The sequence below is a fragment of the Mus musculus genome, chromosome 3 (assembly GCF_000001635.26).
Source record: "Mus musculus strain C57BL/6J chromosome 3, GRCm38.p6 C57BL/6J".
NCBI lineage: Eukaryota > Metazoa > Chordata > Mammalia > Rodentia > Muridae > Mus > Mus musculus.
In genome coordinates, this window is record NC_000069.6 from 51,413,996 (window position 1) to 51,558,174 (window position 144,179).

General features: G+C 42.8%; 3 protein-coding genes and 2 long non-coding RNA genes across 6 annotated transcripts in view; 4 read left to right on the forward strand and 1 right to left on the reverse strand.

Moving 5' to 3' along the window:
- Positions 1-2,020: 2,020 nt before the first annotated feature.
- On the forward strand, positions 2,021-61,990 carry Naa15 (N(alpha)-acetyltransferase 15, NatA auxiliary subunit). Its single transcript, NM_053089.3, has 20 exons — positions 2,021-2,381; positions 22,220-22,304; positions 24,344-24,448; positions 27,911-28,068; positions 28,741-28,875; positions 29,803-29,956; positions 32,652-32,771; positions 34,346-34,441; positions 34,558-34,664; positions 37,315-37,387; positions 41,839-42,008; positions 43,303-43,455; positions 44,627-44,755; positions 45,952-46,165; positions 47,089-47,282; positions 49,269-49,377; positions 51,599-51,697; positions 56,091-56,234; positions 57,490-57,587; positions 58,605-61,990. The coding sequence occupies exons 1-20, from the start codon at positions 2,328-2,330 to the stop codon at positions 58,803-58,805; spliced, it is 2,598 nt and encodes an 865-aa protein (NP_444319.3). The 5' UTR covers positions 2,021-2,327; the 3' UTR covers positions 58,806-61,990.
- LOC108168868 lies at positions 2,388-9,341 on the forward strand. Its single transcript, XR_001783830.2, has 2 exons — positions 2,388-2,779; positions 5,049-9,341. It is a non-coding gene; the product is annotated as an uncharacterized LOC108168868 (long non-coding RNA).
- A 7,980-nt stretch (positions 61,991-69,970) lies between the features above and the next one.
- Positions 69,971-82,233, forward strand: Rab33b (RAB33B, member RAS oncogene family). The gene is made up of 2 exons (NM_016858.2): positions 69,971-70,585; positions 79,361-82,233. Exons 1-2 carry the CDS (start codon positions 70,337-70,339, stop codon positions 79,799-79,801), a joined length of 690 nt encoding a protein of 229 aa, NP_058554.1. The 5' UTR covers positions 69,971-70,336; the 3' UTR covers positions 79,802-82,233.
- A 14,759-nt stretch (positions 82,234-96,992) lies between these two features.
- Gm36008 lies at positions 96,993-100,699 on the forward strand. Of its 2 annotated transcripts, XR_003954701.1 has the most exons (4): positions 96,993-97,163; positions 99,434-99,487; positions 99,964-100,101; positions 100,660-100,699. It is a non-coding gene; the product is annotated as a predicted gene, 36008 (long non-coding RNA). The 2 variants fall into 2 exon arrangements; XR_867255.1 differs by lacking the exon at positions 100,660-100,699 and having other exon boundaries at positions 99,964-100,308.
- A 623-nt stretch (positions 100,700-101,322) lies between these two features.
- Setd7 (SET domain containing (lysine methyltransferase) 7) overlaps positions 101,323-144,179 on the reverse strand; it is a 45,506-nt gene continuing 2,649 nt past the window's right edge. The window contains exons 2-8 of the mRNA NM_080793.5: positions 136,240-136,369; positions 128,637-128,838; positions 122,471-122,660; positions 118,980-119,061; positions 116,076-116,193; positions 112,850-113,007; positions 101,323-107,492 (exon numbers count right to left, since the gene is read on the reverse strand). Coding sequence (NP_542983.3) covers positions 107,312-107,492; positions 112,850-113,007; positions 116,076-116,193; positions 118,980-119,061; positions 122,471-122,660; positions 128,637-128,838; positions 136,240-136,369 — 1,061 coding nt within the window. The 3' untranslated portion in view covers positions 101,323-107,311. The remainder of the gene's footprint in view (positions 107,493-112,849; positions 113,008-116,075; positions 116,194-118,979; positions 119,062-122,470; positions 122,661-128,636; positions 128,839-136,239; positions 136,370-144,179) is intronic.

The window sequence follows — 144,179 nt, forward strand, 5'->3', positions numbered from 1 at the left end:
GGCATTTGGAAAGCAAAGGAGGGTATGGGTTCAAGGTAAGCCTGGGCTACTTAGGGACACCAACCAACAAACCAATCAAATTACTAGTTGGTGGGAAGGGGATTAAAAGTAGTCAAGGGAGACAAGATGGTAAGGGTATGTATGTGTGTGACTATGATTGAAATATATCATGTACATGTATAAAAATAATGAATACCATTATTATGTATAATTAACATGCCAATAAAACCTTACAATTTAAAAAATTATTTGTACAATTTGAAAAAACAAAATTTGCATTTAGTGCTGTGGGTATAGCTAGCTTAATGGTAGAAGTGCTTATCTGGCCAGGCAGTGGCGGCGCATGCCTTTAATCCCAGCACTTGGGAGGCAGAGGCAGGTGGATTTCTGAGTTCGAGGCCAGCCTTGTCTATAGAGTGAGTTCCAGGACAGCCAGGGCTACACAGAGAAACCCTGTCTCAAAAAAACAACAACAAAAAAGTGCTTATCTGGCATGCATAAAGCACCAGGTTAGCTCTTCAACAGCACACACTTGTAGAAAAGCTATTTATTTACTTACATCTTTGTATGTGAAGGATTTTCTTCTAGGCTTATCTATTTTATATGCATGAGCCTTTTGTCTGTGCGAGCACCCTGTGTATACCTGGCCTCTTCAGAGGTGCTGGGACCCAGCCTAGGTTCTCTGCAAGAGTAACAGGTCATTTCCCCTATGAACTCCCTCTCCAGCCCAGAATTCACTTGTTATTTATGTGTGCCAACATGGAGGTTAGAGAACAACTCTTTGGAGCCTTTTCTCTTTTTCCATCTTCATGTGAGTTCAGGGGTCAAATTCAGGCTGTCAGGCTTGCAAAGTAAGTGCCTTAATCCACTGAACCATCTCACCAACTTAATTTTCCTAAATCTTTAGAGAGATTAGTGTTCAAGGATACCCCAGGATTTGCCTGCTCTAAGCTTGCTCCCTTTTTGGTTTTTAAGAGATCGAATTCCAGGATAGCCAGGGAAACACTGGGAAATCCTGTCTCAAAACAAAACAAACAAAAACAGACCTAAAGGAGCTAAACTGCTGCACATCTTTATGACTCAGGATGCACAGATTACTAGAAGGTCCACATGAGATAATCAAGGGTAAAATGGCTCTTGTGACTCAATGGCTTGCCATTTTGTAAAGTTTTATTGTTAACTGTAATGAAACGTCTGGATCCTCTTCTCTCTCAGGCCTGACCTTGCTCAGTGGAGTCTGGCCTCTAAGGATTGAGGATTTCTGTTAACAGGCAGTTCAACAGATACAACCCTAAGCATGAATTAGAAGCCAACTCCAGGAGTCTCGGCCCTCAACTCCACCACATTAAGGTGACTCACACAGCCAGTTCCTCAACCTCGCATTATATGACTTCAGCAATGAAATAAATATACCTCAACCTTCAGAGGCTCCTTTGGCAGTATAAGTATGTCACTTCGGATCTGGCCAACACCTTTCCTGGCTATCTCTAGCAATAGTCAACAAAAATCACTGATACCCTAGCCAGCCGGGGCCCATTTCATAGGTCAAGCTCTTAGAGGCTTTTCAAGATGATTAAGCCCTCTTTTTCGGATCGGTTCACAAATTACCCTTCGCTCCCTTCTGTACACAATACAGGCACTTGGGCCTAGAACCATTATACCTCTTCTTAAAACATCTCCATTTTGGCACTTGATACTCAAGCTATGATGACACCATCTGGGTGAGTCTACCCCACCGAGAGAAAGGCAGGCCGGTCTAGCGAGAAGGGGCAGAAAGTCTGTTTCCAGAGAGGAGGCGGCGGCGGCGGAAGCGTCATTGGCGGCCCTCCCAGGCACACGGCACTGGCAGGACCGGCAGAGCCAACTCTGAAATCCGCGGCTCCGCAGGCCGGCCCGGCCTCCGCGTTCCCGGCAGGCTCCGGTGCATCGAGGGTGGGGAAGAGCGGGTCACCGCGCCTGCGCGTTGGGAGGTGTGACCCGGGTGGGAAAGCCCTCCGAGTCCGCCATTTTGGCTGCCTCTGTCGGTCTTTTCAGTTACCACGTGAACCGCCGACGGAGACCCGGGAGGGGGGAGGTGGCGGCGGCGTTAAGTGAGAAAGGGGGAAAAGGAGGAGAGAGAGAGAGAGAGAGAAAAAAAAGAAAAGAAAAAAAAAAAGAGGCGAAGGGAGTGTCAGGACAGGGCGGGCGCGGCGACCCCGGAGGCCTAGTGGCGGCGGAGTGAAGGCTTCAAGGCTGAAGTGAGCTCGGGAACGGCAGTGGCGGCGGCGGGCGGACAAACGGACTGAGCGAGCCGGGCGGTGGCGGGAGCCGCGGGAGGAGCCGGAACCATGCCGGCCGTGAGCCTCCCGCCCAAGGAGAACGCGCTCTTCAAGCGGATCTTGGTGAGTGTGAGGCGGCGAGCGGGCACCGGGGATGGTTTCGCTGGGAGCCGGGCCTGTCAGCCCCGAGCCCGGGCGGGCGAGCGGGCACCCGGCCACCCCGCGGGGACCCCACCTCGGCTGTGCTGGCTGGCGGGGCGCACTCTCAGCTCTCGTCTCGCCCCGGGAGCGCCCCCACCTCCGTCCGCGCGCCGCGGCCCGCGGGCTTCGAGGCCTCGGTTCCGGACTAGGCCCCGACTCCCCGGCATCCGCACGGCTCGGCTGCCGTTTACCCTCCTAGAGCGAAGGGAGGAGCAGCCTGGCCTTGAGCGGGGCAGCGGGCCGCACGGGCCGGGAGTCGCGGCCCCGCTCCGGACAGGGATTCTGCCGGCTGGTCGGGGTGGCACCCTCGGAAGGAACAGGTGGTGTGGCCGAGGCAGGGACTCATTCATTGCTTGAAAGCACTTCTCCCTCTCCGGCCCCGTCCCTCCCTCTTCCTCCCCATCTGGGATTCACCGGTCCCCGCCCGGCCGGGGGTCACTGTTGGACTCGAAAGAATGGACTCTTGTAGAAGCGGAGGCTACTCTGTCACCTCCATCCAGGCACTTGCATACTTGATCCTGCAGCCCCTCGGCCTCTTTTTTTGGGAGTGGGAAACGCAGCATTTGTTTGTTAGTTGGAGAGCAAAACGGCCCCACCCCGACACCCTTCTCCGGGAGGTGGGACTCATTTCTAGGGGCGGTCCGGTAGGAAGTTTCAGTACAGACTCCCCCTCCACCCCTTACTCTGAAGTTTTAAAAATAGCGGTGCAAAAACTTAGCAGGAGATAATAGAAGTGTCTTCTAAGATGGATCTTGTTGACGCTATCTCAAACTCATCCCCTGTGCTTCAGATGTTTGCGGTTTGCATAAAAATACACGCAGTGATAACTTGCGGGGGTATGGGCTTGAATCTGTTTACATTGTAAACTATGCCCTGCTTTATCGGCTCTGTCATTAATACATTGTAGCAGTTTTTGTTGTTAGTGTGAGGGTAGCTTCTTTTATACAAACTTTTTTGTGCGTGAAAGAATTAAGTGTATTCGCCAAACTTGACTTGAATTTTGGAGTGTGTGTGTGTGTTAGCCTTTTAGATTGCAGTTATAATTCGTTTGACAACAAAATAAGGAGATTAGATATTTGGCTTTTTCTTTTCTTTTTTTTTTTTTCTTTTTTCTTTTTCTTTTTTCTTTTTGGCTATTTATGGGCCAGAGAGATGGCTCAGTGGATAAAAGCAGTCATTGACTGTTCTTCCACAGGTCCTGAGCTGAGTTCCCAGCAACCACATGGTGGTTCTCAACCATCTATAGTGGACTCTGATGCCCTCTTCTGGGGTGCAAGACATTCAGGAAATAGAGCACTTATATACATAAAATACATAAATAAATCCTAAATAACCATTTATATTGAGGTGATTGATTTTACAGAACTATCCATGTAATCAATTTGTGTAGAAAAACATATTAGACAGTCACTTCCCGTACTACTTAATGGCGTTTTGTTTTCAGACCTTTAGAAGTCTTAAGTGGATTTGTAGCATAGTTTTTTGTTTTTAGTGTTCTGAGACAGATCTCACTTTCTGTAGCCAGGCTGGACTGGAACTCTTGGCAGTTTTTCTGCCTCAGCATCCCAAGAGGTGGGATTACAGATGAGAACTACTATGCACTTCTTGTGACAGTTCTAGAATGATTTTATTTTTTTATGTGTGGAGAGGTCAGAGGGCAACTTCCAAGAGTTGGTTCTCTTCCACCATGTGGGAGTTCCTGAGATTAAACTCAGGTCAACAGATTTGGCAGCAAAAAGCTGGGCTTAATATTGTCTGCCTTTAATCCCAACACTTGGGAGGTGGAGGCAGGAGATATTTGTGAGTTCGAGGCCAGCTGGCTCTGATACGGAGATTCAGGAAAGTCAGATATACAGTGAGACCCTGTCTTGAAAAAAACAATATAGGAATAGATTTGGCAGCCAGTGGTTTTTTTTTTTTTTTTTTTTTTTTTTTTTCCCTTCCTCACTGAGCATCTTACCAGCCAAAGACCAGTTGCTGTTATTTTTCCTGTGCTGGAGATCTCACCAGGGCTTTAGCATGTGAGCAGGCCATCCATCTGAGTTATTCCCAAGTCTTTTAAGACTAAGTGATGTGAGGGTAGAACTATATAGCATAGTTTTCTTTCAGGGCTTACCCATCCAGTCCCTTTGCTCCCCTTTCCCTCCTATTCTCCCTTATAATGCTGGAGGTTGAACCCTGTGCTAAATACAAGCAGAGATGTGCTTCCAACTCTCCCATTATACTGACTGGGCTGTGTGTGTGTGTGTGTGTGTGTGTGTGTGTGTGTGTGAGAAAAATCAAGAGTCCCAAAAATACACTTAACCTGAAACAAAGGAAAGCCTCAGACTATGCTTCACCCTTAGGAATAGAGACATGGTGGCTCACAACCATCCATAACAAGATCTGACACCCTCTTCTGGAGTGTCTGAAGACAGCTACAGTGTACTTACATATAATAATAAATAAATAAATATTTTAAAAAAAAAGGAATAGAGACATTGCCTTGTACAGTTGTAATATCATTAACAGATTCTTTTTCCTAATACTCAAGTTTTCCAACTGTTAATGACACCCTTTTATTGTTTGGTTTTTCTCTTTTGAGACAAGGTTTTACTTTGTAGTTCAGACTGGCTCCCCAGTTCTTGGTATTCCACCTACCTCAGCCTTCCAGTACTTGGATAGCAGATGTGAGCCACTGTGCTGAGCAGAGTCAGCTGTGTGCCTGTGTATATGCTCATGCTGAAATTGACTCCAGGGCTTTGAACATTGCTAGGTAACTATTCTCTACCACTGGGTTGCATATATTCTCTCTCCTAAAAGAAAAAAAGAAAAGAAAAAAAATCACTTTTTTTTTTAATTTTGAGAGAGCCATAAAGTTACATACAGTTTGAGAAATAAAACATATTCTTTGTATACTTTTACAAATTAGTATCTTACAAGTCTTATAGTTGATTGTAACATTGTTAGTGTTTACCAATTTTACTAGTGTTTCCCAAGTTTTACTTGTAGTTGTGTGTTTAGTTCTCTGCAGTGCTATTACACAGGTAGGTTCTGTCCTTACAGTCAAGATATAAGACAGTCTATGGAAACACAGAGGAGCCCTATACTGCCCTTTAGAACCACATCCACCTATGTTCTTCCCTTTCTCTCTATTCTCACCTTCCAGCAACCATGACTAATGTGGCTCCTATTTATGTAATTTAAAAAGAATATCTACTAAAGAGAATCATAAAGTATAGAACTTACAGATTGACATTTCTTCCGTGCAGAAGAATTTCCTTGTGGCTCACCCAAGTTTTCACTTGTATCAGTAGTCTGTTCTATTTTATTGAAAAGTAATATTTGCATTATAGACTTAGTAGGGTTGGTACACCATTTATAGAATAACGATTCTTGGTCGTGATGGGATAAAAACCTTTAGTTTCATTGCTAAAATCACAGTACAAAAAGGATTTATTATTTTCAAGCATTTTATTAATGGAGCATGGGTGTGTTTGTGAATGTTGTAGATGCCTTCCTCCTTCCTGCCAAGGCTCATATGTGTAGGCTAGAGAACAGTTTCAGGAATTGGTTGTCTTTCTACCAATTCTGTGGGTCTCAGAGATTAAACTCAGGTCTTTAGAGGGGAAGCACCTTTATACACTGAGACAATTTGCTAGCCCACTAAAGGGTTTATTGTGATAAGACATAAACAAGAAGAGTGTGTAAATCACTAAATGGAAGAAAAGGAGATACAATGTTTTTATTGTTGACTGACATTAGGAATGAAGAAAATGTTACCAAGCAAAGTAATAGTTTTGTTTCAAAATTGCATCTGTTACAATTTTTATTGTGTTAGCTCTCTTGCTTTCTCTTTTACTTTTCTTTTTCTTTTTTTGAGAAGGGGTAGGGGTAGAGATCATGTCTCTCACATAGTTTTGATTGTCCTGCAACTCACTGTATAGACCAGAATGGACTCAAATTGTTTGCCACCATTTGATTTTTAAGCTTTTCCCCACCTTTTCTTTTCTGGTCTGGTAAAGGAAAAGTTGGGCATTCTCCAGTGCTAAAACTAAGTGTGGGTAGTTAAGTATCACTTTGCAAAATTTTGTAATTTCTACGGTGTATTTGCCTGACTTAGTTTAGTTTGTTTTGATACCTACATTAATGTTTGCTGCATATTTGCCACCTCCTTTCCTGCACAGGATTGAGTTTTCTGCATAAGCATTGTAATAAATTGATAAAAAATATCTGCAAAATTTTTGTCTCTAGTTCATTTAGGGGAAAGAAGTTAATTTTTTTTTTTAAAAGCTGGTAAGGTAAGCTGGGCAGTGGTGGTGCATGCCTTTAATCCCAGCACTTGGGAGGCAGAGGCAGGTAGATTTCTGAGTTCGAGGCCAGCCTGGTTTACAGAGTGAGTTCCAGGACAGCCAGGGCTACACAGATACACCCTGTCTCAAAAAAACAAAACAAAACAAAACAAAATGAAGGTAAATGTGATGTTACAAATAAATATATATTGTATTGTGTAAGATTTGCTTGATTGCTTGCTAGTCTTTCCTTTTAAATTTTCACATGGTTTTAATATATTTACAAGATTATGTAATTAGGAAATTGTGGTTTCTGCATACGTACCTTTGTTGCTATTTGTTCATCCAGATAGTTTGAGACTTGCTCAGAGCTTTACTCTCCTCTCCCCGACTCCTCTGCTCATCTCTGGCTACCCCCACCCCCTTCAGTGTTTTGAGACATGGTTTCTTTGTGTGACCCTGGCTGTCCTGGTACTCTTTCTGTAGTCCAGTCTGGCTTTGAATTCAGAGATCTGCTTGCTTCTGTCTCAGGAGTGCTGGGATCAAAGGTGTGTGCCACCACCTAGCTTTAGCTCACTTTTTTGGGATCTAGGGTTTAGGGTAGAAAAGGTGTTCTTGAAAGGTGTGGGCAAAACTCATACCTATACCGTTCAGCTCACTTGGAAAGTGGAATGTCCTTAATGCCTGCAATCAGATATCAGCATGCTGGTTGTTACACTGCTGCATTTTTTTCTTTAACTTTTTATCTACTAATGTGCGTTAGGAGAAAATAAAATCTAAGTTGGAATACTTAACTACTATTATTATTTGAATTTTAGTCTTGTCAGTTGGTTGAGCTTAGGACAAAATATTTCTTTTTTTTTTTAAAGATTTATTTTATGTATATAAGTACACTGTAGCTGTCTTCAGACACACCAGAAGAGGGCATCAGATTCCATTACAGATGGTTGTGAGCCACCATGTGGTTGCTGGGATTTGAACTCAGGACCTTCGGAAGAGCAGTCCGTGCTCTTAACCGCTGAGCCATCTCTCCAGCCCCAGGACAAAATATTTCTGTGTGAAGAATTCATATCCTGGAGTCATAGACAGCTGTGAGAGCCACCATGTAGGTACTGGGAATAGAACCTGACTTTCCTGGAAGAGAAACCAGTGCTCTTAACCACACTGAGCCATCTCTCTGGCCCCAAAAGGAAGACGTTTAGTTTAAATTTTTATTTATTTTGTGTATGTGTGTGCACATGCACGTGCACATGCATAATACTGCAGTGGGATATGTGGTGATCAGAGCCAGTTTGTGGCAGTTGGTTCTCTACTTTTACCACGTGGGTACTGGGGATCAAACTCAGTTCAACAGGCTGGGCACCAGGCATCTGTACCTACTGAGCTATCCTGCTGGTGCCATGCAGATATTGTTATTAAGTAAACAGACTGAAGTTAAAGTAAGGTTTGCAGCTAGAGCTAGGAATGAGGAACTAGACTTTACATCATTCAGGGAAGAAAGATGAAATAAACCCTTTTCTCCTCAGGTTGCTTCTGGTCATGGTGTTTTATCACAGCAATAGAAACCCTTTCTAAGACAGCTCTCAAGTTCCTGTTGCCTACAGTTCCTTCTCTACAGTTAGCACTGTAACCTGGAAGTGTGAGCTAAAATAAACCCTTTTCTCTCCCAAGTTGCATCTGTCATATTTTATTACAGCAATAGGAAATGAAATTAGACAGGACACTAGTGAGTTATATGGGCTTATTTATTTTTACATGAAGAATTAAGTCTCTACTGAATATTTGCTACTGCAGAATATTGAATACCTTTAGTGTTGTTTTTCAGAGTTGTCCTAATCTTCAAGTCAAAAGTCATCAAATGATTTTTTAAATCGTAAAACTCAAGCCAGCAACTCAATAGTTGTAACTAGTGAACCTTAGATGGAGTGCACCAGGCAGTGTTAGTTGGTATTATGCAGCTTGATGGTACATGCAGCACAATGGGTACACGCTGTGTGTTTGGAGCCAAGGCTGTTGCAGTGAGCTGTAGAACATGATGTAGATGAACTTTGCCAGAAGTACCTTGGCTTACATGTTTGATTATGAATTAGTTTTTGCTTCTTGCACATTCAGGACATTTTTTTACTTTATTTTTATTTTATGCGTGTTAATGTTTTGCTGGCATGCATGTACATGCATCAAGTCTGGGCTTGGGTGATTCCCTGGGACTGGGATTATTGATGGTTGTGAGCTACCATGTGGGTTCTGAGAATTGAACTCAGGCAGGTCTTCTGTAAGAGCCACAAGTAAGTGCTCTTAACTGCTGGGCCATCTATCTCCATCCCTAAGACATTTTCAATTGTTTTCCAACTCTCAAGGGTCAGTTATAGCTAAAGACACTTATGTCAGTGTCTTAAAGGGTTGGGACGGGTTTAAGATGGTGTGGTTTAGGCCAGTGGTTTAGTAGGTAAAGGTGCCAAATTTGATGATCAGCGTTTGATTCCCAGAACACACATGGTGAAAGGAGAGAATAGATAGATTCTAATAACTTGTCCTCTGACTTTAACATGTGTGCTATAGTAGTGTGCAAACACACACAAAATAAATATATTTAAAATGTAAAAAAAAAAAAGTGTGGATTAAACTATAAAAAAATAGAAATGAAATTTTACCTACTGTAAGGTCACCTTCTGTACATTAATTTTTAGGCTGAGAGTGTAGCTTAGTGATAAAGAGCTGGGCTAGCGAATCTTTTTTGATTTTCTTTCTTTCTTTCTTTCTTTCTTTCTTTCTTTTTTTTCTCCTTAAGACTATACCGCTTAGCCGGGCATGGTGGCGCACGCCTTTAATCCCAGCACTTGGGAGGCAGAGGCAGAGACAGGCGGATTTCTGAGTTTGAGGCCAGCCTGGTCTACAAAGTGAGTTCCAGGACAGCCAGAGCTATACAGAAAAACCCTGTCTCGAAAAACAAAAAACAAAAAAGACTATGCCGCCTGACTCAGGCCTGTTGGAACACTAGGGAAACAGGGAGGATGATTATAAATTCCAGCACAGCTGAGCTGTCTTATGTAGTGAGACCCTGTCCACAGAGCAAGAAGAAAAAGTACAACAGAGTTTTGGGGAGGACAGAAAGGAGATGGTTATTGAGTCAAGGGACAGTTGGAGGAATAACTTCTAGTGTTCTGTAGAACAGCAGTGCAGCTCTGGTTGGCAACAGTTAATTATCTAGCAGATATCTAGCAAAATATCTAGCAGAGGGGATTTTTGACTGTTTCTAGCACATAACTGTTTGAATTGATGGATGTACCAGCTACTGATTTGGATATTTTATGTTGCATGTGTGTTGAAGTATCTCTTTTCTGTAAATATGTGAAAACAGTATCTGGGCCTGGTAGTGCGGGCTTATAACCTTAGCGACATCTAGTATTACCTCTGTAATTCTAGCAATAGGAAAGCTGAGGCAGGAGGCTAGCAAATTCAAGGACTGCTTGCTTCAGAGTGAGTTCTGTCAAGGCTGGGCAACATAAGACCTGTCTCAAGGAGTAAAACAAAGATTGGTCAGGCTTTTTTTAGTCTAGCACTCAGGAGGCAGAAGCAGGCATATATCTCTGAGTTGGAGGCCAGCCACAAACATCACCACTAACAAAAACAAAAGGAACAGAATACTAAATGCAGTTTTGGTATAATGTAAACATCATATTTTACTATAAAAATCAATTAAAAATAATTATTTTATGTATATAAGTACATTGTAGCTATATTCAGACACACCAGAAGAAGGCATCTGATCACTTTACAGATTGTTGTGAGCCACCATGCTGGGAATTGAACTCAGGACTTCTCGAGAACAGTCAGTGTTTTCTAACCATCTCTAACAGTCAGTGAAATATCTCTCTAACCCTAATTTTTATAAATATAAAAAATTGATTAAGAAATAAAAATCTTAAGCCGGGCTTGGTGGTGCACGCCTTTAATCCCAGCACTCGGGAGGCAGAGGCAGGCGGATTTCTGAGTTCGGGTATACAAAGTGAGTTCCAGGACAGCCAGAGCTATACAGAGAAACCCTGTCTCGAAAACCCAAAAAAAAAAAAAAAAAAAAAAAAAAAAATATATATATATATATATATATATATATATATATGAATCCTTCGTTAATATTTGCTTTAAAATTTTTGCTCTAAAGTTTGTTTTTGAATGAGATGTGGTATGAAGGAACAAATTTGTTATATTTTCATTTAAATTGATAAAGCATACATGTATTTAAAAATGCTATATTTCTTGACTAAATTTTTAAAAAGTGATCTCTTTGGACTGGAGAGATGGCTCATCAGTTAAGAGTACTTGTTTCTCTTGCAGGGACCTGGATTCAGCTCCCAGCATCTACATATTGGCTCATGACTATCCTTAATTTGTTATCTTTTGATCTGGTGGGTACCAGACACTCAATGAGGTGTACATACATATATACATACATGCAGGCAAAACACTTATATACAGGAAATAAAATTATTTTGGGCAAGACAGGTTAACACATACAAACATTTGGTTATTTGAGGAGGATAGAAAATTAAAAAAAGATAACTACAGTTCAGGTTTTTTTTTTCTGTTTTCTTTTTCTTTATTTCTTTCTTCTTTTTTTTTTTTCTTTTTTGTGAGATAGGTTTCTCTGTGTAGCCCTGGTTGTTCTGGAACTCCACTTGCCTCTGCCTTCCTGGTGCTGGGTAAAGGTGTATACCACCTTAATAGATAATGCTGTATTACAAAAGAGACAAATGCTTTATAGGAACTGAACTTACCATTTCATTCTGTAGGTATTACAAAGCCATATAGTCTAGGGTCATTTGTGGGGCTCACATAGATTCATATTTGATACTAAAACTGCCATCCCAGTCATTGTGAAACACTGACTAGAGTTTTCCAGAGAGGGACAGTTGACACCTTGCAGGATTGGAGGACTGGAGTGCTGCTGACTAGATGATCTCAACTGGATTATTCTTTTTAGTGTGCTATCTTACTGCCTTTATTAATTCATAAAAGTGCATTTGGACATAAAAAGTCCATGAGGGAGCATGTGTTAGGAATGTTCTCTTCCGGGCTGGCAAGATGGCTCAGCGGGTAAAAACACTGACTGCTCTTCCAGAGGTCCTGAGTTCAAATCCCAGCAACTGCATGGTGGTGCACAACCATCTGTGATGAGATCTGAAGACAGCTACAGTGTACTTACATATAATAAATAAATAAAATCTTTAAAAAAAAAAAAAAGGAATGTTCTCTTCCAGGAAACTTCACCTAACATTTCTTTTGGGGCCTGTATGTAGGCGGAGTCTCTAAATGTTGGTCAAACCTTTGATCAGGAATATTTCTCAACCTATTTTCTTTCTTCCTTCATGGTTTTATTCTTCTCCAATATAATTTATGACCATTTGATAGATACACTTAGCCGTATATTTATCACATAGTTTCTGCAATTAAAATATGTGTTTTATGATGGGACTTTGTTTTGTTAATTGCTCTGTCCATATTGGGTAATGTGCTACAGTAGAAGCTAGATAAACATTTGTTTCATAAAACAAGTATTAAAATAGTAATTACAAAACAAGAGAGATAGCTCTTTGAGTTATGTGTTTATATGAATATTTTTGGAGAAAGTTGAGCTGGGCCCTTGATGGTGTAGACTGTATTTTTTTTTTTTAAAGAATCTTTTTTTTTTAATTTTTTAAATTTTATTTTTATTTATTTATTTATTTATTATATGTAAGTACACTGTAGCTGTCTTCAGACGCACCAGAAGAGGGCATCAGATCTCATTAAGGGTGGTTGTGAGCTACCATGTGGTTGCTGGGATTTGAACTCAGGACCTTCGGAAGAGCAGTCGGGTGCTCTTACCCACTGAGCCATCTCACCAGCCCCAGACTGTATTATTATACAGGGTAATTGTAGGATATTAGGCAGAGCCTATGCTATTTATTTGGTAAGACCCTGGAAATTGTATTTATGGATGAATCATGATATTAATTCATTTGCTTGGCCTCTTGTTATAGAAGCATGATAAAAGGAAATTTTTGACCGTTCATTTTGCTTGTTTTGGCATTGAAGAAGAAATTGCTAGAATTAAAAGTTGTCAGGTGCCTGCTCTGCTGAGTTAGTCTCTAAAGCAGGGGTTCTCAGTCTGTGGGTCCCAGTTCCTTTAACGTTGAATGATCCTTTCAAAGGTGTGAGTGACTAAGACCATTGGAAAATACACATGTTTACCTTACCATTCATAACAGTAGCAAAATTACAGTTAAGAAGTAGCAATGAAAATAATTTTAGGGTTGGAGTACTAAAGGGTTGCAGCATTAGGAAGGCTGAGAACTGCTTTAAAGGATACGATGTCTTATGTGTTTATAAAGCTCTTCAGTGATTTTTACACAGCTAGAGTGGGGCCACTGTGTGTAATATAACCATGAATATAAATATTCACATATGTTAGGGTGGGGTTTTTGTTTTTAGTTTTTTAAATATTTGGGCTTTTTGAGATCGGGTTTCTCTGTGTAGCCCTGACTGTCCTGGAACTTGATCAGTAGACCAGGCTGGCCTCGAACTCACAGAGATACCTCCTGCTTCTGCCTCCCAAGTGCTGGGGTTAAAGGCATCTACCCCTGGCTCAGACAGTCTTATGTTGATAAGAGAAAACTATTAGCAAAGTTTATTCTTAAAAGAATGTCATTTTATAGTTCTGCTGTTAATAAATGAGAGAGGATTTGAGAATGACAGTTCTCAATGTGCATATTAGGATGTGGAGGGAACTTCATTTGATGGTTGTGATCTTGGCTTTTAGGGATTTCCCTGGAATAGAAAGTGTACACTTAGCTATCTAAACTCTAAGCATACTTAGCTTGTAATATAAACTTGCATTAAAGTTGAGACTTTACAAAGAGGGAGAAAAAGTTTAAGCCAATAGTAGACAGAGTCATGGCATTCTGGGAAGCAGAGGGAGGATTTAGAGTTGCAGGTCATCACCCTGGGATAGTTCAAAGTCATTCTAAGTTACTTTGTAAGATCCTGTCTCAAAGCCAGGCGTGGTGGCTCACAACTTTAATCCCAGCACTCGGGAGGCAGAGGCAGGCGGATTTCTGAGTTCGAGGCCAGCCTGGTCTACAAAGTGAGTTTCAAGACAGCCAGAGCTACACAGAGAAACCCTGTCTTGAAAAACCATAAAAAACAAACAAACAAAACAAAACCAAAAAACTTAATGCTTAGGGATGTAACTCAGATGTGTTAAGAGTAAGAGAATTTACTTCACAGTTCCAGTTTTAGTCTCCTGCACCACTTCCTTATCCTTCGCCAAAACAGAAACGACACACCAAACCAGAAGCAAAAATCCTAGTTCAGATTGTTGTGTAGAGTTGCTTTCTCCTCTTTATGATATGAATTATATTGCTTGTTTCTTTTAAAACAATTCCTTAACTTTAAGGTCTCATGTAGACCAGCTTGACCTTAAACTCACAGAAAAATCTGCCTGCCTCTACCTCTTGAGTGCTGTGATTATAGGCGTGTATCATCATGCCCAGCTCCTTTCAACCCTATTTTATTTTTAAAATTTATGTATTCACTTTCCATCCCAATCCCAGCCATCCCCTCCTCCCAGATCCTCTCTCAGTTTCTCTTTCTCTCCTTCTCTGAGGAGGGAGAAGCCCCACTCTGGGTATAATACACCACTCTACACACACACACACACACACACACACACACACACACACACAGAGTCACTGCAGGATTAGGGGAATGGGAATCACAAGCAGCAGGTTCAGGGGTTCAGGGACAGTCCCTGCTCCAGGTGTTTTTTTGGGGGAGGGTGGCATGGGGCAGGAATCCACCTGAAGACCAAGCTGCAGAAATAAATGATGGAGCTGGTGTTTATTTTAAATTGTTTTATTTTATTTTTTGAGATAGGATATAGCCTTGGCTGTCCTGGAACTCACTTTGTAGACCAGGCTGCCTTGAACTCAGAGATAGACCTGCTACTGCCTCCCAAGTGCTGGGGATAAAGGTGTGCGCCACCATTGCCCAGCATTTGGTTTTGATTTAAAAAAAAACCAAACATACTATTTTATGTATATGAGTGAGTATTTTACCTGTATGTATGTATGGTGTGTGTACCATGTGCATGCCTAGAAGCGGGCACTGGGATTCTCTGGAACTGGAGCTTCAGTTTGTTATAAGCTATCATGTAGATGCTGGGAATTGAAGAACCCTGGTCTTTTGCAAGAGAATCCAGTGCTCTTAGCTTCTCTTAGTAACACCCCCACCCCCCCACCCCCGGGATGGGGGTGATGTTCAAGATAGTGTTTCTCTGTGTAGCCCTGGCTGTCCTGGAACTCACTGTAGATCAGGCTGGCCTCGAACTCAGAAATCCACCTGCTTCTGCCTCCCAAGTGCTGGGATTAAAGGCGTGAGCCACCACTGCCCAACTCTTTAAGTTTGGTTTTTGAGACAGTCTTCTGTAGCTCATGCATTTAGCCCAGGTTGGCATCAGATTTGCAACAATTCTATTTCATCTTTCTGAGTGCAGCAAGTACAGGTGTGTTCTACCATGCCTGAGAACACCCCAACTCCCTCAAATCCTATACTGTGATTATCTTTTGTTAGTCATTTGGAATATCTATTAGATTTTCCAAGGAAGCTGTAATGGTATTTTTGTTTTGTTTTGATTTTTGAAGTCTTGTTTAGATAAAGGGGGAAATGAAAGCTTGCTTTTATAATGGCAGAACCGGGAGTAGGAGAGTATACTGGAAGGATTAATTTTCTACTTTCAGACATGTTGCTGTACCAGGTAAAGAGATAGCAATCTTTTTTCTCTTCTCCATGATAATAGGGTCTGCATAAAATGATACTTTAAGAATCAATGTTTAAGGACTGCATCAAATTAGTTTTTGTAAACTGTAGAATTTGTTGAAAATCTGTTTTGAGCCAGAATGATAGGGTTTTGTTGTTGTTGTTGTTTATTTGTTTTTCTTTTTATGTGCTGATGGATCTAAACCTTTTTAAATTCCTTTAAAAATATTGTAATGGGGTTAGAGAAATGGCTAAGTGGTTAAGAATACTGTCTGTTCTTTCAGAGGACATGGGTTTAATTCCCAGTATCAACATAGCAGCTCATAACTGTCTGTAACTCCTCTTTCAGGGAATCTGACATACACAGACATAAATGCAGGGAAAATACATACATACACACACACACACACACACACACATATGTATATGTGTGTGTGTGTGTGTGTGTGTATATATATATATATATATATATATATATATATATATATAGAACAAATTATTAAAAAGTCGTAAGATAGGTAGTGCTTAAAATTATATTGTTAAAAGTATCTTTTTGATTGCTTTGTATATAAAGAATTTTAGCCGGGTGGTGGTGCACACCTTTAATCCCAGCACTCGGGAGACAGGGGCAGGCAGATTTCTGAGTTTGAGGCCAGCCTGATCTACAGAGTGAGTTCCAGGACAGCCAGGGCTACAGAGAAACACTATCTCCAAAAATAAAACAAAACAAAACAAATTCTATCTGTATCTCGGCATACAAGTTCCTAAAAGACACTGCATTGTGGAAAGGCTGTAATAAAAACTAAATGTCCGGGCTGGTGAGATGGCTCAGTGGGTAAGAGCACCCGACTGCTCTTCCGAAGGTCCGGAGTTCAAATCCCAGCAACCACATGGTGGCTCACAACCATCGGTAACGAGATCTGACTCCCTCTTCTGGAGTGTCTGAAGACAGCTACAGTGTACTTAACATATAATCAATAAATAAATCTTTAAGAAAAAAAAAAACCTAAATGTATAGCATATGGGGCAAATGGGCCTAGGCCTAGCACAGCATTACAAAGATAACAAGCAAGATGGTACATGTGTGTAATCTCAGCAATCCACTCTGGAAGCCAAGTTCTAGACTAGCCTGGGCTACATAGAAAGATCCTATCCCCCAAATCAAGTCCCCAACAAAACAGCAAAATGAGACTTTAATAAAAATGAAGGCATGTGTGGGTTAGAGACATAGTTTAGTGATTAAGATGCTTATTGCTGCCGGGCAGTGGAGGCAGAGGCAGGCATATTTCTGAGTTTAAGGCCAGCCTGGTCTACAAAGCGAGTTCCAGGACAGCCTGGACTACACAGAGAAACCCTGTCTCGAAAAACAAAACAAAACAAAACAAAGCAAAAATAAAAATAAAATAATAAAATTAAAAAAAAATGCTTATTGCTGTCAGGAGATCTGAATTCACATCCAGGCACTCACTTCAGGTAGCTAATAAACTCTGGCTTTTTCTGTAACTCTGAAGAACCATATAACAATCATACAAGACTATGCACACATGAAAATAAAATAAATCTTTAAAAAAGTTAGCACAGATTTATATATGTAAAATAATTAACAGATACATAAATACTATAATGTTAATGGTACATTTTCCTGGAAAAACACTTGAAGCTAGATTGTTTCAGAAGTAGCATTTGAAGCATTATAGTTTGCTAATTACTATGAATTGATAGAAGGCTTTTTTTAAAAATCAGAGATACAAGGAAGCATCAGAAGTGGGTAAGTGTGGCACAGTTTGACTCAGAGCACACAGGGAGAACTCAGGTAATTGGTAGATACTTGATGTCATTGCAGTAGTGTGCTGTGCATACCCACCAGACTTGTTTTAGCTGACCGTTTTCATGTTAGTTTTCTGGCAATTAAAATCCTACAGAAGCAAACATGAAATTTAAAGAGATTAAAATGTCCCCTAATATATTAATTCTATTGGAGCAAATGTATATATTGAAAACAAGCATTAATACAGAGTTTGCTGTTCCCTACCTAATAGCATCGTAGAGACCATGGCCTTTGTGTGGCTCTTCTGCCTAACTAGACCTTGGACCTCTCTTGTATAGAGCATCTGAGGCACCTTCACGGTCCCTGTTTTGCTATTTTAGTCACCACTGCTAATGTATGATGAGGCAGTTCTCTCCTACCCTCTCTCTCTGAGGTTTAGGAAGGCCTTTTCTTATAGAACAGAGCTTAAGTGAAAGGCTGCAGGGCTGCTGAACAGTGGGTTGCCACTGAAATCCGTCTCAGTTTTCTTCTTTATGTATGACTTTAAACAACTGTGTGTGCTACGTGTCAGAATAGAGATGTTTTAATTCAAGAAAATGTCTTAAGTGATTACTTTGCTATGATAACCATTTTATTGTTTCATTCTGTGTCCAACCTCCCTCCTCCTGTTGTGTGAATATACCCACCCACTTTATCATTAATATGTGTGTATATGTGTGGAGGGAATGCCACAGCATGAATATAGAGGTTAGCAGACAGCTTTTTTTTTTTTTAATTTATGCATGAGTGTTTTGCTTGCACGTATGTCTGTTAAGGGTCTCAGAGCCCTGAGAACTGGGTTACAGACATGTGGCTACTGGGAATTGAACCCTGGTCCTCTGGAAGAACAGTCAGTACTCTTAACAGCTGAGACATCTTTCCAACTCCATGTTTGATTTTAATTTTAATATTTGTTGAGTCTTTATTTGGATACAGTCTCAATGCAGCCTACAGGGGCCCCATACTCCAACTAATGGTAACTTGAACTTGTGATCTTTCTGCTTCTCGCATATGGCACCAAGTCCAGTTTCAATATTTTGTCCCATTTTGGCCTTTGTTTTCTCTGGTATATTAGTTATACTTAATATTGTTTCCACAGGTTGTTGGAACACTGTTTTTCATTTACTTTTTAACTGTTTAAGCTTTCATTTAGATAGTTTCTATTACTATGGCTTCAAGTCTTCTGTAGTGTTTTTATAATCATAAAAATTCCACAAGCTCCAGCTTCTCTGTGATGCCTGTAGTTTAAGTTTCCCTGGGTAACTTTATTCTTGGTAGTTTTCATTCTAGGATTTCCATTTTTCTGTTGAAGTATTTCTTTGTGTTTTGATTGTGTTTAGGTTTTCTTAATTGTTAGGTATTATTTAATAGAAACTACTTTGAAAGTCTTTGCTGCCTCTGTCTTCATATCTATTTTTATATTGCCATTAATTTGTTAATCCTATAGGCCCTGGGTCACTTTCCATCTAGTAGCATTGTCTTTTCTTCGTAACTTAGATACAGTAGACAGTTGAGTGAGTGGATCCTGCTGCCTTTATTAACAGAATTTTGTCTTGGTGGGCAATTGGGCTGCATTAGCATGTTCTTTTCATGATTACTTTTATTTTTAAACTTAGAAAAAAAATTTTTGTGTGTAGCTCTGGGCATCCTGGAACTAGCTCAATAGACCAGGCTGGCCTTAAACAACTTTTTTCAGTCTTTCGAGGCAGGGTTTCCCCGTGTAGCCTTGTTTTGGAGCTCACTCTGTAGAACAGACTGGATTTGAACTCAGAGATCTGCCTGCCTCTGCCTCCTGAGTTCTGGGATTAAAGGTGTGTACCACCAATGCTTGGCTATTTTTTAATTTTTAAAAGTACACTTTATTTATTTATTTAGTGAGTGTGTATGTCCATCCATGTGGGTTTACATAAAAGAACTTTTGGGAGTAAATTCTTTCCTTCCGTCATACTGGTCCAACTTAGGCTGTCAGATGTGACAGTGGGTATAAACTACCTGCCCAACCATCTCACTGACTGAAGATTTATTTTCAAATTTTAGTAAAGGTAGATCTGAATCTTCTCCCAGGGAATGGGCAGTCTGGGTCTATGCCAGAGCCACTAGCGTTAACGAATTTTTTTTTTTCTCTAGGTGTTTAGTGCCTGAGCACCTGTAGGCTTGTGCTGCTCTGTAGCTGTTCTGGGTTAAGTCAAGTCTGGTGTGGGCCTTCCCCAGTTTAATCTTTTTTTGTTTTTGTTTTTCTTTTTGTTTGTTTTTTCGAGACAGGGTTTCTCTGTGTAGCCCTGGCTGTCCTGGAACTTACTCTGTAGACCAGGCTGGCCTCAAACTCAGAAATCCACCTGCCTCTGCCTCCCGTGTGCTGGGACTAAAGGTGTGCACCACCACCGCCTGGCCCCCAGTTTAATCTTTAACCAAAAATTCCTATGCACATTTCTAAAACTTGTGTCTGTCAACTTCTCTGTGATCCTTTCCAGAAAGATTGTAGCCATTTTAGCCGTTTATGATGCTATAGCTGCCCAGATTGTGAGATTACTGAACTGTTTGTCCATGTCTAATCTGCAGTCTGGAAAGTGCCTTTAGGCAGAAGCAGGGATCATTTCTGAGACAACAATACTGGGCTGCTTTTTGTTCAACAGCTGCTAACAGATATATTCATATTTGCTATACACTTTTTTTTTAAACTCTTCTTCTTTTTTTTTTTAAAGATTTATTTATTTATTTATTTGTTATATGTAAGAACACTGTAGCTGTCTTCAGACACTCCAGAAGAGGGCATCAGATCTTGTTATGGATGGTTGTGAGCCACCATGTGGTTGCTGGGATTTGAACTCCGGACCTTTGGAAGAGCAGTCGGGTGCTCTTACCCACTGAGCCATCTCACCAGCCCGTTATACACTTTTATACGTGGCATGTGTCTGAGTTGATGGCGGTTATTCCTATACATTTTGAAGTAGATGTCCCTCAGAGTATATGAGTGCCAGAGATGAGATTTTATTATCTATTAGAATAATTCATTTATTATGTTTTATTACCTTATTTTGTTTCATTTTTCTATAGCATAGTATTAATATTTTAAATCTTAATCAGTGATGAGATCAATAATGGATTTTTAATTTTTTAAAAAAACATACATTTATTTATTTGTTTGTTTATTTATATGTGAGTATACTGTAGCTGTCTCCAGATGCACCAGTAGAGGGCGTCAGATCTCATTACGGGTGGTTGTGAGCCACCATGTGGTTGCTGGAAATTGAACTCACGACCTTCGGAAGAGCAGTCGGTGCTCTTACCCACTGAGCCATCTCTCCAGCCCAGATTTTAAATTTTTAACTGACATAGAAAACAGGACAAATAGAACACATGACATTAATCTCATACTAAGGAAATCCTTATTCCCAATTTTGAAATTGCAAAAATTCCTGAAACACAGTGGTTTCTGGGTAAGGAATTGCAAACTCATTTTTAAAATTTAATTCAGTGATTTGTTGTGGAAAACTAAGTATGTCAGGTTACCTTTTCATTTTGTAAAGTGTATGCTAAGGCGCTAAAGATTTTCAGCAGTTATGAGCACTTGCTGTTCTTCCAGAAGACCCAGGTTTGATTCTCAGCACCCACATGGTAGCTTTATAACCATTTTAAAATCCAGTTCTAGGGAAACCCTTCATCCTCTTCTGGCCTCATTGGGCACCAGGCATACAAGTGATTGTACAGAGACATACTTTTGTAGCGGCAGCCCCTGCTTCCCCACGTTGTCCCCAGAGACAGCTTAGAGGCAGGACAGTTTGAGCAGCTGATGCATGGAAGATGACGTAGTTACCAGGCTCAGCAAAGACAACATAGATTGTTGTAGTGCTACTTTATTCTCTTTTCCTTATTTTAAAAAAAAAGTATTCTTTCTTTGGTAATTCCATATATTAATACAGTGTAACTTATATCCAGTTCACAACTGCTCCATCCCCCTCTCAGGTTCCTGTGGTTATCATAGTCTTTTATATATATTTAACTGGCTGAGTCCATTCAGTGTTGATCCTGTGCACTGCAACATGGGCCCCCAAGTGGTGTTCATCTGCTGTTCCTCAACTAGATTGTTGGCCTTGGTAAATCTCTTTTATCTCCATGCTGCAGTGTTGCTGGCTCTATCTTGGACATTGAGTGCCAGACAGCTTTTATTTAATATTTAGCTTCAGTTTAATGGACTGGCTTTGTCCTGCTCAAAACACAGATTATCCTGGATCTGGGAATAAGTCTCCCTGCTGAATGCTGAGCTCAGTTAAGGTTGTTCGGTTATACTTCCTTTACCCTCCCCTTCCTCCTTCCCCCTTCTTCCCTTCCCTGTTTCCCCCTCCCCTCCCCTCTTTGACGTGCTTATTTTTATGGTTTTTGGTTTGTTTTGTGTGTTTGAGGCAAGGCCTCACTATGTATCCCTTGACTAGCATAGACTTCACTATATTCACTATATATAATTCATGCTAGTCATGCTGGCGCAAACTCACAGAGATCCACCTGCCTCTGCCTCCCAAGTGCTAGAGTTATTTGTTTTTTTCTTTTCGTTTATTTATTTATTTATTTATTTATTTATTTATTTATTTTAATTAGGGGTGTGTGTGTGTGTGTGTTTGAAGACAGCTACAGTGTACTATTTATAATAATAAATCATTGTGCCAGAGCGAGCAGGTACTGAGCAAGTGGGGTTGACTGGAGCAAGCAGAGGTCCTAAATTTGATTCCTAACAACCACATGAAGGCTCACAACCATCTATATATACAGTTACAGTGTACTCATATACATAAAATAAATAAATCTTTTTTTTAAAAAATGAAAATTTTTAGTAGTAAGTTTGAAAGTTTCTACATTTATTGATAAACTGATATACTTTCTTGTTTTGACAGAGATGTTATGAACATAAACAGTATAGAAATGGATTGAAGTTCTGTAAACAAATCCTTTCCAATCCCAAATTTGCAGAGCATGGAGGTAAGAACAAACACTGTACACATTTAAGTACATGGCTTTCCTGGAACTCCATCTGGCTTCTCTTGTTTTACTCTGTCATTAGTTTCCAGAGTGAACATTTAATGCCTATGGGGAGATAAAACTTAATAGTGACGTTTTAGTTAAATACCAAGAAAATGATAGCACATTCAATTTAAGTTTTGGTTTCTTTTTTTCTGTATTAGCTCTTCTAGAGAGGCAGAAGAACCCATTCAGGCCTGATATTAAAGTGTTAATAAGAAAATTTTACTTTAGGATGTTCACTAGCAAGTTTTCATCATTCCCTTTCTGCATGTGTTCTGTTTGCCCATGCTTGAGATTTTACATATGCTGCAGGTCTAAGATGGAAGCAGTGATAGTAAAGAATACCTAAGTTGACCTCCTTTTCCTTATTGAAAACCTATCTTTAGTTGATATCTGAATAGTAGGTTCTTTTATATTCCATTTTGTAAAGTGTGCATACTGGTAATGAACTTCTAATTTAATCATAGTAGTTTCATTAGCAGAGAATGTCATACCTTATTTATGCTATGAACTTAGAGTAAGTTTTTCTCTCTTTTCTGAAATGTACCCCTTCCCTGTATTTTAACATGACTGAAATTAAGTTGAATAGAAGCATCACAAATTTACTGGAGATATTTTTAAACAGATAACACCTGAGATAACACTTTGTTTGTAAGAACAGAAGTTCTTGCCAGTTTTTAACCCATGGTCCTCTGCTACCTTCTAAGTGCAAGGCTATGTGCACATCTCAGTCCATACACATCTTTATTCTTTTCTAGAGTTCTAAAAATAGATGTTAAAAATTAGACAAATACAAAGAAGTTAGGCAAATAAATCACAAGGAACCTATTTTAACTCTCATAGGAATATGCATTATAAAGTTAGAAGTATTTTTCTTTTCTGAAAAGTTACTACTTCTCACAACACTTTTAAACTGGTGATTAGAAATGGTGAGCTTCTGACATCTTTAACTGTGTCTTTAGAGTAATCCTAAAGACTCAATAAGACATTTCGGAAAATTCGAAATGTAGGGGATATATGGATAGCAGAGCGTAAAGTACTTGCTAAAGCCATCGTGAGAATCTGAGTTTGAATTCTTCTAAACTACAGGAAAAGCCAGACAAGGCAGTTTGTACATCTGTAATCCCAGCACACTTATGGAGCGATGGGAGGCAGAGACAAGAGAATCTCTAGAAACTAGTAGGCCAGTTGTCTTGACATAAATGGCTGTAAATAACAATGAGGCTTTGCTTTTTAAAGTGGAAATCAAGGAGAGAAATCCAAGGTTGTCTTCTGACCCCAACATAAGTGCTGGTGCATGTAAGTGCTCACCCACACTTACAAATACATACACGTAGGCTACGACGCATGCATGCACACACACACTCGTGCACACATACACACACACACACACACACACACACACAGAAAATCAGAAGTGTAGATAATTTATGTGTATCTTTATAGAATTGATTTAGCCTTCATATAATTTAGGTTCATAGAATCAAAGTTTTCAAAATAGTGTTTTGTATTTTAAAAGGATAGGTATGCAGTCATCTGTGAATTTGCCTAATTATGCCAATAGAGTGACTATTCCTAAGTAGTCTGAATAGTCAGATATTTGCACTTGATTGATTAATTGATTTATAGGCAGATTTTTACTATGTTGCCCTGGCTGACCTGGAACTTTTCTAAGTAGGTCAGACTGGCCTCAAACTCGCAAGAGGTCTGTCTGCTTCTGCCTTCCAGATGCTGGGATTAAAGGTAAATGCCACCATGCCTGGTTAGATTTTTATCTTCTATTTATTCACTAAGGAAAACAAATCTAAGAGTATTTCAGAAAACAGAATCTAGAGGTTTTTGCTTACTTGCCTTGTCAGTTTTAAAAAAATATTTTAATTCTGTACATAACCTGTAAATGTATTGTTAAACACGAAATGTTTGTAGTTTGTTTTTGAGTTTATAGTTAATTTCTTATTGATTACTTTCTTCTTTTTTCCTTTGTTGTTAAACTATAGAAACCCTGGCTATGAAAGGATTAACGTTGAACTGTTTGGGAAAAAAGGAAGAAGCTTATGAATTGGTTCGCAGAGGTTTGAGAAATGACTTAAAGAGTCATGTGTGTATCCTTTTGAAATGTATTTAAAGATTGAATGGGCTGTTTGGATATAAGAAAACAAATGGAGTCAAGAAATGTAAATCCCTGTTACCATGAGGAAATGATTTTTTTCTTAAACTGAAAATGGAACTTTTTTTCTAATATGACTAAATGCATTTTAACAATATATGTTAGATAAATTGTGTCTATGATGCAGGTCTTACTTTGGGAGGGCGGTGTTGCTATGGCCTGAATATTCATATCTCTTTAAATTCATACATTGAAGCCTTGTCACAGAGTGATGATGTTAGGAAGTAAGGTTTTTTGAGAAGTGACTGGGGAGTGGGGATAGAGCCTTCAGGAAGCTGTAGAAAAACCCTCAGGGAGCTTGTTAGCCCCTTTGTCACGGGTAGATACAGATAGGATGTGCCATCTATGAAGGAGACAGCATGACTCGCTAGATGATACATACAGTAGTATGAACAGCAAGCTTCTTTTATTTATAAGTTGCCTGGTTTAAGTAAGGTATTTTGTAATAGCAAATGGTCCGAGACAAGTGCATGGTAGTTTCATTCATCATGTTCATAACTTTAGAGAGGTATATTACAAGGACTATTAAGGAGGTAACAATTATATATTGAGTAAAAGCAGAGGCTGTGAAGTACAAGTTTAGTGTGTTCACTTGGATCTGAAGCTCTCCTCAGCCTGTCTGTTACCCAAATTTCCTTCTTTGTGATATGAGGATATTCACATTACACTAGTTGTAGTGACTTAATGTAGAAATACAAAAAAAATTGTATTTTGTTAAGGGATTGACAAGGGCTGGATTTGAGTAGAAGTTTATGCAGGAAAAGAGAAAGAAATGTACTTTGGTATTTTTCAGTCTCTAACCAGGATAATAACCTGTTTTGTAGGCTAGCAACATTTAAGAGCTGAGTTATTTAACACATTTTCAAGTGTTTAGTGTTTCTTAGGACAGTACAGAGGAAGTAAGTGGTTGAAAGAAAATACTAGATGCTTACATAGAACTTTTTGAGTGGGTATAAAACATGGCTTGTTCAAGGATGTACTACTAATCTTGAAAACACGAGAGTGAAAAAAAGAGTGATCAGAGTACTAGAAAGTTAAACCAGAGCTCAGCAGCACAGTTGGAAATAGCCTCCATTTTGGATGATACAGCATTCTGCTCTGGATTAACTTACCCACAGTAGACAGAACAAGTTTGTTGTTGTTGTTGCTGTTATTGTCGTCGTCGTTGTTTGTTTTTTGTTTTTATGCTTTATGTGTGTGAGTCTTTTGCCTGCATATAATTATATATATCTTGTGCCTGCCCTGAGACATTGGAGGCCAGAAGAGGACATCAGATCCTTTGGAACTGGAGTTAGCAGTGGTGTGACCTACCTCTGTAGGTGCTGAGAACCGAAACCAAACACTATAAATAAGATCAAGTGCTCTAAATCCCTGAACTGCCTTTCCAGTTGGCTGTTTAGGAAGAAGTATTAAAGACTCATTTTTTTTCTTTTTTGTGGATTTTTTTTTTTTTTTTAAAGATTTATTTACTTATTATATGTAAGTACATTGTAGCTGTCTTCAGACACTCCAGAAGAGGGAATCAGATCTCAGATGGTTGTGAGCCACCATGTGGTTGCTGGGATTTGAACTCTGGACCTTCGGAAGAGCAGTCGGGTGCTCTTACCCACTGAGCCATCTCACCAGCCCCTTTTTGTGGATTTTAGAAGAGTAATAGGATAGACTAAAAAAGCAAAGGGGTAGTAGGGCTGAGTACAGTGACAGTACAGTAGGAAGGCCTCCTTCCTTTATAGTCTTCTAAGATCTCTAAATGTTGGAAACAAAACCCCAATTATTGAAAATTTGTAACAATTATTTGGTTTGATTTAATATGTGACTGACTTGAGAACCTTGTGCCACGTAGAAGCGTTGTCTGTTTTACAAATAATTTACTTTTATTTCATGTACATTGGTGTTTTGTTTGCATGTGTGTCTGTGTCAGGTTTCAAATCACTTGGAGCCTGATTATAGACAGTTGTGAGCTGCCATGTAGTTGCTTGGAATTGAACTCTGTTCCTCTAGAAGAGTAACTCTAGAGAGTGCTCTTAACCACTGAGCCATCTCTCCAGCCACCAAGCACTTTGCTCTATCGTGTAAATAGTCTTATTTACATTTGTACTTGAGAAGCAAAATAAGGCTAGTTTGATTGAGGTTAAAGCATTAAAATAGCAGGTTAGCCTTGATTGTCTTTGGCTTCAAAAGCTCTCCTCTTTTCTGTTTGGTAAATTCTCATTTATCTTTGTATTCTTTCCCCAGTTTCTTAGGGAGACAGGGTTTCTTTCTCTCTCTCTTTTTTAAAGATTTATTTATTATATATAAGTACACTGTAGCTGTCTTCAGACACTCAAGAAGAGGGATTCAGATCTCCTTACGGATGGTTGTGAGCCTCCATGTGGTTTCTGGGATTTGAACTCGGGACCTTTGGAAGAGCTCTTACCCACTGAGTCATCTCACCAGCCCCCCTCTTTTTTTTTAAATGTTTATTATTATTCATAAGTACACTGTAGCTGACTTCAGACGTGCCAGAAGAGGGCATCAGATTTCATTATGGGTGGTTGTGATATCACCAATTATTGAAAATTTGTAACAGTTATTTGGTTTGATTTTATATGTGACTGACATGAGAACTTTGTGCCTTGTAGAAGCGTTGTCTCTTTTTTTACAAATAATTTATTTACTTTTATTTCATGTACATTGGTGTTTTGTTTGCATGTGTGTCTGTGTCAGGTTTCAAGTCACTTGGAGCCTGATTATAGACAGTTGTGAGCTGCCATGTTGTTGTTACTGTTGGGTTGCTGTTCATCACCAAAGGAAGTCAGGACTGGAACTCAAGCAGGTCAGGAAGCAGGAGCTGATGCAGAGCCATGGAGGGATGTTCCTTACTGGCTTGCTTCCCCTGGCTAGCTCAGCTTGTTTTCTTATACTACCAGTCCAGGGATGGCACTACCCACAATGGACCTTCCCCCTTGATCACTAATTGAGAAAATGCCTTACAGCTGAATCTCATGAAGGCATTTCTTCAACTTAAGATCCTTTCTATATGATAACTCCAGCTTGTGTTAAGTTGACACACAGAACCAGCCAGTATACCCAGTGTCCCCGTTTACATTCAGAAATTTACAAATGATGTAATCTTTCCAAGTTTTCTGGGAGATTGTTTGGTAAATGTGTGTATGTAAAACCTGTATCCCTGTATTGCATCCCTGGCTGACCTAAGGCTATCTGTCTCTGCTTTCTAAGTATTGTGATTAAAGGCTGTCTGTCTGTCTGTCTCTGCTTTCTAAGTATTGGGATTAAAGGCTGTCTGTCTGTCTGTCTCTGCTTTCTAAGTATTGGGATTAAAGGCATGTGGTACTACACCTGGCTGAGAATAGTATTTCTTGACATACAGGTTATATCCTTAACTAAATTTCTTTAGGTTGGCATGTTTATGGCCTTCTTCAAAGGTCAGACAAGAAGTATGATGAAGCCATTAAGTGCTACAGAAATGCACTGAAATGGGATAAAGACAATCTTCAGATCTTAAGAGATCTTTCCTTACTGCAGATTCAAATGCGAGATCTTGAGGGCTATAGGGTAAGTAAAAGAAGTTTTTTATTTTTATCGTAAGAGAAAAATCTTGTTACTCAGAATATTGAATATATTCTGAATAGAAAAATATTTTTCTCTATTTTTTTGACTGCCCCTTAGTGATTACATCTGTGATTGGAACAGATTTTTAAAACAGAACATTTTGTTGAGAGAGAGAGTTGGAGCAATGTGTAGAATTGTTAAAAAAATATTGTTAAGTTTTTGTTAAAAATCACTTTATTAAAAATTAATACTCTGGTAGAATAACTATAGTCTTTTGTCATTTTCATTAAAGTAAGTTTTTAAATTTTTGTTTGACTTTATATTCATTGATTTTATATATATATGTATATATATATACACTCACGCATATATATACACATGTATATATGCATGTATATAATATATATATATATATATATATATATAGTTCAGTAGTGTCCATTTAACCCTTAAAAGTATTTTTCTGCCTCTACAGCTATATAATATTTGATGTTGAAGTTTTTCTAAAATAGTCACCTGCATGTATTACAGCGTGAATAACTGTGAAGCAGAGTAATGTGATCTTCTGTTTTCTTAGGACCCTGAGGGCTGAACCCAGGGCCTCCTGTTCTAGTCAATAGAGGGGCATTTGCTTTGTGAACCTAAGATAAGTCTTGTTTTTCCCACACTGTGAAGGAAACAAGATACCAGTTGCTTCAGCTTCGGCCTGCACAGAGAGCATCATGGATTGGTTATGCTATTGCTTACCATTTATTAGAAGACTATGAAATGGCAGCAAAAATTTTAGAAGAGTTTAGGAAAACACAGCAGGTAATGACAAAACAGTTTATTGTGTCTGATTCTAAGAATGACTGAAAGAAAGAAGTTTACATACATACCTGAAAATCTCTGTGGTTAATATCGATGGGCTTGCTTTCTGTTTCTTACGAGATTGCACACATGCTCTTTTATGTCCTGTGCTCCTGAGAACTGCTCTAGTTGTTACTACTGATGGTGCTATCTATCACGGAGTATCAAGATTAGACTGACTCTAACTTGTAGATAGTATAAGATAGTGTTGTAGATTGTCTTAGTTCTTTTTCTTTCTAACAGTCTTTCCTGATTCCATTGTTTGGTTTTGAAGCATGCCTATCACCTAGTAATCATTCCTCTGGGAGTCTATATCGGAAGCAATTTTAAAGCGTTTGGATTTTCTTTCTTTATTATTTTGCTGTGCAGTAATGCTTTTGGACTGTTCCTGAGTGTGGATCTGTTTGCTTTTCCTAATTATTAGTTAAAGGTGTACTTTTGACAGAAATCCACAGACTGATTGATTCAGGTCAGCACATCATTTGGCACACAATTTGCATGATCCATTTACTACTTTATTGGGTGGTATTTGTAGCTGTGAACTGGTTGTTTTGCTTTTTATTTATAAACAACCAAAGACCAACCAGCTCATCTGTCAGCAGATTTTACCACTGGCCTTTAGTATTCATTGTCTGGCTCAGCTGTTACAATGACAGCTGTGAAGTCCAATTCTCTGGCTCCACAAGTTTCCCTAGATTTCTTATTTGCATTCTGCTGCTAGCAGTTTCCTTCCTTCCATTTACTTATTGCTGATACTGCTGTTACTTATTTAACATTTCCTAAACATATTTAGGAGTTTAAAAATTATTGCTATCAGTTGAGGGTGTGTAAATAGTTTTCTGATACAAAAATAAGATTCTCATTGGCATTCCTTGTGTCTTTGTGCAGACATCTCCTGATAAAGTGGATTATGAATATAGTGAACTCCTCTTATATCAGAATCAAGTTCTTCGGGAAGCAGGTCTTTATAGAGAAGCCCTGGAACATCTTTGTACCTATGAAAAGCAGATTTGTGATAAACTTGCTGTTGAAGAAACCAAAGGTATTTAAAAATATATAGCATTGTAACTTTTAATTATAGCCAGTGGCAGGCTGAAAATTCATAGTTCTGCTGCTGACAATCACCACGTAAAATTCAGCTTGCTGAAGGGAAAATGTATATTCTTCATGCATTTTGAATAATTTGTGATGTGGGGAAATATCCATTAACTGATGGAGATTGTTAATTGATGAGAAAAAGCCACAAAAATCTAATAAAATGATTTAGGTAAAGCATTTTTGCTTTTGATTTTTTTTTTTTTTCATTGTTACCTTAAAGGGGCCTGGGCTCAGTGGTCCTTATTCTCTGGCTGGGAGTCAATCAGACTACAAGGTTAGGCTAACAGTCAGCAGCCATCCCCTCTGTTAAGTACCTTTGTACTCAAAGTACAGGGGTGTAGTTCACTGTAGAGTGCTAGCCTACCATGTGTGAGGCCTGGAGTTCCACTTCCAAGTACTGCGACACCCCCCAAACCCATCACTACAGGATTCAATCGAAACACAGTTGTAATGTTATTTGATAAGATTTACTGTCTTAGAGATAACTCATTGGAAAAATTACAGTATAAGTACTGCATGTTAGATTTTATCAGCACTACATATTTATACATTTTTCCTTACTAAGATACAGAGAGAGAGCTGTATAATAGTGATGCGCTCCTATAATCTTGCACTGAATTGAGTAAGTCTGGGTCAGGAGTTTGAGATCGGTCTGTATTCTAGAACAAGATTCTGTCTTTAATGAAACCAAACAGACAAAAACCAAACCCAAAACAACAACAAACCAAACCAAAAGATCTCTTTATGGTTTATCTGTATTTCTTTGAGAAAATAAAAAAGACCATAAATTCTAGGTGGAAAGGAACAAGATTTGGATTCTTTTATGATTTAAGTAAATGTCTCTAAATGTTGCCATTTATTCCTAGGCTGAGGAAAAAAAGCTTAATAATTCTTACTCATTTATGATTGTTTAGTTAACACCAGGTCTTCTTATGTTATTATAGATTAGCCTTTTCAAGCCTGTTCTGTTGATGTTCTGGCCTGGCTTATTAGAACTGGGTATCTCTTCTGCATAGGGTTCTTTTACTGTTTTACCAAGGTTACCTCTGTTAGGAGAGCAAATAAAATGTCTTTAAGTACTGCCAAAGGTACCTTGGTTGAGAACCCAATGTCATGTTGGAATTCAGTTTTAATTTTTACCACATTCTGAAATTCTCTTGACAATATTGCTTAATTCTAGAGATTTAATTGCTTATCACATGTGAAATATTTAGAAGTCACAAGAACATAAGTCCTTAGTAAATAACCATTTTTAGTTATTTGATACAAGCACAGGTAGAGAGTAATTTTTGAAAATAAAACTAGCCAGATGGTGGTGGTCCAAGCCTTTCTTTAACCCTGGCACTTTGAAGGCAGAGGCAGGGGGATCTCAGAGACCAATCTGGTCTACAGAGTGAATTCCAGGACAGCCAGAACTATACAGAAAATCCTTTCTTAATAGAAAGCAGAAAAATAATAAAAATCTTAAACCTTTGGCAAATGGAAGCTAATTAGCAACATGGAAATCCTAGGTATTGTTTCACGCTGTTGTGACTTTGGGAATTATAAATTGGTAGTGAAATCACAGTTCTACTGGGTCATCTGGATTATTGTCTTCCATGGGAAAGTACAGGCAAATATGTTTGGAATAGTCCAGGCCTTGGAATTGATAGAGTAGCCAAAGAATCTTAAGTTTGAGAGTCATTTTAAGAGTTGAAATTGGTAATATCAATCAGGTATATGATTAACTATACAATCAGGGAGAGGCAAGCAGAATTGACAGAAAAGGAACTTTCCTTTTTGAAAAAGATTTTTAATTTTACGTGCATTTGGTTGCATGTACGTCTGATCCTCTGCAGCTAGAGTTCCAGACAGTGGAGAGCTGCCGTGTGTGTGTGTGTGTGTGTGTGTGTGTGTGTGTGTGTGTGTGTGTGTGATCTGAGCCAGCCCCTGGGATTGTAATTGAGATTGCATTAGGGAGACAAGAGGAAAGCAAGGTTACTCTTACAGTAGTTTGCTTATTTGGTTTTTGTGAGAGATAAAAAGCTAAAGACTAGATGCATGCACATGCATGTGGACATGTGTGCAAGCAAATGTACATACATGTATAAGCACATACTAATGTGTGGATTCCTCCAGTGTCGTCTCCTCAGTCATCATTTGCCTTTTTTCTTTTTTCTTTTCTTCTTCTTCTTCTTTAGACTGGGGCTTGCTGATTAGGCTAAGGTGAGCCCCAGGCATTTGCTTAAAAATAGATGGTTTTGAATGTGGCCAAGCTGTGGGCTGCTCTCATGCAATTATTTTATAGTTGATTTCAGGTGATAATAAGGTTAGGATATTTAGTGGGTCATTAAATTAGATGCTGATGTTCATATGACATCTGGAATAATTAAGGAGTAGGTGATGGTTTGTTAACAGTGTGTTCGATGAATGTGGAAACTTTGCCTGGAGTTGGGCAGATTCCTGAGACCCTGAAGTTGATGGCTTTTAAAATTAATGTTATCTTGAATAAAGGAGAAAATAAAGTAGCACAGTAGAGAAGTTGGAGACTCGAGAGAGCATCAGCCTCTGTCAAGCATTACTCAGAATGAGACTTTGAAGATAACTTTTGAGGGAAAATTCTCCTCCGATGTTTTAATTACTGTCTTTTTGTTAAATAGGGGAACTTCTGTTGCAGTTGTGTCGTTTGGAAGATGCTGCTGACGTTTATAGAGGATTACAAGAGAGGAATCCTGAAAATTGGGCCTATTACAAAGGCTTAGAAAAAGCACTGAAGCCAGGTAGTGTTGTTTAATACTTACTGTTTTCAGCCTTTTCTTAATGAGTATTGTATTAAGTCCTTGTGAAATACAGCTAGAAAAGTAATGGTTAAGGGTAGACAGAATCTAGATTCAGACGTGCCTTTACTTAGCACCTGGGAGTTGAGTTCCAGGCCAGCCAGGACTTGTGTCTCATGAAAACCAACTAACCAAAGAAACAGGAATTGGTTCTTAGTCTAGCATGCTTTGACCTCTGTACTTGTAAAGGAAGGAAGTGGGAGAGTCTTGAGTTTGAAGCCACCTGGGCTACATAGTTGGTTCAAGACAAGATTTTATATACTGACATCCAGAAATAATAACAACAACAATACCAACAGATCCAAAATCTAAATGTAAAAGTTTACTTCTTAATCATGTGCAGGATTAAATTGCAAATGATCAGTTTGCTGGCTCAGTGAATAAAGATACTCACTACCAAAAACATCAACAACGAAAACCATCAGAAAACTTAACCTCACAGACTGGCTTGACTCAGTTCCTATTAAGGCCGGCATAGCGTGTCATTCCTGGTATCACTGATACCAGGTGATTACTTTGTGACATAGATTCTTTCAAAGGAACACCATCATCCCATGTTAGATAATTGAGGACTCTAAGATAGAGGGAATTATGTCCATGAAACATAGTTATGAGAGAATATTAGGAATCTGAGAAATGAAAACTCTTGGGAAATGAAAAAAGTAAAAATCTTTAAGTGGTACATTATTTTTTAAAAATATTGATACTTGTTACATACTTGTGTATATATATGTCTCGTGTGTGTGTGTGTGTGTGTGTGTGTGTGTGTGTGTGTGTTGCCTTTGGAGCCCATGAACCTCCCCCAAACCTCTAGTTACAGGCAGCTGTGAGTTACTTGAAGTGGGCAACACTCTGTCTCTTTATTTCTGAAATAAAGAACCTAACATCAATTAAGACAGAGACCATATTAGACAAAGGGAAACGGAAGATTAAACCAAGGAATGCCTTTGGGCTGAGTGTAAAAGAAAACACATAAATTATGAAGACATTGAAATAAGGACAGATCCAGAGGTTCCAAATAAACCAAAGAGTTAAAGTGGAGAAGATCAGAACAGAAGCAATGTGCAGTAACTCAGATTTTTACCATGAAGTCTCCAGGTTTTTGATATTCTACCTAATTTAGAGTAGACTAAAGAAAATAATTTACTTAATATGGCTAATGAGTATTTAAAATAAGGAAAATAGATGGAAATACTTTTAAATGATTGCTGATATATTTAATTGGTAAGGTTCTACATAATTTTCTTGTACAAATTACCCTTTCACTTGTTTGTTTGAGACAGTCTCCCTGTGTAGCTGTAGCTCTGCTTGGCTTGAAATTTGTTTTGTAGACCATGCTGGCCTCTAACTCATAGAGTTCACCCCGTTTCTGACATATCAAAGGTGTGTGCCATTGCATCCAGCCAGGTGTACTTTTAATTTAGAAAACTTGTAATTGGCAGAAATCCATGCAATTTATAATTACATATAAACAGTTTTTTTCCCTCTTTCTCTCCTCCCTTCCCCGCCCCCCAAAGCTAATATGTTAGAACGGCTAAAAATATATGAGGAAGCCTGGACTAAATACCCCAGGGGACTCGTGCCAAGAAGGCTGCCCTTAAACTTTTTATCTGGTAAGTAGAATAATTGTAAAAGAAAGTGCTGTTGTGCTTTAAAGATGAGTATGTATTTATATTGAAGGCTAATGTGTGCATTTTGTTAGCGTTTCAACAGAATCTTTCTCTTATAGGAGAGAAGTTTAAGGAGTGTTTGGATAGGTTCCTAAGGATGAATTTCAGCAAGGGCTGTCCACCTGTCTTCAATACCTTGAGGTCTTTATACAGAGATAAAGAGAAGGTAAAGCCAACCCTAATACCCTCTCTCAGAGCCGCCTGGCTGCTGGGCTCACGACTGCTCACTACTGTTTGTGAGCCTGCTGTGAGTCCTAGCTCACTGAATGCCTGTGTACCCTTTTCCATTTGTAGTCTGTTTGCTCTTCGGTGCTTTACTGACTTCAGTATTTGCTTTCTATCCTTAACTTCATCTTATACCAACATTTTTTCTAATCTCTTTTCCTTATTTTTTTTTAAAGATTTAGTTATTTATTATATGTAAGTACACTGTAGCTGTCTTCAGACACCCCAGAAGAGGGCGTCAGATCTCATTACAGATGGTTGTGAACCACCATGTGGTTGCTGGGATTTGAACTTAGGACCTTTGGAAGAGCAATCAATGCTCTTAACCACAGAGCCATCTCTCCAGCCCCTAATCGCCTTTCATTATTAGAAGTCAGAATTGATTTTCTCCCTCTTGAAAGTAAATTTTAATCTTTTCATTATTCTCTATTTTTATTCAGTTAAAAAAAATATTGTCAGAAAAGTTTTTGGTAGCTCAGCAAGTATTTTTTTGGGGGGTTGTGGGCGTTGGGACGTTGAGACAGGGTTTCTCTGTATAGCCCTGGCAGTCCTGGAACTCACTCTGTAGACCAGGCTGGCCTCAAACTCAGAAATCTGCCTGCCTCTGCCTCCTAAGTGCTGGGATTAAAGGCCTTTTTTTTTTCTGCTTCATATATGTGTTTTGCTTCAACTGCTTCTTAATATTTTAATCTTTATGTTTATTACTTCCTTGCAAAAACAATGTTATCAAGATATATTGGATTAAAAACATGAGAGACATTGAAAAGAACTAGGTGGAAGAACTTAAGCATGCATAACACATAATGCACATTTAATTGTCGGGCTTTTGTTAAAAGACCAAGGTGTGGTCTTTATTGACACCCCCCCCCTTTTTTTGTTACATATAACATATTCTAGTTTTGGAACATTGAGAATTTGATGTTTGTGAAACAGTCATATATTTTCATAACCTAGTCTTTTCATAGCATCCAACTTAGAGAAATAGTTTTTTTTACTCTTACTAAGTTTACATACTGTTGGGTTAAATTCTGCATTATGATAGTTATTTCATTTCCTAGGGGCAGGAATGTTGTTTGGTTTTCCAAGACAGGGTTTCTTTGTGTAGCCCTGGCTGCCCTGGAACTCATTTTATAGACCAGGCTGGCCTCAAACTCAGAAATCCGCCTGCCTCTGCCTTCTGAGTGTTAAGGTTAAAGGAATACACTACTACTGCTGTTGTTCTTTCATTTGTTAATAAACGTGAATATTTCAAGTAGTTTGGAGATTGTCCCATTGTATCTTAAGATAAGTGTGTAGCCTGACTTGGGAGTACAAGTATAACCAGAGTAGCCTGGCTGTGATCATTCTGTGCTCATGGTTCACTGACAAGGTATACTGCATTGATCTGTAGGTCATTTAAGAGAGTATCTATAGCAATAAGTATCATTGCATATGAATTAATCAAAGTAGTAAGTTCTGTTTTTTAAATTTTGTTTTTAGATTTTATGCAGGTATTGAACTATGGTGTCCAAGCTGGCTAGAATTTCTGGGATCATTTGATCCTCCTGCCTTGGAAACTTGAATATAGGACTAAAGACATCCACCATTGTGCTTTACCTATATTAGGAAATTAGTGTATTAAAAGTACTCAGTATCTCTGAGGAAGCCAGAAGTATAGTTAAAATTTAGGAGAAAGTATGACCTGGACAGACAGGTATTTTCCTGTGCCTTATACATCCACTTTGCTGGAATTCAGGGCTAGTGATGTTTCTCCTAGATTATGAGAATTCATTAACAGGCACTTAAAAAGTACCCTTTTCACATACCATTTAATCTTACAGAGTCATTCATTCACTCAACTATCTGTCATATGTCTCTGTCTGTCTGTCTGTCTGTCTGTCTACCTATCATCTAGTTTTACCCACTCAACCAATCATTTATCCATCCATCCGTGGCTGGGTTTCATGTCTCAAGTTTCAGGCTTGCTACATAGCTGGGGCTGACCTTGATCAAACAATTCTTGATCCTTCTGCCTTCACCACCTATGTGCTGGCATGTGCCACCATGCTAGGCCATGGCATTTCATTCTTGATCATAAAGAACAAATTACTTTCTGGTATTTAACTATAGATTATGTGTTTTGAGATAAACATGAATTTAGATGTAAGTTGGCCATAGCATTGCCTCTGTCCAGTATTCACCAACTGCTAGTTTAGGTGATACTTTATATTCTATCATGGAAAGGAACTTAGCAATAAGGTTTTAGAAGAGTGAGTATTAATGTGTTCCATCATGAATATTTTTAGATTATTATTTTTTTTCTTTCTCAGACAGAGTTTCTCTGTGTGGAACTTGGTCTGCATACCAGGCCACCCTTGGACTCACAAAGATCCACCTATCTTTACCTCCTTAGTACTGGGATTAAGGGTGTGTGCTTCCCCACCCCCTGCCCTCCACTGAGAATTTTTAGGTTTTTGTCCAGAGGGTAAAATACTCACAAAGGGAGGGGAATAATATTTTGGAATATTTATTTAGTCCTTTATATAAGGAATATGTTTTGCACAAGAGCATAAATTCCATTCTATTAAAGTGTGCTTGTGTTTGTACTCTAGGTGGCAATCGTAGAAGAACTAGTAGTTGGTTATGAAACTTCTCTAAAAAGTTGTCGCCTATTTAACCCCAATGGTAAGTAGATACATTTCATGTCTTTAAATTTTTTTTTCGAATTTTTTGGTTGTTTTTAAAATTTTTTTTATTTTTAATGGACTATGAAATTACCATTCAGAAGGTCGGTCTTCACTATTTTAGTAGCAAGTATAGTGCATTTAATTTCCTTTCCTATTATCCATAATGTTACGATAATGTTTTCCTGAGAATCACATCAATTTATTAGAAAATTATGTAAAATTTAAAGGATCTATAAAACTTGATTTAATAATACAATGATCCGCCATTTATTCATTACTTAGCTACAATAATTTTAAATTCATGTCAAACATTTTATCATCATAGCCTTACGTACTCCCCTGTATTCTTTTGTTTGCTTCTAGACAGGGTTTCTCTGTGTAGGCCAGGCTGACATCTGCCTTTCAAGTGCTGGGATTAAAAGTGTGTACCACCATGCCTGGCTTTCCCTCTGTTCTTAAATCGCAAACTTAACATTATTTCATGAGTATTTCAACATGTCTAAAGAGAAGTACTTCACTTCAAATATAGCTATACTGATAGTTCAACCTGGTGGCATGGGCTTGTAGTCCCAGTTACTCAGAGTATTTGAGGTAGGAGAACTGTAATAAGTTCAAGGCCTCTGGGCAATTTAGTGAGATCCTGTCTCAAAATTTAAAAAAAGAAAAAGAAAAAGAGGGATGCTGATACAGCTCAGTGGTAGAGTATCTTCAAAGTGTGTCCTTCTAGGCGTGCGTGCGCGCTCGAGCACACACACACACACACACACACACACACACACACACACACAGAGCAAGGTACTATTATTATGCATATAAATTAGTACTTTAATGGATTCAAAATTAGCTCAGTCCGTAATGTAAAGTATTTGCTGCTAAGTGTGAGAACCTTCAAGCTTGATTTCAGTGTTCACAAGACCTCGGCCCAGTGGCATCTGTTTGTGTTCCCTGACTCTATCTTAACAAAAGAGGGTAGATTGAAACTGAGAAATGACATACATGTGCACCAGGTCACACAGAAACAGGCACACATGCACACAACATAGCTGTCTTTAATTCTAAATAACCATTTTTTTGTTCACATTTTCAATTGTATTTGTGTTTGTCTTTCCTTCCCTTCATCCTTCCTTTCTCCTTCCCTTCCTTTTCTTTCTTCCAGGTTCATTATTCTGTACTCCAAGACGTTCTTGAACCCATGGTAGTTTAAGTGTCTTAGGATTTTTTTTTTTTAAACTAAGTACATTGTGGCTTTCTTCAGACACGTCAGAAGAGGGCATCAGATCTCATTACAGATGGTTGTGAGCCACCGTGTAGTTGCTGGGATTTGAACTCAGGATCTTCAAAAGAGCAGTCAGTGCTCTTAACCACTGAGACATTTTAGGATTTCTATTGTTGTGATAAATATCATGATCATGTTGGAGAGGAAAGGGTTTGCTTCAGTTTACAGCTCTCGGTATTTATTTCTTCACTGAGGGAAGTAGGGTAGCAAACAACCCGAGGGCAGGAACTAAAGCCAGGGTCATGGAGGAGTGCTGTTGCCAGCCTGTTTCCAGAAGGGTCAGCCTAATTGCTTATGGACCCTAGGACTACCTTCTGGGATTGGTACGACTGACCCTGCTCTCCCACATCAGTCACTAATTCTGAAGAGTAACTATAGGTCTCCCCACAGTCTAGTCAGGTGGTGTTTATTTTCTCTCCTGAGCCTTTCCTCCTCCAAATCACTCTAGGTGTGTCAGGTGGATGTCAAACTAGCCAGCCCAGCAGCACTTCTTCCATAGTCTCCCAAGTGCTGGGATTATATTCAGCCCAGCCCCCTTCCTTCTGTTTGAAGATTCAAGTAGCTCTTTCAGAGTTTGGATGGTGTCTTTTATGTCTCTTTTAGTTCATGTACCCCTGAGTTATTTATTGGAGAATGAATTTTTCTTTGTCTATGTTTTGCTGAGTATATTGCTTTATATATTATGTTTCTTTCCTTTCAAGTTTTTGTATGTTGATAGCTAGATGTAGACATGGATTGTCCTTTCTGCTTACCATTAGCCACAGTGGCTAATTATTTTTTTCCCCAGGACACACAACTTGTCCATGTAATAGCCTTGACTTTTCTGGATTCACTTTGTAGACCAAACTGCCCTTGGAGCTCACAGTGCTGGGCGGCTAATTATATTTTTAAGAAAGAAAAAGTCAGGGGCTGGCGAGCTGGCTCAGCGTTTAAGAGCACTGACTGCTCTTCCGAAGGTCCTGAGTTCAAATCCCAGCAACCACATGTTGGCTCACAACCATCCGTAATGAGATCTGACACCCTCTTCTAGTGCTGTCTGAAGACAGCTACTGTGTACTTATTTATAATAATAAATAAATCTTTGGGTAGGAGGGAGCAGGGAATGAGTGAGCAGAGGTCCTAAAATTCAATTCCCAACAACCACATGAAGGCTTACAACCATCTGTACAGCTAGCTACAGTGTACTCATATACATAAAATAAATAAATAACTCTTTTAAAAAAAGTTAAAAAAAAAGAAATAGAAATAGAAAGTCCAGTTCAGTGGCTCTCAACCTTCCTAATGTTTAATACAGTTCCTCATGTTGTAGTGACCCCCCAACCATAGTTATTTTCATTACTGATATGAATTGTAATGTAAATATCTAATATGCAGGATATCTGATATAAGACTCTGTGAATGGATCATTTGACTCACTACTGGTTGAGAATTGCTGGTCTAGTTCTTTAGTTACAAGTACAGTTCAAATCCTGTTCAGGGTATAGGTAGTAATGCTGTCCTACTGAACAGAGCAGGTAGAGAAATGTGTGTTGAGTACACTGTAGACGCTAAAGACACCCCAGAAGAGGGCATCAGATCTCATTATGGATGGTTGAGAGTCACCCTGTGGTTGCTGGGAGTGAACTCAGGACTTCTGGAAGAAGTCAGTGCTCTTAACCACTCAGCCATCTCTCCAGCCCAGCTTCAGAACTTTCTAATGGGCCCTGTCTAGCTAATGGTTTGATGAAGGTTAGTTGGTAATTTTGGGGTGGGTGGTTGGTTGATTTCTTTCTTTTTCTTTCTTTTTATAAGTGTAATCTGAGTAAGCCAAATCTATCAGTAGGCAAATACTATTATTTTAAAAGGTAAATTTTATTTCACATACTACTTGGTTTCTAAAAGTTTCAGCTTGCATGGTAAAACACAATTTATTTTTCTCTTCTATGTTACACTTTGGTTCTTTTCCCATTTTTCAGAAGATTAGACTGGTTCATTGCATCCTTCAAACTTGGCAAGTAATTTTATTTAAAAAAAAATAGGAATTCAGGTCCTCGTTACTTCTGAGTTTACAGTAGAGGGATTGAACTTTCTTGAGAAAGTTGTTTTGTGACTTCTGCATGTGGACTGTGGCAGGCATACACCCATACACATACACTATATATAAATAGATAGATAGATAAATAAATAAATATGTTTTAGAAGAAAATTTATTTAAGTATGCTTGATATTTTATTTATTTAATTTTACGTGGCTCCATCTTTCAAGTGCTGTGGTGGTGGGTGATAACTTATTTGCTGACAAGATCTTGAGTACTTACCTTGTGCACTACCACTGAAGATCTGGAATCATTTTTCCCATAGAGTTCTGGCTTCACTAGTGGAACTGTGGGACTTGGGGTGTACATTGCTAGTAAGCTGGCCATTGTTTCTAGGTCTTAGATTAATTTTAACAGTACTTTACAAATGGCTTCATTGGTTTATCTTATGAGACTCCTTTAATTATCACCATTCCCTACAAATGGAAAAGAGGCTCAGTGACTTGACCATGAAGGTGCCACACTTTGTTGCAGATCTATCAGATGGGGAGTTAGTGTGTTCCACTACTATTATTTGTCCACTGAGCCACCTTTTATTAGGGAGAAAAAAGCAAATAGAGTTTGAAAGCCAATAGATCCCTGGTTTTAGAAACTTATATTTCAGGACTTTTTTTTTTTGATATGTGAACCATATATTTAAATTTCACATATTAAAATTATATCTTGAATGTTGAACTAAAATATGGAAGAAATAACTTTTTTTGTTTGCCTTACTTGCTTTGGATATAGTTTAAATTCAGCATAATATTAATGATCAACATTTAGCATAATATTAAGATCTAAAAATGTCACAAAAAATCAAAATGTCCAAACCACACACACACACACACACACACACACACACACACACACACACACACCCTAGAAATTTAATTAAGCAGGCACAGTTTTCTTTTTACAATCTTACTATACGACAAGGTGTTATGCTTAAGTGTGCTTAAGAAAACATGTTTTGGTAGGTCTTAAATGTGCTTAGCTGTAGATTATAGCTAATTACGTACAAAAACTACTTTATAATTGCTTCCCTTATAAGGGGAAAGGAATATTCTCTTAATGTTTGTAATATCTAATCTTGATTTCTTCATTCTTCCCTTTCAAGATGATGGAAAGGAGGAACCTCCAACCACATTACTTTGGGTCCAGTACTATTTGGCACAGCATTATGATAAAATTGGTCAGCCATCCATTGCTCTGGAATACATAAATACTGCAATTGAAAGTACACCAACATTGATAGAACTCTTTCTTGTAAAAGCTAAAATCTATAAGGTAAAAACCATTACCCCCCTTTCCTTATAAGGCTATAAGCTTATAAGCTTCTAGGTAGAGAAAGTAAAATATAAGAAATATCAGTTTGATTTTTTTTTTCTCTTGGACTTGTCATAGCCACATTTATTTGCTCATTTATCAATAACTATACAAAATACACATATACAAAAGACTGTGTGTGTGTGTGTGTGTGTGTGTGTGAGAGAGAGAGAGAGAGCGCATGTGCACCTATGTGTGACTCTGTTGACAGCTCTTGACTGTGGTGTGTTTTCTGCTGACAGTTGAGTGTGATCATGTGTAAGCACCTGATGTTAGTAAAGTCAAACTATTTTATTTGGAGCATACAGGTTACCATCTCCTGACTTAATTATTGAGCTAGGCATGAAAATCTCATGTCATATGTTCTAACATCTTTAAGTTGTCTGTTTTCTAATTTTTAGTATGCTTAGTAATCAAGCCTTTTATAAAAGGAGTTATTTATAAACCAATAATATATATTTAGAAAGAAAATAGAATTAAGTAGCATTCCCCTTTTGTTGACTGTACTGGGTATTAATCCAAATCTTCATACATACTAGACAGACACTGATGCTGAGTTGCACCCGCCTTCAAGTGTTGTTTGTTATTATTGCCTTTATTATTACTGTTTGAGGCATGGTCTTTATAGTGGGCTGGCCTCAAAAACGAGACTTCTTTTGCCTCAGCCTCCTAGGTTCTGGGATTACCAGTTTGTACCACCACTTTTTGACCCAGAACTTTAAAATCATTTTCTAAAATTATATAATTTATTTTGAATTAGGTGTCTTATGTGTTTATTCTACTGTGTGTGGGTATAAGTCAAAGGACAGTTTATGAGAATTACTTTTTCCTTTGTTCCATATGGATCTGTAGGTTTGAACAGATCATCAGGCGTGGTGGCAGTTTCTTTTTACCTGCTGAGCCTTCTTGCTTGCTACCCTAACCTAAATGTTTTAAAGCCATGTTTTCCTCAGTTTTGTGGCTTTGAGATAAATGAATTAGAATAGTGGGGGAATGTTCACTATTGCCTTTCTGACCTCTGGTTCGGCTTTTCTGCAAGGTGGTTTCCAGGAGAGTTCCGTCCAACCTCCCCTAGTACTGGAAGTAGAAGTTCAAGCTACTACATGTGGCCTTTTAAAGGATTGTTGCTGGTCTTGAGTCAGAAGAACACTTTTTCTTTCATTTGTTTAATATTTATTATTTTATAGATCATAAATTACCAAATATAGTAAAATTATCATACTTACTAGTTAATTTTGTTTTTGTACCTTGCAAGCATGCTGGGAATATTAAAGAAGCTGCCAGGTGGATGGATGAAGCCCAGGCCCTGGACACAGCAGACAGATTTATTAATTCCAAGTGTGCAAAATACATGTTAAAAGCCAACCTGATTAAAGAGGCTGAAGAAATGTGTTCCAAGTTTACGAGGGTTTGTATGGCTTATGGTTTTTGAGCATCAACACCATAATTGACTTTGTATACTTACCCTTTTTGAAGTTAATTCTTTTATGCTTATAGATATTTTGCCTGCATGTATGCCTGTCAACCATGTGCAGGCCTGGTACCCAAGGAGCCAAAAGAGGCCATTGCATTTCCTTGAACTGGAATTAGGGACAGTTATGAGCAGCCAAGTCAGTGCTGGGAATTAAACCTGGGCCATTTTTCCAGCTCCTAAAGTTTATTATCAGTATTGCAATTGTAAGATATTAAATTACTGTATTAGATAAAGAATATTCAACATTAGATAAAATATTTTCTTTCCATATAGATAGACAATAGTCTGTCTGTCTGTCTTCCTTTTTTTTTTTTTTTTCTCTCTCTCTCTCTTTTTGGTTTTTTTGAGACGGGGTTTCTCTGTGTAGCTCTGGCTGTCCTGGAACTCACTCTGTAGACCAGGCTGGCCTCGAACTCAGAAATCCGCCTGCCTCTGCCTCTTAAGTGCTGGGATTAAAGGCTTGTGCCACCACTGCCTGGCTATATTTAATTTATTTTATATGCATTGGTGCAAGGGTGTCACATCCCCTGAAATTAGAGTTATAGACAGTTGTGAGCTACCATGTGGATGCTGGGGGTTGAACCCAGGTCCTCTAAAGAGCATCATGTCCTCAGAGCTATCACGTAGGCTCCTGGACAGTGGTTTTTAAAACTGGTTTGTAGCTGTGCGTGATGGTTCATACCTTATCCTCATCACTTGGGAAGCAGAGGCAGGCAGGTTTACATAGTGAGTTTGTAGCTGCAGAAGTGCCAGGGCTACATAGAGAAACCCGTCTTGAAACCCAAAAAAGTAAAACCAGCTTGTAACCATGTATGTTTGAAGGTTTTAGGGGTAAAGAAGACTAGTATTTGTTACTTATCTCTCATGTGCTGTTATTATGTTAACCCCTGCCACCCATTTATTATAGGCCTTTTGTGTAGTCATTTGCAAAATTATTATGTCTAGTGCTTAGAGTACTTAATTTTGAATCTGTTAATTAAAAAAAAAAACCCAAAAAATATTTCAGGAGACTTCTGATCAGTTGACCACTCTTCCCTTTTTAAATCTTATGGTAAAGTGATAAATTTGGTGTGAATTTTCTGTACCACTATGTGATTTTCATTAGGAAGGAACTTCAGCGGTAGAGAACCTGAATGAAATGCAGTGTATGTGGTTCCAGACAGAGTGTGCTCAGGCATACAAAGCAATGAACAAATTTGGTGAAGCACTTAAGAAATGTCATGAAATTGAGAGAGTAAGTACCTTATATATGTGAGCTGCTCATCTTGTTTGGTTAGATCTTGAAACCTTTGGGCTAAGTCTACACCCATTTTTAATTCATATGTGATTTAACATCAATAATATATTTATATTTTATGAAACTGAAAATATTTTTAGTGTACTTTGAATTTTTGAATTGCTGCTGCTCATTCCTAATACATAAAATCCCATTAATTTTAAATTCCTGGGGTTTATTTAATTCATGCTCTCTCCCCTGATAAAGACTTAAGCTTTGAAGCTTTTCCTCAGTATTTCTATATGCCCTGAAATTTACTGTTTTCTTATAAAATCATTGTTTTTCAATCGGGTATGGTAGTATATACTTGTAATCACAGTACTTGGGAGGTAGAGGCAGAAAGCTCTGGATTCAAGACCTCTTACCAACACGTGTTTGGAACTCAGGCTGGGCCATATAAGACTCTGTATAAACACTGCCACTGGTGTCCCCAAAACAGAAATCATGGTTTTATTAGTCTCCTTTACTGTAGATTCATCTCTATGACTAGTGGTGAGATTTCTGTGTCTGTGTGTGTGTGTGTGTGTGTGTGTGTGTGTGTGTGTGTTTATACACAAACATAGCTTTATTATTATGTTGACATTTATAACAAATATAGAATATCCCTGTTTGGTTGAACTATGACGTTGCTGATGCCTTTTTCTTTTTTTCTTTTCTTTTTTGCGTTGCTGATTTCTTGACTTATTGACTACTTGATTTTTCATTGACATACCAACAGCATGTTGTATAGAGTTCAGATTTATAACCTCAAAAAACCCCACAAAATACTATGAGCTATATAATCCCTGCCATACATTTTCTAAATAAGATTTCCATGTGTAGTATATGTGCTAACTATATAGAATTGTCATATATACTAATTAGTGGATGGTTTGTCAGAATGATTTTAGTTAAATATGATTAAGAAAGAAATAAGTATAGCCATGAATATAGTTGAAATATTATCCTCTTTCCATTAAATTATTTATTTTCTCTTGTTCTTTGCTAACCAGTAGCTAACTGTATTTTTTTAGTTTTATATGCCAAATATAAAAATGACTAATTTTTGTTTTAATTTTTCATGCTAATGAAGCAGATATGTTTCAAGGCTTTGCTTTTATTATTTTCTTAGACAGTGCTATACTCCAGTGATAATAAAAAGATAATTTTGTTAGCATTTTATAGAAATCACCGATGACCAGTTTGACTTTCATACATACTGTATGAGGAAGATCACCCTTAGATCATATGTGGACTTATTAAAACTAGAAGATGTACTTCGACAGCATCCATTTTACTTCAAAGCAGCGAGGATTGCTATTGAGATCTATTTGAAGCTTCATGACAACCCTCTGACAGATGAGAACAAAGAACACGAGGCTGATACAGGTATCCCATTCAAAGATGTGTCAGTGCCTGCCCTCCTGTGTTTATAGGAACTTGTTGTCATGAATATAAAGTTCCCTCAATCCCCAGAGATTTTATTTAGTATTTGTGTGGGAGATTGTTAGCCAAGGCTAGAAAAATGATAGGTATTTTGTGAATTTCTCTAAGCAACAAAAGGAAAACTACTTTTATGCTTTCAAAATAAGTTTCAAACATAGACATAATTTGGTATTTGAGTCTAATCTGAAAGTTTTGTTTGGGTATGTGGGAGGTGACTAAGGATCCAATTCAGTACCTTCTTTTTTAATCAGGTACTCTGTTACTGAGCAACTTCCCCAGACAGGAATTTATTAATTTGTGGTTAGATGTGTGTACCAGACGACGCTTGAATTACCTAAGTTTCTCATTTAATATTAGATTCATTCAGGTAACCATAGTATAACTGCTAGTGATGTGTTTAGGTAGGACAGAAACTCTGCCTTAGTGTGTTGACTCTTTAGCTTGTTACTTTTAAAAAGAAACATTTATTGGGGGGGGGGGGAGGTGCGTGTGTATTCAGTCATTTAGGGCTGTTTGCTTTCAGTTTCATTCCATTATCATCATGTTGGCAGGCATGGTAATGAAGAAATGGTTGAGAGCTATTTTCTGATCCTTAGGCCCCAGGCAGAGAAAGAGGCTAGCTAGGATTTTGAGACTTTAGAGTCTTCCCCCCAGTGATACACTTCCTACAACAAGGCCATACCTCCTCATCCTCCTCATATAATTCCACTTGAATGATTAAGTCTTCAAATATATGTGCCTGTGGGAGCCATTCCTATTCAAGCTACCACACACATACCCATAAAGTGAATTTCTGGAAGTTTTTAAGGTGGTTACAATGACTTACTTAGTTACCATGTTTATAATTCTGTTAACACTGCCTACAGCAAACATGTCTGACAAAGAGCTAAAGAAACTGCGTAATAAACAAAGAAGAGCTCAAAAGAAAGCCCAGATAGAAGAAGAGAAAAAAAATGCAGAAAAAGAAAAGCAGCAACGGAATCAGAAAAAGAAAAAGGATGATGATGACGAAGAAATTGGAGGCCCCAAAGAAGAGCTTATCCCTGAGAAACTGGCCAAGGTATTTCATAGTCGTGCTTAGCACAAGTGAGTGTGTGCCACAGCAGGCTTTGCCATTGAAAACAATGTTAAGTCCCGTTTATGTATTTATTTGTGTGTTTTGTGTAGATGTGTATGTATGTGTGTGGCTGTGGGTGTGGAGTTAGAAGATAACTTGTGAAATTCCGGCTCACCTAAGGCTACCCATCTGAGACCCTGTCTGGAAAAAAACTTAAGTCTTTATTTTCTCAAATCCAGACTCTGACTTGTGGATTTTAACCATTGAGCCCAAACCTAAATACTCATTATCACATGAGTTATTTTGATTAGTAACCATTCTTTCTTTGTTCACAGGAAATCTATTCCAATGTAATAATTGTGTTAAACTGATAGAATAAGCACATTTCTTTAGACTTTTAGTATCACCAATCACTTGAAATCTAAAATCATTTTCTTCACAGGATTATGTAAGAAAATTAAGATGTGAAAGAAAATACAGTTTGATTTGACTCTAACATGTGTATATTTACACATTTTTACAATATGTAACTACTGGGACAGAAAAGTGTTTTCTGAGCTCCATACAAATTAGAGCTGTGCACCTGGCCTCCTTTAGAAGGGTTTCCTGAGTCTGGATTGTAGTGTTTTTGTACCAGACTTTACAACATGGTGTAATGATTATGAGTATCTTGGGTTATAGAGTTTTAGAAACGTGTGTTTCGGGGTACTTGGTTTCTTTGAAAGGAATGCAGTAGAAGGTACCCCTCTCATAGATTGTTGCTTACTCCACAGAATTATTACTGCTAAGGAACATAAAACTCTCTTCCTAGTGTAAGTACCTTAAAGATGCCCTCTCCAGCAGCATCCATACCTGTCCAGTAGTGTGTCAAGCCATCATAATTGTTGCAACATTCTAGTCTATTTTAAAATTAAAAGGAGCTGCCAAATCTGGGAAAATAGCCTAAAGTGTAGATATAGATGGGAAATTCAGTGATAATCAACTCACGATAGCATATGTATAAAACAAAACAAAACCATTAAATCATCAGTAGTTCTGCCCATGGAGAAATGGAAGATGGCATGGGTTTACTTGGTAAGTTTAATACTCACTTGGTTAAGGATAAATCTGAAGTTTTGATGAAAAGATGTGGACTCACTCTAGCCCAGGCTATTCTCAGGTTTAGAGTCCTCCTTTCCAAGACTCAAGTGCTAGGATTACAGGTATGAATCACCATACCTAGCATACAATTTTCAAATTTAAAAATTCCCTTGAATCTGTCTCCCAGCATAGTAACAAAAAGTTTAAATTACTTGTTTCTCCAATTTATCATGGGGTAGTAATTGGTATTTGTGAATTCCTTCATGGACTTCTCATGTTTCTCTTTATACTTTCCAGGGCCATCAAGCTGTAGTGTTCTTTGTACATACATGATTATGTCTATGAGTATTTTCTTATGTGTTTGTCTGTGCACAACAAGAGTGCTTGGTATTGGCAGAGGTAAGAAGAGGGTGTTAGGTCCCCTAGAAGTGGAGTTACATATGGCTGTAAGCTACCATTTGAATGCTGGGAACCAAACCTGAGTCCTCTGCAAGAACAGAAATTGCTATTAATTACTAGGCCATGTCTCCAGTGCCTAGCCAATCATTTTTAAATTACCCTTCCATAAGACTAGTACCTATTTAGTGACTGACAGCAGTCTGAACTCCAGTCCTAGGGCATCCCGCACTCTTCTGGCTTCTAGGACACTGCACAAATGTGATGTACAGACACACAGACATACCAGCATACATAAAAATAAGATTAAAAAAAAATTGAAGAGAGTTCTAGAGTTGAAGATTGTCTTTGTGTGGATTATGGAGGTTGAAATTTGATAGTGTATTTCTGAGTAACTGGTAAGTGCCTTTTAAAAATTTTTTTACCTTTGGCACAAGAAAACAGCATTTTAAATTAAGTTCATATTCTTCAAGAATCTTACATCCCTTTGTATAATGTCTTTTATTTTGTTAGGTTGAAACTCCATTGGAAGAAGCTATTAAGTTTTTAACACCATTGAAGAACTTGGTGAAGAACAAGATAGAAACTCATCTTTTTGCCTTTGAGATCTACTTTAGGAAAGGTGGGATATTAGCATATTGTAGCACTAATAAAGCTGGTGAGATTTCCTAGTGTTAGTGTCACCCATGCAGATGCCAGTGCAGATTCCTCACAGTGATGCATGCTGTGCAGAGTGTTCTGGGGAAATACAGTAATGTATTTGGCCTCTTGAAGAACAGAGTCCCATGAGTAGATGCACACTGGCCCGGAGATATAGTGATCACCTCATATGTGACTCAGTGAAAGAACTTAGGATTTTGTGGATAAACTTAATATAAATATAAAGCTTAGAATAGTGGGTGGCACAGTTAAGCATCAAATAATATTTAGGTGTTAGGAGTTGATGCCATAAATAGGAACTAGCTGGATCTCAATGGATAGTTCATTATTCTGAAGGAAATGGTGTCTACTAAGACACTACAAAGTGTCAACAGTGTTGGTGTCTGTCTGTATTGTTTGGAGGGGCCAGGTGGAAGATGAGTTAATGACCTCATCTTTCATATTTAGAGTGTTCAGCATATATGTATATAAGTAGATAACAAAGCTTCATAGCACTGAATTGGTGTAACTCAGGTAGTTGGTTGGAAAAGTTTATTGAGGTAGAATGAATTGAAGTGAAAAGAAGCTGATTATTACTAAGATTAGATGAAGAGTGTTATGCCAAAAAGTAGTTATTATGTAGCCAGGTATGTGGTTCATACTTGTAGTCTCAGCTAATGTGAAGGTGAGGCTGGAAGGTGCAGCCCATGAGTTTAAGGCCAGCATGAGCAATACAGATAGATTGTAATGTAACTTTCATTTTGAAATAGGATGCAAAACTTAGTATTAATTGAATGTTTGTTTTCTGATACAAGTCCCTCTGTTACCCCAGCCAGCCTGAAACTCAGGTTAGACTTGAACTTGGCAGCTGTCCTTCTGCCTTTGCTTCCTGAGTCTGGGATTGCGGTTATATGTCAGCATGCCCAATAGTTAATTTATTTGTGAAGGTATATAATACAGAAGCGGTAGGAAGAAATAGGTTGAAATATAACAGAATGTTTTTTGATCTTTTTAAGTAGTTAAAATACCTTACTATATATTCCATTTTTCATAATTATAACTTTGAAAATAAGTATTAGATAAATAATTTTCACATGAATAACAGTTAACTCTACTTCTTTTTTTTTTTTTGGTTGGGGGAGACAGAGTTTCACTGTGAGCTTAGAGAGGTCCTGCCTGCCTTTATCTCCTGAGTGCTGGAATTAACAGGGTCGGCCACTCTGCCTTTTTGACCCAGCTCTTTCTAAAAGTAACTTTAGAGGGTAACTTCAGGCACCCCTCTCACTGGACCATTGGGTTCTAACCCCAGAACCCATTTGGAAGAAGGGTAAACTGACTTTTACAGTGTTCTCTGACTCCACAAGTGGACACAAAGTCAGTCAGTCAGTTCTTAGAGGCCAAATTAGCAACTGTTCCTGTAATCTCAGCAGGAAGCTTATGCTAGGCCCAACAAGTGAAGATCCCTGTCTAATAAACTGTAAATTACAAAATGAAAAGGTTTCTAGGTAGAATCCCCAAAGACACAGAAGTTACCCTGTGTAAAGGGGGCCTCAGCACCTTGCAGTGCTGTCTAGTAGGTACTGATAAGAAGCATGGCAGGAATTCTAGTATTTTCTGAATTTGGGGAGCATGGGAACAGGAATTGATTTAGAAGAAGTTAGGGTTTTATACTTGGATATTTGAAGCATGATAACCAAATTAGGAAAGTCTCAACAAAGAGGTGACTGTCAAGAAGACTCAGTATAAGTTTCTGTTTAACAGGTGGAGGCACCGCTGAGACTTGGGAAAGGTAAGCAGCTGGGAATAGGGATAGTGTAGAGTAATTAGACATAGCCTGGGTGGACGCATCCAGAGGCCAGACAGGGAACTGTCAGTCATAGAATGCAGGAAAGGAGATACAACAGTTCTTCTAAGTGATGGAAGCTAGAAAGGAAATGGCTTTCAATTTAGTTTCTCTGTTTATATGATACTAGTTCATATCAGAGAATGTTGTTCAAGTTCTCTTAGCAGAACCTCTTGAAGATGGTATATGAATGTAGCTAACATGTATGTAGTCAATTGGAAGAAAAGTGTTTGCTTCAAAAGTGTTAGAGCTCATGTGATTGAGTCTAAATTCACTTTTTGTGTTTGTATGGTCCTTGGCCTTTCCAGGAAGGACAACTTATTTTATCAAATTATCAAAATATTATTTTTTCTTTTCATAGAAAAGTTTCTTTTGATGCTACAATCAGTAAAGCGGGCATTTGCTATTGATTCTAGTCATCCCTGGCTTCATGAGTGCATGATTCGACTCTTTCATTCTGGTAGGTTTTTATTCCCGCACATACTTTTCTAGCAGTTTGTAATGGGTATAGGGCTGGAGGGTGTCTCACAGGGATCAGAGATTTTGCTGTTCTTCCAAAACACTTGCATTTGATTTACAAGACCCACACTAGACAATCACCTCTAACTCCAGCTCTGGGTTGGGGTATCCAACACCATATTTTGGTTCCAGTGGCACCCAAATATACATGGTATACACACACATAAGTAAATAATACTTTTTTTTTAAATCTGAATATATACTCAAGTCATTTTAAAGGTATTGCATATTTAGTTAGCTGAGGGAAAAATAGAGGTGTTTTTTGTTGTTGTTGTGGTTTTTTTGGTTTTGGTTTTGGTTTTTTGGGGTTGCGGGGGGTTCGAGACAGGGTTTCTCTGTGTAGCCCTGGCTGTCCTGGAACTCACTTTGCAGACCAGGCTGGCCTCGGACTCAGAAATCCGCCTGCCTCCGCCTCACAAGCGCTGGGATTAAAGGCGTGCGCCACCACACCCGGCAATAGGGTTCTTTTGTAATAAAAGTTTTTATTTTAAGGCCTTAAGTGCTGGTATAGAATTGTTTGGTTACAAGGATTTGGGAGTCGCCTTTGCTCTCTCTGTAGTGGGATTGGACCTACAGCCTGTGCATGACAGGCAAAATACCTTTTTGAGCTGCAACCAAACTGTAAATAGTAAATAAATATTTTTTTACTGTAAAGCAGTAAATAGTTTTGTTACTTTAACATAGTCATCTGACAACTAGCTATACATTAGTGTCAGTGTATAGCAGAAACACAAGATAAGCCTTTCTTCCATTCAGGAGAGAAGAGCAAGGATTATGCTTTTACTTGCTAGGTAATCTCCCTAGACCTATTCTGCCCTCTTTTTTAATGTGTTTTATTTTTTTGAGACAGGTTCTTTTCACATAGTCATGGCTAGCCTAGAATTAAATGACGAGACCAGACTGACTTTAAACTCACCTGCCTCTGCCTCATGAGTACTGGTATTAAAAACATTCACCATTATGCCCAGCTCCTATCATTTTTGTTTGGTTTTTTGATTTGTTTTGTTTTCTGAGTCAGGGTTCCTCCATATTATGCTGGCTGTCCTGGAACTTGCTCTATAGACCATGCTGGCTTAGAACTCAGAGATCTGCCTGCCTTTGCCTCCCTGGTACTGGAATTAAAGGCATGTGCCAGCACCATGTTATTCTGTTCTTTTTGACACTAATTATTTAATATTTTATATACTACAACCTTACAGTGGGTTTTTACTAATCTTACATAAAATATGAGCGTTCTCTACCCATTTTAAGGTTGCCAACTATCCTGGGAAGATATTATTTAGTTCTGTCTGCTGAGAAGCTAATAGCTTGAACTAAATACAATTTCAGTTGAGGGTGTTAGAAAAACCAAATAAAAATTTGATTTATTTTTTTACCTGACCTCTTATTGGTAATTAACTTTCCTTGATTCTTGAGACTTACTAACCCATCATGGAAAGTAACTAAGGTTATATATATATATATATATTCTGTCCACTAGTCATTAGCAATAAGTCATTATGAAATTTTTGTTATCACTGTTTTAAAGATTTATTTATTTATTTATTTATTTATTTTAATTTTTTTCCGAGACAAGGTTTCTCTGTGTAGCTCTGGCTGTCCTGGAACTCACTTTGTAGACCAGGCCGGCCTCGAACTCAGAAATCCACCTGCCTCTGCCTCCCAAGTGCTGGGATTAAAGGTGTGCGCTACCACCGCCCGGCTTAAAGATTTATTAAATTGTTTGTTTGTTTGTTTGAGACAGGGGTCTCTCTATGTAGTCCTGTTTGTCCTGGAACTCCCCAATTAGACCAACGTAGCCTGGAACACATAGAGATCCTCCTGCCTAGTATTAAAGGCATACACCACTGTGTGACCCAACATTTATTTATTATATGAATGGTTTGTGTGCATGTGTGTATTATGTATGTGTGTATTTATGTATTTGCATTTTGTGCATGCCAGATATAAGTTAGAAGAGAATGCCAGGAACTGAACCAGGTTTTCTCCAAGGCAGCAAGAGCTCTCCACCACTGAGTCATCTTTCTAGCCTCTAAATAACATTTCAGCTTTACCTGAACGTTCATTAGTTGGGGTTTTGTTGTTGCTGGTGGTGCTTTTGGGTTGGGGTTCTTTTGCTTTTCCCTGCTTTCATGCTTAAGAGGACAGATAATTGATACCTTCTTGGGAAACTCAGCTACAGTGATTGATTGTAAGATTGGATTTTTTGTGGTTTTCTCATTTCCCTTTTCTTTTCCATCCCCTTCTTCTTTTCAGGGTCTCATTAGGTAGTGGCTGACCTAGAGTATCCTATACTGGCCTTGAACTCACAAAGATCTGTCTGCCTCTGCCTCTGCCTCTGCCTCTGGAGCACCATTATGCCTGACTTGCTAATTTTAAAAAGTGAATGAGCAGCAAAGAGGTGTGTGTGTGAAATTACTAAGTGAGAGGGTGTGTGTGTGTAAGTAATTACTAAGTGAGAGGGTGTGTGTGTGAGTAATTACTTAAGTGAGAGGGTGTGTGTATGTGTAATTACTATGTGAGAATAGTTTTTGCAAATGACTGTCAGTCAGGTTGGGAGTTTATGTATTTGGTTTTATGTGCCAGCATCATAGTGAACATGTGGAAGCCACATGTTCTCTGAGCATCATTAAGTTGTTAGCTTTGTAACAAGTTCCTTTACCCTCCAAGTCATCTTGCAGGCCTGGAGATAGGGATTTTCATACACACACTCAGTCTGCTTGGATCTGTCTCTCTTGTCTGTCTGTCTGTCTGTCTCTCTCACTGCATTTTAATTTTACAGTGTCTTTTCCCCTCCATTTTTTCCCCCTGAAGCAAATAAATTAAAAACAATAATGAAAACCATTAACTTCCAAAAGTAATGAAATCTATACAGTTGCTTTCTGTTTATATATAAAGATTCCCCAAAGTATTCAGCCATACCACAGGATAGGGCCCACGGAAATTACTTTTTATCTCACAGGAGATAGTGTTCATTGCAGTTGGCTAGAGTCTATTTTAGGAATAATAAAAGGAGTAATCTTACTCCTTTTCTGCCTTTCCTTCCTGAAAAGTTGATAAATGGTCAGAAGAATTGAGAAGTACAACTATAATAAGGGTAAATTAAAGGTTTTAGCAACTTAATTGGGCTATTCAGCTTCATAAAATACACGCTGTTTAACCAACCAGTAGCAGCACATTGGTGAATTATTTGCTTTATAGCTATGTGCTGGCTATGTCCAATTCAGGATAATGTGTTAGTGAAAGGGAATGCTGAGACCCATTCTTAGCAGCTCATTATATAACCTGAAAATCAAATAGAAATAAATACATAGAAAATGTTGGCACATGTTGCATATTTTCAGGTTATGGGATGTGTGCTTGTCACATAAACTTTAAAACTGATCAGCAGAGGGTTTTGTTTTTAACTTTTTAATTGGTTCTTTGTGTATTTTACATCATGCGTCCCAATCATCTCCCTCTCCTCTCATAACCACCTTCCACCCTTGCTACCACCCGTCCACACACCTTCCCCCCACACACACACTCCAATCCCAACAATCTTTGCTTGCTAACGATCATCTTGATGAGTTGTTGCATTGCAATAAGTCTGGTTTGAGGCCTCTGGCTTCTGCTACACTATCAGTACTGGGAACTCACTGGGATTCCTCTTGAATATCCTGTTCTTGCCCTGTGTTTTGGATCTATATGACCAGTCCCTTCATGTAATCCTGCAGTTCATCAATGGGGTAGATGTAGAAGTGGGCCATTTCAAAGCCCTTATCTGTGCATGAGAAGTAGCTAAGCTGGTCAGCCCAGCAGCTAACTCTCCTACACAAACACTAGTGAGCGAGCTCTCCTGTCCTGTCCCAACTGGCTCATTCAGTGCCACTATCAGCAAGGGGCATAGCCAGCTTTCCTGCTCTCATGCTCTCATTTGGGGCTGGCTCATCTACGCTTAAACCTTCAGAGCCAGCTCTACTGGGTGCAGGGGCCCATCAGCAGAGTTTTTTAGCCGAGGAAAATGTGCTTACTGTTTTTAAAACTATAGTAAAATAGTCAGTATAATTTATTGGATACCAGTTGCACAATTAGAGTAGCACACTGTAGCTTTTTCTTAAAGCATCTTCTAGGTTACCTCTTATGCTGTTTAATGTTTATTATAAAGTGATTAGTTCTGTCTACGTAGTTCCTAAAGATAAAGGTCAGGATAAAGGAAGGGAAGTTGACCACATTTCATTTTTGTTTTAACTAGTGAAGGTGTCTTACTCAGGCTTATAAAAAAATATAAACTATTGTAAGCTTTATCAGAGTATCTAACTGCTAAGAGAGTTTGTTTGTAATTTATTCAACAGTGTGTGAAAGTAAAGACTTACCCGAAACAGTTAGAACAGTATTAAAACAAGAAATGAATCGTCTTTTTGGAGCAACAAATCCAAAGAATTTTAATGAAACCTTTCTGAAAAGGAATTCTGATTCATTGCCACATAGATTATCAGGTAATCACTTTTATTTGATCCTTTTAGTAGCCTTCTTGAGCAACTTTAATGCTTTAATGGATCACTGCCAAGGTAAGATATACATTTTGCTCAAAATGGCAATGTGCACTGTACTTTTAATACTAGGAGAACAGGCAATGTTTACATGCTTCCTTCATATCTCAGACTTTTGTGAGACAGAAGTGTTACAGTAAAAACTTAGCACTGACATTATAAATAAATGAGTGCAGTTGATTGGTTTGGTTTTGAACAGGTCCTCATTATATAACCTAGAACTCACTAGGTAGACAAGACTAGCCTCTAATTCAGAAAGGTCTGCCTGCTTCTACCTCCAAATGCTGGCATTAATGGCACCTGCCACCCTACCCAAGAAGTATAAGTGAATTTAAGTGGGTTTTATTTCCAGTACGTAGCCTACCCCAGAGTGAATTTAAGTGTACATTACAGTACTGTGCAGGTTGGGCTTGTGTTCGCATGCCTCCCTACTTGTGATCATAAAGCTCATTAGTGTGATTTTGATTTCTCTTGCTTATGTGTTTATCTTGGTAAGCTAAACACCTGAAAACTATCCAACATTTCAGAAAGCCCGAGACAAGAAGAATCATTCACCTTGAACAAAAATCTGGGATTTATTAGTATTCTTTAAAAATATCTGGTTAAAGACAGGTGGTGGTGGAACGTGCCTGTAATCCCAGCATTCTGGAGGCAGAGGTAGTAGATCTCTATGTCGTTATGAGCAGTCTGGTTGATTTTACAAGTTCTAGGCCAGAACAACACAGCAAACTGTGTCTCAGACACAACCAAGTGAACCTGGCAAAAGCCTAGATGCTTTGTGTGCTGCTGTGGGAAACTGAACAGAAACTTTCATCTTAGACCTTTAAAGCTGGCTGTCCTTTCATGGCTTTTTTTTCCATAGGAAATTACGAACCATTTCCCCTTCACTACCAAATTATATTTATTTTAGTAGAAAAAATGATTCATAATCTCATTAAACCAAGAAATGTATTAGAATATTTGTATTGCTTCATGTTCTTTATTATGCATGGTCTACTGAACACATCCTAACCATTAGGTGGCATACATAGATACCGTAATCCTTTCTCCTCCTTTAGTTCAGCCCTCTCAGGTTGTTGTAGTAAGTGTCTCCAATGGATAACAAGTAGTATTTTGTGCACATATCTTCTACTTTATATTTAAACGAGTAGAGGGAAGAATTCTGTTGAAGTTCCTAAACCTCCTCTTTCTTTCCACTTAGCTGCCAAAATGGTATATTATTTAGATTCTTCTAGTCAAAAACGAGCAATAGAGCTGGCGACAACACTTGATGGATCCCTCACCAACAGAAACCTTCAGGTAACAGGCTCTATTGATTTATTTTATTTATTATTATATCTAAGTACACTGTAGCTGTCTTCAGATGCAGCAGAAGAGGACATCAGATTTCATTACAGATGGTTACTGAGCCACCATGTGGTTGCCGGGATTTGAACTCAGGACCTTCGTTCGGAAGAGCAGTCGGTGCTCTTAACCACTGAGCCATCTCTCTAGCCCTATTGATTTATTTTAAATAGTCTCTCTAGAAGAAAAACTAACTACCTCCAACTAAGGACAATGAAATAATTTTTGTTATTTATACATAATACTTCTTAAATCATTATCTGTGAGCAATTTCCCCTTAAATGTTTTGAGGGGCTATGCGTGTGTGTTCTTGTGCATAAGTATACCAGTTTAGGTGGAAGTCTACTAGTTTGGTCTTTCTAGCCTCAAGATCCCTCAATTTTAATTCAGAGTTAAATAACAGGGTTTAATTTTGTTGTTGTTGTTGGAATGGCCTTACTATGTAGCCTTGGCTGGACTAGACTCACTATGTAGACCAGGCTGGCCTTGAACTCAGGAAGATCTGCCTGACTGTGGCTTACAAGTGCTGGGATTAAACATGGGCTACCATTTCAGGGTTAGTGTTTGGTTTTGCTGGTACATTGCTTTTGCAAAAGAAGGAAAGGAAGTAAAGTGGCCTATATGCTTGCCTATATGCTTACATTGGCATTGGCAATGTAATTTAACATTTATACGCAGGGCCAAGCTAGGTTAAGGTAAAGTCATTTCATAAAGTTGTGTGCTTGCTCAAAGTACTTTTTAAAAAAGAGTACTTTTTAAAATACATTATGTGTATCATCAAATATTCATATTCTTGTCTCTTTCTTTTTGGCATTTACCCTCCATGTATGAAGAAATGGTTGAACTGTGCCTTGAAGACCATCATAATGAAATTTATGAGCTTCTTTATGAGTTTCTTTCTTGTTTTGGAAATGGTTGATGTTGAACCTGTTTTCTGCCTTGTGTTGTGACATGAGCCTTTCTGTTCTTTAGACTTGCATGGAGGTGTTGGAAGCCTTGTGTGATGGTAGCCTAGGAGACTGTAAAGAAGCTGCCGAAGCCTACAGAGCAAGTTGTCATAAGCTTTTCCCTTATGCTTTGGCTTTCATGCCTCCTGGATACGAAGAGGATATGAAGATCACAGTGAACGGAGATAGTTCTGCAGAAACGGAAGAACTGGCCAATGAAATCTGAACATCATTAAACAAGCAAATGGAATGACTTTGGACCATATCTAGTGTATAATATTTTTGTCACGCACCTGCTGCATTGCTCTTACTTACACAGAATGAGAGGAGTAAATGTTCTTGCCTTCAAATAGTCTTACGTTTTTTATCCTGCTGAAAACTATATATAAAATATCTAACATTACAGGATATAGGTTCAGTTTCTTAAAAAATTAAAAGCTGCTAAAATTGAGGGGTTTAAAAGAAAAAAAAAATCCGTATCCTATTCCTACCTTCCCTTCCCATGTTTTTAACTAATTTATATAAAATCTGGAGGCTATAACAGCTAACATAGCAGGTGTGTGGCAGAAATATTACTTTAAATTTGTCTTGTGAGATTTTGCTATATCTCAGACAGCATAAATAAATGCTGTTTTAGCACTGGATTCTTTCACTGAGCACAAAGAGTTGTTGGGGCTTTAGCATCTGCCTGATTCTGTTACGGGGTTGGTGATTGACCATAGGAAGTATGCAATGTGAATCACTGTGTACAGAGCCGTCTACAACACATGCTTGACGTTGTAGAGACTGGGACACATAGCTACCAAGCGGATTAAGTGAAACCTAGAAGGTGTTCAGTACGTGTGTTGTGTTTCCAAAATTCACTGTACATGATCAGTTTGGTGTTCTTGTACCACAGTTTTTAACCGAAGGAACCAGTTGGAACAATCTCAATTTAACTAAAACTTGAAGAACTAAAATAACAATGCAAACCTTTAGCATTGTTTTGGCCAAACTTGTTAAAACTGTAATGCAAGAACCAAATGCACTGTGATGTGGCACCAACTAATTAGCAAGCATGAATTTTTCACCTGAGAGTGAAAAAAGAAAACTCTACCATGGCTTGAAGTTACAGAGCAGAACTCCTGACTACCATTCTATGACTGATGAAGAGACTAATAGCTAAAACCTCAGCAGGCCTTGTTCACGATATGCAGAAAAGTGCTGCAGTTTAGATACCTCTGGAACTTTTCCACAGTGTCACAGGTTTGTAATACTTGAAGCCCTTCATTTCTAAGAATATATTTCTCGCTCAGTTGTTTCAGGCAAGCCCAAGACTTTGTAATTTTTAAAGGGCCCAAGATTTTTTTTTCAATAACAGACCAGCTTCTTTTTCCTGCAGTTACAAATGTAATTTCTTTTTTTTTTTGTTGTCAAACATAAGGTACCAAATATGCAATAAATTGTTTTGAAAAACAGTTGTGTGAATATTTCCACTAACCTGAGTTGGGCTTCTGTGAAATGCACAGGTGGAAACAGAGGTTGCAAGCCAGAGGCAATGAAACACACTGTAGGGCTAGTATAGAGGGGAGCTTTTAGAGCCGGCTAAGTGGTGGTGTCAGGAAAGTTCCAGAACTAAGCAGAATGCTGCTCCTTTGTTCAGATTTCACTGAGGCTAGGATGGTGGCAGATCCTGTGAATGTAATTCAAATCAGAAAGGAAAAGTAAACATGACCATTTGGATTGGGAAACCGAGCCTTAAACAAGTCAAACCTGTACACTGAGAACGAGCCTCAGGCTTAATATTTCTTTATGTTTGCAAGGTCTGAGCAATTAAGTTCAATGAATTAAGTGTATATAAAATAGAACTTTTGTAGTATTTTAGTTATACATAGTACATACACTAAAGGGAATTTTCAGAAGATCAGATCCTTTTATTTCATAGTACATGATCTGCATTCCACATCCCAGTCTAGCAGGTTAGTGATGCAAAGATACTTCCAGTCTGAACTTCAGTGCTTACACAGGCCCTGTCTCAGGAACATCTTAACAGATGGCAAAAAAAAGTGAGCAGACTTTACGAATTTTTCTCCTATGAGTGGCAACTAAGGTTCCTGTTGTTTGGAAAAAACACTAGTGGTATGTCCGCTACTAATTCAGTGTTGGAGGAGGCACCAGCCATATAGTAGGGGTGTGTGTGTGTGTGTGTGTGTGTGCGCGCGCGCGCGCGCGTGTGTATTTGTTTAAATTCTACTGTATATCACCATGAAATCTGTCTGTTTGTCTTGACAATGTTTAAATGATGTAGATTGTCTTAGAATGAATACTCAGAAGTACTCAGAACTCCGATTCCGATGCCACCCGAGAGGAGTCAGACTCCTGTCATGTATATTGTATTCCAACCAATTTACTGGAACTATTGAATAAATCTTTATTTTCTTTCAGGTTTATTTGACAGTGGATACATTGTCTGGTGTCACAGGACCTTGACTGGGTTCACCTAAAACATTGTACTTTACTCTGAGTATATATTTATTTCAACTGGATCATTTCACATTTACCCCGTTGATATTCAGTTAATTATCAGTGATACTGTGGGGGAAAACAGGGTTAGATAAACAAGTTGGAAAAATGCAGTGTGATGTTGTAATCTAAACAAGTGCCTTATGTTTATTGCTAAGAACTGGTGTTATCAACCCTTTTACTAAGAAGGGTCCCTCGGCCTGTATTCATGTAGGAAAGTGAAGAGCCTTCTGTTTTCTTCATAGTCACTTACTGTCATGTCTCATTGAAAGTTACAATCTGACGAGCTTAGTTTACTTAGCTTTAATTAGATAGGTGAGTCATACATTTTCACCATTTTTTCCTGTATTTATTATGCACAATAAAATGATCTCTAATAGCATGACTAAAAGTAGTGCCGATGTTGCTGGAAAGCTTTCTGGGTCGTACGAGGCCCTGTTTTTTCACCGTGATTGTACCGCATGCTCTACTACTCTCAGCTGTGAAGTGAAAGCTGTGAATGTATGAAGAGCTCAGAAAACCATGGAGTGTTGTGACAAACTCACATCCTTTCTAATCAATTGGTAAGACTTTCTGTTGCCGGGCATAGCATCTGTTTGGGGAAAGCTAAAAGGGAAATACTGAAAATGCTAGGCATTTGTTATTTTAGATAATTACTGTCCTTGGATTCTGCAGGTCGACCTTCCTGATGGGAGGAGTCTTCCTATCTGCATCGTGCTCCTGGTTCTTACATTTAAGGATTCTTACTACCGTTTTGCTGTTGTCTAAGCTTTGCTGAACCCATTGTTAAGTCTAAGACACAAACCCATGAAATGGCTGTGTTGCGCCATAGGAAGCAGAAATGGTTTCAGTTTCTGCTGGTTGAAAATTGAACAACTTGTAGCAATAAAAAGCTTTTGGAAAAGGTTATCAAGTTTCACTTTTCCCTTCTGCAGCTATAAGCTGGTTGTGGAAAGTCTGTGGTGTGTAGGAGGCTCTGAAGAAGGCTTTACTTAACAAAGGGTGTCTTGTATATATACTCTCTACTAAATGTAGTAAAATGAGCCTACTTCCGTGAAGATATACCCATAATATTTTTTAAAACACACACAAAAAAACTAAGGGTGCTGAGTGTGAGAGTGCATGCATATAATCCCAGCACTTGGGAGATGGACTTGAGGGCTGCCCTGCAAAGGCAAAGCAGGGACGAAGCCTGTGGGAGTCAGGAGTCGGCTATTTGTGTATGCAGTGGGTCCTCCAGCAACATCATCTTGGGATAAGAGCTAGAAGAAAGAATAGCTTAGGAAAAAGTTTGGTATGGTATAAATTAGAATTTACTGATGTTATAACCTCTGTTTTATTTACCAAAACCAGATGACAGCCTTTGTTTAAAGGCTTATAGAAAACTTAAGGCTGTTACTACCAGTGCAACAAACTATTCTGAGGTCTGTGTAGCCCCTGCTGGCCTCCAACACAGAGGTCAGCCTTCCTTTCCCTCCTGAGTGCTGCGATTAAACACATGTACCATGCCTATCTATGAAGACTTTAAAAAACTTATGTGTGCACACACGTGCTATGTGTGGGGAGTGCATTGTGTGTAAGTCAGGACAACTTAACTAGATCATATCTCACCTCCCACCTTTACCCAGCCTTTACAAGTGCTTCAAGAGTCAAGCTGCAAGGCACCTTCACCTGGGAGACACTTCACTTGCCCATAAGTGAGGCCTTGGTCTGTACTTTAAGAACCTGTATTTCATGCAGTTGGCTTATTTCTACATGTTGGTAGTCTCATTGTAAAGATGGTCTGGCCTTCCTAAGGACAAACTTTCTTCTCACTTAGGAATGACATGATTTTGAAAGTGTGTTCTGGATCTCATGAGTTGATTTCAACTAATGATGCGTGTCTTCTGTTCACCTGTACATCACTGACACAGGGACTCTGCTGTCTCTGGTTTTCCACTGTTTGGTCCTGAGTGAATTTAACACTTGTTTACTTTGTAATTGCAGATTTTTCAGGACACACGGCTACATTGTTCTTTCAAACGGGCTCTTCTTAGGAGCTCTACCCTCAAGTAACCAATCCTATGCTGCTCTGTTACCTTTCCAAATGATCAAGTCACCTCTTCAGGCAGATGGTGACGAGACTATTCACCTGGGCTCTGGAGTACCAGATACTGATAATTCTTACCTTCCTTAACTTAGTTTTTAAAAACTGAGATCAATAGACATATTTAGGAACATGTATTCAGCACTTGTTCAGAAATTCATTAAAAAGGACCTAAGAATAAGCCAACTGCTTCACTTGTTTTTGTTTTTATAGTTTAAAACAGTCTGTTTTGTAGTTTTAAACAGTCCATTGAACATTTTCTGTTTGCTAGAATTTTTGTGAGTGAAATGTCTTAACAAAGTTACATGACTAATGTGTTGGCTTAAATTCTTGTAAGTCTTCCCCACCCTGAACCCCCAGACAGTTTCTGTGCATGGCCCTGGCTGTCCTGGAACTCACAGGCTGGTCTCAAACTCACAGAGAGATTCATTCGCCTCTGCCCCTCAGTGCTGGAATTAAAGGTGTGCACCACCATGCCCGGCTGTAAGTCCATTTTTAATTTTTAAAAATTCTTTTCATTGTGTGTAAACTTGGAGGTCCAAGACACTTTGCAGTAGTCCGTTCTCTTCTCCCATGTATGAGTCCCAGGATTTGAACTCAAAACATCAGGCTTGTGGCAAGTGCCTTCACCCACGTAGTAAACCTATGCAATCTTAGACAAGGATAAGAGCGATGCGTAATAGATATTCAAACTCGTGTTGAGGTTTGTGCGACTATAATTGCCCCCACAGAATGTAGGAGGTACCAATAACTGTGAACTTAGGTCATCCATAAACTCAAATTTCCTAAACCTTAGCTATGGTTATAGAAGAGTCATCTTCTTGGTCCTATCTGTTGGCCTTGTATAATCATGTCAGCATACTACAGATAATCATATTTATTGACTTTATCAGTATGTTTTCCACATTAATCTTTGCTCTTATATAGCTCATCAGAAATGGTTGTGTCTTTGTAGGATACAGGTGGTGGAAGTACCATCTCTCATTTTTTCCATTGTTGTGATACTGGTTGGCATTGAATGAGCTCATCTTGAAGCAGGCACTTCCTAGGTACTGCCATGCCTAGTGGGACTGACTTACTACAAAGGATGCCACTCGTTTTCTAATTCTTCAAAGAATATTAAGGACATTGGTGACAGGCATACTACATCCCTAGACCTTTCTTTATTTAATAGCCTAACATCTATAGTCTTAGTATGCAGGATTGTTTAGCTTCTCAGCATCATAGTGAGAGTCATTCACAGCCATCCGCTCTAGTCCACAGTTGTGCTTGAAACTGTAAACTCAGCCCTGATCCTGTATTCAAATCCCAGGAAAACTCTATAAACATGATTTTGAAAGTGTGTTCTGGATCTCATGAGTTGATTTCAACTAATGATGCGTGTCTTCTGTTCACCTGTACATCACTTTAACTGTTAAGCTTTCTGATTGGTTTACCATCCACAATAAGTCATGTTTACTGTACTGAGACACCAGTAGAGAACAAAGAAAAAGCCAACCTGTTAGTTTTATGTCATTGAAACAACTTTGAATTTCCCCTAGACAACAGCGCTTTTAAATGGACAGGGACAAATACTTGGGCTTTTAAATACCAATCCAGTACTTGTAAAAACAGCTGAATTTGACTGTTTTCACTACGAGATTGCATTTACTTGTAAATAAATGAATCCCTATTATGAGAATTGTGCCAGGAACTTTGGCAGTAGAGCCAACGTTGGTAAAAGGATTGACAGGTTCCAAAGTCGTCAAGTAAATTTACCTGCTGAGGGTGTTGACCAAACATTCTGGGTAAGACTCCAAAATCTAGCTGGTATTTATAGTTATTAAAAGGTAGATAATTTTGTCACTCAGCCTCAGTTGTATCTGGGATGTTTTCTGCTGGTTAGTGTTTATTAAAAAAGAAGCAGGATTGAAACTATTTCTTGCCTCTCTAGAGTTTATATTATTCCTCACCATGGTACACCTGGAGGTCTCCATTTTCGATCTGCCTTCACAGAAGGTCCAGAATTAGTAAGATTATTTTCTTTGATCCTGTGACTCAATTGCCAAGTAACAGCACAAACTCTAAAGGTTTCATACCACAGCAGTATAATGGAGTTGTTGCAGCAGCCTGCAGGTAAGTTAGAATCAGGTTACAGACTGACTCATGTCTCAGACACTGTACTAAAAATTTCTAGGTCAAACATTTAGATATAACTTTTAACTTTTTTTTCCCACTGTAGCCCAATGTAGAGTAAACAAGGTTATTCTTGTCAGTATTGCTATTTTCATTATTCCTCGTCATTATCGCCTGCTATGGCTCACTAGGCCAATATTTAAGGAAGCAGTTTATAATTCTTTCCTTGATACCCTACAAATTTTAACTTTTACAAATTATATTTGTATAAAATACAAGAGTGTTGCTGGGCGGTTATATTGAATGCTTTTAATTCCAACAATCTTTGAGTTCAAGGCCAGCCTGATCTACAGAATGAACAACCAGGGCTACACAAACAAAACAAAACCAAATCCCACCCCCACCCCCAATCCAGTAACACAAGAATGTCTAAATAGGAATGGATAAATTGAACTATGTAAAGTTCTGTAGCTAAAATGAGTAAATTAGCAAAACTTAATTAAGAATTGCCTTCCATGGAGCTGGGGAAATTGGCTATCTTGGTAAAGTCTTGCCAAGCAAGCCTGAGCACCTGAGTTCATGCCCCTGCACCTACATAGAACTCAGGCTCACTTAGAATTTCAGCCTTTGGGAGTTAGAGATTAGAGGATCCCTGGGATGCTGGCCATAGAGGTGAGAGGATTCCTGGGGTGCTGGCCATAGAGGTGAGAGGATTCCTGGGGTGCTGGCCGGATGGCCTGATACAGAGACCTTGTCTTCAGCACTCAGGCTGGTGAAGTAGCTCCAGGTGAGGGCCTCAGACATCGAGTGCTGACCTGGGACTCATATGGTGGAACTCCACTGATATCCATGTGTATGTTGTGATGTGGCTCCTCACACACATGCACACAGATATGTAATTCAAAAAATAAGATAGGGGCTGGAGAGATGGCTCAGTGGTTAAGAACACTGACTGTTCTTCTAGAGGACCTGGGTTTAGTTCCAGCACTTGGGAGACAGAAGCAGGCCTGCTCTACATAGCAAGTTCCAGAACAGACAAGGATCTCTGAGAAACGTTCTCTCCACACCCCAAAGGATTGAGATTGATAGAGGATACCTGACATTGATCTCTGTCATCAATCTGGGTGCACACACGGTACACACTCATCAGCACGTATATACGTACTGTAATTGTACATAGATTTAAACCAAAAGGAAAAGTGGAATGTAACTGATACATAATAGCCCAGAAGGAATGATTTGTACCCAGTTGAAGAAATACATGAAGAAGGGGGGTTGTAAAGAGGAAAGATAGTTGCAGCAGGAAAGAAGTATGAAGAGAGGTTTGCTGGAGAAATGGTGTAGAATTCAGAGAGGATGCTCCTGAAAGTCTGGTGTCCCAACTCCATCTCCCAAGGGTTGGGATTAGAGTGCACCACCACACCCAGTTTTATGAAGCTCTACAAGTTGAACCCAGAGCTTTGCGTATGCTAAGTAGGCACTCTCCCAACTGAGCTATGTCCCAGTTGAAGCAGAAAAAGTGTCTTAAGATTTTTGAGATATATATATATATATATATATATATATATATATATATATATGTGTGTGTGTACACATATGTATGTATATGTGTAGTGTGTGTGTGTGTGTGTGTGTGTGTGTGTGTATGGTTTTTCGAGACAGGGTTTCTCTGTGTAGCCCTGGCTGTCCTGGAACTCACTTTGTAGACCAGGCTGGCCTCAAACTCAGAAATCCGCCTGCCTCTACCTCCCTAGTGCTCGGTTTAAAGGCGTGTGCCACCATGCCCAGCTCTGACTTTTATATTTATCAACTATAAAATGATAGTTGTAATTAAGTGACTTTTCAAAATAACTACTTCTGGTGCTAGAGATCAAATGTGCCTCACAGATGCTAAGATGTACTCTACCATCAGCTCCAGTATTACTCTTTATGTTACTAAAAATGGCTCATGGAAAAGAGTGCATTCTCCCTGTGTAGCCACCAGAGGGCACCAGTGAACAGTTTAACAGCCATACCCAGCATCCTATTTTGGAGAAATCACTTTTTCACTATATATATCTACTGTAGAAAAAAAAAAAACCAAAAACAAGTTTAGTCATTCATAAATGTTATCCTAAGAGAATTGTTGAGATTTTAAGGGTACTGGGGATCAATGCAGGGCCTTGTTAGGTAAATGGCTTACCACTGAGTTTTCTTTTTTTTTTTTAACATATACATATTTATTTTTTATTTGGCATTATAAGGACATAATAGGTATACTGCTTGTTTGAGAGAGAATCTTTATGTAGTCCTGGCTGTCCTGGACCTCAGTATATAAACCAGGCTGGCCTTGAACTCACAGCAGTCACCCTGCCTCTGCTCCTGCTACATTCAGCAGGTTGACTTTGAACTTGAGATCCTCCTGCCTTATCCTTCTGCGGACCCGGGATCATGGCTATGTGCCACCTTTCCTGGCTGACAAACTATCAGCTTAGGCAGGAACTAAGAGTTGGGAGAAAGAATTCTGGGAGAGAAGGAGGTGGGAAGATTTGCCAGAAAGATACGACGGGATGAACTCATGGTACCTGAGCACAGGTAACCAGCCACATGGCAGAATGTAGGCTAGAATAAACGGGATATTTTAATTTATATCTAATCAGAGAAGAACCTAGCTATATGGCCAAGATATTTGCAGATATATTTTGAGTCTGAGTCTTATTTCTGGAAGGAGTAACCAGGGCCCAACCACAATGTCCCACAGTGCAACACCAAAATGTTTATAAACAGTACAGTTCCTTGTATCACTTCTTCATGCCTCGGGTCTCCCATGGAGGCAGAAAAAGCCCAAGGGCCAGGTGTTTCCTGAGAGCACACAGAGTTGCTTTACAGAAGTGCTATGCACTGACGAGATTTAGAGAGTCTATTCAAGCATCCATGTCCACTCATTTCCACTCAAGTGAAAGAATGTTCATTGTGTTAAATATAAGCATTTTTCCTTAGTGGGAGAGAAAGAAGGCCTCTGTCTTAGTTATTCTTCTATTGCTATAGCGAAACACCATGACCAAGACAACTTAGAAAATAAAGCATTTAATTGGGGGCTTGCTTACATTTTCAGAGGGTTAGTCCATGATCATCATGGCAGCAGCCAGGCTGAACTTGAATCATGATTATCCTCCTGCCTCAGCATGTACTATTATATCATGCAGTTCTACATTTTCAATGGAACTTCAATAGGACCCAAGTCTCAAAATGAAATGTTTAAAATGCCCAGGATGTAAGCCCAATTACTAAGCATTCAAAGAATGCGGGAAATCTCAGTCCTCCTAGGAAAAATGCTGCCAACACTGCACACAGATGGTGAAATTATCTCATGAACTATTAACCATTTAATGGAGGTTAATTCTCATTTGTCTCATGTCTGTAAATTCAGGCAAAGTGATCAACAGCTTTCTTCCTGGGCTCTTTTCTAGGGATATTTGTATAGCAATCGTTTTTTGCGTGATAAAAAATATTTTTTTCTTCTTGTTCTAGGGGGAGTCTTGTTTGGTCTCCAGGATGAGAAAAGGCACCATCACTCTTCTGGATGAAGCTGGACAGATTCAGAGACCATTTATGAAATACCCGTTTCCTGCAGAGCATTTCCTGTAATGCTACCACTTACATCGGACAGACATCACCTTGGCCTCATGGCATCACTTGGGGAATGGGGTATACTCTGCCTCTCTGAGAAGGTGCCTTTTCTTTCTCACCTAGGAGTTTCATTGACAGTTCATCAACTGGCACTGGAACTTGTTGACTTACAAAGTTAACATGTCAGATCCTTCAGAGTTGACTCCAAAACGTCTCCATGTAACCACTAACATACTGTTCCAGCCTTCTCAGTACTGGGATTATAGGCATGTGGTATTACATTCAGCTTAAGTGGTACTTATTTTTAATTTTAAACCAATGGTAACATTCAGCCAGGCATAGTCTCACACCTGTAACCCTAGTATTCAGGAGACTAAGACAGGATTCCCACAAAAATCAGAGCCAGCCTGGATACACAGTGAGGTTCTAGGCCAGCTTTAGCTACAATATGAAAATCCTGGGGGGGGGGGGCTGGATAGGAAAGAAGGGAATAAGGAGATGGTTCTAAATTTGGATCCCCAGAACCCAAGGCAATGCTGAGCAGGCATGGAAGACCTCCTGTAATTCCTACCTTGGAAGATGGAGACAGAATCCCCAGAGCAAGTTAGCTACCAAGACTAGCTCTATGGAATGAGCTCTGGGTTTGACTGAGAGATCCTGCCTCAAGGAGACCTGGCTGTCCTGGAACTCTATGGAGTTGAAGAGAATCACAGAGATTTAAGACTTGTGTTGCTCAAACCAGCCGAAAACAATTTGTCTCTTTTACAAAACAAACTGAGCGGGTCGTGGTAGTGTACACTTTTCATTGCAGCACCGGGAAGGCAGAGGTAGAGGAGAGTCTCTACGGCCAAGATCAGGTTCAGGAGCTGAGTAGCCTCTCACCCTCCTGCCCACGCCGTTCCGCCCCGCTCCACGGAGGCCCGGAGGAAGCGGTGAGCACAGGGGATGCTCAGAGCCCAACTCCAAGCCCCAACCCCGGCTGCGACCAGGCGGCCACGACGCCACTGCGCCGCCGCCTCTCGCGAGACCACAGCCGGGCCGCGCCTCCTTCCTCTCCGCTGTCTCTCTCTCTCTCCCCGCCCCCGGGGGCTGCGCAGCTTCCTCCAGAGCTCGGGAACCTCGGACGTGGCGAGGCGGTCAGAAGGCTGGAGCGCGGCACATAGAGGTCCCTCGGGCGGACCTTCTGAGCCGCAGTCCAGCCAGGGAGCGCCGACGCATCTTTCCAGGTACACCGCACCGACTGGCGGAGGCCTACTGCGCGTGCGCCGGGGCCTTAGCGGGGCGCCACACCTGGGTGGGCAGGGGCTGCTCGCGCACGCGCGCCGCGGTGCCCGCGGGCTGTGGGGAGTTGGGCGTCGTTTGTCACTGCTAGGGAGCGCTGTCGCTGGCGTGGCGTCATTCCCGCGGCTTCTGTGCTCCGGCTCAGCTCGGGGCGGGGCGGGAGGATGACTTCGGAGATGGAGTCGTCGCTGGAGGTCAGCTTCTCGTCCAGCTGTGCGGTGTCAGGGGCGTCTGGGTGTTTGCCTCCCGCCCGCTCCCGCATCTTCAAGATCATAGTGATCGGCGACTCGAACGTGGGCAAGACGTGCCTGACTTACCGCTTCTGCGCCGGCCGCTTCCCCGACCGCACCGAGGCCACGATCGGGGTGGACTTCCGAGAGCGAGCCGTGGATATTGATGGAGAGCGCATCAAGGTGAGCCGGTGGGGCGGGGACGCTGTCTCAGCGGAGTGCCGCTCCTTCTTGGCAGGTGTCGGGACCTCACCCTGGGTCTGGGCAGGAGTGTGCGGTGCGCCCCATGGCGTGGGAAAGTGTGTTTGTATCTATCAAACTTCTGAGGCATTGTTCCTCCACCTCTAATGTACATCAGGTTTACCTGGGACTTCTTGTTTTTCAAAAAAGCACGTTCTGATTTGATAAGCTCCCCTATAACGCACATGCAATGAGTCTGTGGACCGACCACACTTTGAGTGACAGAGGTGTAGGGGGCGGTCACCCCCCCACTCCCACCCCCATTGCTTGAGTGAGAGTTTTGGGCTGGGAATCTGGGTGGTGGTGGTGGTGGGGTATAACCGGAAGAAACTCAGAAATTTTTCAAGCATAGAAAATTCCGTTATAAGTCGGGCCTGGGGGAACACTTCTTAAATCTCAGCACTCTCACAGAGACCAGGATCTCTGTGTTTGAGATCAGCGTGGTCTAATTAGTTCCAGGATAGACAGGGCTCTCCTGGATAGACAGAATACACAGAGAAACCCTGTCTCAACCAAACAAACCTCAAACACCCCAATTTAACAACAACAACAACAACAACAACAACAAAACCTCCGTTATATCTAGGAATTCTTTTGAGCATTGCACAGATGCTAAGTATTGTGGGAGTAAAACCTGTTGCCTTTGAGGCGTTTTCTGTATGATAACCAATTTATCTAGGGGGAAAAAAATCTGTTTTCTCATTGAGGCATTTATATGTGATGGTTCTTAGGTGGTTTGCCAACATCATATCTCTTGTTGCAAAAACAGACCCTCTCCCAGGTAGCTACTGAGACTTTGTAATCATAGTAGGAAGTCTAAGGCAGCCAGGTTGGGATTCTGAAGGGTTGGGTTCCTCAACTGCAGAATAATGATCCTTGACAAGTCAGGGGCCTCCTGATGCTGTAAACCTCGGCACTGTTGCGAAACTACTAAGGGTTACTTAATACTACTCCTTAAAACATATGAGATGGAGGTGTGTGTGTGGGGGGGGAGCACCCGTGTCTTTAACTCTAGTATTCTGGGAGATAGAGGCAAGTGGATTTCTGTGCGTTCAAGGCAGTCTGGTGTATATAGTTAGTCCCAGGACAACCAGGGAGACTACAAACTGCCCCCCTCCCCACATATGAAACCTGGGACCACCCACCCCCTTAAGCAACTGTTTTACATTGCAGTCTCCTACATCAGTCTACTCAGAAGAGGTTTGATTTGCCCCTCCTCCCCTTCTTCCCTTGAGGCGTCGTGTTTCCGTTTCTATACTCACCCTTTCCTCAAAGAGTTTTACTTTTACCCCAGGAACAATAAAGGGCAAATCATCTTATTTAAGAGATCAACCCTTCTCTGGGCCCCTTTGCTTTTAAATTTGCCTTTATTTTATGTGTGTGCATGCACAGGTGTGCATGAGTATGTGTGTATGTGAGTGAGGTAAGTCTAGGCTCTAGGGATTGATGTCAGGAGTCTTCCTCGGGTGCTCTCTAGCTTTACTGTTTTGAGGTAGTCTCCTCAACGAATCTGGAGCACACTGGTTCCATGAGACTGACTAGGACTAGGATCAGGGCTGGGATCACAGTTGTACAGGTGCCAAGGGTACAAATTTAGCTTGGCAAGCACTTTCTTTCCTTTCTTTCTTTTTCTTTTCTTTTTTTTTTTTTTTTTCCAGACAGGGTTTCTCTGTGTAGCCCTGGCTGTCCTGGAACTCACTTTGTAGACCAGGCTGGCCTCGAACTCAGAAATTCGCCTGCCTCTGCCTCCCGAGTGCTGGGATCAAAGGCGTGCGCCACCACTCCGGGCTTGGTTTACACTTCCACATCACTGTTCACCACTGAAGGAAGTCAGGACAGGAACTCACACAGGGCAGGAACCTGGAGGCAGGAGCAGATGCAGAGACCATGGATGGGTGCTACTTACAGGCTTGCTTCCCCTGGTTTGGCCAGCTTGCCTCCCTGTACTTCCCAGGATACCAGCACCACCCACAATAGGTTGGGCCCTCGTCCATTGGTCACTAAGTGTGAAAATGCCTTACAGCTGGGTGTCTTGGAGGCATTTTTCTCAACTTCTCTTGATGACTCTAGCTTGTGCCAAGTTGGCACAAACCCAGCCAGTATAGTGTAGAAGCCTGTGGAGGCGGGAAAGCTTCTGGTGTGTGTGTCTTTTGGGGGTCAGCAGTTGTGGGGAAAGTTGCCCAGTTAGCCCAGGTGCAAGTGTGAGCCAGTGATGCTATGGCATGGATTTGTCTCTCAAGTTCACTTGTTGGGAATATAATTCCCAAGCTCCTAAATAATGAGACTTGGAGGTGGGACATTTGGGAGGTGATTGGGTCCTTCAGACTTATGATTGGGTTAATCCCTTCATAGATTAATTACACTAATCTGTGGACTGGTTAAGGGATTAGTTCATAGATTAGTGAATTAATCTCATTTATGGATTAATGGGTTAGTGGGAGGGTTTTCCTACCTATAAAGCTGTGAACCAAATGAACCTCCATTCTCTAAGGGTATGGGTGCTGTGTCGGGCCTCCATTCTCTAAGGGTATGGGCACTGTGTCGGGCCTCCATTCTCTAAGGGTATGGGTGCTGTGTCGGGCCTCCATTCTCTAAGGGTATGGGTGCTGTGTCGGGCCTCCATTCTCTAAGGGTATGGGTGCTGTGTCGGGCTTTTTGTTTTGCTTTGCTTTTGCTTTTCTGAATATTTTAATTAATGAATAAATGTAGAGACCATCCTCCTGTGCTCTGCAGCCCTGGCTGTCCTGGAACCCTCTTTGCACCACAGTTGGGTTCTAACTCACTGAAGTTGACCTGCTTCTGCCTTCAATCCCAGCACTTGGGAGACAGGGGTAGGCGGATCTCTGAGTCTGAGGCCAGCCTGGTCTTCTAGTGCAGTGGTTCTCTGCCTGTGGGTTGCAACCCCATTTGGGGTTGAGAGACCCTTTCCCTGGGGTCAACTAAGGCCATCAGAAAACACAGTTATGCTGGGTGTAGTGGCATAAGCCTTTAATCCAAGCACTCGGGAGGCAGAGGCAGGCGGATTTCTGAGTTCGAGACCAGCCTGGTCTACAAAGTGAGTTCCAGGACAGCCAGGGCTACACAGAGAAACCCTGTCTCGAAAAACCAAAAAAAAAAAAAAAAAAAGAAAACACAGTTATTTACAGTACAATGCATGACAATAACAAAATTACGGTTAAGAAGTAGCAATGAGAATATTTTATGGTTGGGGGTCACTACAGCATGAGGAAATGTATTTAAGGGTCACAGCATTAGGAAGGTTGAGAACCACTGACAAAGAGAATTCCAGGACATCCAGGGCTATACAGAAATCCTCTCTTGAACAACCAAAAAATTACATTAAATAAAAAAATGGTGGTGGTGGCGGCGGCGGCGGCGAATGGGTATTAGGAATAGTCCCTTACACATAGGATCTGATTTTTAAGTCAGTCGCTGGCTTAGAATAAAGGATGTACTTTCTTTTTTGAAAACAAACAAACAAAAAATCTCACATAATGGTTATGGTTCCAGAGCTGGGTGTGGTGGTATCCATCTTCAGTCCCAACACTCACGAAGCAGAGGCAGGCAGATCTGAGATTGAGGTCAGCCTGGTCTACACAGCAAGTTCTAGGCCATCTAGCAAACAGTGAGACCCTGTCTCAAACACAGACACACATAAACATACACACAGTTTATGTACATTTTTGTGTGAGTGTGCACATGTTCATGCACATGTTCATGCACATGTATGTAGAGGCCAGAGGTTGATGTTACATGTCTCCCTCAATTGCTCTCTACTGCTGTGTTTTTTGAGACAGGGCCTCTCTGAAAGTGGAACTTATATCCCCAGCCCTACCTTGCACTCATGAACCTCCTGTCTTTACCTCCTGGGCGCTGGGATTGCAGGCAGGCACACCTGGTTTGTGCAGTGCTAGGGATGGAGTCCAGGACATGTCTATGCTGATGGAACTGTGTACATATAAATCTAAGCTCTCTCCCCACCCCTGTGTATATAAAAAGTCTGTAAAACCTTTCCTAAGCAGAGTCTGATGGTGCGTGCCTTTATTCTCAGCATTCAGGAAGCGTAGATAGGCATGTATGTGAGTTATAGGCCTACCAGAGCTACATAATGTGAGGCTGAGGCAGGAGTATAGCCTTGAGTTGAAGGCTAGCCCGACTACTTAGTGCATTGAGAGCCTCTTTGTCTCAAAACAAAACAAAAGAGCCAGGCATGGTAGCACACCTAATCCTAGCACTCTTGGAATTGTTTGAAAAGAACTCAGGCTATGCCACTGGGCAGTTGAGCTGTGTGTCCACGGCCGCCATCAGTCTGGTAGCCTTAAAAAGAGTCTTCTTCAATTCCACGACAGCTAAGTGAGAGCCTGTCTAAACATACACGGAGAGAAAGAAACCAGATCTCCCACAAAGCCTGTACTTGCTAATTGATTTCTGAGTGCTAGATACATATAAATGCAAGAGAAAATCTTGTTCACAGAATGTTGGCAGCTGAATAAAACTTAATTCCTTAAATAAAAATGCATTTGACTTTGAGATTGGTTCTCCCGGTCTTATCCATATGCCCCTTCCCGATGTCTTGCTGCATACCTCTCAGCAGTCATTTGGCCATGGCAGATACCTGAGTATAGCCTGATATCCTGAGATTTAACCCAGATCTCCTCATTGATCCGACGTCACTACTTAAACATATCAGGGCTGGTGTCTATAGACAAAAGAGTGAGAGTTCACTATGTTAAAAACAAGATAGTAATTTTTTTAAAGATTTATTTATTTATTATATGTAAATACACTGTAGCTGTCTTCAGACACCCCAGAAGAGAGCGTCAGATCTCATTACGGATAGTTGTGAGCCACCATGTGGTTGCTGGGATTTGAACTCAGGACCTTCGGAAGAACAGTCAGTGCTCTTAACCACTGAGCCATCTCTCCAGCCCAAGATAGTAATTTTAACTATGGAGAAACAATCAAGATATGGTTTCTCCTTAGATCAAATATTTAAAGAGTAATAATTGATAAAATAGATATTTTATTAAGCACAAAGAATGATAACATGGTGTAAGGAGTAGCAAACTGTGAGAGTCAAATGCTCTACTTTTTGTTTTGTTTTGTTTTGTTTTGTTTTTTCGAGACAGAGTTTCTCTGTATAGCCCTGGCTGTCCTGTAACTCATTTTGTAGACCAGGCTGGCCTCGAACTCAGAATTCCGCCTGCCTCTGCCTCCCAAGTGCTGGGATTAAAGGCGTGTACCACCACCGCCTGGCTAAATGCTGTACTTTTAAAATATTATTTATTTATTTTTATTTATACGAATACACTGTAGCTGCTTTCAGACACACTAGATTAGGGCATCAGATCCCATTACAGATGGTTGTGAGCCACCATGAGGGTGCTGGGATTTGAACTCAGGACCTCTGGAAAAGCAGTCAGTGCTCTTAACCGCAGAGTCATCTATCCAGCCCTCTACTTTTTTTTAATGCAATCTAAATAATTTTTGTATCATTTTCTGTGCTGGGGCGGAACCCAAGGCTTTTCCATACATGCTGCTCAGGCCAGTGCTCTGCTCCCTAAGCTACACCCCAGCACTGCTTCATGTGGTTGGAGGAAAGAATGAGATTTCATGGTAAATGAAAATCACATAAAGTTCAGGACCTACCGGGTCATCCAGCTGTAATCTCTATCTTTTACTTCCTCAATCCAGCTAGCTTCACACTGCAGTTTCTCCTGTTACTCCCATCATCAAAACCCTAGCTAAAACTCTGTCTTTAACCCTGTCCTTGGGGGGATGGAGGTCTAAGTCCAGTGATGGAGTACTTGTCTGGCATGTTCGGGATGATGGCTCTCCTCCTTAGTACTGGGGGAAAGCCAAACCTGCTTCGAACTTCGTTAGCAGCCCAGTTCTCATTTAAAAACAGTGAACACAAGCCTTCCTTTGTCTGGTGCACACTGCCCTCTTCTTTCAGGCATCTTAGAGTCCAGTCAAATCATTTGCTGGTTTCCCACTGCTGGCTAGAAATGTCTCTCCTGTATTTTCCTGCAAGGTGGTTATTCCGAGTCTCTTTCTTGAGAATCCCACCCATTCTGCGTCCTTCTGTGTAAACCCCCTTAGCCTCCACCAAACCATCATCTCATTGTATGGGAAGACTGTCAGGCAAGACCGGTTTGAGTCTGGTAACAGCTCCCGATCCATGCAGGAGGAGCTCAGGCCCAAGTGTTAAGTTGTGCAAACAGGTCAGTTTTGAGGTAGGTTACCCTGGAAATCCCAAATTCAAATGATTTTAAAAAGAAAAAAAAAAAAAAAGCCAATGAAAAGAAAGGTGGCAAAGGCAGGGCAGTGGTGGTGCACGCCTTTAATCTCAGCACTTGGGAGGCAGAGGCAGAGGCAGGCGAATTTCTGAGTTCAAGGCCAGAGGCTAGCCTGGTCTAAATGAGTTCCAGGACAGCCAGGGCTACATAGAGAAACCCTGTCTCGAAAAACCAAAAATATAAAAAAAAGAAAGGTGACAAAGGACAAAACTCTAGGTGAATGTTGAGGGTAAAGCCAATGCTAGAGGGCTCAGGGGCAAGTTACAGTGACCGGAGGTGATAACGCAGGAGCAGAGGTCATGAAAGTGAGGTGGGGCGTCCACCTCTAAAGTAAGTTTTCATTTATTTTATGTACCATGTGTGTGCCTGGTGCCCAGAAGAGGATGCTGGGGTCCCTGAACTAGATAGAGTTCCTGACTGTTGTGAACCAAATCCTAGCCCTCTACAGGAGCAGCAAATGCTCTTATCTGCTGAGCTGTCTCTCTAGCCTCTGAGTCTTTACAGTTTAGAACAGAGTATTGCTCAGTTGCACAGGCTTGTCTCAAACTCCAGATAGTCCTGATACACTGCCCCCGTCTCTGGAGTAACAGAATCACAGATAGCAGTATGCTTGGTGGAACGTTGAATTGTATTTATTTTGAGATGCTTTAATTTAAATTGCATGTATTTTGTGTGTGTGTGTGTGTGTGCGCGCGCACATGCACGTGCATACTTGTGCACACATGCATGGATGCACACATGCCTATGGAAGTCAAAGGATGACTTCCGGGAGGTGGTTTGCTCCTTCCACAGTATGGGTCCTGGGATTGAATTAAGGTTGTCAGGCAAGGTAGCAAGCACCTTTCCACGCCTGAGCAGTCTTGCCAGCCCTGAATACAGGATTCAGATACCTATGTTTGATACAGGTCCTTGTCATGTAGCTCTGGCTGTCCTGGAACGCACAAAGATCCACTTGCCTCTGCTTGGATGAAAGGTGTGCTCCGCCACGCCAGGATAGGAGGGTTCATTAGGATCTTATCTGACAAATTCTGAATCAGTTCCTAGGACCCACTCATGGTTCAAAAGACATCCTCTCTAAATTTAAAAAACATTTTATAAAAGTGAGTCCCAAGGTAGCAGTTCTGTGCTGGCCCGAGGTATGATGCCAGGCTCACGTTTACCTCTGCTCTCTGCTCTCCTTGTGAGGCTGGTTTTACTCCTATAAATGCCTGCTGTCAGGCAGCAAGGGGCAGGCTGAGCTGTGACATGGGACATGTTTTAACTGCTGTCCTTGTGTGTGTTTGTGATTGTGTGTGCAGCTGTGCGTGGAGGTTATAGTTCTTCCTCAGTCACTCTCTACCTTAGTTTTGGGGACAGGGTCTCTCACTGGAAACTGATCAGTCCAGTTAGTCTGACTGGCCTGCATACTCCAGAGTCCCTCCTGTCCTCACACCTCCACTGCTGGGGTGGGGTACAGGGGTGACTGGCGCACCACCTGCCGTGAGTGCTGGCGACAGAACTCAGTCCTCAGATTTGCCAGCAAACACGGTACCTTCTCCCCGGGCCTGAAAGACAGTAGCTTTCATGGGATGCCCTCTTCCTGGGAAAGCTGGTTGCATGTAATTGACACCAATTCTGCTGCTGGGTCTCCCAAAGTGCCAAGAAAATATGAGAATGATTTATAATACCGTATATTTCTACCTTCAATAAAATTAGGCTCATGTTAGGAAACAGGAAGACTACTAAGACAATGAAGATGCCGGGCATGGTGGTGTATGCTTTTAACCTTAGAACTCAGGAGGCAGAGGCAGCTGAATCGGGGAGTGTGAGGCTACCCTGGTCTATAGAGAGCGTTCCAGGCCACTGAGGACTATACAGTAAGACCCTACCTTAAAATAAATAAATAAATAAAGATAAAATAAAGAGATTTGGATTTAAAGAACTGGCAGGTGTAAAAGTCTAAACTGAGGGCTCCATGGAAGGAAGGCCCAGAGGTCAGAGGTACTTGATTTCTGCATCCCACAGGTCAGTGGACAACCAACTCCTGAGCTGATCTCTGACCTGCATGCATTCAGCATGGCGTGTGTGCACCTGTGTGCACACGGGATAAAAAAACTAAAACTGCTTTTAATCCCAGTACATTTGACTCAGCATGGGCCTCTCATAGCACTAGGCCATAGGTATTCTAAATGGTTTTTGTGTGTTGTATCCTTTTCCCGCAGTGATTTTTAAAAACATTTTAAAAGCCCATACCTGTTCAGATTTATAATCTGTATTTAGTAGTCACATTGTGACTAGACTAGGATTATGAAGCGTGGACCCTGCAGGTAAAGACGGGCCAGAGAGCGGAGAGGTGTTACGGGCAGGAACAGTGGCTGAGTTGCTCTGTTTGTGCCATTGGACTGAGCTTGTCGACTTTGCTTTCTGTTTTCCTCTCCAGATCCAGTTGTGGGACACGGCAGGGCAGGAGCGGTTCAGGAAGAGCATGGTCCAGCACTACTACAGGAATGTGCATGCTGTCGTCTTTGTGTATGACATGACCAACATGGCCAGCTTCCACAGCCTGCCGGCTTGGATAGAGGAATGCAAACAGCACTTGCTGGCGAACGACATACCTCGAATTCTGGTGGGAAATAAATGTGACTTGAGAAGCGCCATTCAGGTGCCCACAGACTTGGCACAGAAGTTTGCTGACACACACAGTATGCCTTTGTTTGAGACCTCTGCTAAAAACCCCAATGATAATGACCACGTAGAAGCTATATTCATGACCTTAGCTCATAAGCTAAAGAGCCACAAGCCATTGATGCTTAGCCAGCTGCCTGATAACAGAATTAGCCTGAAACCTGAGACCAAGCCTGCGGTGACTTGCTGGTGCTGAGTCATAGGTGTGGCCATTGCGGGTCTGACTTACCTGAAGAGATGATTGGGAAGTGTGACAGTGATGAAGTTCGTAAGAGTAAATCCTAACTGTAGTAGATCATTCTGCTGTTATCGTTGTTATGATGCCTTTTGTATTTTGCATCCTCTCAATCAAGTTTGTCACTGAGACAGCACATGGAAAAGGCCGCTTTACAGTGGGGATTGAAAATGAAGACTACCGGGGCCATCTTTCCAGCTCCAGCCAGAAGCAGCAGCTTCAAGTGAGCATGATGGACCTTAAATGGTTGGTCCTCTTCCTCTCTGGGTCCCTGGAGCAGCAGAAGCCATGCTGGGTAGTGCACACATGCAGAGCAGCTGGAGCGAGCCGCAAGCTAATAGGGTGCTTTAATTACTCTGTCTTTAAGCACTAAAAACTAATCAAAAGAAAGCAAGCAGTTGTAACAGGAGTTTACTTTAGCCATGACATTTAATCAGAATATCAAATATTCTGGTGCCCCTTGTCCTCTGTTCCCAGTCACAGTCAGTTGGGTGACTCGGAGCTGATTTCAGTCAGCATCCATTTGGCTGGGTTCTGTATGTATGTTCCTGTAATTGTATTGTTGGATGAGGTTTTGACATGCGTGAATTTTATGGCCTTGGTATAAAAATTGGTAAAGCAAACTGTTCCTTGGTATAAAAAATGAGTTAAGTATTGAAAAATATCTTACCTGTCCCTCAATGATGAAAGAAATGGTTTAGAAAGATTTTTTTTTTTTGCCCTAAGTACTTGTAGTTTGAGTTTAAAACTTTGCACAAAGGAAATAGCACGTTTACATATGAAGGTCTTAGCAGAGTGGTGTGTAAGCTGTGCTCAGCCTAAGTCCGCACATCCTCTTTGTGACAGCTTGCAACCCTTGCCAATTTTAGAGGAAATGAAGCCAAAATAATGTCTTACTTAAATATTTTCATAATGTGGGAAACAAACATAACCCAACCTAGTTTCAGATTCTTGTTTCATTATTCTGATGGTCCCAACTGGACAGTTCATTTATGAAAGCAAAATTGTTCTATTTAATAAACTAAGTGAAAGTAACTTAAGGGATGATTGTACAATTTAAATATTAATTCAGTAAATACAATGAAATGAAGATTAGGACCCAGATTGGCTTTCTTTGTAGTTAGAAAGATCTTTCTTTGGTTCCTTCTTTTTTTCTTTTTTTTAATAGAAGGTCTCTCTTTGTGGGCCTGACTGGCCTGGGACAGGGGTGGCCTCAGACTTACAGATACCGACCTGCCTCTTCCTCCAGCTGCTGGGAGTTAAAGGCTTCTGTCACCAGGACTAGCCCAATACATCTTTCTTAATCATGCTACAATTAAAGATTAAAGGTTGTCTTCTGTCTAAATGAATGCTGACTTGTGAACTGTTTTCCTGGTGACACAAAATGGCGGTAGTGACGGGTGGCTGCAGATGTTTGTACGGAGGAACATCTGGTCATTGTTCTTCCACGTTCTGTACACCGAGGGTGGGGGGAGCTGATCTGTTCTCTAAGTACCTCTGTGGTTTTCTTCTGGACTGTTTCAGTACAGAACTGTTAATTAGTCATTTTTCTTTTTAATGTAACTTTTCTTAATGAGCATTCTTACAATTCTGTGAAAAGCATAATTTTTTCATTTTAGTATTTATTAATCAAAACATATTTGTAACTCATTTGTAACGACCTATCACTTTAGTTTTAGTTTTTTATTTGAAAAAGATACAACCCAGGTGAGCAAGGACAACCCCTTTAGATGTGGTCCAAGGCGCTTGGGCTTATAACGCACTTTATAGACTATTGATATTACTTTCAAAATGATGGTGAGGTGACATCTTGTTACTTTTTTAAGCACAAATCACACATTTTGTACATCTGTGATTTTATTTTGGCTGACATTTAATGGAAAGTGTCACGTTTTAGGAAAAAAAATCTTAATTTGTGAACAGCAAAGCAAACTCCTCTGGCGTCTGTTGTGGTTGGTTGACAGTGTACACCTCTTTGATGTTCTCCCAACAAGGATGATAGTTTTGCTGTGAAACAGCGCCACCTTTAACACTTCTCCCATAACGTACAATAAATCATCTTTGCCACGAGGAAGCGTTTCTTTCTTTGGTTTTCTGGGTTGAATGTAAAATTAAAGAACGTACTTCTTCCTGTCTACTGTGGTTTTCAGAAAATATGTACGGCCTACAGTTCGTTCATTTGAAAATCCCAAATCTGGGGCTGGTGAGATGGCTCAGTGGGTAAGAGCACCTGACTGCTCTTCCGAAGGTCCAGAGTTCAAATCCCAGCAACCACATGGTGGCTCACAACCATCCGTAACGAGATCTGACTCCCTCTTCTGGAGTGTCTGAAGACAGCTACAATGTACTTACATATAATAAATAAATAAATCTTTAAAAAAAAAAAAAAAAAAGAAAATCCCAAATCTGATATTTAGTCTATTCAAAACCTTTCAGATTTTGGATTGAGAGTTTTTGGATTAGGGATTCCCAACCATTGAAGTTGATACAGATGACTAAAACCAAACCCAAAGTTAAAACCTAAGGGATTCTCAAGAATACTCAGTGCAGACAGCACATGTGCTAAAAATGGCTGGTGTGGACTTAGCTGAGTGAGCACAGGTAACTAGAGATGGAGAAGGAAGAGTGTGAGTCAGGTACAAGACTGCATCTAGACCCTGCTGGACAGGGCAGAGGTAGCTGTTAGTCAGTTTGTGTTATCTAAGTTACTGTTGTATTCAAATGCTAACTTGCATCCAGAGATAGCTGTCTTAATCAGATATTCACCAACTGGCCCTGTCCTTCAGACATGTATGTAGGAGGGAGCTTGTGGAGCTCAGAAGAGGACATCAGGTCACCAGGAGACACCCGACATGGGATCTTAACTTGGGTCCTCTGGATCCTCAGTTGGCCATGTCCTAGATTTGCTAGAACTGGCACGTGCTATTTTAATTTACTTGGTTTATTGAAGTAATCTTGTCTGTCCAATGTTTGCCAAATTCCTACTGTGTGCCCCCCCAGTGGTTGTATGCTGTGGAATTGTATAAACAAATCGAACTGTCTTTGAAGAGCTTAAAGTGTAGGTAAGGGGCTGGAGAAATGGCTCAGTGGTTAGTAGTGCTTGTTTTTCTAGAGGATCTAGGTTAAGTTCCCAGCACCTATTTTGGGTGCCTCACAGCCACGTGTAACTACAGCTTTGGGTGATCTGATGCCTTCTTCTGGGCCTCACAGGCACCTGCATACACATGACATAAACTCACACACATACACACACACACACACACACACACACCCCAAATGAGGTAAATGCATGGATGTCACATTAAGGAATTTAAGGAATAAATCATACTTCTCTTGGAGTAGGTTGACCAAGAGAGCCCAACTTTGACTGCTTCATTTCTCTATGTGCGTCTTCCATCTGTAGGTTGTAATTTCTGGCCTGTCCGTAGCCCATATGTTGTCGGAGTCTGATCTACCCCCTTGCTTGCCCTGTGTTGCCTGTGTGTTGTGCTTGTTCCTAGCAGAGAGCTTGACTCTGTATCTATTGACCAGCACAGGAAACACGGTATGGGAAAATGAGGGAACATGTTCTCTACAGAACTCTTTAACTGGTTTACAAGGGAGGATACTCCTGACCTTAAGTGATCCACAGGAGCACTCCAAACCTCATACCTTATCAACCTATCTGTACCTGTTGTTTCCAGCATATATGGTGGCTATTTACTTTAACATTGCCTTCGACATGTTGACTGCTCTCAGTAAACAATTACCACACATACCTGCATGCACTCATGCATGCGCACACTGATTTGGCTCATGGAGAGGTGCACAATTTTAAGAGTAAATATGGGGGTTTGCAACCCCATAGGAAGAACAATATCAACTGACTAGACCCACCCCCACCCCCAGAGCTCCCAGGGGTTAAGCCATCGACAAAGGAGTAAACATGGCTCCAGCTGCACATGTTGCAGAGGACGGCCTTGTCAGGCATCAATGGGAGGAGAGGCCCTTGGTTCTATGAAGGCTCAATAGATGCCCCAGTGTAGGGGAATCGAGGGTGGGGAGGTGGGTTTGGGTCAGTGGGTAGAGGAACACCCTCATAGAAGCAGGAGGAGGGAGGATGGGATAGGGGGTTCCCGGGAAGGGGGGAAACTGGGAAAGGGTATAACATTTGAAATGTAAATAAAGAAAATGTCCAATAAAAAAAAGAAAAAGAAAGTAAATATGCATTTGATTTACATTGTAAAGCTGTTTTGTATGGAAAATTCAAAGCATATTAAGATTGGTGACATTGTTCCCTTACAGGCAAATTAAACAGGCTGAGCACACAGTAGGACAGCAGGTGAAGTTTAAATAACCTCCAGGCATATTATTAACTTGGCTGCAAGGTCCAGCAAAAGTTCAGTCTCTTTGCAGGCAAGAGATATGTTCAGAAAGCACACCACCATAGGTAAGTAGGAGTTCTGTTGCAATGAGAAGGTGTGATCGGTTGGATAAGCAGACACCAGAGGAGGGTCCTCAGAGTGGAGCTGTGTGAAAGCATCACAACAGCAAAGATGTCTGGATGACATTCTGAGGTCCATGTGAGGTATTCTCTGAGTACGCGTATCAAACAGGCTTAACCAGGCCTGGGAGGTAGTAGGCAGAATGCTTGCCTAGTGTGCTCAAAGCCCTGGGTTAGAGTCCCAGCACCATACCAACCAGACATCTGTAGGGTCTCTCTGTAATCCCAGCACTCTGGAGGCAGGGTCAGGACGATAGGATCTAGTGGCATCTTTGACTACCTAGTGAGTTCAAGGCCAGCCTAGACTACCTGAGACCCTCGTAACTCAAAAATAAAAATTAAAAAGAAGAAAAAAAGGCAAAAAGCAAGTCAGGAGTTTACTGTAGGACCCTGACTCCTCTCTGGCTCGTCTCCTTGGACTCAGGGGAGCTGAGGCTCTTCTCTTGCTGACTGAGCCCCACACTGAATGTCCTCATTGTCCCTCAGACAACTGCAGTTCTCTATCTCTCTGGCTCAGTAGGGAGGAACATGCGGTCACTGCCCATTTCTGGTGTTGGCTGTTGGAACCACAGCGAGGAAAATGACCTGATTGTCAGGCCTAGTGATTATTTCTAGAATGGATTGTGATTGGCCTGGCCCGTAGGTACTTGCCCAAGGCCCAAGGCCCAAGGCAAGTACCTACGTTTGTTTATCTTAAATAAACAAAGGCAGTATTTTGGATTTCAGGAGAGAAAGAATTTGTGGGTAGAGGGTAGAAAAGAAGTAGCTGGGACTGCCTCACAGAAACGTGGAGTTGTCTGTACACGGGTAACAAGTGAGACCTTGTTGCATAGTAGCAACATCACACTTACGCTGGGAGATCTGTGGCAATGGAAGGTATGTGGGAATGAGGTCATGGTGACAGTCGACTTACTGTAATAGCCTAAAAGACAAAGCTGTAACTGAGACCCTGGCAGAACGTACTGCATATTTACAATCCCAGGAGGCAGAGGCAGGAGGATCAGCATGTGAGGGTCCTCCTCACCTGACAATGAGTCTGAGACCAGCCTGGCTTGAGATGTCTCAAAATGGAGTGAATGAATGAATGAATGAATGAATACAGATCTAAAAGGTTGATCGTATTGTGCAGTGCTAGGGTACTTGGTGAGGATACTTGAGGCCCAAGGTTCAATACCATGTACCCCAACTCAATAAATACACAAAATAAAAAAAAAAAAAGAACAGAAAGACTTAGTGGATTTGGGTAACTTGCAGAGTCGCTAGGCAGATCCAGGAAAGAAATAGATGTGACAAATACAAGAACAGCAACACCCAAGAGAAATGTCCACCTGAGCCCTCTGTCAGGACTGTTCTCCTCAGCACTGGTGGCATCCTGGACCTGCCATCCTTGTGTCCCCAGAGCTGCTGCAGAAGTACTGAAGTACATCACTGCCCAAAGGACCATTCACCTATTATTGCATCCCCACCTGCACCCCTCACAACTGGCCCACACTTTATTATACTGAATACCATGAGGCACTGGCCAGGTAACAGCTCCACGTGTATACGGGTAGAGAAAAATCTCTATTCAGTATTTGAAATTATTGTGTCACTTAGTTTTAGAGTGCTGAACACAGAAGCCACGCCTTGCCCGTGCCAAGCAGACTCAGCCTCCTCCACCTGCATCCTCCAGGCCAGCAAACACGCAAACATATTTGTCCACCTTTCCAGTCCTTCCACCTAAATGTGTCAGTATTTGTCAAGCCTGGTAAGTCTTGTTGAGGAGTCATACAGGTCTCAGCCCGGTGTGACCCTGGAGACCACTGGAGATCACAGAACTGGGCTGATTGTCCTGTGTTTCCTGTCTACCTGGATGCCTGGAGCTCTACCTAGCTCTTTGGCCTTATTTGTGTGATTTCTAATCTCATTTAAAGATCTCTCTCTCTCTCTCTCTCTGTGTGTGTGTGTGTGTGTGTGTGTGTACTGGGAGCAATGTGGTGGTCAGAGGACAGCCTTGAAGCTGACTCAGCCCAAGTTTTCTCTTCCCACCTTCATGAATTCCAGGCTTTGAGCTTAGGTTGCCAGCTTAGGTTGCTGAACTGCAGGACTATCAACGGCCTCCAGTCTCCTCATCTTCTTTTGAATGACAGGGTATCGATATGTGGCCCAAGCTGGCTGGGAACTCAGAGACCCACCTACCTCTGCCTCCCAAGTGCTGGGACAAAGGGCTGCACCACCACTCCCAGCATATCCTCACTTTAGAAAAGAGACTGACAGTAACTGTTTGGATTATTGTACGATTAATGACTTAATATATATGTCATATCTATTGTTGCCTAGCAGATTTCCCCGAAGCTGAGTTGATAAAACAAGTGTATTATCCCTCAGTTGTGGTGGGCGAGGGATAGCAAGCCGTTCAGCTAGGCTCTTCTGTTTTGGGTGTCCAGGACAATGTCATCTGAGGGGTGGCTGGGAAGAGTTGGGCAGTTGAGGTGGGGCAGCTTAAGGTTGGTCCTTCCTGTTGTTCGTACCCTCTCTTTGTGGCAGCTTCAAGGTGGGTGGCCTTGCTGTACTATAGCTGGAAAACTCCTAAAGCAAGTGGCTCAGGATGCATCTGCATGTCCTAGTGTCACTTCTAAGGAGGTACAAAAGTCACTCTGAGCAGCAGTCGTAACAGCTTCCTCTGCCTTATGTGGGTAAGCTCTGTCTGGAATGAGAGGTCTGGCAGAGACTATGGCCTTTTAAATTTTTTGCATGGGATCATGGGCAGTTACTGCTCACAGTGGCCTCTGTCGTGCCAGAGCAACTAAAAGCCTTGGGATATAGAAAGCTATGCTGTACTTCTGGCAGAGAATGCACGTACACCAAGACATATGCTACCTTGCCAGATCTTATACTTCTTTTTCTTTTTCTTTCTTTCTTTTTTTTTTTTTTTTTTGTTTTTTTGTTTTTTTGTTTTTTTGAGACAGGGTTTCTCTGTATAGCCCTGGCTGTCCTGGAACTCATTTTGTAGACCAGGCTGGACTCGAACTCAGAAATCCACCTGCCTCTGCCTCCCGAGTGCTGGGATTAAAGGCGTGTACCACCACGCCTGGCTTTATTTTTCTTTCTTTAAAATTGTTTTTTAGGTTACCATCTGAAATGATGGATTGATTCATCGTGACACTTTCTTGTGTACACTGCTCTCATTTACACCCCCTGCTACCTCCTTGCTGGTCCCCTTTCTCTCTGCCAGTTGTCCCTCTTTTGTCCCCTTGTCACATGTATCTCATTTCTCTCTCTCCTTTTCCTTCCAGCACCCTTATGGTTCTTCTTTCCCTGTTTCCGTCCCTTTTGGTTTCCTGAACCACATATATTTTAATACACATACACACACACACACACACACACACACACACACACACACACACACACGGCCTTATTTGTAATATCCACTAAGTAGCTCAATAGTTGGATCACTACCAAACCTCCACGTTGCTACCGCCTCCCCTTCGATACTCCTGAATTATTATTTACTAAAATCTCTATTCCATCTTTGCTGCTCTAGACCCAATGGGGGGAGGGGCCCCTGGGGCCTCTCTTCCCAGGCTCATATATGACTGTGTGCTTTCTCTCCCGCAGCTGCCAAGTCTAATCCTCCTGCTTCCCCCCGGCATGGAGATTCTAAAAACTTCTTCCCGTGGTTTCCTTGCCCCAGAAATCTAGAGTCTCACCTCTGTCTCCCTGCCCAGTCATTGGCTGCTGGCAACTTAATTTACCAATTAGGAACCCGCAGCGTCTTACTCGAAGATGTAGGAATTCCCATGTAATTTGGGAACCTAATTAACATAAGCAATAAACCAAATCCACAACATTTGTCTTTCTGAGTCTGTCTTATTCTATTCAACATACTGTCCTCAGTTCCACACGCTGTCCAGTAAATGCCATTTCATTTAAATAAAAGTATCTATCAGCTGTCAATCAACTGCCATCTATTATCTATCTATCTATCTATCTATCTATCTATCTATCTATCTATCTATCTATCTATCATCAATCCTCTATTTATCTATCAGCTATCTGTCAATTATCTGTCACTATCTCAATCAATCATCTGTCTCTGTCTCTCTCTCTTTCTCTCCCTCTCTCTCTCTGCATGAGTGTTTTGCCTTGCCTGTATGTGTGTGCATCATGTATGCCCAGGTACCCAGGAACTCCAAAAAAAAAATGTATTGGCACACCTGTAACTGTAGTTACAGATAGTTGTTAACTGCCGTGTGGGTGCTAGGAATTGAACCCTGGGTCCTCTGGAAGAGCAGCCAGTGGTCTTAGCCAGTGAGCCATCTCTATAGCTGCACGTTTGCCTTTTAGTTATTTATTATGTCCTTTCTACCACTTTTTCTTTCAACCCTCACGTCCTTACTTTTGTGAGCAGCGTGTCCATGTTGGGAGTTGAACCCAGGTCCTCTGAAAGAGCAGCAAGGGCTCTTAACTGCTGAACCGTCTCTCCACTAAGTAGTTATTGCTGCCAATGTGTGCTTGGGCCACCCAGGGGCCACATGCAGAGAAAACAGACTCTCCCATCCCAGCAACCATCAATTGCCAATAGCTCAGCTCTGGGTAGGACTATGCTAGAACTTTCACTGGCTTGACCTTGTCCGGGTCTTGTGCGTGCAGTCACGGCTGGTGTGAGGTCATATGTGCTACACCCCTGTCATGTCTGGAAACCACTGTCTTGAAGTTGCCCTCCTGTAGAGCTGGCTCTTACACTCTTTCCACCACCTTTTCTGAGATGATCCCTGAGTGTCAACTGGAGGTCCCATTTAGAGCTGAGCACTTTATGGTTTAATAAAATTCCATGTCTATATATCACGTTTTCTTTATCCATTTTTTTTTTTTTTTTGGTTTTTCAACACAGGTTTTCTCTGTATAGCCCTGGCTGTCCTGAAACTCACTCTGTAATTCGCCTGCCTCCGCCTCCCAAGTGCACCACCATGCCCGGCTCCCATTCATCTTTTTGATTGACACTAGGTAGGTTCCACTTCCTAGCCATTAATAGTTATTTTTAGAAAACCAAACACTTAGCCAGGTAGTGGTGGTACAAACTTGCACGCCTTTAATCCCAGCACTTGGGAAGCAGAGGCAGGCAGATCCGGAGTTTGAGGCCAGCCTGGTCTACAGAGTGAGTTCCAGGACAGCCAGGGCTACACAGAGAAATCCTGTCTTGAAAAACAAAATGAAAGAAAGAAAGAAAGAAAGAAAGAAAGAAAGAAAGAAAGAAAGAAAGAAAGAAAGAGAGAGAGAAAGAGAAAGGAAGGAAGAAAGGAGGAAAGAATGAAAGAGAGAAGGAGAAAGAAAGAAAGAAAGAAAGGAAGGAAGAAAGAAAGAGAGAAAGAGAGAAAGAGAGAAAGAGAGAGAGAGAAGGAAAAGGAGACAGACAGACAGACAGACAGACACTTAAGCTGTCACTTCCTTAGGGAGGTTTGGTATAATGTGCTTTTGTTTCTGAAGTCTATAGCATGTTGAAAAAAGGTGCACTCCCCCTCAGCATTTTAAAAGTTCGAATTTTTTTATCTTGTTGAAAATCCTTCTAAGTTTAGAGTTGCATTAGACTCTGGACCCATTTGTTAAAAAGACAAATGTGACATCTAATTAATGTGCAAGAGCAAGCCGGGGGGGGGGGAGGGGGAGATGCCAATCTAGCAAATGAATCCCAGTAAAGACTTGTGCATAGTTTATGATGGAACAGAGAACCCAGGGACAAGGCTAAGCCTGGCCAGGCTTGCTCACATGATGGGCGAAAGTTGAGTAAGCTACGAGGGGGTAAACTAGTAGGTAGCATTCCTCAGTGGTCCCTGCTTCAGTTCCTGCCTCGACCTCCCTCAGTCAAGTGTGAGGGTGGGGGTGTGTAAGCCAAGTAAGTGTTTTCCTCCCCAGGTCTTTTCGGTTATAGTGTTTATCACAGAAAGTGAACTTGGACAGTGTGTTCTGAGTATGGGCACATAGAGAGGTCAGAGAATCACTTTGGGGAGTCACTTCTAGCTTTATGTGTGTCCCTGGATTTGAACTCAGTTCTCCAGGCTGGGCAGCAAGCACCTTTGCTGATAGCCATTTTGCCTAGGCTATGTCTCCTGAAGAGTTTAGAGAGCCTGGCCACACTGCTTTGTTAGTGTTTTGTAAACCAGCTTTCTCGGGACCAGGTGCTGCCACTGTAGCCTCACAGCCTGTGGCTCTGTGGCCTTGTGGCTCTGTGGCCTTGTGTCACCATGCCTCCTCACTGTGTGAGGCACAGTAAAGGGCCTTCTGCTTACAGATTCATATCAAGCATCCTCCCGTGGCTCTTCATGGTCGGGAGGGGAGGTGGTCTCATTAATTCTGTTTATAATGGCTTTGATTGTGCCAGTCTCCACAGCCTGAGGCCAGCATCTTGTATTCGATTGCCACACAATCACCCCTTCTCCTCAAAGCATTTGACATTTGAAAATCACTCCGTCTCCGTAAACGATGCCTCTTGATTCTCTAGCAATTTGGCTCCGAGGGCTTTACAAGAGGAAACATTTCCTGATGTGATGGTTTGACTGATGCTTTGTGAAAATGAGCAATTTCTGCCCAGCATGATGGCGCTCTGGCAATATCGCCCTGGGAGTTGGCACCTTCTGGGAGTTCCGTTGCTGGAAAGTGAACCCAGAGTCACGCACTCTGACTTTGTCTTCTCTGCTAAGTGCATCGAGCGAGCTAGTACCTCGCCCTTTTAGGAGGTGATGGGGGAGGCATGGCATGCACACTTGAAACTGCAACACTCAGAAGGCTTAGGGAGAACCCTAGCTTGGTCCACGTAATAACATCCTCTCTTGGAAGGAAAGAGAATGAGAGTAACGGACCTCTTCACCTTCTTTTTTTTTTTTTTTTTTCCTTTTCTATAGCTGTCTTCAGACACATCAGACGAGGGTATGGGATCCCATTATAGTTGGTTGGGAGCCACCATGTGGGTGCTGGGATTTGAACTCAGGACCTCTGGAAGAACAGTCATTGCTCTTAACCACTGAGCCATCTCTCCAGCCCACTTGAACCTTCATTTTTAATTTAAACTTTTTTATTTTGAAGCAAGATCTCACCAAGTTGCCGAAGCTGACCTTGAACACAGTGTTCTGGAGGCAGGCCTTGAACTCATAAGTCTCTCAGCCTCTGCGACAGGGTCAGAAGATCCAGAGAGGAGTTGAGAGCTCTGCGGTACGTGCCCGCTTCACTGTTTCGGCCCTGGAGAGACAGGCTAGCTCTGCAGAGGTCCGGCTAGCTTCTCACGATGTCTCCTCTACTACCGACCCGGCAGACCCTGAACGGCTGGGAGTTCGTGTTTCGTAGAAGCGGTTTTTGCCATCTGGCCCTGCTTCTCTCTCCTTTGTCCTCAGGGCCACAGGTCATCTTTCTCACTTCCGCCTCGGTTCAGTTTGGGAGCTCGTGGGTAGCAGCTGCCTGGTAGAGGAGGTGGCTCCCTCCGGGCTCCAGCTGGTGTCTATTTTTGCACTGAGCTGCCTTCTAGCTCCCGACCTCTTGCGAGCCTTCTTTAATCATTATTTGACACTAGACCAAGGAGTTTTCAGATGATCTATGAAAATGTAGAAGACCCAGAATAAAGCAAAGAGTAGAGGCCCCAAAATATGAATATGAAAATAAAATGACTATAGCAAACGGAATAATTAAATAACCATAGACTAAAATGTTTACTGGCATTATTAACTGATATATGTTAATCTGCATTGCACTGAGAATATGTAGCTCAACGGTAGAGCACTTACCTAGCAAGTGTGGGGCTGTGCTAAGACCACAAGAAAGCTGGTGTTTATCAAAATACTCATTATATTTGGAGATAGATAGAGACACATTGTATTATCCCTTTTCAAAAGAGTGACAAGTATTCACCATGCTTGCTGTGAAATGTTGACTACAAATTAAAAGGTTTACTTGTAACTAAATCATTTTAGAGGCAAAAGTACTTTTAAAAATCAGGCTTGCATGGGTAACACTGAGCCATCTTGACAGCTCACAGAGGCAAAAAAAATAGTAAAAAAAATTTTTTTTAAAGAAAAAAATTCACTATAACATGGGTAGATTGTAATAAGGTTAGATCCTGCTGTCCCAAAACAGCAAATCCTTGTATTTATTTAGCCTTTCTTTAGTGTCTTCCAATAAGGATTTATAATTTTCTTCTTAAGGGACTGGATTTATTTATTTATTTATTTATTTATTTATTTATTTATTTATTTTGAGACAGGGTTTCTTTGTGTAGCCCTGGCTGTCCTGGAACTCACTTTGTAGACCAGGCTGGCCTCGAACTCAGAAATCCGCCTGCCTCTGCCTCCCGAGTGCTGGGATTAAAGGCATGTGCTACCATGCCTGGCTTGGATTTAGTTATAAGAATTGTATTTTTGTTGCTTTTTAGAGGAAATCGGTCTTTAATGGTTTTTACTTCACTGAGTGTCTATTTAGCATGTGTGATTGGTGTGCGTTGGTCCAAGTGCCTAAGGAGCTCAGGGATTGGCTGGTGTCCTCCTCCCCCCCCACCACCGTGGACTTATTATTCTTTCTTTTATGACTTCTCTAATGCATTTGCGTGTATTATGCATGTCTGTGTACCACGTGTGCCTCATGCCCTCAGAGATCAGGAAAGGGCATTGGATCCTCTGGAACCAGCATTACAGATGTTTGTGAGCCACCCTGTGGGCTCTGGGAATGGAACCCAGGTCCTCTAAAAGAGCAACAAGTGCTCTTAACTGCTGAGCCATCTCTTTAGCCCCATGATGTTTAGTTTTCTAATTGCTTGTTGCTAATGTATAGAACTGAAATTGACTTTAGCAAATTGATACAGTACCAAGGCGCTGACTCCACACGGTTGTCCTCCCAACCCAACCTTGCTTTATCAGACCAGACGGGATGTTTAGCACAGTAGTTCACAGAGTGATGGCTCCACACTTCCTACTGTTTTCCAGTTTCAGCCTATTTCAATTGCCCTCCTGCTATAGTGATTGATTGACTGACTGATTGATTGATTGATTTTGCCACTCATCTGGCTCCCGATTACCTCTTGCTGGATGTCATCCGTCTATTTTGGTTGTATTACTGTTCAGCCCCAAGTTTCCTTCACTGAAGAACAATCACTGCACGTGGAGATCCCAGGAATGACTCATCTGCATGTTCAGTCGATATTGAACGAGACTCTCCAGTGTTTCGGGCACCATACAAAGGGTTAGTTAATTGCAGTAAGGCAGCAAATGCTGTGCCTCAGTGGTGCTCAGTGGAAGATGTGCCATGAAGAATAATGGAAAACAAACACGGAATGTTAGAGCGAGCCAGTGTGGGATACGCATGACCCAGAAGGCATTCCTCACTAGGACTGGTTGCTGAGTGCTGGAGGTGGGAGAGAAGCTGTGTGAGGGACTGGAGGACAGCGTTGGGGGAGATGAGTGGTGTCATGGTCTGGAGTTAGGAACACACTTGTCAAGTCTGAAAGATAGAAGGCCAGAGAACAAAGAGGAACAGGGGCTGGGGGTGGGGATACGAGTGGGGACGTTCATCTTGGAAAAACCTTCCTTGGCTCATTCTTTTCCCAGATCTTCAAAGGCACAGAACGTGGATGCTTTGCCAGCGTGCTACGAATAGTTCCACTTTTGAGGACAGACCTATGAACCAAACTCGTAGGACCAATGTTCAGAGCAAGAGTCTCAGAGTAGTCACAGTTAAGTGAGAAATGTGACTGCCATAGGGACAGTGGGGCTGTGCTAACATGTCCAACACTCTTTCCCCAAAGGCAGAATGACAGCCAGAGGGCAGCTTAATGAGAAGGGGATCGGACTGGAGGAGGGCTCTGTGATAGTCGTGTAACATTCAATGAAACTTGAGCCATCCATTTCACAATACGGATTAGATGTCGCTGGGCCCCGGAAATTAAAGAAAGGCAATTGCTCAGCTACAATTATGGCAGGTAATGTTTGCCTCAATGGTTCTTGAGCTTGGTATGTTTATAGTTAATAATGTTTGGGAATCTTAAAATTGTTTCATGTGTTTTTTAATTCCAGATTTGAAATCATAAAAGTGGGCATTATAATCTAATGAATTCCCCCATGAGCTGGTCTCTCAGCTCTCCACATACGGCGAGTCTGGTTTTATCTACAGCTCAACTACTTCTCCCAGCCCTGTATTATCTTGAAGAAGATTCCAAACCTTGTGATGGCTTTGAAAGACTATTTTATTCAATCCCATCCGGCTGGCTTGCCGCTCATTCTTCTTGTTCTCTAGTGACGTTAGGTATCACTGCTTGGGCCCTGATATGGCCCCCAGAGAGCACTTTTCAAGACAGTTACCGTCATCCCTTCTGCTTACCTTTAACCTTCTCATAATTCCCCACATACACTGCCATACCCGTCACTTATTAGACTCCAGAGGAAGGCAAAGTTCCAGGGTTGTGTGTCCTGCCCAGGTGACTCTATGCAGTTAACGGGCTGAACATAGAATTCAAGAGACCCGACATTTGAAAAATCTTCTGTGTAAAGTCACCGACCCCACTGAAGTTGGAGGGCAAGCTCTGGAATGTTGTCAATGGTTCATAAGGCTCATGGGTGGTGGGTGGTCCTCAACACCCGCACGGAGGACTGGAGAAAACCCACTTCGTTTTTCTGATGCCCCCTTCTCCTCTCCCTTAGGGTGGATTTCCTTTCTCCCTGAATCTGAGATGCCGAGTCTCAAATCTGGTGGTCCACGGTGACTGTGGCAAGGGAAAGCAGTACAGCCAGTGGTCGGCTTCTGTCAGGTTTCCGGCTCTATGCCCCATGCTGGGGGTATCATAGGCCTTACCTACCTAAGAGGTGTTCTTGTGCACACACATGTGCGCACGCACAAGTATGTGCTTACACATGCACTCAGGTGGAGTGGTATAATTGTAATTTCACGTGTATAAATATATAAACAAGAGATGACAGCTATCTTACTACTTGCTTAGGAAGCAAAATCGTTGCTATGGGGTATGCTACCTCCTTTGGTATACATAACCCACTCAAATGACAAGCTGGACTGTGAATTTTTAAAATTAGTTTCCTATGGATTGGCAAGATGGTTCAGCCATCCAAAGCAGGGATGCTGAGGCTGTGACAATCTTGGTTTCATCCCTGGGATCCACACATCGGAGGGAACTAACCTCTACAAGCTGCCCTCTGACCTCCACACTCATGCTAACACACACACACACACACACACACACACACACACACACACACACACACACACAGAGAGAGAGAGAGAGAGAGAGAGAGAGAGAGAGACAGAGACAGAGACAGAGACAGAGACACAGAGAGAGATTAAAATGTTAAATCACATTTTAATTTATTTTTGTACATGCATGTTTGTACACATGTGGAGGTGAGAGGACCACTCCCAGGAGTCTGTGCTCTCTTTCCTCCACTCGGGGACTGAACACAGGGCCCCAGGTGCCACAGTAGCAGCAGGTGCCTTTCCCCACTGAGCCATCCGGCCATCCCTGACTTAATTTTCATTTCAAGCTTTTTTTTTTTTTGAGATGACTGTCTCACTAGGTAGCCCTGGTTACCCCTGGAACTTGCTGTGTAGACTATGCTAGCCTTGAGCTCATCTATAGATCCCCTTGCCTCCTGTGTGCTAGGATTAAAGGCATGTGCTGCCATGCCTTGCTTATCTCCAGCTCTGGGTACAGGTGCCCAAGACGTCCCTATTTTAGAGAGGTGTGCTCTCTGCCAGAGAGCAGCTGGAGCCTGGAATCAAGAAGAAATCCATGAAGCTGCCTACTACCTGTAACTTGATTTAATTCCTTGTGTTTGGTGCATATGATGAAGGCGAAGACAACATCGTCCATGAACCAGGACTCTCTCTGCAGCAGGGACTGAGCACTGAAGATGACATAGGGAAGTTCAGGGTTTAGAGCCTTTAGGACTAATGGGCGCATAACTGCATTCTAGCTAAAGCACCTTAAAGTGCCTGGAGACTTAAAAAAAACAAAAACAAAAAACAAAACAAAACAAAACAAAATAAAAAAACACCTCTGGATGGTGGTGGCACACTCCTTTAATCCCAGCATTTGGGAGGTTGAGGCGGGTGGATTTCTGGGTTCTGAGGCCAGCCTAGTCTACAGAGTGAGTTCCAGGACACAGAGAAACTTTGTCTTGAAAATCAAACCCCAAACCCCAAACCATACCAAACAAAAGAATCTTTGTCTTTAAATATAAACCAGCTTTGTTTGATGCAGTTTACTGTAGGCACCAAATGTACTATTAGCCGTCTTAAATATGGGCTTTAAAAACAATTACGAAGCTATTCAAAGTTCAATCTGGTGATTAAGAAAAAGATTAGGTAAAGTTGGTTTTGTCCTTTGTGATGTGTGCATGATTGAGCACGTGTGTGTTTGAGCACGTGTGTGTGTGTGTGTGTGTGTGTGTGTGTGTGTGTGGGTGGGTGGGTGTGTGGGCGTGCGCGTGCGCGCCCCCCTACCCCCCACCCCCCCAGTCCTGCCACTCAGCCACACCTGGGCAGACTTCTCCTTTTTATTCTTCTTTGTTTTGTTTGTTTGTTGTGTTTTTTGTTTTGAGAAGTTCTTATGTAGCCCAGGCTAGCCTTGATATAGCCCAGGGTGACTTGAATTCCTGATTTTCCAGCCTCTGTTTCCCTTCTCAAGTGGTATGTGCCTGGCCTTTGTGTTTCTTTTGAAGACACGTAGGAACTAGGCCTTAGGAAATGATAGGAGGATAAGCTCTCGCCACAAGAGGGCGCTGAGCCACAGAGAAAGCCAAGGATTGTCTGGGAAGCAAAAGCTAGGGGTGAAGGCAATTTCCGGGGAGCCCCTAAGGAGTCAGCGGATGGGAGGTAACTTTCATTTTTCTCCTCACTTCAGTCGCTCAGACTCCAAGCACAGGGCTCACTCTTCATTCATTCCCAGCATCTTCTTTTCCGTTCTGGAGACTGGCTCTGGAGCCTTTGCCTGGCCAGGGCAACTCACTTCCTACGACTACAAACCCTAGAAAACATGCAAGGCAGCACAGCGTGGGTGGAATGGGGGCGGGGGGGGGGATACATCTCCGGTGATCTCCTTACAGTCCTAGGATACCTTCTGTCATTTTCACCCCAAGGTCTGAACTCAGGAAGGTCCTGCACCCCAGAGCCAATACAGCCCTGGTGTGCTTCCCCTGACTCAACGTCCTCCTTGCAGAAGACACAGGCAAAGCGCTTGCCCTAATCGGCTCTAGATTCCTCTGTCTCCTCGCCAATCTTGTATTTCCCTGTGTGGCCACACAGGATGTGAAAACTGTCACTGACAAAGTGTCTCTCCACTGACACTTGTGTCCTCGTCTTTATCATTATACCTAAATATTAGCAAACCTTACATTTGTGTGTCTATATGTGTGTGTGGTGTATATTCTAAGCTTCCTGAGTTCAGAAAAGGGTATTGGTCATTACCACCCTTTGCCTTATTCCTGGGACAGGATTTCTCCTCGCTGAACCTGGAGCTGAGCTGGTGGCCAGCAAGCCCAAAGTGGCCCTCTTGTCACTGCCCCACCCCTGAGATCAACAGCTGAGGTGGAGGCCACAGCTTAGCTTTTTATGTGGGTCCTTAGGGATCTGAACTGAAATCTTCATATTTGATCAGCAAGTCTCCAGTCCCAAGTCTGCATTTTAAAAGCCTAACTCCATTGTCCAGCAATTGCTATTGTAAGTTACATCCCAAGGAGACTGGGTTCTGCAATGGGCCTGGGCAGCATAGTAGAGCTGGCCCTGATGGCGTGGGTGCAGATGAGCCAGCCCGGAAGGCATGAGGGAGCATGAGTGGGAGAGTTGGCCCTGCCCTTGCTGGTGGTGGCATCGGTTGAGCCAGCCTGGATGGGGCAGTAGAGCTTGCCCTTATGGTGTGGTTGTGGCAGGCTGCCCAGGGTAGATACTTCACAGGCCCAGATCCAGGGCTTTCATCGAATTGGCCCATGCCAGCATCTACCCCATCAATGAACTGCTGGAGTGCGTGAAGGACCTGGTCCTGCAGATCCAAAACTGCAGGATCTCCATGATACAGAGCAACAACAGTATATCCAAGAGGAGTCCCATTGAGGTTCCAGTAATTGATAGAGTAGCAGAAGCCAGAGGCCTTGTCACCTGACCAAGGACTCTGCAAGCAAAGAAGTGTGGGCAAAAGGGTATACTGTGGGGTACACTGTGACAACACTAAAGCTTCCACAATGAGATGTTTTTGTTGGGGTGTTCTTGCGCACGCCAGACGACGCTGCAACAGGATCCTTCTGCACACGTTTATTGGGAGAGCTTGATTGCAGAGGCGAAAAGACCCCGAGCCCAGAACTGGTGCTGCTTATATAGGCCTAGGAAAGGCGTGTCTCACACCCGGATTGGTTATGCACTAAGCCTCATTTGCATGTTCCTCATCTGATTGGCTACTCTCTCTCTCTGTACCTCACAGAGCCTCATTATCATACCTCATTTGCATGTCTCACATCTGATTGGTTATACTCTCAAAGCCTCATTTTCATGCCCGGGCCAGGCAGTGTCTTTGCAAAAGACTTTACTGCATATGTACACATTGGTTGTTTGTCCAAACTTATGCGTGGTGGCCAGCAGTAGTCAGTGCCACTCTGCAACGGCACATGTGGCTTCCCACAGGGTGTGGAGAGGGATGGTTGCAAGGGTATGAGGGGAAGGGGAGGTGAGTGGGACTGGGGTGCATGATGTGAAATCCACAAAGAACCAATAAAAAGTTAAGAAGAAAAGCACCTGGAGCTCTGCCTCTCCTTAGCACCACTCCCCACTTCCACGAGGGCCTCCATCTTCACCGGAGTCTTCACACCACACAGGGGAGGAAGGTCTGGGGAATAACATGGTTTCAAGAGTGTTTCTGAGCCAGATGTAGTAGTAGTAGTAGTACACGCTTGTCATCCCAGAACCTGGGAGGCAGGAGGACTGCCCACAGTTTGAGGCCACTCTGCGCAACATAGCCAGACCCTGACTCAGAAAACCAGAGAGGTGGCCAGATGGCTCAGTGGGTAGCTGTGCTTGTTGACAGCCCCTGTTAGATCCCTGGGGAAACTGATTGAAGGGGAGAACTAACACCGTTAAAGTCATCTTCTGACCCACAGGGACCGACACCCACCCTCCACGGGACAAATGCACTCACCTCATCCCTCTTCCTGGTAAGCAAATAAATGTGATTTAAAATACTTCCCAACCAACGAAACAAGACTGTTTCTAAAAACTGCAATAAGCTCAGTTGAACAAAATTGCTTTGTGAAGACAAACATAGCTTCTTCACTCCACTGGGTGGCTTTCTGGGAAAAGGCTTCCAGGTCTTTAGGAACACAATTCCCAGCTGCTCACTGGGTACCCCAGCCCACTCCTTCCTCTCTGCTGCCAGCCCTGACTTCTACTAAGGTTCCTGAGAAATCCACACACAATTATTTCAGGCTCGGGGGGCGGGGGGTAGGGGATGGGTGTCTCTCCCTAGCCTGGAATGTTTTTTGTTTTTGTTTTCCTCACCCTCAGGAAAGCTCTGAGCTACAAGGTTCAGCCCTTCCCCAGCTCCTTGACTCTTCTTCGCCCAAGCCTACCCAGGAGCGCACATTTGGTCACTGTGAGGCTTGTTAATCAACGCTCTGCTTCCCACTTGCAGACAGCCTCTGGGCCTGCCATATGGAAAGCTAAAGAGATGTCAGATGGATGAACATGGCTTTACATTCTGCCATAAGTAAGCGTGTGCCCTACACATCCAGGAAGACACTGACCCCTGAGCACTTGTCATCGGTGGGGAGTGAGTATCCTTGTTAGCTATGGCTAACTTGCTGGAGCCTAGAGTCCCTGCTCTCCTAGAAAAGAAGAAAGGGGTTGTGGGAAATGTTTTCCTTCCTTCCTTCCTTCCTTCCTTCCTTCCTCCCTCCCTCCCTCCCTTCCTTTCTTTCTAAAAAATACTTAGTGTTGTATGAGCATCTTGTTGCTGACACATCAGAAGAGGGCATCAGATCTCATTACAGATGGTTGTGAGCCATGTGGTTGCTGGGAATTGAACTCAGGATCTCTGGAAGAGCAGACAGCGCTCTTAACCACTGAGCCATCTCTCCAGCCCATGCTTTCTCTTTTTAAAGCTAAACTTTTGCGATTACTGGCAAGGGGCATCTGTGCCACAGTATATATGTGGCAGTCAGAGATAACTTGCAGGAGTAGGTTCTTTTCTTGTCATCTTTTGGGTGCGTCCCAGGAGTTGAGTTCAGCCCATTAATTAGGCTTGGTGGCAAGCACCTTTACCTGCTGAGCCATCTAAGCTGGTCTTAAGATCTTTAAGATTTTATTTTAAAGAACCATTTTCCTTCAGACACTCCAGAAGAGAGCATCCGATCTCATTATGGATGGTTGCGAGCCACCATGTGGTTGCTGGGAATTGAACTCAGGACTTCCGGAAGAACAGTCAGTGCTCTTAACCACGAAGCCATCTCTCCAGCCCAATCCATTTTACTTTTAATTAAGTGGATAAGTGTGTGTCTATGGGAAGTTATATGCACACGTGCACATGAGCTGCAGAGGTCAGAAGAGGCCATGACCCCGAGGATCCCTGGAGTTGGAGTGGCAGCTGTGAGCCATCGGACACAGGTTCTGGCAACCCCGGTCCCCTGGGAGAGCAGTGAGCACTGTGTAATCTTTTTTGTTTATTGTTGTGATTGTTTTTGTTTTTCTGAGACAGGGTCTCACTGTGTAGCCCTGGCTGTCCTGAAACTCCCTCTGTAGACCAGGCTGGCCTCAAACTCAGATCTGTGTTTTCCTCCCAAGTGTTGGGATCAAAGGCCCAGGCAGTGTGTCATCTAAACCACTGAGTCACCTTGGCCCCATCCCTGTATTAAGAATTTCTAAACAAACTTCCAATGTAAAGTTCATTTAGTAATTTAAATACACAGGAAGGCACAGTCTATGGGCACTGTTGCTGCTTTTCTTGCCTAGACAACTAAAAAACAAAACAAAACAAAACAAAACTGACAACAGGAGATTGTATATTTTGTTTAATACTTGCATTGTTTCTATAGCGCAATTATAGCAATCTTTAAGTTTACTTTTCATTACAAATATTTGTCAAGTTTTGTTTCAGAAACATTTTTCCTACTTTCTTGCACATGCGCCCAGACACACTACAAAAAATTCATTCATAACACAGTAAGGGCAAACATTACTCATGTAAACATCTTCCATTGATTTCCCGTAATTAAAAAAAAAATCATAGAATTATATATTGAATAAGGCTCATAGATTTAGTTCAAATTCCACAAAAGACCAAAGATGGTTTTTTTTTCTTTTTAACTGTGATGGGTTGACTTTTGGTTACAATCAAGGCCGAAAGCATAACCCCCTGGCTTCCACTCCATAAACGTACCTCACAACCCAAGAAAATGCCTCGTAGGATAGAAAGAGAACATAGAAAAACCAAGAGGAAAAAAAAAAGAAAACATTTGAAGAAAGGAGCCAAGAATCGTGGACATAACTTCATAACTCGCTTATGCAACCACCAGGTGTGACGTACATAGCCCCTGTAGCATCAAGAATAATTATAGTAACCAAGTAGATAGGTAAGGGGGCACTGGCTCAGTGTTCATATTGCTAGCGTACACAGTGAAATTTGTCAGATTATTGTTTTGTTATAACCCAGGGCCAAAGGTGGGTTGGGGAACGCACTCAAGTGAAATATCATTTTGTAAAGGATTTTTTGTTTGTTTGTTTTGTTTTTCTTTCCAGTAACTCAAGAGTTGGAAGGTATTAGGTACATGAATGGTCTTCATATTAAAATGACATTTAACAACTGCGTGTAAAATCACAGACAGGAATCAAGGGTTTCCATTATCCACGGAAGTCTCCCTCTCTGGCTGAAGTCGGGTGCTTAGATGCATAGTCTTCCAGAGCTGAGACTGGATAAGGACTGTGCTGAGGATGGCCCCTGCCAGCGGCTGCTCGCCTCCTCCCTCGAGGAGAGGGAGGTCAGAAGGCAAAAAGCATTGGTAACTCTGTGAAGTCCCACCCCGGGGTCCAGACCCCAACTCCACTGAGGGTAGCTTCCCTGACATCGTGACTAGGCAGTTAGGGGTGGCGAGTGAAGGTAGCCGGGAAACCCAGCTCCGAGGTTTACAAGTCTGGCTTCTGATTCTGCTGCCCTGCAAAAATAATTGTGCTCGTATAACTGCACCGGTGTCTCTAACGCCTCGATTCGCTCTCAGGCCCCTCAGAGGCCTGCGGGAATCACTAAAAGGTAAACACGTCTCCTTTAGCACCGAACTTACCACCAGAAAGCGGCTGAGGCACTGGGGAAGCCTACCTCACATCGGACGCCACCCCACCAGGAGGTGGTCATCAGTCAGAGCGGTTTGTAGGCTTTTTGATTTCTAAAAATGAAAATTGATCTGCATTATATCTCAATAGACTCAGATAATTCTCACCAAAAATTTTTGTCCTGTGTTTAAATAGCACTGGAATAATTCAACTTCATTTAAATATATTCATTCTACCATGAAAATATTTCATACAAACAGCTATTTACATACAAACACATTAAAATTTGTGGAAAGGGCTCCACCCCTGCGGCTTTATGGCTTGAAATAGTTTCATTGCTTTGAATATGTATGCACATGTTTGGCAAAATAAAACTTACAAAATTGAGTCTTTTTGAAAACAAAAATCACCACCCCTCCCCTCCCCTCCCCAACCCCGGCAAAACCAAACCAAAACCAAAAACAACCCTCCAAAACTAAAACCCAAAAAACACTGACACCAAAGCTTAAAATTTTAGAAGGGAAAGCAATCCAAGCCCCGCTGCCCCGCTGCAGCAATGCAAGCCTCAGGGCGGGAATCTATCAAGGTACCTCCCTGTACCTGGAAATTGAAGATATTTGTGAACCTTTGATCTGCAGCAAAGAAACATTGCGACTCTCCATCTTGCAACATAGTTTTGCTTGTTTGTCTAAAATAAAAGATGTCTGGATTCTAAATCTCTACTTTGAAGACAGAATTTGAGGTGGCTGTTTGAGAATAACCAAAGCCTAGAACTCTTGACCTTCTTGGAAAATGTAGAAGTGCATTTTTGCAGTGAGAAATTTAGATTTTTTTTCTTAAACCAATTAAGTAAAATTAATAAAAGTGTCACATACTGTCTCACGAAGACAACCTTTTATTTCAGTGTTCACAATTGACCCTTCCACTCCCAGTACTAGGGACGTAAGCCAGGGCCTCTAGCTGCTAGGCAGATGTTGGACTTTGAGCTGTATTTGCTGCTCAACGCAACTTTAATTGTCACAATTAAATGTTGTAAATGATTACATGGCCTTGTTGGTGTGTGGGTGTGTGTGTGTGTGTGAGGGTTGGTGATAAGGAAACAGTTTTTCAAGACTGATGAACCCCAAAGGGGAATGAGGCTGAACTCTAGTCCCAGTCAGGTTCAAAGAGGCCTTGACAAAAAAAAAAAAAAGGTTTCCTTTTTAGTTGCTGGAGAGGTCAGGGATTGAGAGGATTAAAATAAGAATCTGTACTAAGAAACTCAAGTCTTCCGCCTGTTACTCTGTAACCTTATCATTCTTTTGTGTCCTAATTTCAGTTCTTTCTTTTGCTTCTGTTAGTTCCAGCGTATGCCCCAGTTAGGGGGGACGTGCTCCATGGATTAGTTCCTAGTCCTAACTCCTAACTCTAACACAAGGCAATAATAGTTCAGCATAGGAAAGATGCTAAAGATGGGTCAAGTCATGCAGGGTTGGACTGAGACAGCTCTGAATGAGGCCTCTCGAGACCCGTGCTGACGTCAGGCAGGTAAGCCCACAAGCGCCAGCTGTCAGGAAGACAGCGCACAGTTCTTTTTCTTCTCTACCACACAGAATCTCAATCATGGCTGTTTGTGATTATGATCCTGAGAGAAGACCAGACTTGCCCGCTTCCTATGTCCTTCTACAGTAGAAGGCACATTCGGAGGCTTTTCTGTTTTGGTTCAAGCAAGGAGCAAACCCCAACCTCCCTCAGCAGCTAATTCTCTATGCAGCGCCTATGCTGTCTGCTTCTCTTCTCCACAGTGAGGTTCTGGCCTCTTTAACAGTTGCAACCTATGACTAAGCAAGTTACCTATGCTTGGTAACTTGGAGAGAGGAAGAGAGAAGGGGAGGGGGAAGGGGAGGGAGGGGGAAGGGAAAGCAAGGGAAGGGGGAGGGGAGGGAGAGGGAGAAGAAGAGGGAGGAAGAGGGAGTAAAAGGAAGAGGGAGGGAAAGGAAGAGGGAGGGAGAGGGATAGAGAAGGCGGAGGCAGGGGCAGTGACTGGAATGGGTCACAGTCAGGGAAAGGCACAGAGTCCAGCAAGAGAGAAGAGGAACTTAAGACATAAGGAAAGAGGTGGAGCAATCGGCTGGGCTGCCATTCTGCACACACACACCCAGGCTTCTCACACAGCAGAAGAAAAGGAGCTGAAAGGCACCAGGAACCCAGGGCGAGGGGAGACAGGGAGGCTCGGCTCTGAGGGTCTGCTTCCTGTGTCTAAGGGTCACCGACACATTGCTGCTGGGTTTGAAGTCCAGTGTGTCTTCCTCCACTGTGGGATGGGAAAAGTAGATCGGTTTCCCAGCCACATGTGTGTGTGTGTGTGTGTGTGTGGAGGGGCGGGTGCGTGCCATGCTGGGTGTGGTCAGAGGCTAGCCTTCAGGAGTTGTTTCTCTCCTACTATATATGTCCTAAGGCTTAACTCAGGCCATCGGCTTGCCAACAGCACCTTTACCTGCTAAACGTTTTTTGCTGGCCCTTAAGCCCCCCCAAATTGTTTTTGAGTCCCATTTGGATGAGATTGCTAGAGTAGCCCTTTAGGATAGAGGTTGAGCCCCTACAGCAACTGAGGCTAAGGTTCCATCCCCAGGTGTGAAATCCTGTGAGCCTGGGCGATTGGAGGTGGAACCTGTTCTCTCGTCCTCCGTCCTCCTTCTCATCTGGTCACTGAAGTTCAGCCATTGTTCTCCCCAAAGCAGCCAACTCTCTTTGGGCACATTTACAGAAAAGCTCCTCTCAGAATCTGAACCCACAGACTCAGCCTCCTGTCAGAGTTTACTGAATGGTGTCTTTCTACAGAATAGAAGCCATCCTATCCTGCTGACTTGCAGTCTGAAAACTATTCAGTCCTCTTTGCAGGAGGCTCCTCGAAAGTCCAGAGGACGTTTCTCCCGAGGGAACTCGCTCCTTAAGCTTTCAAACAGGGATGTGACTAGCACTCCCGGGCAGCATCGTCACCTGGGTGCAGAGCCTGACGGTAGGTATGTCAGGAAGCTTGTGAAAGAGCCCAGGGGTGGCTATCACAACTGAGGGCTGAGTTCTCCACCTGGGGCTCTTGATGGAAAAGCTGTGTCGCAGCCCCAGATAAAGCACTCCTGAAAGTTGTGAAGACCAAGATGCAACTGACCACAGAATATCAAACCGCTCTCTACCTGTCTCCTCTCTCCATTTCCACCTACTCCCAAGCATCTCTCCCCTTTCCCAGAGCCCTTTATTGCAGCTTGGAAAGCTTTAGCTTTTAAGCCTAAACCGACACAGGCCACAGGTAGCACTGTGGACAGCTACCGGCTTCAGCAACTGTTGTTCCCAGGCCTTCTCGGTGATGGACACCTTGGGGGAGGGGAGTGTTCCCCAAACTCGGCATTCATTCAGAGCGACCCAGTTACATTACAGATCTAATGTGCTAAAGTAAAATAATGGGGTTTTCTCTGTACTTCTGCAATTGTGATTACATATGGCTTGAGGAGGCTGAGACGCTAGCGGGATTAACCGCGCAGGTGTGAACTCTTGGAAGCAGCTAAATGCTTTGAAATCCGCTGTGACGAGAAGCCTTAGCTAGAGATCTGATTTGTACCTATCGATATCAGCATGTCTGCCTTCGTGACACTGATTTCAAAGAGAATTTTGCATTCTGCCTTAGAATGCACACTGGCTATTGTGTTTGAATTCAATGAGCTGTGTGTGTCACAAGCCAGACTGTACTAGGTTATGTACAATTAATGTGTACCCAAGAAGAAGAAAAAATTAGCAACACTACTGGAGATACTGCAAAGTTGCCATAACAACTGCTTAGATATAACTTCCCTCTCTTCTTCCTGAAAGTGTATCTTAAAACCCTTCCATAACTTGATGCAAACAAGGTAAATCCATTTCTTCTCACATCTGAAAGCAAAGATATCCTTGTTTACATGCGAGAATAGTAAGTCTATAAATAACAGTCTGGCCCTAGGAGCCAGGACTTTATATCAGGACGTAAGAGTGAAATGGCAGAGAAAGGACCAGAGAGACCTGTACGCTGCTACAAATGCAAAATCCAAGTGGAAGCTTTCTCTTGTAAAGTATAGCTAGTATAGTGAAGCTAAAGAAATTACTCAAAACACTGGGCTTCGGGTCACTAGGAGAGGAACAACAAAAACAAAGCCATTCTACTGCAAGAGATACAGATCAAAGGTTAAAAGGCAAATGACCCTACGTGTATATAAAGATGTAATTGCTTCCTGCCCTGCGGTTGGCAACATGCAAGGGTGACAACACCATTTGCACTGGCCATAGAGAAAACATCATGGAAAAAAAAATAAAAAGAAGAAGAAGAGACTGAAGAACCCCGTTTCCCCTTTTCAGCCTCATCATTTGGTATCTCTGAACACGGTCCAGATTTAGACTTTCACCATCAAAGAACATCATGCTGTCTACAGTTCGACAGTACCTCTCAGTAGGGCGTTGTGGCAAGGCTAGCTAATTTTAAATCTGGTACGAGTAATACAGTCAAACCTAGTTAGTATGCGAGAGAGAGAGAGAGGGGGGGGGGAGAGAGAGAGAGAGAGAGAGAGAGAGAGAGAGAGAGAGTCGTTGCTAACGCAGGGTGAGAGGATGTGATGTCATGGCATGAATAGTCCCTGGTTGTCCCGTTGTCAGATAAATGTAGTGCATAGATCCAAGTTTCTACTCCAGGTCTCTGGGACCCAGTGCCAAGCCTTTCACTTCTGCTGGGTGGCCTGGAAGGCCTTCAGCTCCACTTGATACCACTCGGGGGCTTCAGGCCCACTCTTCCCCGGGGGGCTGTGGTCATAGCCGTAGGCAACGGTCAGCTCTTCCTCGGCCTCCACAGCTCGCAGGGTGCGGATGCACTTGATCGGCCCGAAACGGGGGTGGACAAACCTAAACATTAAGACGGGAAAGGTCACTCTTGGGTCAACCGAGGACCTCAGTGCCAAGGGAGCGGCTCACCCACATGCACTGGGTGTCACTCCCGAGTTCTCAGAGAAGGGGCACACCCCCACCAGCTTCAGCACCCACTCTAGGCAGTCTGGGGTGGAAGGCTCAGCTGGTAAAGTGTTCATCTAACACATATGGGGCCCAAGGCTCGTCTCAGCATAACCATAAACCAGGCATGGTGGTCCTAGTGCTCGGGAGGTGGGGGAGGGGAATCAGTCTCTTGGCTTCATAGTGAGTCTGAGGCCAGACTGGGATTATACAACATCCTGTCCTAAAATTAAAACCCCAAATCTCCCAGAACACCCCAGCACATATTGGAGAGAGAGGTCAGAGGACAACTTGGAGAAGTCGCTCCTTTCCTTCAACCATGTGGGTTCCAGGGATCAAACACAATAGGCTTGGTGACAAGTGCCTTTAGCGGCTAAGCTAGTTGCTAGCCCTCATCCTTCATGCAGACCCCCCATGATTAGCAAGGGACAGAGGACAACACATCACATGGGGAAAAGCCAGCCATAAATCAGATTGGCCTCTAGGGCCTGAGGGAGCTAAGTATTTAGCTGGCTCCTCTGTTTGTGGAGAAAGGTGTGTGTCTAGTGTTTTCTTAGATCACTGGAATAGAACCAGTGACCAAGCGCTCTCTCTGGGCTATGCTCCCAGACATGTGTAGGTGGTTTGGGATAACTTCTATGTGGTATAAAAATGCACACCTTCTACTTGACACCAAAGAACACTCTAGCCATCCTACATGGCTATCATGCTTCATGAAAGGGGCATTTAACTTGGGCGTCAAAGAGTTTTGGTTGGCTGTTAAGTTCTGGTTTCATACGTATCACCGTGTTCTCGCATGTTCCTGAATTTCACTTTCCTGATCTATAGAATCATAACGACACTAGTAAGACTTTCCCTAGATGGTCTCTGTGGTGAGAAAATGGGGTCTCATGTAGCATGTCCCTAACATAGTGGCTCTCACAAACTGAGACTCTGCTGTCAGCTACTATGAATGTAAACATGCACATGTGTGGTTATGTATGTAGGGATGTGTGCATGCATGTATGTGAATATGTGAACAGCACTTATAAAGCCATGGGTGGGCATTCATATGAGTACATGTGTGCACATACATGTGTATGTGAACATGTAAGTGATCTAAGATCATGCTTCTCCACGAAGAAGATATCCAGACCATGGATTCAGAACTCTGTTAAAACTGTGGCTTTGAGTAGAGGATATACCTAGCGGTAGAGTACTTGCTGGCACACAGATCTCCAGCACCATAACATCACAGTCTTGTATGTATGTATGTATGTATGTATGTATGTATGTATGTATGTGTTGGGCGTTGGTCTGGTGCTGTATATACAAATGCTAAACACTGGACCCCAAAATTCGGTTACTCCCGACGAGCAGATCCTCACATTCACCAAGTGATGCTATATAAACCTTGCTTTCCAATTTAAACCGATTGGTTAAATAAAGGTGGCTACAGCCAGTTACTGGGGAGAGTAGAGGTGGGCGGAGTTTCAGTTACTGGGCTGGGAGGCTCAGGAAGGGACAGTGGAAGGAGGGGTGAAGGAGAACAGGAGCTTCCCGTCGGATGTGATGGGCCAGCAGCACATGCCCAGTGAACTACACCCCAGGGCAGACTGCTGGAGCAGAATTAACTTGGGCAAGACTCGAACAGCAAGTACCATGGGGAGAGCAGCTGGGAAATAGCTAGTGGAGTGTTAGAAAAATAGGTTAGGGGTAATCTCTCAGCAATTGTGCAAGAGCTGATTAAATAAATCCATAGGACTCGGCCATTGGAATGCTGGCCGGGTCATATTAATAGAGTTGATTAAAATCCATTTGCATGTATGCATGTATGGATAGTTATGGTAGTTTGAATGAAAACAGCCCCTATAGGCTCACAGGGAGGTGTGGCCTTGTTGGAGGAAGTGTGTCACTGGGGGTGGGCTTTGGTGTGTCAGATGCTCAAGCCAGGCCCAGTATCACTCTTTCTTCCTGGTGCCAACCTCTCCAGCACCATGTCTGCCGCCTACCACCATGCTCCCTCACGATGACAATGGACTAACCCTCTGAAAATGTTTCCTAGCACCAGGAAAATGTTTTCCTTTGTATGAGTTGCTGTGGTCATGGTGCCTCTTCACAGAGATAGAAAGCAGACAGAAGAGTATTACTGTGTAGCTCTGGCTTGCTAGGAACCCACTGTAGACCAGGCTATCTCTGAACTCAGAGACAACCTCCTGCCTCTGACTACTGAGTGCTAGCTAGGATTGAACATTTGCGCTAGCATGCCAGACAATTCTGTCTTTGAGTTGACATGCATCATTATAATTTGCATCCTATGATTTCAGTATAAAAATTAAATAGTGCTCCTGAAATGGAGCCTTGATTAACTTTCTAGAAGATCTACCAGGGGTGGGGGTGGGGTGGGGGGAGCCTGATGTTGAAATCTTGGGCTTAGGACTTTTTTTTCCAATGTTTTTGTAGCTTTACTCTCATGCTCACTGTCTTTGTTGTCTTTTTATTTTGATGTGTTGTTGTTGTTGATGCTTGTTTGTTTGAGACATGGTCTCACTATGTAGCTCATGCTGGCATTATACTCACAGAGATCCTCCTGCCTCTGCATAGTGAGACATGGTCTCACTATGTAGCTCATGCTGGCATTATACTCACAGAGATCCTCCTGCCTCTGCATAGTGAGACATGGTCTCACTATGTAGCTCATGCTGGCATTAGACTCACAGAGATCCTCCTGCCTCTGCTTCCCCAGTGCTGGGATTAAAGCACTCAGCCTCCTCCTGCCTCAGACTTGAAGGCATTAGAGTTATAGGCGGCCACCACTATAACCCAGCATGTTCTTAGTTTGAGTAGACAGAAAAGAAAGAAAGAACTTATTTTCAGGTGTTAAGGCATTAGGGCCCTACTGCCCGGGGCCACTCTGCCTCCAGATCTGAGATCTAACTGACCGGAAGGTCCATGGAGGACAGAATGAGATAAAATAGGAAAAGCATCCAGAGTAGGGCCGGGGCAAAGGGGCAGACAGGCAGGCAGGCAGGCAGGCAGGCAGGCAGGCAGGCAGGCAGGAAGGTAAGATGGAAAGGTGGAGAGGGACCTGGAATGAATGCTCAGAGGCCATGGCTGCAGAAGTAGCAGGGAACCCAAACCCCTGGGCCACAGAGCTCTGGACCTTAGCTGACAGACGTGGTGCCGTATTTACTGGTGTAATTGTGTCCTGGCATTTTGTGCCAGACTTAGTAAAGCAGCATGGGGAAGCTCTCTCTCACTTCTGTGAATGAGCACGTTAATGCCCAGTGGCTCGAGGAACAACACACAGATGCTAGGAGCTGTAATCTGAAGCTTACACTTGGTTATTATCCAAAGAGACTTCTCATCCCCCATGTAACTGACTTTTGGCTACACTGGGCTTGAAAGACAACTACCAGCAACAAACACAAAGAAAACAAACAGAAACCCCCCAAACAAAACCTGCTGAGCGGGAGAGCGATTTCGCACAAACAGAAGTCTCTCCTGTTTCCAGTTCTCTCTTGCCTAGGGGAGAAAGCCATCCTTGCAGTGAAGCAGGGAGTGGTCTGAGTGGTATTCGGCCGTTAGTTGCCGTGGCTTTAAGGGGCTGCTGCTGTGCCAGCACAGCTGGGATTGAGCTCCAACCAAATGCACACTAGCCGTGAAAGCCCCTGCAACTAACAGTGTCAGCTTCGTTTCACATGGCGCATGTCCTCTGCCACTTCAGCTAGCCCTTTAGGAGCAGTTGGAGCGCCAGGTACTTGTTTCTGGCTGCCAAGGAAATCTGGTCACTGCCAGGACGATTTCTGAGGCATTATAAGGACAAGTCTTGGGACATTTCCTAGCAAGCCCCAAATTTTGGCAAGATCTCCCAGACGAGATGTCTAGAGTCATGCTCTGGACATGTCTTGCTGTGATCATGCACAGCAGAGGGGCTGCAACTAAGCACCACACAGGGAAGGCTGCGCTCTATAGCTGAGCTACACTGCCACCTCATGATCTGTGTGCACGGGTGCGTTGAGATTGGTCTTGGGCGCTGTGTATTCACGTTGAGCTCTGTGCCCCAAGGTCAGGTTGCAGTCTGGACATGGGCAATGTGTTGAGCACTGTGCTGTAAAAGAATGCTCCGCAGTGATGCCTGTGACTGTGAAGGGGAGAGAGGAAGGCAGGACTTGAGGTCGCGTAGGGGATCTCGGGCAGGGACCCGAGAAAGAAGGAAAAGAAGGAAAGAGGCAGGAGAAGGAGGTCTCCACGACGCAGGATGGACCATGAGCACGTGACCAAGAGGAAATCTCCCTGATCGCCCTGAAGTCACATGAGCACAGCAAACAGAGGAAGACTCAGTTGGCAAGTAACACAGGGCCTACGACAGGGATGTAGGTCAGATCAGCTTAGAACCTGCCCGGTTTCTGGCTTACATCTTGTTAATCAAAGTATCAGGGCTGGAGAGATGGCTCAGCAGTTAAGAGCACCGACTGCTCTCCCAGAGGTCCTGAGTTCAGTTCCCAGTAACCACATGGTGGCTCACAACCATCTGTAATAGAACCCAATGCCCTCTTCTGGCGTGTCTGAAGATAGCTACAGTGTACTCATATAAATAAAATAAATAGATCTTAAACTTTGTTTGTTTGTTTGTTTGTTTATACCAGGTTTCTGTGACTTTTATTTGGGAGCTATACAGGCTAGAGTGGGGCAGAAATGCTCAGTAAGATTACTTCTATACACGCGTGTGAGGGCATGCCTGCTCCTGTGCATACATGTATGTGGAAGCCAAAGGGCGACTTCAGGTGTGGCCTTCAAATGCTTGTTTTTTTGAGACTGGGTTACTCACTGGCCTGGAACTTCCTGAGTAGGGTAAGCTGGGTAGCCAGTGAGCTCCCAACACTTAGCTGTCTATGTGGGTGCTGGGTGGGGATTGAACTCAAGTCTTCATGCCTGTGCAGCAAGCACCTGAATGCCTTAACGGCTCCTTCCCTCTCCCAGCCCTGTGATGTGATTCCTAGATGAGGAAAAACCTAAGGGCAAGCAAGGATATCAATAAAACAGCCACCATATTTCTATGATGTTTCTCCTTTTCAAAGCACATTCTCATGTCACGGCTGGAAGACAAGATGCTCAGATCTGGAGCCTTTAACTACAAGGCACAGCAACCCCCCCCCCCCCCGTTATTCTGTGAGAGCAACCATCATCTGAAGCTTGGGGACCTTTCCCATGCCCTCCCCAGCCCTGGGGCCCCTCTGCACGGATCCCAGCAGCCACTGCGTCCTACTTACAGGTCATAGACGCAGTTCGGAGTGAAGGAGTGATTGGCCTTGTGTCCCAAGGAGGCACAGTACTTGGACACGTGGTTGTAGGGCTCGGGCACATCAATGACTGTCTCCTCGTCCAGGGAGAGAGTGTTCCCATTTAGGGCCCAATCCCTGCTGTCAACCTGCAAAACACAGGGCAGTCGTGCTAGAAGAGAACCTTCCTCACCAAAGCTTGCAGCGTGTCAGAGGCGCTAACTCACTCAGCTTAACACTTCACAGTGAGAGCGCCGCAGACACGCAAGACAGCCAAGACGTCTTCCCACGCAAGGACGGTGCAACCAGACACCTCAACCCACTGCTTATAGGATTCTCCTCACTCCAGATAGAAGAAAAGGATTTCCAGCCTTTACAAAGACACACAAAAATATCAGATAGACCTGAACTTAAAATAAACGGAGGAGAGGCTGTGGAGATGGCTCGGTGGGTACGGCTGCTCGCGACCACGTGACCACGCCCGCCCTCCTGAGTCCAGTCCACAGAGCCACAGTCGAAGGTGAGAACTATTTCCAGGAAACTGTGCTCTGGTCTCCACTCTTGAACAGTGGCTCATGATGCCTCCAAATAACCTTTTTTTTTTTTTTTCCTAGACATGGTTTCTCTATGTAGCCCTGGCTGTCCTTAAACAGCTCAGAGATCTTCCTGCCCCTGCTTCCCCAGTGCAGGGGATTAAAGGAGTGCACCAACACTATCCAGTCATAAATGCATTTTTAAGACATTTATTAAAAGGTCCGAATTTCTGTTCCAGCAGAGGAATTGGGGACCAGGAAACAGTCCCTAAGCCTGTGTGCTTCCCTACCTGTGTGTGACTTATCACCTACAGCAAGCACAACCACCAGGCCTCAGGCTGGACACTGGGAGGCCAGCAGAACAGCCCTTTGGCTTAAAAAAAAAATGATATCCTTATTTATCTTCAGATTGTACAAATCTTTTTACTAAGCCTTTTACTAAAAAAGGGTCGTGTTTTCATAGGAACTTTTAGACTCCAGAAGGCATGTCCAGGTGTCTGACACTGTGACACAATTGTGGTCTACAATTCATGTTTGTGAGCCACAAACAAAACAAGGGGCTGGCAAGGTGGCTCAGTAGTTAAGAGCACTGACTGCTCTCCCAGAGGTCCTGAGTTCAATTCCCAGCCACCACATGGTGGCTCATCTGTAACGGGATCTGTTGCCCTCTTCTGGTATATCTCAAGACAGCCACTGTATACTTACATATAATGAATACACAAATCTTTAAAAAGAAACTATAAAGAATAGGAACAATAATTCTTTCTTCCTTCCTTCCTTTCTTCCTTCCTTCCTTCCTTCCTTCCTTCCTTCCTTCCTTCCTTCCTTCCTTCCTTCCTTCCTTCCTTCCTTTCTCTCTCTCTCTCTCTCTCTCTCTCTCTCTCTTTCTTTCTTTCTTTTTTTTTTTTTGAGACAGGGTTTCTCTGTGTAGCCTTGGCTGTCCTGGAACTCACTCTGTAGACCAGGCTGGCCAAGAACTCAGAAATCCGCCTGCCTCTGCCTCCTGAGTGCTGGGGTTAAAGGCGTGTGCCATCACGCCCAGCTGAAACAATATTTCTTGAGCTTTAAGTAAACTTACAGCTTTCTCTTAGGCTATGTCTGCAGTTATCCTTGGCCACATATAGCCTGTGAATCACAGGTTGGCCACCCTGCCTGCCTAGGTGACCTTACTTCCTCCAATACACTGCATTTAGATGTGACATTCAGTCCACGGCCGGTCTCATCTCTCATTACTCCTAACCCGCCATGGAAGTAAGTGTATGTGGTGTGGTTTGTGCCATTAGGTGGGTGTTAGAGGATCAAGTGTACAGGATGCGAGCCGCATCTCCTGCATTGCTGCAACCATCATGGTATCAGATGCCAGCCTGCTTCTGCGTTCGAAACCTCCCTTGAACTATGCAGTTCACTGTATTTGTGACCTAGGGCAAACTGTTTAATCTCTCTTAGGCTTTTTTTCCTCATCCGAAGAGTGTTCAAATAAAGACGCGCAGGTTTAGCATTTAAAAACCCAGAATGCTTCCAAATTCAAACCTTTTTGAGGCTGCTGTGATGTAATTGGAAGAAGCCACACCTGACCTCATTTTTGTCACAGGCAAAATGTCGACGCAGTAAACATACAGAATAGCTGCCAAAGGCAACTGTGTGGGGAGGCCAGAGAACAGCTTCAGTGTCCTTCCCCAAGGATTCTCGATATCTGTCTGTCTGTCTGCCTGACTATCCGTCTGCCTGACTTCCGTCTTTTCTTCCTTTCTTCCTTTTGTCTTTTGGAGACAAGATTTCTCTGTGTATTCCTGGCTGTCCTGGAACCTAACCTTTCCTTCCTTCCTTCCTTCCTTCCTTCCTTCCTTCCTTCCTTCCTTCCTTCCTTCCTTCCTTCCTTCCCAGGGTTTCTCACTGCCTAGAACTTGCTCAGCAGGCTAGGCTGGCTAGGCTGGCTGGCCAGTGAGTCCCAGGGACGCCCCTGTCTGCAACTCCCCAGTACTACGGTTGCACGCATATGCCACCATGCCCAGCTTTTAAAACTGAGGCTCTGGGGACTAGATGAGTTTCCTTCTCCCTGCAAGGCAGACACTTTAAATCGCTGCAGCATCTCCCCATCACCCCCAACCCACAAGATAAGACCTTGACCTATATAGCCCAGGCTTGCCCAGGAGGCATGGTTCTCCAGCCTTATCCTCACAAACACAGGGGGTATGGGTCCATGCCTTGCCTGACACCCCCTCATGATTCTGAGAGTAGATGATGGACAAACTGAAAGGAATTCATTTTCAGGGGCTGAGACTCAGATGGGGACACTGCTGTGTAATGGACCTGGACGACCCTCACGCTTTCAGCCTTTCAGGTGCTAAGATTACAGGCACGCAGCACCGCACCCTGCCTGTCAACTTTTAGCTTTTGAGTTTGGATTTTTTTTTCCCCCACTAAAACTCTTCCTGGCAAGATGGAGACTATCGTATAACGTTGCATTAGCATGGGGGCAGGGGGACTTTCCTAAAAACATACCACATTGGAGGTCATTAATTCATTATTAGGAATCTGACTAGATCTTGAGTTTCAGATGTTGGGTGTGGTCTAGAGGAGACACATGACTGTGTCATTGTCCCACTTTCTATGACCATGAAAGTGGCTTGCTTAAGCTAAGGGCCTTTAGTCGATTAGGTTGAATTCACATCTTGCCCCCTTACCTCTTGGTGTGTAATTCGGACTCCATTATAAAACGACATAACAGTATTAGGTCCAACTGCTACCTTGGAAAACAGCCCTTCTCCAGCACTGGAGATGAGAGAGTCGGCAACATAAACCCTAAATATAGATATAATAATAAAAATCAGATCGTGAGCTTTTCAGCGTGACCCGTCACTTCATGTCAATCACCAAAATTCCATTACAAATTATTGCAATTATTCAACAAAGGCAGGGGGGGAGGGTCAAGAAAGTAAAATGCAATACGTTAGCAACAGGAATGGAAGAAACACCTCTTATCTCTGCAAGCGCTGTATTCAAACTGAACTCTACCCCGCTCCTTTAGATGAAGTATCTGGCTCAGGCGGCCTCAGACTTGCTCCTGAGCCAATGACAACAGGAACTCCTTCTTAATTATTATTTTATTTTGAGACAGGTTCTCTCTGTGTACCCCTGGCTGTCCTGGAACTCTCTCTATAGATCAGGCTGGCCTCGAACTCACAGAGATCCCTTCCCTCTGCTTCCAGGGAATCCAGTGACAACCACCTGAGATAATGATGAACTTCTAGTCTTTCTGCTTCCACCTCAAGTGTCCAATTTTCTGTAGTGCCAGAGATCAAACCTAGGGTTTTGAGACTACCAGGTACACATTCTGTTAACGGAGCCGTATCCCCAGGCCTCAAACAATCTTCCCTAGGGCTGGGGAGATGGCTGATCTTCCAGACCACCTGGGTTTGGTTCCCAGCACCCATATGACATCTCATAACTATTTGTAACCACAGTGCCAAGGATCTGATGCCCTCCTCTGGCTCCTGTGAACAGTGCACCCACAAGGTGCACAGATACACATGCAAACACTCATACACACAATTTTTTTAAAGTCTTCTTTAACAAGGAGTAATTAGTATAGATCCCTAAAGCTACCCATACCTGATATACCTTTTTGAAGAGGAAGATAACATTTACAGCTAATGGTGATTTTTAGTCTTACCAGACAAGAAAGCATTCCCCAGCTTTTCAAAGCCAGATAACAGAGAAAGACCATTTCTTAGTTAAATGCCAAGACGGCTGTTTACACAAAAGGTGACAACGAATCAGCTATATCCAACAAAGGGGTTAAAGCAGCGGTCAGCTAGCTACAGGTCAAATCTGACTGCTGCTCATTTTTGTTGATAAAGTTTTATTGAGACACAGTTGCCTCCCCCAGTTTGCTGAAGACTGTGTCTGACTGCTGCTGGGCTCAGAGGGAGAGATGAGTCTGTGCATCAGACAACACAAGGCCCCCAAGCTTCCACATTGTTACTCAGGGTGAAAAAGGTTCCTACGAATAGCTTTACAAGAAAAGCACTCTCGGTTGTGGAGTGGATGTAATAGAAACTTATGCTCCACCAACAAAGCTTTCATTTCTTCATGCGCTGTGATGGATGGCTCTGCTAGAGGCTGGACATCTGTAATTTTGGCTTATTTTTATGGACTAGAAAGCTGAATTATTGCTTCCAATTCTGCTCCTTTCCTGTGACAGAATGATACATCTCGCCCTCTTGCCAGGTGACCTCATGACACTCCCTTCAGCGCAGGAGGGTTGTATATCCCCCACCCTGCTGACTCTGCTGTTAGAACACAGGGGAAGGCCCTGCTGCTAGAACACAGGGGAAGGCCCTGCTGCTTGGCTTCAGGTGTTAAGAGGTGATGAGTTTCTGCCAGTCTCTTCCAGTTTCCACTGTCTCCAGGAAAAAAATATGCCCTGGGGGTTGTTTTTCCTTTAGCCAGAGTCTTGGAATGAAGAGATGTGAAACAGACCTGAACCCGACTTGAATCCTGGAGCCCAGCCTAGTCCGGCTGAGCCTGGTGAAGCCCAAATAAAAAATGGCTGAACCAAAGCCAGCCCTCCGAACCATGCGTAGAACACAAAATGCTCGCCCCTGTAAACAGCTAAGCGGTTTGAGAGTATTGCTATGCAGAATTTCACAACAGCAGCCTCGCTTGATAGATACAGTTGGCCCTGTAGTCTTTTGGGGCTAACACAGAAAACAGTCTGCACCCTGGCCCTGGGCCAGAACCTCTTGTCAAAAAAGGACATTTTTCTCCCTGCCTGTGGCACTGCGGGATCAGCTCGGTCAGGCAGACCAGGAGAAGGCTTGTTTCTCAGCTGGGAGCAGAAAGTAAACAAGAGCTAACCTATGCGCTGGGGGTTGGGGACTGTCCTTACTCAGAAGTAGACCAGCTGCTGGAGAGTGAGAAGCTGAAGGGCAGCCAACTGCATAGGTTAGGCGTGAAATGGCCAGACTTGACTAGGCGGGGAGCTTTTATGATCGCCATTATTTGTTGTCTTTCTACACTGTCTTCCCTTATGAATAAGGAAGTTGCTTTATGGTCCAAGGGTCAGGCTGCAGAGAATAGAAGTTGTGCTGAAAGTACAGGTCAGGCTAGAAAGGAGGAGGCTAGCGGGAGCCCTGACAGGACCTGTAACATGGCTCTGTGGGTGAAAGCGCCTGCTTTCAAGCCTGACTCCTTCCACATGGTGGAAGGAAAGAACTGGTTTCAGAAGTTGTTCTCTAATTTGTACGTGCTTGCTTCCCCATCCACCCAGAGTCCTGAGAAAGGGGACATTTGAAAGGGACTGACGGACTGACCCAGCACCTTTCCTAGAGAATTCGTTCTAGGACGAGATGAACTGGCTATTGCTAGTGTAGACACTTCCTACGGTCAGGCTCGCTATAAGCATGTAACTGGTCTTCCTCAGGATACCCAAATCCTTACTTGGAAGATGTGCCAAGGAAAAGCGCTCATTATGGAGGGGCTTGGGGTTGAGCAGGAGCCCAGCCTGAGCAGAGAGCCACAGGAGAACGAGCGTGCCCACCACCAGGGCACACACAGGGCAGTGAAAGGCACAAGGAAAGAGTTACCTCTCAGACTCATAAGGGTCTGGAAGGAGAGCATCGCTGGAGATGCAGGAGGAAGTCGATTTATCAAAGTGGTACACGGAACCTAAAAGGCAAATCCACACGTGAGTTCAGGTGCAGCGCCCGGCAGCACACGCAGATGTGTTCCTCGTCATGGGAGGGCCCAATCAATCACACGTGCCAATCTGGTCACGACAGCTAGAATAGCTAAGTCGACCTCTGCCCATTTACTCTTTGATTAGGTTTTTGAATCTTGCCTCCCCCCACCCTCCCACTTAGTAGGAGACAGGGTCCTACTAAGTTGTCCAGCCTGGCTTGGACCTTATAATCCTCAAGTTTTTGAGTGGATGAGATTACAGACCTGCATTTACCAGCCCTGGTTTAGTTTAAGTCTTAATGGACAACCATCAGACTTAACTCTTGGGATTCCTATTTGTTGAGTTTCCTTTATTCAAGTGCCTTAAAAACCTGCTTGGGTACCTAAAATTTTAAGAAAAACAAAAACAAAAACAAAACAAAAACACTTTTTAAATAGAATTTTCAGACTTTTTGATTAGAACAAACTGGGTAATGGTTTTTAAATTTCTCTGAGGGTCTCTTCATCCCAGACAGTCTTTAAACTCTATAGCAGAGCCCAGCACATGACTCCTTTACTGAGAGTGAAGTCAGCCTCACAGAATTAAGGACAACATTGCTCTCCATGCTACATTAACTGTCATTTGGCTTCTGTCTGGTGGCTCAGCACCTGGGGATGATTCCTGAAGATAGGTATGCAACGGTCCTACAATCGCCGTTGGCTTTCTGTCAACCTTGGCAAATTCCCAGGGCTCATACACAAAGAAACAAGATTTGGAACCAGGAACGGGGTAGTAAACTCCTACAAAGCAAATTGTTTTTAGCACCAAGACCACACAAGCAATCCCACCAGTCAGGCCTTCAGTAGTTGTCATGGTTACCAGACCCCTTTCCTGTTGTTTAAAATACAACGTTAACCTACATGAATACCTCAAACTTAAGTTAGAAAACCCAAATCAGCCAGCGACAACCTAGGATCAGACCACTTAAGGATGTCAAAAGTGGAACTTTCAAGTGGGCAACTTGGTTACACGGGAGGCAGGAGAGCCGCGAAGCTAAGCAGGGAGCCCAGAGGAATTTAGGTATCACGTTCTCCCCAGGCCCCACAATGCATCTGTGGTAAGCAGCCTCTTGGGCTTAAACAAACTCAGACACCAGATACACAGGAGCCTGGGAAACAGCCTGTCAGAGAAGCAGGCAGAGGAATACAAGGGATAGTGTGATGGGCCTCCTTGGTTGTAAAACTTTACTACATCTGTAACCAACCAAAATCCAAGTGGCTCCGCACACCTGTGAGGGATCTGTTTTCTTAATTAAATCATTTGCCGTGGGAGGCACCGCCGTTAATCCGGATCTATAGAGGTGGGAAGATCCATCTTTAACCTGGACCACACGTTCTCAAGGACAACGTGACCCAGACCATGACTCAGTAGTTGCTGGAATTTGAGAATCAAACCAGGTGACTTACAGCTCTGCCTCATGGGTAGTTTTAAATGTGTATCGCGGCTAGGGCTGCAGCCCCACTTGAGAACACTTAGCTGCCATTTACCAGCCCCAAAGTCTGAACTCTAGAGCTGCAAGATGAATAGAGTCAAAGCGCACCACTAGATCCCACTTAAAATGCCGCAATGGAGCCGGGCAGTGGTGGCGCATGCACGCCTTTAACCCCAGCACTGGGGAGACCAAGGCAGGTGGATCTCTGAGTTTGAGGCCAGCCTGGTCTACAGAGGAAGTTCCAGGTCAACCGGGGACAAAGAGAAACTGTCTCAAAAACAAAACAAAGCAAACCCCAAACTCCTGTAATGGCTAGAGAGATGGCTCAGAGGTTAAGATTGCTGACTGCTCTTGCTGAGGTCCTGGGTTCTATTCCCAGCACCCACTTGGCAGCTCCCAACTATAACACCAGGGGATCCAACCCCCCCACACACACTCTGGCTTCTGTAGGCACTAAGCATGTTGGATAGCCATTGATCTCTGCATTTACCACCATTCACCTGCCAAAGAGGTGGGGTGGAACAGCAGGCATCAATTTTTTTTTTTTAAAGATTTATTTATTATTATATGTAAGTACACTGTAGCTGTCTTCAGACACACCAGAAGAGGGAGTCAGATCTTGTTACGGATGGTTGTGAGCCACCATGTGGTTGCTGGGATTTGAACTCTGGACCTTCGGAAGAGCAGTCGGGTGCTCTTACCCACTGAGCCATCTCACCAGCCCCAGGCATCAATTTTAAATTAAAAACAAAAACCAAAAAAAACCCCACCCTTCATTTTGGGATTAAATGAGTTTATACTTGTGTGTTGGTGTGAATGCCAGCAGCAACTTGTGCGAGGGTGACTTTGAGGGCTGGTCCTCAGGTCCCATCTACCTTGTGATTCTGAGATTTTGCAGGCCTGGAGCTGGCCAGCAAGTTCTGGGGATCTGCCCGTCTTCCCGTCTCCAGTGCCACATGGCTTTTGTACATGGGATTTTGAGCTCCAACTCTGGTCTCTAAGCTCCAACTCTGGTGGCGAGCACTTTCCTACGGAGCTATTTCCACAGCTCCTAGACTAACAGTGAAAATGCAGAAAAGCACAAGGAAAGCACAGGATGTTCCCGCTATTTCTCATAACGGTGACTTTTAAAAAGGATTTTACATATATTTATCATGTGTGTGTGCATACACGCATACTGTGCCTGTATGCTTGTGGGGGAGGGGGGTGTCCAAGGACAGCTTTCAGGAATTGACTCTTCATTCTCTACACAGGTCCCAGAGATCGAACTCAGGTCGTAGGCCTTTGAAGCAAGCTCCTTTAGCTGCAGAGCTGTCTCACGGGCTCACTCGGCTCTTCAGCTTAAACAGATTTTGAAGTTGATTTGATTTGATTCTTTAATAGCATAAAAATCACAGCTCAGTGGTTTAGGGCTACTGTCATCTGAACTGAGTGACTCGCCACCTCTGTCCCTTCTGGAGTCATGGGTGCCTCCTCCCGTGACTCCTCGGCATATCCCACTGACACACATGCTACACTTCCTCTGTCTCTCACACTTTGTCATGTGACTTGTGAAAGTTTCACGGGGAGGCTCCAGGAGGCCCTGCTGGTATTGATTATTATCTGATTATTCTCTGACACATCTATGAGCCGCTGTGAGACGCCCTTGCCCAACAGGGCCACTGTGCCTTCAGATTGGGCTCAACGATAAAACACAGATCAAATCTGACCAGAAGCTCAGAGTTTAGCCTGGCTCAGCCCAGCCCAGGCTAGACCAGCTGAACCCGGGACACAGCAGGCCTGTGTCTGCTGTCATAAAAGAGGGAGAGGCCTAGGGGTCTGGGTTTTTTTGTCCAAACCTTACTGACATGCCATTAAAGAAGGCTGCTCAGGGAAGAAAAGGAACTCTGCCACCTGTCACTCTACTGGAAGCAGATCCAACTTACTTCCCGACGTCACTTCAAAGTGTGGCCTCCCTTCTTCGGTGGCCATGAGGGTGGCCAGTTTCCCTTCGAGCATCTCTCCGTCAATGAACTTCCCATAGAGCGCAGTCCTCTGGTCAGGGTACACATAGGCGATCTTTTCTCCCGTCATCTCTCCATCTTCATTGACTTCCCCGACGAGGCTGCCTCCATCCTGGCAGGAGAAACCCGGATATGGAGATATTATATAAAGGATTCCTCTACTGTAGGGTATGAGTTCAAGAGAGTCCTCTTCCGCACCCCACTGTGAAGAAAGTTGACACTGAGTTTTAAACTTAAAAATCTAGAGCTTTTGACAAGAGAGAAGGCTCTTGATGCCTCTGTCACACGCAAATGGACTTCTGGAATGTTCTACGCATAGGGGCTTGCATGCCTCATTTAGAGGAGGAGACTGAAGGGTACTCCAGGGTACTAATCCTGGATTAGTTAGTAGCATGCTGGCTTGATGTGTATTAAAAAACAAACAGGTTAAACTCAGAACATAATGCAAACATTTAAAGGAAATATAAGCTGTATGTTATTGTTATTACAGTGCACACCTGTAATCTCAGCATTCCAAAGACTGAGGCAGAAGGATTGTGAATTTTAGGTCAGTCTAGGCTACAAACTATTTCTGTCTCGAATTCCCTCAAAAAAAGGGGGAGGAGTACAAGTATCTATAGCAGGGTATTATTATCTGCTAGTCATATGGTCTCACATCTTTTTTTGTTTGTTTGTTTGTTTGTTTTTTCTTTTTGTTGTTATTGTTGTTTTTCGAGACAGGGTTTCTCTGTGTAGCCCTGGCTGTCCTGGAACTCACTTTGTAGACCAGGCTGGCCTTGAACTCAAAAATCCGCCTGCCTCTGCCTCCCAACTGCTAGGATTAAAGGCATACGCCACAATTGCCTGGCATGGTCTCACATCTTAGAACTTTCTTTTCTTTTTTTTTTTTTTTTTATTTATTTATTACATGTAAGTACACTGTAGCTGTCTTCAGACACTCCAGAAGAGGGTGTCAGATCTTGTTACAGATGGTTGTGAACCACCATGTGGTTGCTGGGATTTGAACTCCGGACCTTTGGAAGAGCAGTCGGGTGCTCTTACCCACTGAGCCATCTCACCAGCCCTTTCTTTTCTTTTAAAAGTGATTTATTTTGTGTGCACGGCTGTTTTACCTGTCTATGTGTCTGTCCATTATGTGCATATAGTGGGAGAAGAGAGTAACAGGACTGGAGCTGGGTTACAGCCAGTTATGAGGGTGCTGGGACTTGAACTTGGGTCCTCTGGTTGAGTACCCAGTGCTCTAACCACTGAACTATCTCTACAGTCCATCTGTCCATCTGTCTTCCTTCCTTTTTCTCTTTCTGTTTTTTTTTTTTTTTTAATTTCAAGAAAAGTTCTTGTTATGTTTCTGAGCCTGGCCTTGGATTCATTATCTAGGACAGACTAGCTGTAAATTCACTGTGGTTGCTGTGTCTGCTTCTCAAGTGCTGGAATTGCAGGAGGCCCAACTCACTTCTCTACCAAGAAAATCTTACAACTGGATATGGTCTCGCACACCTTTGATCTCAGCACTTGGGAAGCAGAGGCAGGCACATCTCTGATCTCTGTAAGTGTGATGCCAACCCGGTCTATTCAGGACAGCCAGGGTTATATAGGGAGATCCTGTCTTTAAAATACAACACAATAAAATTGTCAGTTAAAATTAGCTTTAAAAAATTATTATTATTATCATTATTATTTGCAGTGCTGGGAGTGAACCAAGGGCCCAGGGCCTTATATGCTAGTACATGCTAAACACTCTACCTCTGAGCTAAATCTCTATGTTCTTAGGAATTAATTTGGGCCAGCCAGGCGTCGTGGTGCACGCCTTTATTTCCAGCACTTGGGAGGCAGAGGCAGGAGGATCTCTGTGAGGCCAGCCTGGTCTACATAGTTCTAGGACAGCCAAGGCTATTACACAGAGAAACCTCATCGTGAAAACCAAAGTTGGGGGGATAGGGGTAGAAAGAAAGAAAAGAAAAGAATTAATTTGGGCTACATGAGTAACAATAGTGTTGTCTGTATTTTCTAAGTGATTAAATAAATAAATAAAAGGTCTTGTCTCCTCTACATCGCTTCTTTCTTTCCTTCTTCATTGGTGGCTGCCCTGCCTTCCTCCAGGAGAAGGGCCAGCTTTGCTTTCTTCCTTAGGACAAAGGCCAGAGAAATTCTATGTCTTGGCAAGTGCCAGGGTCACAGTACGTAACCAACAAATGCTTGGTGGTTTAATTTTGTGTGTATGTCCCTGTGTGCACTTGTATTTGCATGGGTAGGCATGCGCCACGGTGCATGTGAGGTCAGAGCACAGCCTACAGAAGCCAGTTCTCAACTTCTGATACATGGATCCCAGGAGACCCATCCTTCTCCGGTTTAGTGGCAGACACCTCTTCTCACTAAGTCATCCCATAAACACGTTTTAGTTGAACTGGGGGCTACCACAGTGTTGTGGATAATCTAATTTAGGAAGCAAGAGATGTGGCCTCTGCTGGAAGTCCTTACTGCATAACTTACCAATCAAAGTCCCTTGTAAGCTTGCTAAACAATTTGATAGCATGGTGCCTTGGATAGCTTGGTTAATGTCCTGGGCTCAAAAATCTAGGAACAGTTATACAAAGTAGCAATGCAGGGTGGCACTCATGTGACCGTCAGTGTTGCTATTGGGACAGGGATAAGTGGCCTTACCTACACGAGTCACACAGATCGACACAGTCTAACCGCTCTTTGGTGGGGGAGAGATTATAAACTAAAATAAATTTCAGAACCTATGAGGAAAAATGTATAGCATCATTTTCATGGGCAGACAATGCTCTTTGTCCTTCTTACTAATGCTGTGTCCTTTCTGTACCATCTATCTTCAGGCTACTACTGCTGAGCCACAGTGTGTTAGTGCATAGTGTGTGTTATTCTTACATGTGGTTAACTACCAGGAGCTACCTACCACATTACTGCCTATTTGAAGCAGACGTAAGTCTTTATTTAGGGCCTCACACTCTTTTCTCTCAAAAGCTGAATTTATTACTTTGCACTTATAAAACAGAAATCCTTTGGTTTTCTAAATAATAAAAGAAAATAAAATGCATTGGAAGCTAAAAATCAAACCAAACCAAACCAATTTCTTGGGGCTGCACACGGTGCCTTTTGCTAGTGTTCAGCTAGCATGATCGTGTCCCTGGGTTTGAGTCTCAGCTCTGCATAGCCTGAGTTGGTGGCATGCACCTATAATTCCAGCCTTTAGGGGGCAGAGGCAGGGGAATCAGAGGTTCAAGGTGCTCTGCAGCTACACAGAGAATCTGAGGCCAGCCTGGGCTACACAAGACTGTCTCAAAAACCGAAATAACACCAGCAAAACCTTTGTATCATAATTAGAGGGAGATTTTTCAAAAGAAGCTGTTCTTAGAGCAATCTCACACGAACAATAGGCAGAATAGTTCTTTTACTACTCTTAGTTATTCGTGCTATGGCACAAATACTGCCCAGCTGCTCTATCAAGGAGCATGGGGAAGAGGCCATTGTCTGGTTCCTTCCGCTCGCTGGCTCCCCCTAGCGGGATCGGTGAGAAGGTAGGTCAAATGCTTGTTGACAACACATTTCTCTTTTGGGTGGGGATTAAGAAGATAAAGGCTGTTTGGGATGTCTCTACAATGGGTCCTAGGCACTGTCCTGTCAATCCCAGGACGGATGTCCCTCAGAGTCCCAGTGCTCGAGCAGCAAAAGGGACCTAGAAGCCCGTAGTGGCTCTGTGTTCCCATCCTGTGACTACAGTGATGACCAGCAAGCCAGTGCCTGACACTGATGCCCACTTCTGTACTGACTCAGCTTCCAGAAAGCCTCGGGCTGTAGTCAGCCCCTTCCACCCTCAACAGATACCGCATGTGCCATCCGCCATTCTGAGAGCTAGTTATTGTCTCCCAATGCCTCTTTCCCAACAGTCTTCTCTTGGTGTTTGATAAGACCAGAGGGTGAAACGTTGCTCCAGTGGCTGGCCCCGCCTATGTACCTGCAGCAGTGCTAGTTGGATAATGGGGGACGAGGGGGGAAAGAAGGGGTAAAGGACACAAAAGTGGGAGCTGACATTTTGGTGTCTGGGGGATTGGTGGACTGGGCATGCATATGATGAAGACACGCTCGCTGCATACACATGTATGATATCGTCAAAGAACACATAAAATGTTATTCTCTAAAAAATGTCACTTTTAAAGACATTTTTAGGTTTGACTACAGTCAGTGAGATGACTGTAGGAGACGGTCTCAGCTGTACCTTCCATCTCACCACAGGACTTCCGTCGATCCTAGTCACAAGTGAAATGACAGGGTGTGGGAGTCTCTGGGAATCCCTGTTTCGGCTGGCTCTCTCTCATCCTCTGCCTACACAGGCTCCGCTCACTTTTCTGACAAGTCTCTCAGATGTCAGTAGCACCCCAGCTCCAAGCAACATGGAGCTCAGCCCGGCCACTCGGAAGTCCTCTCTCACCCTTCAGAAACTGCAGGTACCTTGGTCCCAGTATCGGCTTCTCTGCCTCTACCTAGACTCTGATGTCTGATGGGTCAGAGCTGACCAAGATGCCTAAAAAATGCTTGGGAAGTCTTGGACAAAGAGTGACCACATCTTTTCCTTAGGGCACAGCTCTTTTTGAAAAATTTCATGTGTCAGGGGAAGGTTGGGTAGTGGGAAGGGGAGGGTGTTGGATCCCTTGGAGCCTCCAATACTGGGATTCAAACTCCAGTCCTCATGATAGAACAACAGGCACTCTTAACTGCTGGGCCATCTCCCCAGCCCCAAACTGTCAGGCATACCCGTCTCAGGCTTCCCTAGTAGCTGGGCCCACACATGCATAAACTGAGCTTAACTGATGAAAACACAAACAAACAATTGTGTGGCTGATCATGTGTGGCTCACGCCTCTGATCCTAGCACTAGGGAGGCAGAGGCAGGTGGATCTCTGAGTTCAAGGCCAGGCTCATCTACACAGTGAGCCACAGGACAGTCAGGACTAAATAGGAAACCCTTGTCTCAAAAATAAATACAAACCAAGTGTGTGTAGGATGACACTGGGTGTCCTGATCTACCACTCTCTGCTTTAGTCCCAGAGACAGGGTCTCACTGAACTTGAGGTATGCCAGCCTAGAGACCCTCCCATGAGACCCAAGTAAAAGCCTTGTGAGTGCATAAGGGACCAAGCCAGGCTTTTTACTTGCTTTCTGGGGATTTGAACTCAGATCCACTTACCTTTAGCAATATCTGCTGAACCATCTCCTCAGCCAATTAAATGATTTATAAAGAACAGTGGAGCTGGTGAGATAGTTCGGGGAGGGGGTTGGGGTTGGGGTAAGGGGGTTTGCTGTTTACCAGCAGGGGTGTAGTAACTCCAGAAAGACCAGAAACTGCTGAATTCAATCTCACATGTAAGAGACTAGATAAAATTAAGCAACAGCTGGGTGTGGTGGTACTTGCCTTAATCCCAGCACTTGGGAGGCAGAGGCAGGTGGATCTCTATGAGTTCGAGGCCAGCCTGGTCTACAGAGTGAATTTGAGGCCAGATGATTTACAGGGTAAGATTCTGTCTCTCATCTCCTCTTATCTTCCTTCCTGCCTGCCTGCCTGCCTGCCTGCCTGCCTGCCTGCCTGCCTCTCTCTCTCTCTCTCTCTCTCTCTCTCTCTGAGCCAGGGTCTCTCTACATTGCCCTGGCTGTCCGGGATCTCACTATGTGCCAGGGATTAAAGGCATGCGTCGCCACACCCATCCATCCCCCATATGCATTTCAACAATGAAAAAAAAGTCTTTCTGCTTCTTTCTATAGGACAAGGGAATTTAAAGTAACTTTTTTTCCCCCTACTCTACTGATGGTATAATAAAACTAGTTTGTCCCAGCGATGAGAAAATACTCAGGAATACTCATATGACTGAGAACAGCAATTACCAGCAAATCTAAAGCCTCGTTACCTAAGTCCTAGTGAACAACAGCAGGTAGCTGGCCTCAGAAACGCTCGCCTTTAGCAGCTGGTCACGGCTTCAGAGGACACATACTTACTGTTTATTGTGAGGAGTCAGAACGCTGTCTTAAAACACGTTCCCTTCTTTGTTTCTCAGAGTGAACAGGTAGCAGCTTACCGGGTAATGGATCCAACACACTCCGTGTCGATTGTTGTCTTTGTACTGTCCCTTGAAGATCAGCCTCCCGTCAGAGTCGTACTCCTGGGCCGGTCCATTCAGCTCTCCATCCACATAGGTGCCTTGGAGAACACCTCCATCCTCATAGGTGTAAACGCCCTGGCCCTGCAGGGCATCGTCCACGTAATATCCCTCCAGGGTGCTGCGGGACAAGGGGGACAGAAAGGACAGTCTGATGAACGGGTGCTATACTTCCTCCCATCTCCCTCCCTCCTTCCTTCTTTTCCCTCTCCCCCTGCTATGCATACCTCCCCTCTGCCCCCCACCCCCAGCAAACATTCGGCAGGTAGATCATGTCTTGCTATTGTTGACTCTCTCATTCCACTCTGTGGGTCCTGGGGATCAAACTCAGGTTGTCAGGCTTGGTGGCAAGCACCTTTACCTACTGAGCCATTGGAAAACAAAGGATCGGGTCCAAGGACCCACAGGCTCAGCTCTGTTTCAACCCTTACACGTATTCAAAACAATACCTGGAGTTCCCATAGGAACAATGTCAAAAGGCGGACAAATGGTTGGTGATGTCAGCTTGTTGGTAGGACATTTACCTAACATGCCCAAGGCCCTAGGTTCCAGGAAGGCTTAACCCATAATCCTCTGGTTCTTATGACCCCCCCCCCCCCACACACACACACTTTTTTCTCTGCCAAAGGAAAGAGAGAAGAAGAAAGCCACAGGTTGGGCTGAGAACAAGTCTCACCTCCCTGTGTCTCCATGGCCAGGCAGGATCGCAGCTTACACCGGGCACTGGCATTTCTGCTATTACACTCATCTCATGATGGTCCCTCGCTTCCCTCAGCACTCACTGACCCCCTTGAATGGCTCAAACATAGGGGTCTTCAGTCACTCGGGTATGGCCTAGCTTCTGCAACTGGTCATCTTATTTTCAAGGCACTAAGACTGAATTCTACAGTAGCAGCGACAGCTGGAACCAAATCAAAAGGCTCTCTTTTGCCTCCCTTTGGAGACAGGGGAGGCTTGGTTTTTGTTTTACCGTCATGTGTTCGCTAATGACAGGGACGGGCTCTGAAAAAAATGTGTCCTAAGATGGTTTTGTCATGGTATGAACAACACAAATATATACACACAAATCTAGATGCTATAGCGGCTTCAACACGTAGGTTACATGATAATCTTTGGGACCTTTGTGGCATACGCTGTGTGCGTGTCTCTGTGTGTGTGTCAGCTGCACACATGTGTTCATATATACAATCAGTGGTGTAAAGGAGGAAGACTGTAGGCTCAACCCTGAGGTCTCATTAGCAGCCTGACGGAGCCTGAGCCCCACGGTGCTGGACCAGAAGAAAGCTCACAGTATGTTTATGGCAATTTCACCATTCTTTTCTTACCTCTGTCCTCAGAAAATACATTTGGAAGATCAGACATACGTTTTGTGTCCAATTTCCTTATATAATGGAAGTGAGTTTATCAAAAATTCTATTTGGAATAAAGGAAAGGGCAATCCAAATCATTTAAAAAATTTAAAATGTTAGGGTCCACAATATGGCTCAGTGGGTAAAGGTGCTTGCTGCCAAACCTGAGGATATGAGTTTGATCCCCTGGGCACACATTATGGAAGGAGAGAACCCACGAAGGTAAGTTGTGCTCTGGCTTCATGCAGCTCAGGGCACCTACGCCTCCCTACACATAACATCCACACACAAGATAGACAAATGTGATTAAAGATTAAAACATTAAATATAAGGTACTCAGAAATCACGATGGTTTGATTAACACCAGCTTCGATTCACAGATGCAGGAAGCAAGCCTTGAAAAGCATCTTTCTATGTGGTGAGCATTGTATGGGGCTCTTGCCAGCATGGTGCACAGAACATGCACAGCCCGACAATACTCCGTGGTAAGCACACACTGCATACTGGGTAGGCAGGATAAACGCATACCTTACAGTAGGACAAGCGGACACTGTGTACTAGGTTAAGTGGGACAAGCGGACATGATGTGCGTCATGTTCTGGGGCAGGTAGAACAAAGCGAGGCATAGGGACTGAGCGGGCTGCCCCCGCCTCTGCCGAGCAAAGCCTTGTCTTATGATTGAGAATGATCTGTAATTATTAAATGAAATTCACAGCCCGAGCACTGACAGCTCCTGATTTCATTGTAATTACACTACTTGTGGTCTCCCAAGGGGATAAATAGTTCTCTTTCCCGTTTGTTTGTATTATCAATGACAAATAGGCTTATTAAATTCACGAAAGGAATAAAGTATACTTTAACATCGCTTTTGCATAAATAATCAAAACTCTAAACTCAGTGAAGCTGAATTAATGAGCTGCAGCTGTCATTAGAACCACACAATTAAAAAAAGAGAGCCGCTCGCTCGGAGAAGGGCTGCTAATCAACTGACGGGAGATGGGGCATAGACTTCAGGGAAGCGAATCAACCATCTCTCTTCATTTCTGGGTGGGATTGTCAGGTAAGATATAAGACGATCAGTAAAGTCTAAATTTTAGGCAGGTTATAAACTTCAGCAGGTGTATAGCCCAAATATTGAGGATACGATATAAATATAAATATGTTTTGTTGTTGTTGCTGGAACTATTAATTGAACCACGTGTTCTAAGTTTTTATTTGCTAGTCCTGTTTGACTTTAGGTCTTCCGTGTACACTTGGGCATTACCCCACCAGATGAGCATGCCAATACTGCTCAGATTCATGATCAAATCTTGAAGGCACGGGTCCTTTGGACAAGTTAGTATTGGTGTGCCTTGCACATATTTTCAGTTTATGAATGCCATGGCTTGCATTTGGAGGCACAAGGACAATTTTTGGGACTCAGCTTCTCCTTCCGCTGTAGGTCCTGGGAGCTGAGCTCAGGTCATCTGGAGAGAGCTTTTACCCACTGAAACATGGCTGTTTGAGTTTTGTTTTTGCCACACGGGGTTGGTCCTGCTTGTCCTGAAACTCACTCTATAGACCAGGCTGGCCTAGAACTCAGAGATCTGCCTGCCTCTGCCTCTGCCTCTGCCTCTGCCTCTGCCTCTGCCTCTGCCTCTGCCTCTGCCTCTGCCTCTCAAGTGCCAAAGGAGGAGGTGCCTCTACTGACACATCTTGTTTTGATCCTGATCCTCACTGTTTTCAGAGGCTTGTGCTGCCTCTTTGCCTATGAGCCCAACCTTACTCCACTCTCATGGGAAACAGCTTTGCCCAGCTGGCTTCCCAGGCACTTCCTAGCACTGATGGTCCAGGGCTCAGTCCTTCCTACGCCAGACAGACAGCAAACGGTCTACAGCTCAGCCAGACTCAAGAGCCCTTAAAACTACATTCTTGGGGATGAAAGAAAGATGTTTCTCTTTCTGTAATAACGTATGTATGACCTAACTGAATGGAAAGAGGAAGGAATTGTATCTCTCATGTTAAAAATTTTTAACGTAATGTTTTCATTGGAACAAACAATAAACCAAGTATCCCCAAGCCACAGAAAGTACGGGTTTTCACTGTTCCTATCCAAAGTATTTGATTGATCTTCATGTGAACATCATGCATTTCTATTTTCCCTCCCTGTCCTTTTTCCTTCCCTCTCTCCCTCTCTCCCCCTCCCCCCTCTCTCTGTCACAGAGTCTCACTGTGTAGCCTAGGCTGGCCCTCAAATGTAGGATCCTCTGTCTCCTTAGTGTTGGGGTTACATGTTTGTACCACCGTGCTCACCTCTGCTCACCTCTGTATTTGACTCTTGTTTGTTTTGAGACAAGGTCTCATGTCCTCAGGCTGGTCTTGAACTCAATATGCAGCTGATGATAAACTCTTGCTCCTCCTGCCTCCCCTTCCTAGGTGCTGAAACTGTAGGCAGAGACCCCTGCTAACGGCTGCAGCGCTCCCCGCCCCCCCGTGTGTGAGTGTGTGTGTGTGTGTGTGTGTGTGTGTGAAGAGGGTGTTTGATCTCTTGGATCTGGAGTTACAGTTAAGAGCCATCTAATGTGGTTGCTGGGAACTGAACCTGGGTCCTCTGGAAAAGCAATAACATGCTCTTAACTGTGGAGTCATCTCTCCAGCCCTAGGTTAAATATTCTTAATCTGTGTTTCCTTTTAACATGTGACAGGATTCCTCAGGACATGTGCCAGGATTCCTTAGGACATGTGACAGGATTCCTCAGGATATTAAGAAATAACAAAAATGGTCTTTGGATTGATTGATTGATGTTTTTTCTGGTAATGGCATCTGAAATAAACATTGGACAGCTTAAGGAAAACATCAATTTTAACTACATTTCTTTCTCCTCACATTCACAGATTGGCCTTCTTATTTTTTAAAACCTGGTTTTGGTGGCGTTGTTTTTACCAAAGCTCATTTTATGAGGTGCTAGGTTTGCAGAGAGAATGAAATTAGAAAATATAACTCAAAATAATGGAGAAATTTAGCAGTTTCTCACCCCAACGGGTTTTATTCAAATACTACCGTATTTCCATTTGAAAGTCACCTCTATAGTAACTGAATACACAAAGATATTTAGAAAATTTGACTTTTCTTCATGGTTTAGGGGCTGAGGAGTTTCTGTCCTTTCTACTTCGTGGGCCTAACCCATTCCTTTTCTCTAGCAGGTGCCTGCAAGCTGTAACTTCCGGCTGCTTAAGGCCTGGGATAGCTATGAATATGGCCAATACTAAATCTCAAACTTGCTTAAAACTTAAGATTGACTTTTTTGGGGGTAACTATTACTTCAAAAGTCTGAATAACACTGACTCCCAATATCAAAAGGCTGGACACACCTGCTAGTGTGTCCTCGTCAATGCTAACGTCAAGAAAATGAATTCTGCTTTCAAGTCCCATCTCTGACAAATTAAACTTAGTTTGAGAGCATTGTTCTAGGAATGATTTCGTGTGGCTGTGCCATTACCTAATACTGCAAGACCGGGAAGGTGAGGAGCCCTAAGGCATTGGCTAAAGCTACTTCCGGCTAACACAAGCTTCTTTCGGCTAAGACCTTTACCATCTGGAGGTGGGAGAGGCCGGGATCCATGACTTCAAAAGTTCATTTCCACCTCAGCTTCTGTGAAATGTGAGCAAGCACTTTGTAACAACCTGGGAATTCTTAGGTGTCCTCATTTCCCCTTGGCCCACAGCGATCCCTCTCAGCAGAACACCCCAGGACAGGAAATCAACCTCAGAAAACGCCTCTGGGAGGCTCATGGTGATAGCTCAGCGGGTAAGCCACTGGCCTTGCCAACATGAGGGTGTGGTTTTTGTCCATCAGAATCCACTTAAAAAAAGAAAGACCAGTGTGGTGGTGTGGACTTGTAATCTCAGTCTAGCCTGCTTGCTGAGTTTCAAGTCCATGGTGAGAGGCCCTGTCTAAAAAACGAACAAACACTGAACACACTCAGCAGGCAGAGCTGCTTGCCACCAAGCCTGGTGACCCGAGCTCCACCGTGGGACCCATGTGTAGGAGGAGAACCAGCTTCTGCAAGCTGTGCTGTGACCTCCACAAACACTGTGGCATGACTAATCCCACCCAATAAATACATCTATGTAATTTAAAAAACCATAAAATCAAAGTTCATGTCACTGAGGAACGATGGAGCTCTTCTTTATATTCTCCACACATGTGTACACACATGTACACACCACACACACACACACACACACACACACACAGACTAGGGTGCAGAAAAATAAAGGCATGCAGTAGCAGGTACTCTGAGACCTAGGTGGCATGTCCAGGAACAGCACTGAAAAGAAATATTTATACTCTGGGCTCCATGGCACACACTGGGATAACAGAACTCTTGAGGAAGAGGCAGAGGGACAGCGGATTTGAGGGCAGCCAGGTAGTGTTTAAAGAGCAGGAGATGAAGCTCTGTGGTAGAACACTTATCTGGCACTCATGAGGCCCTGGGTTCCCCAGTACCAAAGAATAATTACACATATGATAAATTACCTCGCTTTTTATCTTGGGTTACAGACTACAAGACTCCCTAAAATTACCGTTCAACAGCTTAGAAGTCGATGCCTTTGGATTTCTTTGTTCTTTTCTTTTTTGTCTCCCAGTTCTAGGCAAGCTCTGGCTCTATGCTTATAAATTTTGGTGGAACTCAGAACAGTTAAACTGTACTAAACACCCCAATTAGCCATTTCAGGCCAAATCAAAGATGCAGATATCAAAGCCTTCTTAGCGGCAGAAAATCATTTCCATAGTAATCTCAGGACCACACACACCCAGTGTGAGGCTCCATCCAGACCGAGCGGCACCACCAGAATCCTAAAATCTGATTTGCTAACTAATTGCACACATGTCCTTATCTCAGGATCGAGAGGTTTAGAGGTCTCAGTTTCTTGAACTAAGTCTCTGTTGCTTTAACTTAGATTACTGGACACATGCATTAACCTCTCCTCCAGACTTGCTATTTCATGAAAGACATGCAAATTATTGCACGCGCATGGCACGTGGTGACCAGATAGGGCACCTGAGGTCAGGAGCGGCCAGCAAGGCACATCGGGGAAGGCACTCAGGGAGTCTTGCCCACTCCCTGCCTGCTCAGGGAAAGTCTCCTGTGGCTAACAGGGAACACATTTTGGCACACTGGTTCAAACGCTCAGTCTAGCCCATAAAGCTGGAAGGTGTGCCGTCCAATACAACCAATTTGCTGGACCGTTGCCCCTAAGAATCAGTTCCTTGTTGGCTAGCCTCATCTAACCACCAAATTCAAAGTACGAACATGCTCGTGCGTGCGTGCGTGAGTGTGTATGCGCGTGCGTGGCCATCTGGATAAGCTCTAACTTGTTTTCAGCTCCCACATCCACTTGGCAAGGACTTTACTATCATTATTTTAAACTATCACGTTAAGAGAATGTCTCACAAAGCCTAGGAGATATCATAGACAAAGATGTGCACTCAAGGAAACTCTCCTTAGGTGGGGAGGGGAGATCAGCCATTTACAAAAAAAACATACATTGCTGAATGAATATAAAAATAACCTTGGCACAAAGTAAAAAATGGACCTTTTCCAGAAGAAGAGCTATGATTGAACCATCAGGGAAACCATGCAGGGGAGTTATGTTCTGGAAAGAGGGATTCTGAGAGGCAGCGTTAATGCCAACACCTTGAAAGAGACCCCTGGGGACCAGGGAACCGGTAGGTATTGAATTTGTGTATGTGTGTATATGTGATGTCCATGCCTGTGCACATGGGTATATGTGAGTGCAGGCATATACATGTCATGGTCCATGAGGAGGTCAGACTGTGGGTGTCTGTTCCTGCCTTCTACCTTGTGTGATGTCATTAAGCTATGTTACGGTTCCTGGGTGGCCATGAAATGAATTTGTGCAAGACAGGAGTGGCCCCTAAATCTGCCATGGCAAAAATCACTGGACAGACACATCCCAGGCTCGTCACGCCTCAGGTTGGCTTCTGCACAGCCACCACCGTCATTTCTGGTCACCAAAGCCTTGCATATACGATGGGGTTGCTCTCACCTTTTGCATGAGTTACACACAAGCTTTCAATTGAATTCCTCCATTTGGACCATTTTTTCCCTTTGAAATAGTTGGGGATCCCCACGCCCCCTGAATAAAACAGAACAGCGAGGGCTACCTGCCGTCAAAGAAGAAGAATTTCCCACGCCCATTCTTTTCTCCATGCACAAAGTTGCCCTCAAATCTGTCCGTGGAGGAGTAGGTGACAGTGCAGAACCCGTGTGGTAATCCGTCATCGTCCAGGTGCCCTGGGGAAAGAGAAAGCGTCAGCTCAGGATGGCAAGACAAGTCTCAGAAGCTGCCAAGGGGAGGCCAGAAGAGCGCATCAAGGCCCTGCATCTGGGATTACACGTGGGTTTGAGCATGGGTTCTGGGAGCTGAATTCAACCAAGAGTAGCAAGTGCCCCTAGCTGCTGAGCCGCCGCTCCAGCCCTACTTCCACTTCCATGTCTTGAGAGGACCAAGTATGCAGAACTTTCTCAGCCCCCCCACCCCACCCCCACCCTGTTGAGGAAGATCTACTTGATGTTTTGTATACTTCGTGAACTGGCTGGTCCATACAGAAAGGCCGGGGCACGTTTGAAGACATAGAGTTTGCACTGGCTTGCCTTTTCCCTGCGACATGGATGCATGGTCAGTAGAGCCATCTACACCCTGGTTACCACTGCCCAAGCTCCTAAGGCACACACTTGGTTACCACCAACTTGTTTCACAAACTCCAGCCCCACCCCATTGGTATCTCCCCATCATTTATTTGGGTGAGAAGATTTTGCAGAGAAGAGTGAAAATAAAGCCAGTCATTTCTCTACTGGCTTCTCCCCTGGGTTAACAACTGGGATCATGGGTGCAAACATTCAATACCGTGCAATGCAGGGACATTACTCAATATGGCTTCCAGATGGCCTATTAGCATCTATTAGCATCTCCGAATCTCCTAGCATTTCTATTTAAGATGATAAAGTCCCAGGGTAAGGACAGAACTCAGGGGTAGAAGGCTTAGTTGGCGTCCCCGAGAACCTAAGCAATACCCAGCCCTGCAAAGTTAAAAAAAAAAAATTAAAAGAGATAGAAGGCTATAGTCTCTTAGAAGAGATGATAAGTGGTCATAAAAAAAATGCTCTTTATATTACTGACGACTGAAACATAAAATCATAGCAAAAAAAGACCGTATTTTATCACTCTGACTATATGGAATGAGTTACCTGGGACATAGTACAATGATTCATGCTATTATTTATCTGTGGATTGAGTTACCTAGGGCATTGCACAATAGCACATGCTATGATTTATTTGTTTATTATGTGGATGTGTGTGCCTGCTTGAGTTCATGTGCACCACACACGTAGCCTTCTGAGGACAGATGAGGCTGTTGGAGCCCCCGAAACTGGATGAGAGCCATCATGTGGGAGCTGGGAGCCCAACTGGAACTGTCTTAGCATGGAGTGGCCTCTTTGGGCCCGTATATGGCTATATAAACACACCACAGACAGGTTAGTTTCTTTTTTAACACAAACTTTTTCTCCAAGAGTCAGGAAATCAAGGGTCAGAGGGAATCCAAGCTAGTCCAAGCTTGCTTTCTTTTGGTAGAAAAACTAAATTACATGATATAATTCTAATAGAGTCATATGGAATAATTTGGACAACTATTTTCTAACCATCTACTGATGACATTCTTTCACTGAAACAGGAAAAAAAAATGCCATTAACACTCCTATGTATTTAGTGTCCTACTTTCGATTTGGTGGATATATCAGAATAATTAGGTTAGTCTCTCACGAGAGTAATTACTGATGTGTACGAATACTCCCACAATGGAGAAAGGTGCACACCCTTCAGACTTTAAAAAGAGATTGCTAATAAAATTGTTTTTCTACTGTAGATCAAGAGAAACATCATGATAAACATGGACACGGAGGGGTGAAGGAAAGCCAGTGTAGTGTAATCCATCTATATTCCTTTCTCCCTGGCCTATATCTGAATCAAACACTACAGGTGCAGGCATGCTCCGCACAGAACTCAGATATTAAAAGTGGAAGAAGGTACCATGTAACTGAAAGCAGGCAGAGGTCAGTTCTGACCCCAGAACTGATTTTCATGAGGACAATAAAAACCTCTGCTCCATGACTGGCCTGTCTGGACCCTTCTGCAACAGGCCAGTGGGAGGAAACCCCTCCACTCTTTGCTGGAGGATTCTGAGTGACACCCACCTCTCTGAGGACCTTGTGCATCTAGAAGGAGAAACACGTGGACGGTGAATTTCCCTGCTGGTCTGTCTGCACATGAAAGTCCTGAGATCTGTCAGACCTCTCTCAGGATTTCCACCTTGACTTGGTTTGTTTTGTATTCTCAGGTGTAAGCAATGCAAAGATTAGAAACTAGAGAGTGTCTGAAATTTCCACATTTACATTTATGGTGTCAGTTTTCCAGACTGCTAAGTAGCTAAACCAAAACAGCAGAACCAAACAACCTGGGTGTGGCAGTACAATTCTGCCATCTTACTACTAGGGATTAGGAGTTGATCGCCTTGGTAGGCAGCAAGTTTGAGGCCAGCCTGGGGCTGCGTAACATTCAGTCTCTGACACAAAGCACACCAGAGCAGAAGGGAAGGAACAGACAACCATAATCAGGACAATAGCAACAGAAAGACTTCGGACAAACCTAGGGAAGAGATTAGGATGTTAAAATCCTGCTGCCTCTGAGCACAAGGACTGTGAGCGGTCTCAGCACCCTTCTTACTCAGATGCTGCTAGCATAGCAAAGTTGTGTGGCATCACAGCTTAAGCAGCCAACCTAACATCACTCACTATCCAGAGAAGAAAACAACGATGAAGCTACTTGTTTGGGGCAGTGGGGGCGGGGCTAAATGCTTTTTTGGTACCTTGTTGAAACCTCAGATGCCTAAACACTACCACATGACCTGTGAGAGAAAGCTGATAGCGCTAAATTCGTGCAAGGTTGGGGAAAGCTCTGGCCTCCAACCCACCCATCCACTTTCTTTCTAGAGAAAGGCAAACAGGAGCCCAAGGGGAACCTTGCTGATGGCAGAGCACGAGCTGCCTGCAACTGCGGCTCCAGAGACCCCACACCCTCTCCTGCCCTCTGGCACACACATAAGCAATACGAGTAATTTAAATTAGAAAGTGAAAGAGAAACTTAGGGGAACTAAAAGGATGGCAGGGAAGCATGGGGCGATGCATTCAAAGTACATACTTGTATGAAAATAACCTTACATAACCCAAGTACGAGGAAAAGAAAATACATATTTAAAAAAAAAATCAGTATTTCAAGTTGTATGACCACGTAATGACTGTGCACTATTGAGCCAAATGGTTCACTGTGATGACATATCTTCTTAACAAAAACAAAACCCAAACCAGAAACAAACAAAAAAAACTACCAGCGATGCCCAGGCTCCTTATAGAGAAACGCAAGGAGACTTTGTGGGCAGGCTGCAGAGAATGCCAGGATTCTTAACATCATATCCTGGCTGCAAATTCCAATCCCTTGCCTGTGTTGCTAACTCAGTGTGGAAACTCTAGTCCTTGCTGAAGACTACAGAATGCGCCGAGTCAGCTAACCCCCTTGCAGGCCAGTTCCCAGTACACAGAAGGTGGGCACCAGGCCCAAACGCCAGGCCAAACTCACTGGAATGATCGCTTTGTGCTAATAACACAGCCCCAGCAAGCAAGGCACCCAGGATCTGTCTACAGAAAGACTGAACCGGTAGCCAGAAAAAAGAAAAAATTAACGGGTCTGATTTTCTTTCCATTCTGTTCTAAAGATTTTTATCCACCAAGCAAATAGAAACATTTTCCCTAGACTCACCTCTGAGCAGAGGTATTTTTTCCTTAACTTGATAAGACTGGTGGTCTGTTACGTTGCCCTGGGATCAGAGATGGGTCACTGCCTGCTTCCAACTTAGAAGAGACCTGAGCGCTCTGGGTGAATATTTCCCTCAGGACGAGAGACCTTGGCCCATACTGGTTTTTTTGCATACAAAACTCGGCTCCTCCTCTCCCTCAGAAAAATCATTTAAGAAAAGCAAGTTTACTGATGCCGGAAGCAAGCCTTCCTCATGAAGGATACACAGTGGCTCAGAAAGGCACAGGAACACAGGTGTGAGCTGGCAACGGCTGCGGTTTTCATGTATGGCTCACAGAGAATGGTGAGCATTCTGTCCCAGGCCCAGGGTGCAGACACAGATAAGAGACAGGCAGGGCTGGACAGTACGGGGGTTGTTAGTAAAATAACCCTGACTGTTTGGAGCGGACGGGGATGCCAGACCATGGAGCTACGTGTTTTCACTGTGGGCCCTTGTTCTGAGGACTCTGACATTTTTCCATTTTGAGCTCTTTCCCTCAGTGTCTCTTACACATTTCCAGGCTTTTCTTTGTCTTTTTTCCCCCCTATCCTCATAACTGCACGTCTGATACCACGAGAGCCTCAGCTATTGCTACATGTCTTCCCACTGCCTAGCGCATCAGTTTAACTTCCCGAGCAGGGCTCTGACCCTGTCTGTCACTCCTCTGTTCCAACACACAACCAACACTCTCAGCCTGTGGCCCCGCTTCCTTTTGCCATATCCCCCTCGTGGGCCATTTTCTCTTTTCAGCCTCATGTTTCAGCTGAAGTAAAAAGAGTATTTTCTGGGGTGGGGGTGGGGGCGGCACACAATTGCCTCTCACCTATATGCACCAAGCGCTTGCTTGCTCTCTCTCTCTCTCTCTCTCTCTCTCTCTCTTTCTCTCTCTCTCTCTCTCAGGTTAATTCTGCCATCTCTTCAGGGAAGGCTCATCCCATGTACTTCTCTAGGCTGCAGGGAATTGCTGGCCTCAAGGTGCATGCATCCATGTCTTAGTCCTTCCCCAACCTACAGGATTCACCAAGAGCCCTGGCTGGCCTCCAACTTACAACAATCTCTCACCTCAGGCTCCCAAGTGTGGGTCAGATTTGATGTTTATTTATTTGTGAGAATGTATGCATACTATATATGCCCAGGTAAGCACAAACCTGGTGCTAATGTGGAAGCTGGAGGACGATAAAAGTCAGTTTTCTCATTCTTCCATGTGGGGACTAGGGATCGAACTCAGAACAAACGCCTTTACCCGTGAGCCATCTTGTTTGCCCATGCTTTGTTTTGTTGTTTTAAAGCCTCAGCGATGGCCAGGAGGCGTAGCCTATACTTCTAAACCCAGCTTCTTAGGAGAGCGAAGCAGGAGGATCATGCTTTGGAGCCAGCCTGTGCTAAAGCGTTCCAAGATAGCCTGGGGTTACAGAATAAGACTGTCGGGGGTAGGAGGTGTCAAAGTGAGAACTCCAGTGGCAATGCCTGGAAGTTAACTGGCTTCCCACAGAAGCAGGGCAGATACTGGAACCCAAACTGTTTCCTCCTGACATTGAGTCCTTTCCACGGTGTGTGTGTGTGTGTGTGTGTGTGTGCGTGTGTGTGTGTGCGTGTGTGTGTGCGTGTGTGTGCGTGCGTGTGTGTTTGTGCACGAGCATGCGCGCGTGTATTGAACCACCTTGTATTCAGAATTGTACCAGGGCAACAAGGCACAATAATCCCAGCACTAGGGAGACTGAAGAGGATCATGGCTGGTTTGAGGTTAGCTCGGGTTACATAATGAGTTCTAGGAGAGCCAATGATGACAGAGTGAGATGTGCATCCAAGGGAAAAAAAATGCATTAATTAAAGAAGAACTTCACCAGGGCTGCAGTGCTGCCAGGAGAGCCAAAATGTGCATCACCTTATAAGACATCTGACCTCAAGCCCTGAAGAGGTTTTAGAGCCTCTCCTAGCCAGGACAAAGTAAGCTTGAGCCGGGAATCTGGTTTTGGGCTAGGACTCAGGCAATAGGATCAGACTAAGAACATTTACATCTGAGTTAATACAAAGCTCAAGCCCTGGCTCAGCAGAGGCACACTTGGCTTGTCCTGGTCAACCAGACTAGCCCCCTAAGAAAGGTGTTTATGGGGGTTTTGTTTATTGTCCTGCTTGTTCCTTGTCCCAGAACTGATCTTTTTATTTTGTATGTACTTAAAATGGTATAAAAGCAGACTGGGAAAAATAAACCCTTTTCAGCCTCAGAACGGTCTGGGGTCACCCTAAAGTGTTTATCTAATTGTCTTTTTTTCTTTTTTTCTCCATAATCCTCGTTCCTGCCCTGGAGAACCTGTTGACTGACTAAACTGTCTTGGTCAGGCCAATGTCTTCCTCAGAGGAGGAGATATAAGAAAAGAAAGGACATTTGCTGTGGAGGCTGAAAGTCAGATTCTTTTTCTCCATATATATGTGGAGAAAAAATATATATGGAGGGTGAGCAGGACATATATATATATATATATATATATATATATATATATATATACTTTTTTTCCCCTGAAACCTACTCACCCTATATGGCAGAAGCCACCTCAGAAGTAATAGAATCACTGAGAGTGGTTTGCCATTGCACATTAACTGTTGCTTCTCAGCTCAGTCACTAAGTATTTCACATGCTCAATTGACTCATTAAAGAAAAAAAAAATGAGTTTCTAAAAGGAAATGCTGGGCTGGAGAGATGGCTCAGTGGTTAAGGCACTTGTTGCTCTTGGACCAGGGGTTCAATTCTCAGCCCCCTACATGGTGGCTCACTGAGGTCCACAATGCCAGTCCTAGGATGCACATAATGCACAGATGTACATGGCAGAAAAATGTTCACACACACACACACACACACACACACACACACACACACACAAGACTTTAAAAGGGCAATGCTTTAAAAACATAAGAGATTGCTGAGTATGGTTGTTCATGCCATTTTTCTGTACTCAGGAAGCTGAGGCAGTAGGTCTGGACTACATAGTGAGTTCCAGGCCAACCTGGGCTACATAAATTCTAGGTTAGCCTGGGCTATAAAATACAGTGAGACATTGCTGAGAAAAGGAAGGAAGGAAAGAAATGTAGATTCGTAGGAGTTAGAAAGAATGCACAGTTGACAAAAAAGAATTTCACAAGTCTAGACTGTCTCCCTTTGACAGTAATCCTGTCCTTTACTAGACTAAGTTTCTCTGTAAACCGAGGATAATATAGTACCCACCTCCTACGGCTGGATAACGTCTGAGCATCACTCAGCATGGAATCTGACATAGTGAGAGCCACAGCGATGCTGATATAATAACAGCTGTGACGAGGAAACCATCAGAGGACAATGTGTGCACAGAGATGAGAGGCACCAGTGTACACAGACGACTTTCTATTTAGGAGAAGGTCACAGCCGTTCATACCTGTTTAGAGATGCGTGCTAGATTTTAAGGAGCGAGCGATGCGAAGTGCCAAGGCCAACACGGACCTGGAGAAAGAGTGAGGGATACAGTTTCCAGCCAGGGCACATGGCAAAGCTGAGCCCAAAATGCTTCCCAGAGCCTTTTCTTTTCTTTTTTGATGCACTTGTTTCATTTTATATGTAGGAGTGTTGGAGCCAACAGAATTGGAGGTGCTGAGGTTCTCAGTTGCCATGTGGGTGCTGGGAACAGAATCCAGGTCCTCTTCGAGAGCAGGCACCAAGCCATCTCTCTACCACTTTTTATTTTTTTGAGACGGAATCTATCTATTTTACAGGTTCAAGCTCTGTTAGAACTCCCAGTCTCCCAGTCTTAAAAAACGATCCTCTCTCCTGCCTCCCATGTAACTGGGATAACATATATGCCCCACTATACCTGGCTTTTCTAAGGACTTTAGAATACTAAGTCACTCTTGGGCTAGAGTATGTAGCTCCGTGGTATATTGTTTGCCCAACACAGCAAAGGAAACAAGGGAAGGAAGAAAGAGAGAGAGAGAGAGAGAGAGAGAGAGAGAGAGAGAGTGAGTCTTGTTGTTGTTCTTTTAAAAATCCAGGAATAGATATCACATCTGTAATGGCAGCACATCATATCAAAGCCAGCCTGGGCCACAGAGATCGTGTTTCACAGATCCACAAAAACAAAAATCTGCAAAAAAGCAAAACAAGGAAGTTCCTCTACTTGTTTACTCTTAGGTAAAACTGAGTGACTGCCCAAGACAAGCCAGCGTTTAAG

What these genes read in the sequence shown, in the direction of transcription:
- Rab33b (NM_016858.2), top strand. Translation starts at nt 70,337, where the DNA reads ATGACTTCGGAGATGGAGTCGTCGCTGGAGGTCAGCTTCTCGTCCAGC. An exon ending in TTGATGGAGAGCGCATCAAG is followed by an intron (nt 70,586 to 79,360) that starts GTGAGCCGGTGG and finishes TTTCCTCTCCAG; the next exon opens with ATCCAGTTGTGGGACACGGC.
- Naa15 (NM_053089.3), top strand. Translation starts at nt 2,328, where the DNA reads ATGCCGGCCGTGAGCCTCCCGCCCAAGGAGAACGCGCTCTTCAAGCGG. An exon ending in AGTTTAGGAAAACACAGCAG is followed by an intron (nt 28,876 to 29,802) that starts GTAATGACAAAA and finishes GTCTTTGTGCAG; the next exon opens with ACATCTCCTGATAAAGTGGA. An exon ending in TCACCAACAGAAACCTTCAG is followed by an intron (nt 57,588 to 58,604) that starts GTAACAGGCTCT and finishes TCTGTTCTTTAG; the next exon opens with ACTTGCATGGAGGTGTTGGA.